At 39.2% G+C, this 141,972-nt stretch overlaps 14 protein-coding genes across 17 annotated transcripts in view; 9 read left to right on the top strand and 5 right to left on the bottom strand.

The window, feature by feature from the left end:
* The window catches only part of LOC112573770 (GTPase IMAP family member 4-like), a 2,886-nt gene extending 1,525 nt beyond the window's left edge, over positions 1–1,361 (top strand). For both annotated transcript variants that reach the window (XM_025254364.1, XM_025254363.1), the window contains exons 3-4: positions 1–333; positions 1,065–1,361. The exon at positions 1–333 is cut by the window's left edge and continues 3 nt beyond it. In XM_025254364.1, the coding sequence (XP_025110149.1) occupies positions 1–333; positions 1,065–1,346 (615 nt within the window). In that variant the 3' untranslated portion in view covers positions 1,347–1,361. The remainder of the gene's footprint in view (positions 334–1,064) is intronic.
* Positions 1,362–2,753: 1,392 nt separating this feature from the next.
* On the bottom strand, positions 2,754–5,700 carry LOC112574523 (GTPase IMAP family member 4-like). The gene is made up of 5 exons (XM_025255651.1): positions 5,684–5,700; positions 4,763–4,940; positions 4,200–4,305; positions 3,766–3,923; positions 2,754–3,059 (listed from the first exon to the last, which is right to left on the bottom strand). Exons 1-5 carry the CDS (start codon positions 5,698–5,700, stop codon positions 2,769–2,771), a joined length of 750 nt encoding a protein of 249 aa, XP_025111436.1. The 3' UTR covers positions 2,754–2,768.
* A 1,404-nt stretch (positions 5,701–7,104) lies between these two features.
* On the top strand, positions 7,105–9,009 carry LOC112573695 (immune-associated nucleotide-binding protein 12-like). The gene is made up of 2 exons (XM_025254273.1): positions 7,105–7,287; positions 7,762–9,009. The coding sequence occupies exons 1-2, from the start codon at positions 7,108–7,110 to the stop codon at positions 8,299–8,301; spliced, it is 720 nt and encodes a 239-aa protein (XP_025110058.1). The 5' UTR covers positions 7,105–7,107; the 3' UTR covers positions 8,302–9,009.
* Positions 9,010–17,610: 8,601 nt separating this feature from the next.
* Positions 17,611–22,740, top strand: LOC112574571 (GTPase IMAP family member 4-like). 2 transcript variants are annotated; one of them, XM_025255740.1, is made up of 5 exons: positions 17,611–17,852; positions 18,203–18,302; positions 18,558–18,742; positions 20,962–21,291; positions 21,928–22,740. In XM_025255740.1, the coding sequence occupies exons 2-5, from the start codon at positions 18,275–18,277 to the stop codon at positions 22,195–22,197; spliced, it is 813 nt and encodes a 270-aa protein (XP_025111525.1). In that variant the 5' UTR covers positions 17,611–17,852; positions 18,203–18,274; the 3' UTR covers positions 22,198–22,740. The 2 variants fall into 2 exon arrangements, with proteins under 2 accessions (XP_025111525.1, XP_025111526.1); XM_025255741.1 differs by lacking the exon at positions 17,611–17,852 and adding an exon at positions 17,861–18,012.
* A 2,385-nt stretch (positions 22,741–25,125) lies between these two features.
* On the top strand, positions 25,126–28,801 carry LOC112573771 (GTPase IMAP family member 4-like). The gene is made up of 4 exons (XM_025254365.1): positions 25,126–25,346; positions 26,169–26,359; positions 26,772–27,107; positions 27,844–28,801. Exons 2-4 carry the CDS (start codon positions 26,192–26,194, stop codon positions 28,123–28,125), a joined length of 786 nt encoding a protein of 261 aa, XP_025110150.1. The 5' UTR covers positions 25,126–25,346; positions 26,169–26,191; the 3' UTR covers positions 28,126–28,801.
* A 15,056-nt stretch (positions 28,802–43,857) lies between these two features.
* Positions 43,858–45,933, top strand: LOC112574522 (GTPase IMAP family member 7-like). The gene is made up of 3 exons (XM_025255650.1): positions 43,858–43,935; positions 44,764–44,928; positions 45,367–45,933. The coding sequence occupies exons 2-3, from the start codon at positions 44,764–44,766 to the stop codon at positions 45,931–45,933; spliced, it is 732 nt and encodes a 243-aa protein (XP_025111435.1). The 5' UTR covers positions 43,858–43,935.
* A 5,582-nt stretch (positions 45,934–51,515) lies between these two features.
* LOC112574521 (GTPase IMAP family member 4-like) lies at positions 51,516–53,614 on the top strand. The gene is made up of 3 exons (XM_025255649.1): positions 51,516–51,599; positions 52,424–52,588; positions 53,048–53,614. Exons 2-3 carry the CDS (start codon positions 52,424–52,426, stop codon positions 53,612–53,614), a joined length of 732 nt encoding a protein of 243 aa, XP_025111434.1. The 5' UTR covers positions 51,516–51,599.
* An 11,086-nt stretch (positions 53,615–64,700) lies between these two features.
* Positions 64,701–68,637, top strand: LOC112574240 (GTPase IMAP family member 4-like). Its single transcript, XM_025255164.1, has 3 exons — positions 64,701–64,800; positions 66,057–66,221; positions 67,136–68,637. Exons 2-3 carry the CDS (start codon positions 66,057–66,059, stop codon positions 67,739–67,741), a joined length of 771 nt encoding a protein of 256 aa, XP_025110949.1. The 5' UTR covers positions 64,701–64,800; the 3' UTR covers positions 67,742–68,637.
* A 3,776-nt stretch (positions 68,638–72,413) lies between these two features.
* On the bottom strand, positions 72,414–76,951 carry LOC112573980 (GTPase IMAP family member 4-like). The gene is made up of 7 exons (XM_025254737.1): positions 76,931–76,951; positions 76,644–76,685; positions 75,946–76,115; positions 75,655–75,795; positions 75,210–75,315; positions 73,156–73,313; positions 72,414–72,998 (listed from the first exon to the last, which is right to left on the bottom strand). The coding sequence occupies exons 2-7, from the start codon at positions 76,651–76,653 to the stop codon at positions 72,747–72,749; spliced, it is 837 nt and encodes a 278-aa protein (XP_025110522.1). The 5' UTR covers positions 76,654–76,685; positions 76,931–76,951; the 3' UTR covers positions 72,414–72,746.
* A 997-nt stretch (positions 76,952–77,948) lies between these two features.
* On the bottom strand, positions 77,949–124,800 carry LOC112574371 (GTPase IMAP family member 4-like). 2 transcript variants are annotated; one of them, XM_025255399.1, is made up of 5 exons: positions 124,416–124,800; positions 80,875–80,925; positions 79,993–80,141; positions 79,249–79,578; positions 77,949–78,767 (listed from the first exon to the last, which is right to left on the bottom strand). In XM_025255399.1, exons 2-5 carry the CDS (start codon positions 80,906–80,908, stop codon positions 78,606–78,608), a joined length of 675 nt encoding a protein of 224 aa, XP_025111184.1. In that variant the 5' UTR covers positions 80,909–80,925; positions 124,416–124,800; the 3' UTR covers positions 77,949–78,605. The 2 variants fall into 2 exon arrangements, with proteins under 2 accessions (XP_025111184.1, XP_025111183.1); XM_025255398.1 differs by lacking the exon at positions 124,416–124,800 and adding an exon at positions 81,182–81,563.
* Positions 96,307–101,961, bottom strand: LOC112574520 (lymphocyte antigen 75-like). Its single transcript, XM_025255648.1, has 5 exons — positions 101,851–101,961; positions 101,134–101,264; positions 97,864–97,988; positions 97,264–97,421; positions 96,307–96,327 (listed from the first exon to the last, which is right to left on the bottom strand). The coding sequence occupies exons 1-5, from the start codon at positions 101,959–101,961 to the stop codon at positions 96,307–96,309; spliced, it is 546 nt and encodes a 181-aa protein (XP_025111433.1).
* On the top strand, positions 116,372–121,036 carry LOC112574370 (GTPase IMAP family member 4-like). Its single transcript, XM_025255397.1, has 6 exons — positions 116,372–116,486; positions 116,663–116,828; positions 117,135–117,275; positions 117,574–117,679; positions 118,790–118,947; positions 119,688–121,036. Exons 2-6 carry the CDS (start codon positions 116,664–116,666, stop codon positions 119,943–119,945), a joined length of 828 nt encoding a protein of 275 aa, XP_025111182.1. The 5' UTR covers positions 116,372–116,486; position 116,663; the 3' UTR covers positions 119,946–121,036.
* Positions 122,189–124,132, bottom strand: LOC112574519 (GTPase IMAP family member 4-like). Its single transcript, XM_025255646.1, has 4 exons — positions 124,099–124,132; positions 123,548–123,696; positions 122,813–123,142; positions 122,189–122,353 (listed from the first exon to the last, which is right to left on the bottom strand). The coding sequence occupies exons 1-4, from the start codon at positions 124,130–124,132 to the stop codon at positions 122,189–122,191; spliced, it is 678 nt and encodes a 225-aa protein (XP_025111431.1).
* Positions 124,801–126,195: 1,395 nt separating the features above from the next.
* LOC112574369 (GTPase IMAP family member 8-like) lies at positions 126,196–130,772 on the top strand. The gene is made up of 6 exons (XM_025255395.1): positions 126,196–126,820; positions 127,181–127,312; positions 127,613–127,776; positions 128,319–128,703; positions 129,147–129,307; positions 129,905–130,772. The coding sequence occupies exons 1-6, from the start codon at positions 126,520–126,522 to the stop codon at positions 130,343–130,345; spliced, it is 1,584 nt and encodes a 527-aa protein (XP_025111180.1). The 5' UTR covers positions 126,196–126,519; the 3' UTR covers positions 130,346–130,772.
* The last annotated feature ends 11,200 nt before the right edge of the window (positions 130,773–141,972 follow it).

Raw genomic sequence — 141,972 nt, 5'->3', positions numbered from 1 at the left:
GTGGACACTCCGGACATCGTTAACCTGGACTACAGTCCTGAGGAAAGGAGGGAGGAGATCCAGAGGTGGAAGGCGCTGACGTCACCCGCCCACCCGACCATTCTACTGGCTGTGCGCTGTGACGTGCGCTACACGGCCGAGGAGTACGCCATCTACAAGGAGTTCAAGAGTCTGTGGGGAGACAACTCCAGCATCAAGCGCCAACTGGTTGTGGCCTTCACCTTCGGTGACAGGCAGGACAGAGACCTCCGTGAGGAGCTGAAGGGCGTGTGTCCCGAGCTGAAGAAAGTCTTGAGAGACGCTGACAACCGCTACGTGCTCTTCAACAAAAAGGTGTGTGTGTGTTTGTGTTTGTGGTTGTATGTGTGTTTGTATGTGTGTGTGTGGTGGTGGTGGTGGCCGCCGAGATAAGAAAAAAAAGATAACAGACGTGAAAATATCGGCCTAATAACTGCTCACCGCCAGTCATCACAGGCCTGAATGGCGTCCATGGTCTTTGCGGTTTATCGTTGCTGTTGCCCTTTGACCATCTGTTATCACTTGAAGACGAATTGGTCCACACTGTAACTGCTCAGTATTATCTGCTGGCTCAGTAACCTACCTGAAACTCACCTTTGTCCACTCTGTTAGCTTTACCATTGATATCGCGATTTAATAATCTGCTTTGTCTGCACGTTTTCTGTCTAGTGTCTATGGATGTTGATATATCTATGTCCGCTTGTTTGCTGACATGTCCATATCTCTTCATGTGTTATATAAATTTTAAACTTATTTATTCCTTTGCTGTGAGCGTGGTTGCCATTTACTCTTTCTCTATTTCTATGTCTGTCTACCCCAAATGACGAACTGTTTCAAGTATGGAAAGTAAACAAGGCAAACACTGGTATCGAATTGTTTACGCTTACCTGCCGCCTTGCACCGCTCAGCAACAAGATTCCCCATGAGGTTTTCTAGTGTGTTTTGAGAGCCTGTGATCCTGTGTACGCTGGCTGTGTGTGGCCTGGATGTATAACCATGTCAGTCATCTTGTCAACTTTAAACCTCCTTCTGTTTTTCGTTCACAGGACCCAAACAAAGAGCAGCAAGTTGACAAACTTCTCAAAATCATAAGACCACCTGACAGGTCACAGAAGCCTTTCTCCTCTCCCCGCGTCCACAACATACTGTCCGTGGTGTGCTTGGTCATCCCCCTTCTTGCTGCAGTCGGCTGTATCGTTGCTGGCGTCTTCGATCAACTGGGATTGACGATCGGCCTCGGGGTGCTCGGCCTCACGATGGCTGTGCTGTTATTAGTGTGTGGGTATGAAGCCCGGAAACAAAGCCGAAGTAGCCTCATGAACCCTTAAGAAATTTGAATCACACGATTGATCCTCGTTATTTTAAAACATATAAAGTATGTCATCATTCATTATCTTACCCGCCAAGCCCTGCTCTCAACCTACTTTGTTACAGAATGTATTTTGTTCAAAGGTCCCCTAGTTATGGATCATATCCATACACCCTCGTTATGTCGCCACTCTCGCCTCTTACCCAACATTTGTGGTCGGCGGATGGCGAGATAGCAATTTCAAGTTATTATATCAAAAGATAATAAACCATTGGCAGATTTTTTTTCTTGAAGCTCTGCCAGACCTTGAAATCACAAAGTCCTTGAAATTCTTTAAACACACCATAAAACTAAACATTTCTATGTACGTGTGAACATAACATCTTATGTGTGTCCATTCTTCAGCAACTGTTAAAAAAAATAACTTGTGTAAGTTTATGTTGATCTTCACATTTTTTTCATGCACGCATCGATTGATGCTTATAGGTACGTTTGAATGCAAAAGTGAATGAATAAGGATATAAACATATTTTATATATATAGAAATATATCTTGTATTTACATATTTTTTCTATTTTCCTTTTTGTGTCTCTGTTTTACACAAATTCTCGTTTTCTGTGTGTGTGTGCAAGAAAAAAGATAAAAGAGAGAGAGAGAGAGAGAGAGAGAGAGAGAGAGAAAGAAAGAAAGAGAAATTGTGCTTAGAGTCTTCAGGCTTATTAATGTTTACTTGACCAACTGACACATCTGAAAACAAAACACAAATTCTCTTTAATCATGATCTAAAGCTCAAGAAATGACCTGCAGCTTTCGCGTTCAATGCTTACAAATGAACAAAATATAAAGTTTATGTAATTCAAGGAAACTTTACTATAAACTATAATTATGATTATTCTGACGAAAGAATTCATTTACTGTGTATGACTAGATTCCTATTTGAGGCTAAAATGGTGGGTGAGGTCACTGAACTGTGACCTAGCGATTCTACTTTAACGGTACCATCAACCTTTATCTGAAATCAAAAGCACGAGACAAACTTACTTTAATGCCCTCCCCACCCTGTTGGAAACTATATGCCTGACATTAGTGTAGCACCACGTGACCCTCGAAAACACGTTTCCCTAACTCTACCTCACGTATTATCTTTGATAGAAGATAAGGCTAATGTTTGTTTTTTATTTTACATGCTAAAAATAAAAAACAACAACAAAACAAACAAAAAAATCGAGGAAAAGAATTTTACAGCCCCAGACAACCTCTCTGAAACAAAAACTTTTTTCAGTGTCATTTCTTTACTTTTACATGGAGTCAATGAGTTAATCGTTTGACTTGTGGTTTGGTACCTAAATTAATTTAATTAGTCATGAAAATACAAGTCATTCGTGTGTTCTGTTTTTGCCCTATTAAGTACACTTTAGAAATCGTTGTTTGTTTGTGACTGCTACATCACAGAACACCTCTTTACCACGGCGCCAACTGCGACAGCTAGTCCCACCTCGGCGACCTTTATCAAGACAGGCAATATGTAAGTTTTTGCTATGTTCTTCAGTGTATCGAAGAAGCCAGGATCTTCCTTTTCATCAACAATGGCTTGTCTGGTCTCTGTGACAGCCTGGTTGTCTGACAGACCGTGATCTCTCTGGCGGCGAGCAATAATGGACTGTACTTTCCTGTTGTACTCATCAACCATCTCATTCGTGAAATACTCCCTGTTGTTTCTTCTCACCACATCCTAACAAAGAAAACAATATTTTTAATTTAATAGCAGTGTGATTTGAGTTTGAACAAAATTTTCGTTTTCTTTTTATTAGGAAGCTTCTTTCTACTGTGGAGGACCGGTACGCCAGCATTGTTGCTAGTTTTGGCGGGATCTGCTAGGGCATGGTGAGAGATGGCAAATAGCGGTGATTGGCTAGGGGAGATGGCACATAGCGGTGATTGGCTAGGGTAAAACGGCGGATTGTTCCGACCGTATCAGAGCATCGCAAAAGTTTACCCCTTCCCAGAGGTATATAAGGGCAGAGCTGAGACGAAAAGATCAGAGAACAGAGTCGGCAGAGACAGCGCGCACAGCTACACGACGAAGAAGAGACAGCTCCGACCTCTAGCGCCTCAGGCGATTGACGCAGCCGTGACCATCGTACGAGAAATAAAGGGTCGCACACCTGCTGACTGTTCCTGCCTTTTTGGTTCGAGTGTTGAACTGTTGTTGTCACCATACAACCCCACCTTACCACTCGGTTACACTATAAAGTTTTTAAAGCAAAGTTTTAAAAATGTCAAAATTATTCTTTTCGCTGCTCTGAAACATTTCTTTTATTAACGAGTAAAATAAACATAGAGGAAAGAACATATGAAAATAGAAGGAAAGCGTAACAATTTAGAGCAAGCAATGTTTTACTCTCTCATGGAGTTCATGAGTTAGATAATAAACTCACTTGAATCTTACTTAACACGACCTTTGCGTGCTGTCGTCTCGTCTCAAACGTCCCAGTGTTGGACACAATGCAGTAACGGTTGTAGGCATCACACAAAACTTCCTTGAGATTTTCAGGAGCTTTTAGTAATTGCTGGTCTACAGCAGCCTGCATACCACCTGGTAATCCAAGAAAAGGGGTGATATATCTGTTTGATTATGAACATTTTTAATACGATAGCTTTAAATGATGCATTTGAATAAGGAAGGTGGTCGAAAGGTCACAGACAGACGAAGGAAATGAAAAATCACTCTTAACTGATAAGAACTTAGGGGATAGGAAATATATATTTAAAGGCTTTAAATACAAGAACGAGCAGATGATGGCATGAACAGATTTCTTCTTTCACTCATGTATAAGCTATGTGCAGTACCACTGAGTACCACGTCACTTACTGATGTCATCTGCAAGCCCATCGCCGCCAGTGAAGACGATCATGAGGTGGCGGCGGACACGCTCACCAAACAAAGCCTGTAGTGTCTTCACAGCATCATACTCCTCCTGTCCACACACAACAAACGCAAACCATACAAGAATAAGGTTTTATTATAGGCACAGTGGTGAGCAACTTTTTCCTTAATGACCAGGTAAATCTCATTGGAAGATATTGCTTCCTGAAATAGGGTTACTTATACCCCTTCTGTTCCGAGATACACGCCTACAGACATCACGGTCTACAGAGAGATGTTTACAATGCAGATATCGATATTCTACCTAGATACATTTCCGTAGTCAACACTTCAGACACTGTGACAAAAGTCTCATGGTAAGATAAGTGAGATGTTAGCCCTCGTGCTTTGATCCTTTCTTCTTGTACGTTACCTGGTGCACCCTGCTCTGGACAGTTATAAAGACATGCACCACAACATTTAACATAATCAGTGTATCAACTATCACTTACTGTAGATGGGTTATTCCGATTGTAAATGATAAAACGTTTTTAGTCCAGGCTGCTAACCTTTGTAAAGCGACGATCGCCTCGAATGACGATGATGACCACGTGAGGCCCTGGACAGGCCACAGCCACGGACTTGCCGACTTCCAGCAGAACTTCTTCCTCGCTGCGATGAGTGTCACACAGTCCAGGTGTGTCTGTCACCTGTATCAAAAGGATATACAGTGTACAACAAAGAAACCTGGACCATGGATCATAGCTCAAGGGTCTATGAATTATTGATGCAAGCTAAAATAGGCAGCTGCTGCTCATAAAATAATCCTCCTTTTCTTCCTCCTCCTCCTCATCATCATTGACTCCTCTTTATATTATTGTTTTCTCTCTTTTGTCCTTTTATTTTTGTCTTTCTTCTTTTTTGTGTTTTTCTCTTTTTTGACGTCAAATAGCTTTATATTTTAGTCTAATCTGATAGTGTTATCTATAGATTGCTCTTACACATTTAACTTGTAAAATTTGTCAATGCTTTTTTAAAATTGCTTCGTGCAATGGAGTGGTGGAAAGGCGTCCCATCTCCTGTATTTTTTAAATCATTGACACACTAATCAGTTGAATTTGTTTTATAACTAGAAAAAGTGTAACCGTGTACAAAACAATATTAAACAAACTCGATATATATATCAGTGTGTATGACAGCGGTTCTCAACCTGTGGGGTGCGCCCCCCTGGCTCGAAGGTGGTCATTTTTTAAGTTTCTTACACCGGAATTAGTGAAATTAGTTTACATTGCTGGCTAAGGAGGGTGGGGGGCGCGCGCGGACATACCTTTGTTCGTCAGGGGGCGTCACTAGTAAAAGGTTGAGAACCGCTGGTGTATGATCATTTTTCCGGTAAGTAAAAAGGAATAAACTAGCAAACGACTTTGACATCTATATGGCACTGTACTGTGATGATAATGTCACTGGATACTCCTGAGTAAAGTACTCACACTATGGATAACTCCATCTACTGTAGCTTCAGCCCACTGACATTTTTCCGTACCGGAGCACAGCCCGCTGGCAGGAGCAAACGCTTGACGACCCAGCAGTGTGTTTCCCAGAGAACTCTTTCCGGTTCCGGTCTTTCCCAGCAGTACAACGCGTAATTCCTCCATTTTGTGTACAGTGGAGGAGTCAGCCTCTGAAAGGAATGAGAAACATAGTGAGCACAAACAAGTTTCATGTTTAGGAATAAAATCACCGATAATTATATTTGGTTGGAGACAAAGGTGCTAGTGGATTTTTTTCGGTAAAGAGGGGGTGGGCGAACTCCATGCTGACAGTGAACAAAGTTCACATTCTTCCCTCCCTATAGTATCCTTTTGATCTGGCGGATGACCCTCCCCTCTTTTGCATCCTCCCTCTGTTTCTACAGTAGTATAATTACTGGCATACTTATGCTTAGACTCATTGTAGCTACAGCCACAGCTCTTAATCAGATGATACGTCAGTATCAAATTCAAAATGCACGCATGAATAAATATGTTACCTATATGGTTTATAGCATAGCAAAGACATATCCCTACTAAGCTGCATTTGAGAAGTCCATAAATATTCTATTTATTGTATTAACATAATTGACAAAGTTGCTGATGTTATCACCTAGCACACAGAATGCAGAAAAAATAACAATAATCGCAAAGTGAAATATTCTCAAGCAGACACCAAAACACTGATACACAACATGAACGAACTTTGTGGAAAGGGATTTCTAGATCAAACTATTATTTCTTACCCTCAATGTTCGGTCATTGCTGTCACGTGACAATCTCAGCACCCAGGTTTATCACAGCCACAGTTCAATTAGTGTGTGGTGTTTTTGAGGGCCAAAGCCCAATTTGGGCGGGGCGACTGTGCAGCTGACTAGACTTGATTGACGTGACCTGCTGAAGGTTGTGGCTGTGTAGCTGTCTATACAAGAGACTACTTTATCCTGAGTGGAACTGCTGGTGGTGAAGTCAGCCTTGAGAACTTGTTCACAGCCTCAAACAAACACACTGTGAGCTTCCCTGACTCTACTCATCGACACCCGGCTGCTCTCAACACACAAGCATCAAGGCAAGGCGTGATTGTCAACAAATTTTCTCCTTTATAATGTAGATTATATTCTCCTCTGTATATTCATTAACACATTCCAATAGAGACAGTTGTGAATGATGTGTACTTTTGCTAATTTAAGATTATGCACGATGTGGTTTGTTTTTTGTGCATTTTACTCAACCCTCCTGAAGGTACAAGTCGATATCATAAAGTTACAGAAATACAGAGAGGGTCTCAACGGCAAAATCACTGTAATAATAAAAAGAGAAATAATAAGTAGTGTTATCTGTTTACTACATGTATCTCAATGTTTGTGTTGGTTGTTGCACAGAAAATGAGTTCGAACCAAGGACATTCGACAAGAATTTTGATCATCGGGAAAACAGGAAATGGCAAAAGTTCTCTGGGGAACATCATCCTCCGCCAGAAGATGTTTGCTGTTGGGACTGGGATGGCGTGTACGACGGTATCCACGGCAACAAGATCGTCAGCAAGGAATGGCAGGATTATTGAAGTAAGATAGAGGATCATCGAGTTTTCATTCCAGTAGTAACTTTTAAATTTCACATTTTACCTCTTCTTTCTTTTGCAAAGTAAATTAAAATAAGATATTGCTTCTCTTTTACATGTAAAATGGGACAAGAGACACAATCATTATCTATTAACACACGCTTTATGAGCTTTCCAACCTTTAACAAAGATATCTAAGCACATGGAAAAATCTGCTCCAGTACATTTTTTGTTGGAGAAGGAAAAGGAAAAATCCACTCAAATGTTGAGAGAGAGAGAGAATATCTTGTCCAGAACCCAGCGAGTAAAGTGAAACAAAAACGTAAAAGATCTTTGATTTGAAAGTCAAAAAACATCATCATCACTTCTTTTTCCTTTCTTTGTTTTAAATTAATAATAAAACTAATTTTATCTATTTGCAGGGTTGGTTGTGCGTGTGTGTGTGATCATTTTGGGGCTTACTTTCTGTCGTCCGCAGGTGACCGACACACCTGACCTAAGCAACCAGTACCACACGGTCTCTGAAATTCAAGCGGAAGTGAAGAAGTGGAAGGGTGACCCCGAGACGACCCCAGACGCCGTTCTGCTGGCTGTTCGCTGTGATGTTCGCTACACGGCCGAGGAGTTCGCCATCTATCAGCAAGTGAAGGAGATATGGGGTCGCGACCTTTGTCGGCGGCTTGTGGTGGCCTTCACCTTTGGAGACCGGCAAGACCGTGACCTTGGTGAGGAGCTCGGGACCGTTTGTCGCGAACTGAACAGCGTGTTGAACGACGCCTCGGGTAGGTACGTCCTGTTCCACGGACCAACGAGCTCTCGGAATGAAGAAGCAGTCGAACTGTTATTGAAAACAATTGATAACTTACCCCAAACTACACTGTGGGTGATTTGGAAAGGATGTGGAGATGTTCTACTATTCATATGGTATTTGATATTATGGATGCTGCAGGCTGTATATCAATGTTTTCGGGGCCTCATCGGGGGCTGGAATAGAAAGCCTCCCTATAGGCCGTTGTAGTAATAAATAACAACACTGCTTAAGAACTCACATTTAAAGACCGTTAAACTGTGCAGCAGTAATCTTAGTTTAGTGTTCAAGTACTTCATTGTATGTTGGTTTTCTACATCTGTTATCAAGATAAGTTTGATGTGACATCTCGACTAATCATTTACTATTTTATCAGTGGATCTAATAAGCTGGTCAACACCAACACCTAGGTAACTGTGAGGTCCTATAGTGTTAAAAGTCTAATAATAGACACTGTTCTAATAAATAATTATCTCAGGTACAAGAAGACAGGTAAGCTTTACTGTGGCTCGAAAGAGTCCGCTGTTAGAACTGATGCTATATTTTACACCTATAGTATTAGCCGCGTTAGGTGTATAAAGACCTGTGTTGTACCTTTATAAGCAAGAAAAACATAGCTAAAATGTAAACTTACTTTTTAAAACTGTTTTGTAAGGGTTATTTATTGATCCAAATAAAAACCACTCAAGTATATATTACAGTTGAATGATTGTATCATTATTTCGTCATTTTTATTCTCATCATCTTTCAACAGGTTAGTGTATTGAAATAGTGAATGTTGGCGCGCGAGACAGAACTTCTTTCCCACACCTTAATGTATTTTTAAGAAACGAATGCTGAAGTATTGCCACCAATAGAAATTTTTCAGAAATGAGGTCAACAGCAGAATATTTCAGAGAAATAAAAGTTTTGGCTGAAGCCCAGCATTTTTGGACTGTGTGATGATAATGGAGTGGGTGTGTAAAGTGCAGGTTGCTAAAGTGGGAGAGAGATAGTTGGTGGTTAAATGATGTGGGACAGCAGTACACCAGACACAACTAAAGACAAGAATAAAACTCGTTCACGGCATCTCTCTTCACCATGGAAATTGATATTTTCAACTCTTCCTAATACCAAAGCCTTATATCACTCCACAGTTTATAGACTACAGCCGATGGTTCTGTCATTTCCTACCTGTATCTACACCTTCACAATATGTCTGTGTGGCTGAGTCACGTTGATTGCTATGTGCAGTTGTTTTAGTTCAAAGGTCTTTTACGTTTTTAGAACGTTTAGTTCAGTTTTAGTGTCTAGAGTTGATCTTAGTCCCCATCAGCAGACTCAGCATCCACACATTCCTATCAGGATGCAGCTGCGCTGACAGGTCCTTACTAGAGGTTACAGACTCTTGTCAACAGGATAAAGCTCTCTCAAGATCTCGTGTAAAAGCACAGCTTACTCAGTTCTGTGTAGGTCTATGTTGATTCTAACAGTCAGTCATCCCCTTGAAGGGTACAGGTCGTTGGGGGGGGGGGGGGGGAGAGTGGACCACATGAACAGACGCGGCAGATGACAGGCTCACTACTCACACCTGTAGTCACCGATAGTCAGCAGGTCGTACACAGGACCACCTGTCCAGTCTTTGACGTTCGTAATCCAATTCGTCAACTGACCACTTCGTGTCGGGTCACATGACTAAAGAAGACCATCTTGATTGTTGAAAGTAGAGGTTCTGAGTGTCTGACAGATGTTGTAACCATGCATCGTAAAAATTCCTCGGATTTTCAGAATTCTGGAACCTTATTATTAGTGCATCATTTGCAATTTTTTATGGACCAGAACAATGTGTGTACATTTCTTCTTGGTTTTCAAAAATCAAACTCTCGTTCCTGAAAGTCTATCTTCTTTTTAGATGACATAACCTGTGTAAACATGTGCCTGAAAAACTTTTTAAAAACTTTATTTCAATTACCCGATTACAATATTGATTACAGTGTTGATTACAATAAAAGTAAATTCTCTAGCACGTTTCAAGCAGACTGTTCCTTTTCTACACAGTTTAATCTATCATTATCAGTTTGAATTATTCTTCTACCTTTTTCAGTTATTTTTTAATAATTTTTTGGAAAATACGTACCAGTGTGTCAAGCTGCCTCTAGCCTAGACGTCGTCAAAAAGTTCAGCAACAGTCAGCAGGTCATGCACAGGACCACCTGTCCAGTCTTTGACTGTCATAATCCAATTCGTCAACTGACCACCGAGGCGTCGATCATTCTCTAAGTGCCTCGAATGATAGTTCCGACAGAGGTTCATGCCTGGTCACATGGCCAAAGAAAACCATCTTACGTGACTTGATTGTTAGAAGTAGAGGTTACTGGTGTCAGACAAATGTGGCAACCGTACATCGTACAAAATCGTTGGTTCTATCTTCTCTGTATGAGATCCAAAGCAGTCTACTCAGGTACTTTCTCTCAAATGCCTGGATTCTCTTTTCCGTCTCGGTGAACAGAGTCCACGTGTCACACCCATAGAGCAGGATCGGTACTACGAGGGACTTGTACAGATTATACTCTCTATCCTCTGTCTAATGCTTGTATTGTTGAAAAAGTTCAGATATCTGTTACTCTGATGGTCAACGCACAACAATATTCATGGATTATAAGCACACACATATAAACATATGAATGGTGATTGTGAGCGGGAGCTTAGTAATAAAGAAAACATCAGTTTTTTTCCTTATATCACTGCTACAAATGTTAGAAACACATTTAGGTAGTATTGGTCATATTCTTTCTCAACCAGATTTCTGGAATGGCAAAATGTTACCCTCAAAAATTGTTGAATTAACTACAGTGATCCTTACCTTCATAGACCGCAGATTTGAAAGTTTATCAGTCTTATCTCCCCTCCTTTTATTTATTTTCCACTGGCTCTCTCTCTCTCACACACACACACCAAGAATAAGAGACGAGTAAAGACAACTCTTCGAATCGCTTTGTTAGAAAAATATTTTACTTTTATTTTCTCTATGAATTTAAAAGAAAAGCTTTGCTTGGGTCATGATATACTGTTGCCATATTGATCACGTTTCATTTTACAACTAAAAGTGTAGCACAAATAGCTAAACATAAACATAGTACTGCACTTTAGATTAAGTTTGTTTTAAAACACATTGTATGAAAGGTCTTAAACTGTTATTCAACTTTTATATTATAAGAATTGCGCTTAACATCTGCACATGCGTGTTATACACATATATATTCACATATGTATATTATTAAATATAATGCACAATCTGGATGTACTCTATTGATTTACTCATTGTTATTCTAAGACAAATGTATCACAACGATAACAAATTGAATAATAAATGACAAGCAAAAAAAATTTGTGAACCAAATCAGCAACGCACTTTAAAATAAAAGTTTTCATGTAAATGTTTTTTTAACAACAGCAAACATAAAACTGAATGCAGTTTACATTTCCCAAACTTATACAAAAAGGTAACTTTTGTATTCCTACTAATGTAAGACTAAAGTTTTGTGGAAGCGGTAACTATGGAAAAAAAAGCTCATGTCATAACTTTTACAATCAATCTATAGCATCATGAGACAATAAAGTGAATAAAACGATGTGCTATCACATTATTAAGATATATAACATAATCTTAATATAAATATAATTGCTAAAATCTTAATAAAATGATATCTGAGGGAGTAACGTTCCATCCCCTACCGATATACAATCATACTACGAACTGGACTGCTGGCAGATTTTTTCCAGTTAACTGCTAAAACGAGGCATTAGACGCCATAGCTTCCGGTTTATTCACATTCTTTGTTTAGGCTCGCCGGGATTGACAGTGGATCATTTCGCAAGAGGATAACACTTGGTCTTGGCAGACAGACAGCAATCCACCTATACACGTCCATGATCTTACAGACAGCAATTACAGAAAGAAGTTAACCGAAGCCGAGGTCTGTCAGGAGGCGGGTGCACAGGGTCACGTGGTAGCTGAGACAAAAATATTGACTACTCGATCAGACAAAAATATTGACTACGACTAAAGTCTCGACTACAACAGAACAAACATCACAGCCAGAAGGTCCTTAAATAATTGTAAAGGCCTAGTTTACAAACTTTTAGAGGGGGAACTGATATAAGAAAGAGAGCTTTAAATGACGAGAGACTTGGGGGCACATGATAGTGTAGTGGTTAAAACACGTGTAGTTTCTTGAGAGTCGAAGGAATTCCGATTTCTTCTCAAGTCAATGCGCGTTCCTCTCTGATTTTCCTAAAGTCTGAAGTTATTTTTTTTCTTCATGTAACTCTAGAAAGTTCTCGTCGCACCAATGTACAAAATGTGGTAAGGCATTACTATAATCATGGGATCGTTTTGATGTAGCCCTTTTCATGTTATTCCCTACTTGACAATAATGAAAGATAAAGCAAAAACGTTTTCTCTCAAGTTCTTTGTTGCTTTTGTCCTAGTCTACAATCATTACACCAGTTTGACATGCTGTCTCACTAACAGTCGGTTCATCCGCTCAAGTCGTTTCATTTTTCTTTCTTATCTTTTAATTTCTTTCTTCTGTTTGTTTTATTTACTGTCCTTCACGTCCCTTTCATTACTTTTAAAAAATAACTGATGTTGACGCCGAGCTGGCAGCCATGGGTGTACGACAGCTCTACACTCTGTGAAGGACAAGGAATCCCATGAAAACAGCAATAGTCTGTCAGAGAAAAGATCTGAAGCCTGGTTACAGTTGACCATCAAATGTCTTCTAAAGAAAATAAAGTCTTCTATCCTTGTGTGAATTAATAGACAAATGATTTTAAAATGCTTTTCCGCTACTTGGTTCTTCGTCTGAAGTCAACTCTGCAATGAACGACTGTCTAGTAAGTAAAGTGTCAATGCAGGAAATAAATACTTACATTGAGAGTAGCCTCCAGTGGGAGGGGACAGAAAGTTTTCCATGATTAAGGAACTGAAATTAAAACACAGTGTGTTGTTTGTCTGCGATTGTCATTGTACAAAAAGTGCCGTTGGGTGACTACAGGGTGTCCTGTTTGTGAAAACTGAAATCGTTCTTTTATAGTCACACACACAGACACACTCACCCGCACAAACGCACTCCCTCACACACACACACACACACACACGCAGTCTATACATCTCTCTCACACACATATATACACCATACACACATTCAAGCACACACACTTATAACCACACAAGCACACTCACACACACATACGTATATTCAAACACACAGTCTCTATCTCTCTTTCACTCACACATTCAAGCACACACACACACTCATTGACTAAGCTATCAGTCACTCACAATCTTTATCACTACCTCGTGTTCAATAGATGCATGTGTCTTTGTGTGTGTGTGTGTGCTTACGTTCATATCACACGACATGGCTAAATGACCAGTCAGGACCTACGGTAAGTTTGTAGTCCAGTAAGTCATGTGTCTGGAGATAACGAATGTATTTCTAGCTCAAAGTTCTTGAAAACTTCTAGGCGTTATCATGTGTGGGGCGTCGACAAGTACCCACGAGGCCAAAAGCCAACAGGTAGATACAGTTTCCCAGAAACCATTAAGGTGGCTGGATATATGTTTACTACTGCAGCCGCAAACAGTCATCTGACCCCCTGGTTTTCTGAGGAAAAGTTAAGAATATCGGTCAGTGATAAATGTAACCTGCATGTCAGGTGGTGGTGGTGATGGTTGTGGTGGCCGCCGAGATTAAAAACAAAATGGATGGCAGACGTGAAAATATCGACTACTTCCTCCGCCTGATAAATGCTCACAGGCCTGAATGGCGACCTTTGTCTCTACGGTTTATCGTCGATGTTGCCCTTTGACCATCTGTTATCACTTGGAAACTGGGACACAGCCAAGTCACTGGGCAAAGTCTTTACTTGACGGCGTTGAACTGAAGGTGGGGTAATTTATGTGTAAAAGCCAACAAACAGTAAAAATCACAATCTCTTGCGCATTCAGCGCATTAATCACATTCCTAATAAAGATGTTGCTAACACAAATATACCACTAACAATATTAATTTTCGACAGCTTTTGGTTTCTTCTTCTCTTGGTGAGTGTATGTGAAAATGTATGTGTGTGTGAAAAGAAGTTAAAAATTGTATCATTGATTTCAGGTGCCTCAATATACACAATACATGTATGAAGGCTTGGAGAATACTTTTGTCATACATTTTAATTGTTAAAAAAATTATTTCAGATAATATATGTACCAGGTTTCATGACACACACCACTCTGAAGAGACTATTCTAAAGGAAACTGATAAGAGTGTGACTATAGTTGCCCCAGGACCTCATGTCTTTTTTTTTTTTCTTCTCTTTTCAACCAGAGACCGTTACACACAGGTGTGTCTAAGAATTACAACTTTTCCTTCGCCTTCCTTTTTCTTGTTCTGTACTCAAATTCTTTCTTGTCTTTGCATCTTCTTTTTGCCCCTTTCTTTAAAATTTTATTTACTTTTGATTACTACAAAGTATCAAATACACCATCGGGGTTTGATTGCTTTGTTTAAGGTTAAAACAAATCAGAGTCAATATGATGTCGCTGTAGATTTATAAACTTGTGTTTGTCAGTAGTGAGTGTTACTCTGGTCAGACCAAGTGGCCTTGTCTTAGAAGTTTATGTCTAAGGTCATTGTTCAGAAGACAGAATACAGGAACCTTTCTACTAAGCCTATTCATGGAAGAAGAAAAACACTAAATCAAAACGAGTTGTTAAAAATGATGATTACGAAACAAGTGTATTACCAAATATTGTTAGAGATCGTATATGCCTGCTTCACTTTTTCTGTTGAAAAACGCTAGATTATATCATCTGAGGAATAATAAATTAATGTGAATTGAAGTGCAGGGCAAAACAATTAAAAAAAAACATGTAGAGACAGTTGTCACTCCCATACAGCTAGATGGTATGAAGATTCTGATTGTTTTTGAAAAGCTCTTTTCTAAAGTAAGTAGCTGGGCTTGACATCTGCGTATAGAGATCGGAGGCCTTACATAAAAAAAGTTGGAGTTCTCTCTCCATCTCTCTCCAGATACTGTACTGTTTGTAGTTTTGTTTTTTTTTTTTAAAGTTTAGTCGGCATTTTCTATTCTTATGATCTTGTTATTGTCGTTATGTTATACAACGCGAGTATCTAATTCTTATGACTTTAAATATGACAATTTGGCATGGAAAAAGTTTTGAAAACCATTTTAGATTGATGGTATAAAATATAAATGATTACATGCAGTGAGGTATGTCTTGAGTGTATATCCTCCTTTGTCCCAGTGCTTGATCTTCATACCGCCTTCCTGAGAATGAACATTTGTCCGGATCATCTCTCATTTAAGATCTTGTCGTCTCTGTCTTAGTGTTTGTTCTGCGATTGTTTGTGTTTCTGTGCAGCGGACAAGGCTCGCGGTGATGTTTTCTATAGAAGTCATTTATCATTGTATACTAGTAGTAACCTAAATATACAATTCTTTTCATTCATTTAGGCACTTTGCCTCACGAACGAAGGATAACATTTCGCCATCCCAGAGAAAGTCAACGCGCTTGTGGAGGAAGAAGTTCAAACTGTGCAGACAATACAGGCCTGTACACGAGAGGAGGCAGAAAGTATAGTTAAAAATGAGATTGGGGCAGATAAGCAGTCGATACTTGTCAAAAAGGTAGAGAAACAAGCCAAGAGTGAAGGATGGTGGTGCACCATACTGTGAAATTACTCTCTGTGCTTGTGGAAGGGAATAGTCTGTGGTACATTAACTATGGACCCACGGAAAACGATTATGAATTCATTGGTTGCTAAAAAGAAAATGTTGCTTTCAAAAGTGTACATATAATCGTGCACGATTGTCAATGAAATATTGTTGCAGCTAAAATAACTCAAATGAGGGTTTGAAAAAGTGTTTCAGTTCATATTTTAAACAAATAAAAAAGTAAATAGCAGGAAAAATGGTACTTGAGAAATACTATTTGTACCGTACAGGTGTTGAGGTTTGCAAGTGACTCGCGTGCCTCTAAATCACTTCTCTTCCCTTAATTATCAGTACTTGAGTAACGTAGGTAGAGTTAGGGAAGAAGCAAGCGATAGGTATTAGCTATGAAGGAGTTAGGCATGTGTAGAGTTGGAGGGAATTGATTTGCATCTGTAGATAATCTAAGTAAATCCATTTTAGATTTACATACCTCGTTGTGTGTGATTCATCACGTGTTGTACCTATGTTCTCGTCTTATGAACGAAATAACTATACATTCTATGGGGAATCAAACTTGTGACATCTCATACAAGGTAAAATAGAGAATGAAAGAGGTTGTGAAACACATACACACACACATGGCATGAGTGAAAAGCCATCTTTATGAACCTGAACGACGCACAGAAGAAAATACACAAGTGGGGTCTTTTGTGGATTCCAAGGTCGGGTGTGTAGCAGATGGAAAGAAAAAAGAACACAGCGTGAGCTCTGCTAACTAGGCAGCACAGCCAGCAAGTAATAAGAGCTAGAATTGCAGTAAAATATATCTCCTTGTAAACTTTCTTCTTCTCTCCTGGAGCAACAGAAAGGAAAAGACGGACTGGCGCTAGTGCTTTTAGGACTCACGACTAACCGATGATCCGATGTGAGAGTGTAGTCAGTCTGGTAAAAATAAAAAGCAGATCATTCCGGTTGCGCTAGGTACCCATGTAAAAGAAAGTTTCAAGGAGTTTTGCCAAGATATTTTAAGTTTTGAATTGACCTTATTACTGGATAAGGTAAGAATCTTTGCATACCTACCTAGCCACAGCCTTATCTAACTACCTGCATGCATGCTTGCATGCACACACACACACATAACACACACACGACAACGACAGCAGAGACTGTTTAAAGCAGGGCGAGACCGAAAGAAAAATATTCTTGAATATTATTTAAAGTCACGAGAATGTCTAACGTGAATAGCATGTGTGGGTACATGTTTAACGCAAATGTTTGTCCATCCTTATTTTGAGTTAGTGGGCTTTTAACTTTGTCTCTCTTAGTGTGTGCATGTGTGTGTGCATGTGTGTATGCATGTGTGTGTGTGTGTTGCAAAGGGGGGATACAGCACCAATTTCTGTTCTCAGTTCTATCACTGCCAAAACTCGCGATCGCTCATCAAAAGTGAAAAAGAACAAAAATAGTTTTGAAAGAAAAAGCTATCGGGCAGACAAAAATAAAATCATACACTAAAGCTAGAAAAAAAGAGAGAAAGAAAGAAAAAGAGAAAAAAAAGTTGCCGCATTTTCCAGAAAAAAATCCAGGTTTTCATGGAACCATAAGCTACGTTTCACCACTCTCCCTGGCATTAGACAAAAATGAAAATCAGTCATGACCTACAAAGGATTGTACTCAGTTTTCCAGAACAATCACACGAGACGAAAACTCTTGCACAGACAGGTTTGTGGCCTTGACTCATTTACTGGATAAAGCCTGGAGTGGGTGGTGGTAGCTGAATGCAATTACAAGCCACGCCCCTGAGCCCGCCCACTACACCACGTCAGATGAAACTGACAAGAACTTGTTGTGAGTTGAGTCTGGTCACAATATTGCTGATAGCTTCGAAATCTGCATCAGTAAGGCTTTGAATGATCAGGTGTTGTGAGAATTTTGTGGTCTAACATTTCCAGTGTCAACAACGAGGTCAGAAAACGCAACGTCAGTGTCTTCAGCGTAAGAGAGCGGAAGCCGGAAGAAAGTCCTGCGCGCGCATCTTGGCAGAGGTAATGATTTTCTTGGTGTGCACGAGAAAGCGAGACAGGAAGAAAGGAAGGAGTGAATATATTAGTACACATGTTTGTGTGTGTGTGCATGCTGTGTTAACGTACAGATGCACTGGCGTACGGCTTTCAATTTCTCAGAAATGAGGCTGCCAAGGGGAAGGTACTCTAGGAAACATGTCTGCATTCCTTCCATAAGCTTTGTGCAGTGTTTTCTGCTTGCTGTTTCTCTTGTCGAACGTTTCACTATTTTAAAATTCTTCAAATATTTTATATTTATTGGTTTACTCTGAGAAATTTCAGTATATTTTTCTTTCTTTTAACAATTTTACCTTCTATTGTTTCGTGCTCAGGCAGTGAAGTGACATGGCAGCAACCTTTGGACCACATCAGATATTTTTCTAGTAGGAGCTGCTTCTGCATTAATGACATCACAAGGTTACAGGCTTATGGGTAAGTTGTATAGTTTCTTTATGGAATGTTAACACGAACACGATCATGTTAATCAGGGATGTGTAAATGATATGACACAGCCTTGTGCCTCTGGGACTTTTCTATGATTTAAGAGCCTTGATAAAGTGCAAAAACAGTAAAAAGTGGTAAATTATTTTAAACTTCTTTATGCAGACATTATTAAATCTCATTATATATATATATGGGTGTGCTTGTGTGTGTGTATGTGTGTGTGTGTGTGTAATGTGTGCTTAGAAGACACCACAACAATAAACATGGATGAAATCCCATTGCTTATCATTGGAAAAACTGGAAATGGTAAAAGTTCTCTGGGAAACGTAATACTGGGAAAAGCCAAGTTCCAAGTGTCAACCAGCATGGCTTCAGAAACCAAACAAATGTCTGAAGCTGTGGACGTGGTGAATGGAAAGCAAATTAAGGTATCTTCACATGACTTGTGTCACGGACCGTCCGCAGACACGCACATTCTCTCCACAAACCAATATAATCAGATCGCTTGAGGGTGGGTGTACCTCCTTAGAGGCACCAATAATTATTGAATTCAAACACAATTTTAAGTTAAAAAGGACAAAGTATCAACAATCAGAGATTCACTCCTTCTTTCGCCACACAAGATAGATTACCAATATATTATCATTCATCCAACGTACTATTAGAGTTAACAATAAAGTTGATTCACATAAATACTGTCACTGATGAAGTATTCCGCTGTCTCCGGTGCTGTCCTTTCTTGATGTATTACCAATGTTAATATCCACTGTATTATAGTATAAAATGTTCGTTCTTGACGAAACCTAAACCTTTTTATATTAAAGTCTTTGTAACCCTCCCAAGTCCTCTATTCTAATGAGTAACACTAATCTCATTTCCTAGAAGTCGATTTATCATTAAAAAAAGTGCTTTTACGATACCCACAGTTTACAGGCAGAACGCCACGGACTTGCACATACTGTTGCCTCCTGGGTGTTTAGCAGGATGATGATAGGTTAGCTGAAGGCCGAGAGGAAACCTTCGCTCCACCGGCGGTTTAAACTCAGGCTGTTTGAAACTGTCCTTTTCGGGCGACAGATGGAGGTCGGTGCGCCAGTCTTTCACCAAGATTGCTGCTCTGGAATCGTTGTTTTCTCGCTTACGCCAGTGTGTGGTTTCTTGGCCCCAACAAGAAACTGTACTGCGGGATGCCCAAGCCACAGAGCTCCCCACGGCGCGGACACGGACTACAGTAAATCACGATCTGTGAAGTACATCCCCCTGTAGTATAAACGCAGTATTACTTCCCCGGTAATACTTATTCCGCGGTCGCAGCAGTAGCGAGAAAGTCCAGAGAAAAACCACCAACTCCAACTTCTGTTCCGCCGTTAGCTCTCCACTTACCGTTTTCTCTCTAACGTTATTTTCCTCTATCTTTTTCGTCACCTTATTTTGACATCACAATTTACGTCATTTGCTCAAGGGCAAACAACTTCCTGCCTACTACCCTAGATCAGATCAACCCCGGTTGTCGACCTAAACGCCTTACCCCCTCTACTTAGTACTTATCCGTTACAACTTGACATTAAAGGGATACTCAAGGCTTGTGATAAGGCTGTGGCGGCGGTCAAACGTTTCAAAACTATATTTAGTTACAATTACAGAGCACGAAAGCAATACGGAACTAAATGATTCGTTTCTCACTTAATTATCACTTATTAGCACTGTTCCCGTTGCCGATGTTTATAAAAATTGATAAAATCCAGTGAAATCGACCCTTGTGTCCTTCCGCCGAGTAACCCCGATAGCTTCCCGAGATGATCAATCAGACGATCTGGGTGTGACGTCAGTCTGAGACGGACAGCAAGTGTCGGTGATCGTTGTGAACTCGTGATTGGTGTTGTCACGTGAGTTTATTTAGGTTTTAAAGTGAACTTTTCAAAGCACAGTTTTAAAAATTATAGAAAACATTCTGTTTCACTTGGTAAGCAGTCTTGGTCATATGTCATAAGGTCACGTGACGGAGAACGAGACTTCGTCTAAGTAAACGAAAGAGTCCTATGTAATTTCTCTTCTTAAACACAACATGCTACAAAGCCTTCAACTTCATATGAACAGACGCGAAAATAGACGAAATTCAAGTGGATCCTACTCTTTACACGAACCTAAGCAGTTTTATTTTGCCTTTAGAATCTCTTGAACATCCTCGCTATGCACATTGGAAATCATGAAGTAAAGGTAGCAGAGAAAGGAGCACGCAATCATCTCAAACACACACACACACACACACGTGCACGCACGCATTAATAAAATGCACGTGCATTTGCTGAAACCTGTCCACTGACTCAAACATCATAACCGGGGAAGCGGATACAACGACAGCGTCCGAACAGAGCGCGCTGGTTCAAGTCCCGATTAGCGCAGCAAACTTCCCCAGTCGACCCAACTAGTGGGAATGGGTACCTGACTCCATAGAGAGTTTATTAAAGTAGAGCAGCGAGGGAAAGGAGATGGACACCGCCCTCATGTAAAAGCTGGCCCCGAGAAAAGTGAGGCGTGTAACACCTCACTTCTATCAAGCTGAAAAGTTTAGAGGACGATTTTTACCCTTTTTAAACCATAACCCACTTCCTTAACTGATGGGCATTTTTTGCATGACCTCTTTCAGGTAATCGACACTCCTGACCTAGTTAACCTCGACCTTAGTGATGCAGAAATTTATGAACATGTTTCCCACTGGAAGTCTCATGCTGTGGGTAAGTTCGCCATCTTGCTGGCGGTGAGGTGTGACGTGCGCTACACGGCGGAAGAATACGACATCTACAGGAAAATGAAGAGAGCATGGGGAGACAACTCATTCACAAGCCACCTGGTGGTGGTCTTCACGTTTGGAGACAGACAGGACAGAGACATTCACGAGGAGCTGAAGACAGTTTGCTGGGAACTGCGCAGTGTCCTGGCTGATGCTGGGAACCGCTATGTCCTCTTCAACAACCGGGTATGTGCGTTCTAAATCTGAGAATATCTTGCTTATGAATTACAATTAGAAAATAATTTATGGTTTTTAGTGCGCATTTGTTTTACCCCCTTTTTTTGTCAACTCATTAAAGGCAGTAATTGCCCCTCAGCACAAAAAAACTCATCAGCTATTTTCAGATTATTATTTCTCAACTCCTAGAAACATACGGAGGCAAAGTCACTTTACCTACAATAGACGTAGACATGAGGGCTCAATCAGAATTTTTTTAATTTTTGTTTTCCACAGTTGAATGCCTTCGTCAAAGGATAATTTCATTAAATAATTTACTTTATTAACGTATATCATATAAAAAAAATTATGGCTACGGTTTAAAATAAAATGGCTTGCACGAGAATGGCATTTTATGTGTGTACATTTATTGGCATGAGTATATTTGCGCTTGTGCATAAGTTTATTTATTGTAGTGCGTGTGTTTGTGTTTATATGTTTATCTGCGTTTATGTGTGCATTTATTTGTATGTGGCTATGTAGGGAAATATTTGATACATTCTCTGGGGGGGGGGGGATGTCCGTGGACATGTGTACTCGCGGATGCGTGCTATTTCCCACGTGCACAAATTTAATTATGTATATATTATTTTGTTTGTGGCACAGGATCTTAACAGTGGACCTCGGGTACGGCAGCTGCTAGATATCGTGGACTCCATCGCACAACCACCTTCTCCCCCCAGCCCATATCTGATGGGATTTGTGTTATTCCTCATCATTGTTGTCATTGCTCTTTGGTTTGGTCTTCCTTGGAGATATGACAAATTGAAAACTCCAGTGTTTTTAGTTATCTTTGTCATGATTCTTGTTGGCACCATCGGCTTTGTTTACAGAAGAAGATTAGTCACCTATATAAGCTTCGCCATGCTAATCTAAGTCTTTCCCATCATTTTGTTCTCATCCTGTCTCCGCTAAAAGTACTAACATTTAGTTCAAGATGACACTTAGTGGAATAGTTTATGTCACTTATGAGCTTATTATAATTATAGCGAGGGCGCTTCGCACATTGTGTTGTCACCTAAAAGCCATTTTTTAATACTTAAAACTAGCATTTAAGAGCTAGAGATGCTAATGTTATAGCAGTACAGGTAGATTTGTTTCGAATATTGTAACATATTATTTAAGCAGCGATTTTATTTGACTTATAATTAGTAACATAGTTATTCCATTCATTTACTTCCAACTCATTGTCCTTCAATGCAGAAGTTTGGGTAAATAGGTTATGTTAATAGATTTAACACACTTTTTTATACTTTGTTAATCAGAATATCCCTTAATACACTAGTATTTGTGAGGGTTGTGGATGTTTTACAAAGAGGACTGTGACTGTGAAAGAGTGGTATTTACTACAGATTGTAAAAACTACAGTGTACTCTGTATAAGTTAAGAAATCTTATCGCTACATTTCTGAACAAAAGCTACAGTAGTCAGGATGACATTAAAGCTGATTGTATTTTAGATTTTTGTCACAACTATAACTGGACTTAGGTTTTGTTTGTTTTTTTTTTTTTTTTTTTTTTTTTTTTTTGCTGTTTTGAATTTACAATTTTACATTGTCTCAGATGACACCAGCAGAAAAGTTGTTATGTTTCTAAGCATGATGTGATTCGGCATTTCACGTAAAACTGTACATTGCTGGATTTATATCAGAATGCTTCGACAGCATCGAAAATGATTTAAGTACACGAGTGTAACACAATGACTACACATGATTAAGACTACATGAAAAGGTGTGACTGTCAATCTGAGAATAAAATTAATAAGTGTAGAGCCAGACAGACGACAACGACACCACATCCTCCCAGCATGTAGTAATATCATATTTCGATAACATCAGAGCCTGCCAGTTGGAAAGCTATTTCTGCATCTTTGAGTTTAAACTTTGTAACTGAAGATATTTATTGTTTCTCTTTTTTTTAGATTGATAGTGTTTCTGAATAAAACATTCTATATTTTAAAATTTGTAACATGTGTATATCTGTGATGTTTGTGGTGAGAGCTCACAAGAACAAATGTGTGATAAACATACTTTCATTTTAGGTTGTTAGAATGTACAGTTTTTTCGTTCAGGTTTATTAGGTAGTGATAAGACGCTCATTCGTCCCCATTGCAGTGAGAATCCCTAGGTTCATATCTTGTCTCGGGACACACTCTGTATGTTACACTTGTTCGTCGGGGGTTTTCTACGAGTAATTCAGTTTCCTCACCTTAACTGTAGAACCAATTATCTGTTTCTGCTTTCATTTTCTTTGTGTTTCTTTCTTCTTTCCTTCTTTCTTTCGTCTGTTTATTTTCATTATACGTTCTTTTCATTATGTTCGGAAAGTAACCGATGTTTATGCCGACCTGGCAGCCATGGCTGTATCACGATTCCACAGCAGGTGGAGGAACTCCATGAATACAAGTAGTCTGCTAGAGAAGAGACTTAGAGTCTAGTGATAGTTGACCATTAAATAAAAGTCTTACAAAGGAAAATAATATCTTCTATTCCTGAGAGAATTCATCTTTAAAATGATTTTTAAATTTATCTCCACCCCACGATTTTTCTTCTAAAGTCATAAAACTACAATGAACGACTGTTTCTGTTGAGTGTGTACAGCTTCAGTGCAGGAAATGAATAGATGAGCATCCGGTTGGTGGGGAAAGTCATTCTGTGTGAAAAGCTTTCTGAAATTAAAAGTGTTGTTCGCCTATGATTTTGATGGCATGAACAGATTGTGATTGGAATCAGCTTGACTACATTGAATTTTGTTAGTGCAAACATCCTTTTGTAGGCAACATTTTTACACACTCACGATCTCTCTCTCACCCACTAGTCTGTTGGTCGCTTTATAACCTCTTAGTGTTAAATAAATTGTGTGAGTGCGTGCGCCTGTCTATGTGAATATGCGCGCGTGCGTGTGAGCGTAAATTCATTTCCCACAACATGCCTAAATGACCTGTCAAGACATGATAAGCTTCTAGATTAAAAAGTCAGGTGTCTTGATACAAGTACAACAGGAATAAGCGTTTAGTACAGGGTTCCTGAACATTCCATGCGTATTTGGTGAATATCTTTGGGATTAGGTTTACTTTAATTACAGTCTTACATTTTCTCCGACTAACGATCGTAAACATTAAAAAAAACCCAATAAATAAAGATGTAATATGGATCACCAGTAAAAAGTGTTGTCTCTGCATGAAGTGTTTCGGCTGTGCCTGTACATCCGGACATTGCTACGTGCATGTCATGTCATGTCATGTCAATGCAGGAAATAAATACATTTAGAGTAGCATCCATTTGGTGGGGAGAGAAATTTTTCCATGATCAGGTCAGCTGAAATTAAAGCAGTATGTTGTTTGCCTGTGATGTTCACTACATGAACAAGTGATGTTGGGTGAATCAGCTTGACTACAGGGCGTCCTGGCTGTTCCTTCAATCTTTCACACACACACACACACACTTTGAGTAGTCTCACAATCTTTATAACCATCTAGGGTTCATGTGTGGTTGTGTGTGTGTGTTCATATGTTTACTTCACACGGCATGGCTAATTGACCGGTCAAGACCTATGATAAGCTTGTAGTTCAATAAGTCATGTGTCTGGAGACAACTCCAGCAAGAATATTTAAAGCTCAGCGTTCCTAAAACATTTCGAGGCTCTTTCGTGTGATGGGAGTTGGCACTTACAAGTACACACGAGGCCAAACGCCAGCAGGTAAATGCAGTTTCTCAGAAACCGTTAATGAGGCTGTGAAGTGCGTTTACTGCTGCAGCCACAAACAGTCATCTGACCCCGTGGTTTTCTTAAAACAGTGAAGCATGTCGGTCAGTGATAAATGCTAACTGCATGTCTTGTCAGGAAGGATGATAGTACTCGTGCACTTCTGTCACGTGAATTATTTATCTTTCAAGTGGATGTTTGCTATACTGGGTACTGCAAAATGCAGAGAATATGGAAGTGGACACAAAGGAGACAATTGAAGTAGACTGGACACTACAGCCTTCCCAAGTAACAGAGGCCTTTAAGAACACAGCTTCTCATGTGAGTAGCCTCGACCCCTCGCGAATATTAATCGTTTATGATCACTGTCTGACTGTCTGACTACTTGCCTGTCAGTGTACGACTGTGTGCATGCGTGTTAGTAAGCTCCCCATGAGCCAGTAGGTTTACACAGAGGTGAGATGCAATCCTTAGGATTTAAATTGAGATCATCTCGTCAAATGTGTTAAGGTCAAAATGTAACAATCGTCAAGTACTCGTCTATTTTGGTCGACACTGGGATGTCCGTAATAGAAGTAATTAATGCCTTGCTTACCATACTGTAACATCCTCTTTCCTTAATTAACAGCAATCGACTCTTGGACGCTGCAAGTTTATCAGTGTATGCAGTGAGAGCAAAGCAAGTGCACACACACACCCACCCACGTACGCACACACACATACACACATATGACTGCTAGCATACTTCCATACTAGGACTCTTCAAGAGTTCAAAAATGAAGGAGATGAATTTTTCATTGCTCTCTCCCTATCTCTTATGTGTGTGTGTGTGTGTGCGCGCGCGCGTGTACCTACTTACGTATGTGTATAAATATCTCTATAATAAATAAACAATGGACATTCACTTTTAAGAGATGGTGATATTGAAAGACTTACAAACGGAAATAGACCCAAGGAAACAGAAAGGCAAAGAGAAAGAGAGAAAAATCACGATACAAAGTGCACGCTGCTATGTTGCGTGTTCTGTGTGTATAATGTGTTATGTCCATAATGTGCTATGTTCTGCATGAACAATAGAAAAAGAAATTACATCGATTTAGGGAGAGTGGAGTGGGAAGTAAAGTTTCCCGTTGCTTGTTGTAGATACTAGCCGGAGACAAGTCACAATGGCCTCAAGTTATGTCTTTCTCCTTGTTGGGAAGACAGGCAATGGGAAGAGCAGTCTGGGAAATTGTCTTTTAGGACAAGAGGACTTCTTGACTGGTTCTAGCATGTCTTCAACAACAACTAAAGCTGAGAAAAGATCAAGAATAAGAGACGAAGAAACTATAACTGTAAGTGACATGAATGTAAAAGCAGTTTATGTGTTCTTTATCTTGTTTTTGCCTTGTTCTTTTTCGTGTTCTTTATTGTCATCACATCGATGCCATTTGTGTTTCAGCGGTTTTCATATTTTTCTCAATAATTCCTTTATTTAAAAATGTGTTTTTTCTGTATTTTATTGTGTTTTGTCCAGGTGTGTGTGGGATTTTAACTGATATATTTCATATTTTTATTTTTAGCAGTTTAAAAAGCCGTTTCTCGTATTCAGGTTATTAGTGTTGAAGTGGAATGAACTTCAAGTGTACTGTGTGTAACGAGATAGATATGTCGGTGTGAAAGCTTTTTCCGCGACATGGTGGATAAGATCAAATTTTTTTTTATTTCAAAAGAAAAGATGAATAGAAAATGTTTCAATGCGTGAAGGTGGTGGACACTCCGGACATCGTTAACCTGGACTACAGTCCTGAGGAAAGGAGGGAGGAGATCCAGAGTTGGAAGGCGCTGACGTCACCCGCCCACCCGACCATTCTACTGGCCGTGCGCTGTGACGTGCGCTACACGGCCGAGGAGTACGCCATCTACAAGGAGTTCAAGAGTCTCTGGGGAGACAACTCCAGCATCAAGCGCCAACTGGTTGTGGCCTTCACCTTCGGTGACAGGCAGGACAGAGACCTCGATGAGGAGCTGAAGGGCGTGTGTCCCGAGCTGAAGAAAGTCTTGAACGACGCTGGTAACCGCTACGTGCTCTTCAACAAACAGGTGTGCGTGCGTCTGTGTGTGAGTGCGTGCGTGCGTGTGTGTGTTTGTATGTGTGTGTGTGTGGTGGTGGTGGCCGCCGAGATAAGAAAAAAAAGATAACAGACGTGAAAATATCGACTGCTTGCTCCGACTAATAACTGCTCACAGGCCTGAATGGCGACCTTTGTCTCTGCGGTTTATCGTTGCTGTTGCCCTTTGACCATCTGTTATCACTTGAAGACGCATTGGTCCACACTGTAACTGCTCAGTATTATCTGCTGGCTCAGTAACCTACCTGAAACTCACCTTTCCACTCTGTTGGCAAGCTTTACATTGATATCGCGATGTAATATCTGCTTGTCTGCAGTTTTGTCTTGTGTCTATGGATGTTGATATATCTATGTCGCTTGTTTTGCTGACACTGTTATATTCTTCATATGTTATATAAATTATAAGCTTATGTATTCCTTTTCTGTGAGCATGGTGGCTATTTCCTCTTTCTCTATTTCTATGTCTGTCTTTCCTTCATTTACCACGAACTGTTTCAAGTATGGAAAGTAAACAAGGCAAACACTGGTATCGAATTGTTTACGCTTACCTGACGCCTTGCACCGCTCTGCAACAAGATTCCCCATGAGGTTTTCTCGTGTGTTTTGAGAGCCTGTGATCCTGTGTACGCTGGCTGTGTATGGACTGGATGTATAACCATGTCAGTCATCTTGTCAACTTTAAACCTCCTTCTGTTTTTCGTTCACAGGACCCAAACAAAATTCAGCAAGTGGACAAACTTCTCAAAATCATAAGACCACCTGACAGGTCACAGATGCCTTTCTCCTCTCCCCACATCTTCAAGATACTGTCCGTGGTGTGCTTGGTCATCGCCCTTCTTTCTGCAGTCGGCTGTATCGTTGCTGGCGTCTTCGATCAACTGGGATTAACGATCGGCCTCGGGGTGTTCGGTCTCATGACTGCTGTGCTGTTATTAGTGTGTGGGTATGAAGCCCAGAAACATAGCCGAAGTAGTCTCATGAATCCGTAAGAAATTGGCATCATACGATTGATGTTCGTTATAGTAAGAAAAATACAATCAAGACTGACACAAGAACAAAAAATAAACCAAAATAATATTGCTCAACACATTTCTGTATCTGACACGAAATCCTCTTACGTGTCTAGTTGTGCAGTGGAGTGTGGAAACAAATCTTAATAAGACTACTTAGTGGTCCAGATTTTATATTATATATATATAGAAACGTGTGTTTCATGTCCAATACGATTCCTTATTTTAGAATAAAGTATGTGATCATTCATTGTTATCTTACCCGGCCAAGCCCTCATCTCAACCTACTTTGTTACAGAATGTATTTTGTTCAAAGCTCCCCTAGTTATGGATCATATCCATACACCCTCTTCATGTCGCCACTCTCGCCTCTCACTCTCTATTTGTGGTCGGCGGATGGAAAGAAAATCATTTCAAGTTAACAAATCACAAGAGAACGTACCATTGTCAGACATTTTTTTCTTGACGCTGTGTCAGACCTTGAAATCGCAAAGCCCATAAAATTCTTCAAACACACAATAAAACTTAAACATTTCTATGTATGTGTGAACTGCGTTATAACATCTTAGGTATGTCGATTATTCAACAACTGTAAAAATAATAACTCGGAGAAGTTTTTGTGGATCTTCACATTTTTGTCAACCATGCATCAATTGATGCTTATAGGTACGTTTGAATGCAAAAGTGAATGAATAAGGATATATAAATATACACATATATCTTGTATTTACATAAATTCTCTATTTTTATCTTTGTGTCTTTGTTTTACACAAACTCTCGTTCTGTGTGTGTGCGCAAGAAAAAAGGAGATAGAGAAAAAAAGAAAGTGTTTATTTGACCAACTGACAAATTTGAACAAAGTAAATTCTCTTTAATCATGATCTAAAGCTCAAGAAATGACCTGCAGCTCTTCTGGTGTTCAATTCTTACAAATGAACAGAATATAAAGCTTATATTTCAAGGAAACTTTACTATGAACTATAATTATGATTATTCTCACGATGAAATGGGTTGGTATTATTTCTTCTTCATATCCAAACGTTCAAAAAACATGTGATTCCGGTTCTTAGGAAAAAAAATACCAAAGAATTCATTTACTGTGTATGACTAGATTCCTATTTGAGGCTATTTATGTGGTGGATGAGGTCAATCACCTGTGATAATCTACTTTAACTGTAGCATCAACCGTGTTCTGAATTCAAAAGCAAAAGACACACCTACTTTAATGCCCCCCTGACCCTGTAGGAAACTGTTTGCCTGACATTAGTGTAGCACCACGTGACCTTCGAGGAAGCTCGAAAACACGTTTCCTTAAAGGGACTTTAAAGGCAAAATAAAACTGCTTAGAATCGCGTAAAGAGTAGGATAAATTTGAATCTCGTCTATTTATATGTGTTCATGTGGAAAACGTTGAAGGTTTTTAGTAGAATGTTGTGTTTAATAAGAGAAATTACACGGGACTCTTTCTTTGCTTCCACGAAGTCTCGTTCTCCGTCACGTGACCCTATGACGTGTGGTTTCCATAGTGAGAACCATGCCTCGAGAATGTGCTGCACCCGATTGCCACGAAAAGATGGGAATAGAGTCAAAAGTTTCTTTTCATCAGTTTCCTAAAGACAAGGTGATACAAAACGAGTGGCTCATATCAATAGAAAGGCTCGATCCCAGCACGGAAAAGCTTTGGGAGCCCAAAGAGTGGGACGTATTATACTCCAAGCCATCTTGATTGTAGATTAGTCACAGTATGTGGAATATGAGACTAAACACCAAACTCGACAGAGAGAAACAAGATCAAATATGGCTGAATTTTGACATTCAAGGTGATGTTGTTCTTCAAGTCAGCACCACGTTCTATGTCCATGATGTCAATGACAGCCCATCCAAGTTTGAGAAACTTTTCTATGCTGCTGATGTTAACGAGAGCACGCGTGTGGGAACAACTGTCTTCGCTAACATTAAAACAACAGACCCGGACGAGGGCATAGGCCACACAGTTTCAGACAAGATGACTTGTTTTTACTTGTTTTTGTATTTATTTTGTTTTTCCGCGCAAAGAGCATTCGTATGAATGGACACCTGCGCGTTATCATCATCATCATCATTAGTTAAATAGTTAAGGCGAAATAGTGCTAATAAGTGGTAATTAAGTGAGAAACAAATCCTTTATTTCTCCTGTGCTGCTCTCGTGCTCTGTAATTGTAAGTAAATATAGTTTTGAAACGTTTGACCGTCGCCAGAGCCTTATCACAAGCCTTGAGTATCCCTTTAAGTCTCTACATAGAATAATCTGACATTTTTGTTCTGTATCCTGTAGATCGAGTAGAAACTCTTCTAGCAGTGGGATATTGCTATTCTGTGTCTTGGTCTTAAAGTATGTGAACCATATGGTGGTATGTATGTGCATACAAGGATAACGTCCTGTGGATGATTGAGTAAGGTGCCTTGAATTTTTACACAGGTAGTATTGTCTATGTGGGTCCTCATATTCGAAACAAATCTGGAAAAATCTTTTCGTATAAGTAGAAGGATACCACCTTAGCTGCGGCCTTGGTGAGATAGTTTTAAAGCCGGTACATGGAGAACCATGAAGTTGCTAAAGTAACTGGAGAAGTCAGATAAATGGCTTGTAAATGTCTCTGTTAAGCAGCAGACATCAAACGACGTCATAAAGTCAACAAAATATTACTCACGGAGTTTTTATATCAAACTTTCGACGTTCCAACATAGAAAGGTTAATGTTTTCTGTAGACCAGTGATGTTGGGGCCAGGGCCACATCCCTAGCCACGGTCCTTTTCTTGTCTCTGTGTACCTCTCGTGTGTCCAGACCGAGTGGTGATCGGAGACCGCTGGAACATGTCGGTGAGTAGTGGCTGGGACCTGTTGCTAGAGTGGTCTCTGTTACAGCTACCTCCTGTAGTACTGTTGGTAGCGTGGTCTCTGTCGCGACTACCTCCAGTAGTAGTGTTTTCTCTGTGTTGAGTAGAGTCTGAGTCAGGTGAACCTCTCTCGATACTTCGGTCTCTCGTTGCACGTGGTTGTCTCCTCTCCGTTGTAGAGGTTAGACTCCTGGTTGTCTGTCTTGACTTGGTTCTATCTGAAAGATATGGTGACAGTGGAGGTTAAGTCCGCACAGGCATCTCTGATCACTTCTCCACGAGTTTCATTACTTCGATGGATGTTCAGGCTGGAGGCTTCTTGCGATCGTGTATCAGTACGTCGTTCTTCAATGTGAAGTTTTCCATTCTTATAATAGCCAAATTTTCCTTCTTTTTTTACGCGTTCTAGTTCTGCTCTCTGTCTTTTTGTTAGGTCGGCAGCGACTTTAATACCGTTATTCCTGAGGGCATTTTTTAGTTCAGAATTTTGTAACACTCCCTCTTATCTCCCCATTTGTAAAAGCGTACATTGATGGGGCGGGGGTATTTACCTTGTTCTTTATGTTTGCCCACTCTGTGTGCCCGCTCAGTATTATCTGCTGTCCAGTCTTTTGTTTTCGAGTGATCGTTTAGAATTTCCACAATCTTTCGTGCACACTCCTTGTAGTCCTCTTTACCCGACTCTCTGACACCTATAAATTTCACATTGTTTCTTCTGGAAAAATTCTCTAAAGAATCCATTTCTTTCTCTAGTTCGTTCATACGTGAGTTGGAGTGCGTTTCCCTTATACATGGATTGTATATGTCCCGAGAATTTTGGTCGAGTGTGAGTTTTAATTCACTCAAATAATTTTTAAGTTGAGCTATTTTTTGTTCAGTTTAGTGTTGATTATCATCTAACTTTTTTTTGATAATTTTTCGAAGTTCTCACCTTGCACTTTTAGTTGTTCCTTCATTTTTGTCTCCATTCTTTCTAAGAATTTGTCGAAGGTTAGTTCGTCCATAGGTCAATGATTTGGTTCAACATCTCCGCACCTCTCTAGCAGTGAGATAAAAAAGAGAAGAATAACACAGAGGATAACACAATTTCGTGGTTTCAGTCCCTTGATTCTTTGCCTCGCAATGTCGACCTTTTTCCGTAGAATGACCATCAAGACCGGGCTAAAAAGTCCGGTCTTTATTAGCAGCTGGAACGACTCCGCCGGCATGTTCTTGAAAGTGAGAGAGAGAAAGAATGACAATGATAGTGGCTATTCTTATTAGACTTAGCTCGCGCCTCTACTGAGACAGGTGTGAAAATATATGAGCACTCGAAGAGCAGGTCCATTCAAACCTTATAGTATTCTGCACAATAGCATGTACCGCATTTGTCTGCAACCTGTTGGGCTTTCGAAAGCATCGGGGAATCCTTGGAGAAACTAAGGGTGAGAATGTGAGGCAGCTCACAAGCACGAATCACTGTCACAGGTAAACTTCATGTTTCGGCTCTTGCGGGAACAACCCAGAACTTCATTTAGGTCCGTTGCTGAGACATGCAGTGAATTTCTTACAAACCTATCATATCTCTTGTCCTCAACAATAAAGAATTCACTACCATATATCGTTCAAATGTTATAAAACATTATTTCGTCATATGGACGATTACGAAAACATGTCCAGCCGCCGTTTTGAACATCGCTCTCACTGAACAAAAGATGTAGTTTCGATCCCTTTCGAACGATTTTCCGCAGAAAATTTTATCTCGGCACATTACTTGTAGTAAAATAAACCGGTTGGAGCAGTCGAATCAATTATATCACTTGACTGCCAAAAGTAATGTCCAAAAGACTGTTGTCTGAGTACTGGCTGATGAAAACACGTCTAGCCTCGGTGAATACTCGTTCACCCCTCCACAAGTTCAGAGGAATGTCACTGAGAGAGTTATAAAGAAGATGGCGGACGAAGACCTTTGTTTTCCCGCTCACTCGGCTATTTTTAGACCAACTGCTTTTCTCATATATGACTTCTTTTTTTTTTTTGCTTCAAGTGACTTGGAGCAAATGACGCATTAAGGACGTCAGACACAAGACTCCATTGTACACGAGACAATACGAGACCTGCCACAACTCAAGACACAGTTTTATTTCGAAATGGAATAAAAGAACTCCACTTAAATTTTAAGAAAGAGTGTCTTGTGCAAGGCCCAGCGAGTAACATGAAAAATGCAGAAGACCTTTGATGTTAAATTAAAATAACAACAGCATGGCTTCTCTTTTCTTTCTTTGTTTTCGCATATTTTTTATCTGTTTGGTTGGCTGGATGTTTGGATGGTTGGTCGGGTGGATACAAAAATTCAAGTTCATAAATAGTTACAGAATAAATACAACACACTATTACCATCGTTAATATGCTAAAACCTTTGTGTGTGTGTGTGCGCGCGCGCGTATGCGTGATTATTTGTGTGCACGTTTCGGGCCTATCAAATCAGTCCAGCACACCTATTTCCAGTTTTGTAAAGGTTTGAATATACATTTTCATTTTGCATTATCACGCTTATGTGATCATTTAGGGGCTTCCTTTCTGTCCATTGCAGATGACCGACACACCTGCCCTTAACAATCAGTACCACATATTGGCTGAAGTTCAAGCAGAAGTAAAGAATATGAAAGCTCACCCGAAGACTATGATTTAGAATGTGCAGACTAAGGTCATCTTCGGTCTGAAAACAATATTAGAAATTTAATATAATGGAAATTTCCGATTAGCCAAAACTAAAAAAAGAACAGCTGTTAGGGAATTCGACGGTATCTAGTTTCATGATACCCACATTCCGCCTGCTAACAAAATCGCAACTGGTTCACAGATCTTGACGGGAATGTTTACGTCTGGTAACCAGTAAAAAGGGTTTGAATTTACTGACATTTTTGCATTAGTATGTAGCTAGATAAGAGGTAGATCATTATAGATTATTATTATTATGTGATCCACGCAGATCATTCATAAATAATAAAGGGAAGTTGTTGTACTAGTTTTATTACAAACCCGATGGCTAGAAATATGGTTATATGCCAAATACACTATTTAACATTTACAGAAAATAAACAACTCTGACATAAAGTCGGTATTCTGGGGATATTATGGAGCTGAACCATTATGTACACGTCTTTGTATGTGTATCTCAAGGAAGAGCCATTTCATAAAGTTGTATGTACATGCATTTCTGTGCCTCTAAAGTATGGAACGATAGAAACAAAAGCTACATTAATTCAAATCAAATCAAAACAGACTTTATTGTCTGTCGAGGAGACCCAGGACAGAAATTTGTCTTCGCTCACAAAGGCAGGCATACATACTCATACAGACATTTAACGGTACACGGACTTTTCGCCGACGACGTTTCGCCGCCGGACGCTTCGGAGCCGGACGTTTTGCCGACCGGACGTTTCGCCACCGGACGTTTCGGAGTCGGACGTTTTTGCCGACCGGACGTTTCACCGCCGGACGTTTCGGCGCGGGGCACTTCATTTCGGCATTTCACGCGGGACCTTTAGCCGAAGTCAAGTGTGTGACGCCCCTTAGCTCACACATTTCTCTCGCCATTGTATCAATGTATCAGTGAACTCTCTCTCACTATCCCTCCTCATGTGAACCGTTAGCTCACACATTTCTCTCGCCATTGTATCAATGTTTTTTCTCAAAGCTGTTGCGCATAATCTGTGGCAATCAAAGTGAACTGTCTGTGAAGTCTGTGTGTAAAATTTGTTTGAAATAAAGAATTATTGTGTAATCTAGTAGTTACTTTCATTCTTTGAGAAGTAAGTAAGCTCTCTCTCTCTCTCTGACATAATGCGGCGAAACGCCGGTCGGCAAAACGTCCGACTCCGAAACGTCTGGTGGCGAAACGTCCGGTCGGCAAAACGTCCGGCTCCGAAGCGTCCGTCGGTGAAACGTCCGGCTCCGAAGCGTCCGTCGGTGAAACGTCCGTCGGCAAAAAGTCCGCACACGCATTTAACACACAGTTAGGAGTAAAAAAGTGTAGATTGCACCATCCCATCAAAGCAGTTTGTGGTTTATCCTAACAACAAACCTTGGGTGACCAAGGGCCTTAAAGCAGTGATTAACAAAAAGAAACATGTGTTCTTCACGGGTTCTGCCCACGACAGAAAATTGGTACATAGAGAGGTCCATGATGCTATCCGTTGGTTCAAGGTGAAGCACAAGTCCAAACTCGAGTCTCAGTTTGCTACAGGTAACATCCGAGTAGCTTGGCAGGGACCCAACATTATGGCCAATATTGATGATCGAAGTAAGGGGTCGAAAGCCAAAATCTCGATCTCAGGCGTTGAGAGTGCGGCCCCGCCTAATGCTCTTAATGCTTTCTTTGCTCGTTTCGAGTCTCATGACTTCTCAGTGCAAATGAAAAATGTACGTAGTTCTCTTCACCCTGTACAGAAGGTTGAGATTTGTCATGAGTAATTTGCGGTTTCAGCAAGTGAATATTCGCAAGGCCTCCGGTCCGGATGGTATTTGTGGCAGAACATTACTTCCTGTGCGCACCAAATATTTGTCAACATCTGTTTCAGCGCTGTATGGATTTGTAGAGGGCGGGTAGTCCGGCGTTGTTGCTAGTTTTGGCGCACACCTGCTGACTGTTTCTGCTTTTGTTTGAGTGCAAGACATAGCTAAGAGCTCGTTTATAAACACAATTACAAATATTAGAAACGTTTTTAATACAATACAAAAAGATAACATGCACATGATGATGTGTACAGAGGACTATGCCACTCAACCCACTTTTAATAGCCTCTCAAACATTTCACTTCGTTCGTAATTGTTTTTAATAATTGCTTTTACCTATGCACACATCACAAAGCATACTAATCTCATTTCAGAAATAAATCCTGCTTAAGGTGTCTTTAGAGTACACGCTAGCTGTGTTAAAGTTATTTTAGAAGATACTACTGTGTTCAAGCGATACTTTGACAAAGACAACAAAAGTCATGAATTCTAAATACTTCTAGAAGCTAACCTTTATAATCCATGAATATCACGTAAGCAACACAAACATAAAAGAATAAAGCAGGCCATACTGTCTTCTAGCAGCAATGGTGTCTGAAGATTTCAAATGACAACCTCACAAGGCTTGGTGTTATTTCTTAAAATTTTATTTATTTGGCTCTTCTAGTTGTTTATTTTCTTATGGGTCTTATGTCATCTTGTTCTAATCAAAGAGGGAAAACTGTAATAGTGGGCATAATCTAGTGCTTTGTAAGGTGTACCCTGTGCTTCATTATTTCCTTTATTTCTTATTACAAAACACAAGACAGTTTTGCCATCAGTCCAAACGCAATGCGTTGAACTACACTCACCAGACTAAAACTACATCAAACAGCACTTGGTCTCATGCTGGCAATCCAAGACTATGGATCCTTCCTTTTCTTCAACTATACATTCCTTGATTTCTTTTGCAGCCTGCTCTTTTGATAAGTGTTAATTTCTTACACGATAGGCAATGGCCTATGACCAGTTCAGTCTTTGACCTGCGTGCGCCAGTTCCTCCTCTGGCCACCGGGGTGTCGACTATACCCTCCAAGGTGCCTTGGAGAACAGTCTTTGACAAGGTGTCGTGCCGGGTCACATGGTGAAAGACCATCTAAAGTGACCTGACTCTTAAGAGTATAGGTTCCTGGTGGCCTACGAGTGTGGCAAATCTTGTTTCGAACAACGTCGTTAATTCTACATTCTTTGTATGAGACTCGGAGCAGCCTCCTCAAGCACTTGTTCTCAAATGCCTGGATTCTCTTTTCCGTCACATCCATCGAGCAGGATCGGCGTTACCAGGGATTTGTGTAGCTTGTACTTGGTAGTAAACCTTATCCTATCCAGTCTAGCAATTGCCGCTCTTGATGTTGCTTTTGCGAACCTGATGGGAACATCTGGTGTGAAGCTTCTGTCGTTGAAGAGCGTGGCTCTCAAATACTTTTCGTATCACATGCCATAGCCCCTATTTCCAAACTCTGTCAAATGCCTTTTTAAAGTCGATGAAGCTGTGGTAGAGGTTCCCCTGATGCTGACGGTGCTTTTGAAGATCTGTTCAAATAAACGTCTACGTGGTCCGATGTCAGCCTGTTATTCTGCTAACACTTCCTCTGAAGTGGTGCTGATGTGGTTCTGCGTGACCTTCAGCATGACTTTGCTTGGGTGGATGATATGATTACTGTTCTTTGATTCTGGCACTACAGCTGTTTTGTTTTTTATGATGGGAATGACCATTGACCTCGTCGCTTCTTTGGGCCTTTCCTTCGTTCCCAGACTCTTTGCTAGAGACGAAGTGGTCACCGCTCCCTCTATTTTTCCATCAGGCGGGAAAGGAAGCGGTCGACACAGACGTCTAATATATTGTGGACTAAAATCCTAGCCATCGAAAAATGACACCAGTTCATTGGGGGAAATCATAAGTGGGCGAAGACTTTCCACGATGAAATTACAGGCCAGGGCCAACCGCCTACGTGTTCGTGACCAGGTCGACTTGCTGTTGTTCGGTTGGAAAGGAGTTGGACACTACCAGGTTATATTGCTCAATGTTAGGACCATGGATATATGCCAACATGCCAGATCTGTCGAGGACCAGATCAACAAGGACTGCGCTCCCTATCGGAAGGCTCTAGCGTAGGTAAAGAGAGAGGTGTGCTATTGGAACCAAAGCAGAAACTAAAAATATCTGAGAGATGAAACATGAACTGGCACGTTAACCTTACACACGTTATACCAGTGCGGCAAAGTGCAACAACTCACCCACGAGTTAAAAGAGTACCAGTGGGATATAGTGGGAATGGCGTAGGATTTGGGGAAACAGCAACGGACGACGGCCACAAATTGTGGTACAGTGGGCAGGACGTCAGACATGAGTATGGCATTGCTTTCTCGGACACAGCAAAATGCCAGGGTCTGTCATCAGCTATACACCCGTATTCAACTAAATTTTCCAACTTCGACGCATGGAGACAACAAAGATGAGTTCTAAACACTAAAAAAAGATTGTGAATGCAGTTCCATAAAAGGCAATGGGCAGGAACGGTGGGAAAATTTGGCATTGACGAAGCCAACAAACAGGGGCATTAGACTAATATACTTTGCGAGCCAGCACCTTACACCCCTAGAACGGCCACTTGGCCCTCACCAGACGGATTGGTCAATAATCAGATCGACTATATGCTGCTGACGAGATGCTTCAAATCGAGCACCAACAAGGCCAAGACAAGGACATACCCAGGCGTTGGCATAGGTAGCGACCATTACCTCATTCTAAGGAACCTGAAGCTGAAACGGAAAATAAAGCAATTCTCAAACCACGAGTTTGCTTTGAGTTGGAGAATGTTGCAAGAACTAAACGTCGCAGAAGTTTTCAAGGCCACTGGTGGGATGTGAAATCCACGCTGGAAATATCAAAGAGGTGCTACTGTCAATAACTCAGGGCGACAAGGGTTCTAGAAACAGCCATGGGTCACGAACAACATTCTAGATCTTTGTGACCAAAGAAGGGCCTTAAAGAGAAAAAAGAAAAGCAAACCTGAAGAAGCTACCAAATACAAAGAAGTAAACTGTGCCATCAAGAAAGGATGAAGGCAGCTAGGGAGAGCTGGACTGAGAGCGAATTCAGGAACATATACGATGTAACGGCACGAGAAGACAGCAAAGATGCCTACCAGCTACTGAGGACAGATCTCAGATCAGAAAGATCTCAGTCATCGAAGACAGCAATGGCCACCTTCTCACAGATAGCAATGCTGTAATCCACCGATAATGAGTACAGTAAAAACCTGTGCAAGTTCTAGATGAAGATCAATGCCAACATCTTTCAAAACAGCCAGACTAGAAACAGTGAACCTATCAGTCCTACGGGAAGAGGTCAAAAGAGCTGTACACCGTCTTAAAGGGATACACAAGGCTTGTGATAAGGCTGTGGCGACGGTCAAAACGTTTCAAAAATATATTTAGTTACAATGACAGAGCACGAGAGCAATACATGAGAAATAAAGGATTCGTTTCTCACTTAATTACCACTTATTAGCACTGTTTCCGTTGCCGATGTGAAATAGACCCTTGTGTCCTTCCGCCGAGTAACCGCGATAGTTTCCCGAGATGGTCAAGCAGACGAACCTGGGTGTTACGTCAGTCAGAGACGTACAGGAAGTGTCTGTCGTCATTGCTAGGATTTGAACTCGTGATCGTTGGTGTCTCGTGAGTTTATTTAGGTTTTAAAGTGAACTTTTCAAAGCACAATTTTAAAAATTATAGAAAACAGTCTGTTTCACTTGGTAAGCAGTCTTGGTCATATGTCACAAGTTCACGTGATGGGGAACGAGACTTCGTCTAAGTAAATGAAAGAGTCCTGTGTAATTTCCCATCTTAAACACAACATGCTACAAAACCTTCAACTTTTTCTTTATGAACAGACGCGAAAATAGACGAGATTCAAGTGGATCCGACTCTTTAGGCGATTCTAAGCAGTTATTTTTGCCTTTAGAATCCCTTTAAGGGAGGAAAGTCGCCAGGCGCTGATAATGTGTCAGCTGAGCTGCTATATGAGGATGGGGAAGAAACCACAACAGCCATCACTGTCCTGTTCCAAAGAGTCTGTTTAGAAGGAGCTATATAAACTAACGGCTAAACAATGTTTCGGAAAAAGAGTGTAAACACTAGTCTCAAACTGCTCCTGCTTTATTTCAGCTTTCCTACAAAAAATGTATAATACAAATTTACAAACGTAAATGAAGTGTTGCTAAACTTACTTGCATCATCCTAAAGACGACCTGTGCATGTTGTTTCCTCACTTCAAATGATCCCGTGTTGTCCACAACACAGTAACGGTTGTCCGCGGCACATAATATTTCCTTCAGCTGTGGTGAAGCCTTAATAATTTGTTGTCCCAAAGTTTGCTGGAAGTCATCTAATTAGAACAAAAAGGAGTAGATAGCTTTATGTAGTGGGTACCATTGTATTTAACTCCTATTCAGTAATGAGAAGATGGCAATATGAGTACTATTTTTTTCTTTAACAAAACTCTCCTTATGTATTTAAATGTCCACGTTTAGAAAAAAGGACAATTACCTATAGAGACTCCAAGACAATCCCCGCCAGTGAAGACTATCAAAAGATGTCGGCGAACGCCGTCACCAAACAGAGCCAGCAGTTCCTTCGCCACCACATAGTCTTCCTTTTTATGTAACAAAACTACAGTTTTACGAAATATCTACAAGAGTTACACAAACATGCAAAATATATGCAAAACATTTCTAGACATATACTTTCAGTTTATTTTCTTTAGATATATTAACCCGTAGCAAAATAGTTTAAAGAGAAAAGTGAGTTTTGAATCAGCTAATCACTCACACTAGTGAACCGACAATCACATCGAATGACTAAGATGACTATGTGAGGTCCTGGGCAGGTCAAGGCCATCGCTTTGTCGATTTCTTCGTCTGGACTGCGGTAAGGGTCGCACAGTCCAGGTGTGTCTGTCACCTTAGTCAAGAATAAAAACTTATTTAAATTCCTAAAGAAAAGTGAACTTTTAACTGTTCTTAAAAACGAAATTTTATTATCAATTTTACTGAAACAAATCATAGATTCTGCTTTTCAGTATCATCATTGACGCAAGCGATTTAATAACCATTTAGTCATTTCTAAAACAAACTTTATATTAAACAATAAGATTAGTACATGAATATAAACCTTATGCTTTCGATTTTATGTTATTTATTTTATGCGACGGTAATTTCTTCTGTAAAATTTATTAACGGTAACCCTTTTTTTAGTGTTAAATCATTACACTACGCCATCATAATTATTATAATAAATTATTGTTTTCGCTAGTCCATTAGTAGTGTTTGGCCTGGCAACCCAAGCTTCTCTTAAATTTTCGCAATATTCTGTGATCCACTGATAATGCAGGTCAATCAGCTGTTATACTTACATGGAGGTTTATCCAGTCAAGACAAACGTCAGTCCATTGTCATTTTTCTGTACCAGAAGAAAGCCCACTTGCAACATAAAACTCATCACGGCCTAGCAGAGTATTTCCCAAGGAACTCTTCCCGACTCCTGTTGTTCCCACCAGTACCACTCGAATCTCCGCCATTGCTGTACATAACAACAAGAACGTAAACCATCAAAGGAATTTGCTTTCTTTATCCACACCGCACCAATCACACAAGGTTTTGCACAACATTTTTGTCAAATATGAGTGAGCGTTTCTTCAAATTTTCCAGTTAAGAGTTGTCTATATGCTAAGTTTGTTATAAGGTTAGAATACAAACAGTAAATCATTTTCCATCGTAATCTAAAGATTTAATTAACTTTGCTTTTACTTAAGGCTAGGTACCTGCCTAAGAAAAAAAACTTTTACGTTTCACGGGAGAGCGCGGATTTTTAGTGAAAACTAAGCAATCTAGAATGGAAATGCATAATTTACAACATATTAATCTATCTACGCCAAGCACTAAGCACCATAACTAAGCACAAATTTTAGAAGATTGTTTCTTATACAGGATCTTACTACATGAGTTTGCATGTTCGTGTGTGTGTGTGTGTGTATATATTAAGATTTTCATCGCTATCGTTTTCAAGAAGAATTGTGTTCCTCCGAGATTGCCGCTACAGTTTTTGATACATGTTTATTTAAAATAGTCCACTGACTAAATGAAATCAGTTAATATTATTTTAAGTCGACAACACTACGAGCTATGCTAATATCATTAAAACAAGAAAACTAGAACTAGCAAACAAGGAGATCCACTAGCGCTAGTGGAGAATCATATTAAAGATTTCTTTGAAACAAGAAACTCCATCAGTAGGAGTCCGGTAAGGTTGCTGTAGTGTTTTGAGAAAATCGATGGAAAGCCGATATTCAGGCTGCACTTTGAAAACGACATTGTTGAGTTGACAGTTTGACCGCATGAGGAATGAAAAACTGATGGTCATTACTGGCAACGGCAAAGCCGATATCTACATAAACGGAGCACGGGTAAAAAAGATAAACAACTTTAAGTACCTAGAGACCACCTTCTCAAAGTTGGCAGCTTTACTTTATTTTTTAATGAGACTACCCACGTCCTTGTTTGTGTCTGTTTTGTTCAAATTTCTCTATTTCTCTGGTGTAATTATCTGCTCCAAATGTCCTCTCTGTCCCTAAATAAACTCAAGAAATCGGCGTGATATAAATCCTATTCTCCTGATTCACTACTAATTTCATGTAAAGGCTCGTATAAAAAAGCTATCAACTTGCTTCACTCTGCTTTAAGTTCTTATTTTCTTACATTCTGACTCGTCTAATGCCCTTACCTGCCCACCCCTGGCTTAAAGCATAACCTTGTGATGTGGTAAAACGCGAGACAGACATTTAATAATATATTACTGTGTGATAAAGTGTCCTTAATGATGACGGTTTCTGGTCTTATTTAAATTATTATGCATATAATTAGCATGCTCGCAGCCAGACGTTCACTCATGTCCTTTAGTGCAAATAAAGTTGGGAACGTTCATTCTTACACACATTTAAAATTCTTTGAAAAATTTCCCTTGAAAAACTCTCCTAAGCAGATACACCTGACTGCCGATGATACACACCAATTCGTCTTTTCTTCTCTGGGAAAAAATAACTTTAACTGCTACTATTACAACAACAACAACAACAACAACAACAACAACAACAACAACAACAAAACCAATAATAACTCTTTCTATTTTCATGATTCCAAATATAAGTTTACACACCATTCTCTCACCGTTATATAGAAAACAAGGAAATAAAAACAACTTGTCTCATACCATAACTAGGCAAGGAAATATTCCTATTCCCCGGGCTTTTTTACTCAGAAATTCGCTGCGGTCTCTCTTCTTCGACGACTGAAGTGGAAATACTCGATCTCAGTTTTTCCCCAACTACATGGGTTCAGGGAACCTTTCACTCAATCGTACGCGCTTTTCTTAAAACATACTCACTTCCACGCATTCCATCTAGTGCACAGTTAAGGGTGAGAATCTCGGCCTCAAAGCAGACAAGGTGGACAACCCCTCGTTCCTAACAGCTACAATCAGAAGTTACAATGTTTGCCCCTAGTGTATTTCTATTAAAATTCTACAATATCACAGATCTTAGAAATGTCTTGCTGTTGTCATTGTGAAACATTGTCTTAAGTAAAATCTTTTTATGTTCTTTCTTAAACATAATTCAACTGTTCAAACGTTTTCGTACTGGAATTAGTGCAGACCAAATATTTCTCCAATCAATCAATCAATGAAGTGCATGAATCTGTGCGCATGCGTTTACATGTATTAATGTGCAAACGTATGTGTATACAATCATGTACAAGATATCCTAGTCTGGATGTGTCGAACTGCTGCAGGCTTCAAAGCATTTACTTAAAACAATTTCTGCAAAATCACACAAACAGGTTCGAAGGTGTGTATAGACCAGAATTTGAAAGGAAGAAACAAATAAAATAATGTGTGAGCAGGAACTTGTATTACTGAACTGCCTGGAGACCACATTTTTTTCGATTGAACTACTAAAACGAGGCAGGTGTGTACAAAGCTTCCGGTTTATTCAAATTCATTGTTTAGGCTCGCCGAGACTAACAGCGGAGACCTTCATAACAGGCTAAGCGTTGGTCTCGGCAGACAGACAGCAGTCCACCTATACACATCCATGATGTGTGCCTGCTACTTCGGCTGTCGGCTATCTCTCTCTTTTCCTTTCTCTCTCTCTCTCACCATTACATATGCTAATGAGGGCGGAGTTTTATGACAAGCAGTCTCAGTAAAACACCCTGTTAGTGTTGAACTCGGGTCACAGACGGTCTTTGCCTCAAGCTTTTTAGACTTTGTATCTTCCAAACAACCTGATAATCGCCAAACGACAGTGATTTAAAGGTATGTTTTCTCATACGTTGTGCATATTTATATTATAATCTTTTCTGATATATATATAAATACTCTAGTGATTAACATCATGCTCATTTCTCCTTTGGAAAACGAGGTTCATAAGTACCGCATTTATGCTGCTATATTTTAGATGATCTGCTTGAGCAGCACACTGCATTGTTACTCAGTCTAAGCGTTTACAATATTGTTTGCGGATGTAACGTGACTATTTAAAAAGAACAAAAAATTGAGTTTGCTTTGAAACCTATCCTGTATTTACTTTTTTTGAAGATGAAGCAAATGATATTTTTGTAACAAAAAAAAAATCGAAATTCTTTTGCTTAGTATAGGCTATCTTATTGAAACTTTTAAGAAAGCACGATCTGATTTGGAAAAAAAAAGAACTATAATTATTCATCGCTAGTTATTATTTTTTGAAGTACTATTTTTTTAATTTTAATGTCAACTTTCTAGCTGTCACTTTATCAGTGTCTAGTGTATTTGTAAGCGGTGTCAGTGTTTGTACTCCTGATGCCCCAATAATGTGATGGCGCATATTCGACACCTGAAGTAAAGGGAGATAATAAAAAATATGGCGTCTTGCTAGTGTGTATGTTGTGCTGGTTTTTTGTTCCCCTCCTCCTTTCCCTTTACTTTATTCGTTGTTAAAACGATCATTTATGCTAATTTGGAACATATCGAGCAATCGGTGTGCATTTTATTTGAGAACACACACACACATGCACACATGAATCTAAGCGATCCCACGAACATGGTTTACACACACTGCGCCACAGCGAGTCAGAAAGAGAGAAACTTTGTATCTGTTTTTTTCAGATGTCAGCTTACCGCATTCTGCTGATAGGTAGGATCGGAAATGGAAAGAGCACTGTGGGCAACACCATTCTTGGAAAGAAGTTTTTTGATCCACAGTGTGGAATGTGCTCAGTGACTGGCAAGTGTGAATGGAAGAAGGCCTCCAGATATGGCTATGACATTGAGGTTTTCTCATTATTTCAGTGTGCAAAAACTAACATAGCGCAGGGTTTTAAAAAGACATCATAATTTTACCTTATAACCGATCGCAAAAACCAAACACACAAACAAAAACAGTACAGGCTTCTAACAACCACATACAATACTGTTTTACCTCACAATCAAGCTGTAACTAGTGTTAAGAATTTTAACAGGGATTATCTGTTTTGTGATGGATATTGAAATATTCCAGCATCGTAGCTTGTACTTAAACGCTTGTATTTACCATTATCTCTTTCCATTTCGTTTCCTATATATTTCTCCTCACTTTTGTATTTTCCAGTCCTGTCTGTAGTTGATGTATTTCTTCTGGAAAGCGCTGTAAGCCAATAACATGAAAGGAGCAATTAAATGCTTATTGCTGTTAATACATTTCTTTAGTTATTTGCCTAAATGATGTTACAGGTAACGGATACACCAGGGGTTTGTGACACTGGTAGATCTGACGATGGAGTGGAAATGGAGATCGCCAAGTGTGTAGCGACCATGGTGCCGGGACCTGATGCAATCTGCTTTGTAATCAGAGGATCGGAGCGCTTTACAAAAGAGGAAATGGATGCGTATGAAAATTTTAAAACCATTTTCGGTCAGGAGATGACTAAATACCTTATTCTTGTCTTCACCCGAGTCACTCAAGAGGAATTCCAAGAAGCATTGCAGAACAAGAAAAAGCCTCCTCCTCCTACTTTTTTAAAACTGCTAGAAGAAGCTGGCAACCGTTTTGTCTGCTTCAGCAATGATCTCACAAACAAATCCTCCACAGAACAGGAAGCGATAAGACTGCTGCAACGTGTAGTCGACCTTAAAATTCAGAATAACGGGTCTTATTACTCAGACGACCTTGTCAAGTGGTTCGACCACGAAGTTACCAAAGAGGCTGAAAAGACTGGCCACTCCGTAGACAAGATTAAAGAAGAGTTAATTAAAGCTAAGAATCCCGGACTTTCCGTAAAAGGCTGTACTGTTATGTAATATTCCTATTTGTCTGCTCTTCTCCAGTAGAACTCCTCTGAATAAGTGTGAATCAGAGGATGTAAGCAAATTTTACTTTAGTTATTAAGGTATTCCGACAGACTAATTTTAAAACTACAGTCGTAAGGACACTTGTTTTATTGCAAATCTGTAAAAGATGAAACACCGGACTATGCTCCTCATATCTGGTTGATCATGTCCTTTAAAATATCTCAATGGAAATGAAAGTACTAAATACAAGGAAGACCAAACAGCGTAGCATATGGCAAGTATATCATGTAGTGTTGGTTGTCATTTCAATATTCAAAAGCTGTCTGTAAAAGCAAGCACATTGTTAAAACACGTCTCTATATACAATCTTGTCATAAAATCCGTGCATATATCTCGTGCAATAAACTAGCACACTTGTGGTTGTACATCATGGCGGTATGATCCCACTTGTAATTATTCTGAATTGTTATAACATATTGTTTATCGATCAATAAATCCCATGCAACGTGTTTACAAATGCTGCAATGTTCTTGTTTACATTAGCTATTTTGTATGGGCATTAAGAAACATAGATGTCTTAGAACTTAAGCATCATGGAAAACAGTTATGTTCGCGACATGTTAACACTTCGTGGTATTTCATCGGTTTCATTCATTGGTAAATTTTTTTTATCAGAATGTACGAACTGATCAGACATTAGAAAGCAGCCTTTTGCTTCGTCTGTGGCCTTTCCGTTTCGTTTGTAGCTTGTCAAAATAAAGATGAAATAATATACACAATAAACTGTCCTTGGTGCAAACTTCTTAAAAGCCTGAATGTTCAGCTTAGAAAATACTTAGACCTAAAAGGTAAGAAATTAAACTTTCAGTCATCTCAATGCATTCATGCATTTATACATGTATAGATTCATATATACATTCTTACAGATATATTTTGTCATCCTCCCGTCTTGCAAGACGATAAAAAGTTAGTTTGATGAACTGCAGCGTTTGTTGTGGCTGTACATAGGACGTTAGGAGTGGAGGTTCTATTGCACGTTTGTAAACTGTCCTTTGATGTGTTCGAGTCTTTCTTCTTTAAACTTCCTTTCTTGTTGCCTCAGTTCCTGGTTGTCGTTAGACTTCTTTCCTCAGGAGTAAACATCAATCTGTCTAGAGAGCTTTCATGTCGTCCTTAAAGGGATACTCAAGGCTTGCGATAAGGTACACGGACGTTTCGCCGCCGGACGTTTCGGCGCGGGGCACTTCATTTCGGCATTTCACGCGGGACCTTTAGCCGAAGTCAAGTGTGTGACGCCCCTTAGCTCACACATTTCTCTCGCCATTGTATCAATGTATCAGTGAACTCTCTCTCACTATCCCTCCTCATGTGAACCGTTAGCTCACACATTTCTCTCGCCATTGTATCAATGTTTTTCTCAAAGCTGTTGCGCATAATCTGTGACAATCAAAGTGAACTGTCTGTGAAGTCTGTGTGTAAAATTTGTTTGAAATAAAGAATTATTGTGTAATCTAGTAGTTACTTTCATTCTTTGAGAAGTAAGTAAGCTCTCTGTCTCTCTCTCTGACATAATGCGGCGAAACGTCCGCACACGTGCGATAAGGCTGTGGCGACGGTCAAATGAGATGATCAATCAGACGAGTCTTCTTGTGACGTCAGCCTATGACAGGAAGTGTCTGTATCCTTGCGAAGATTTGACGTCTGTTTATTCGTATGACGCACTCTGTGTGTAAGGCTTGTCAGACTCTGTCTTTCGGAAACTGATGAAAATAAAATTTTGAATCTTTTTCCATCTTTTCGTGGCAATCGGGTGCAGCACGTTCTCGAGGCATGGTTCTCACTATGGAAACCACATGTCATAGGGTCACTTGACGGAGAACGAGACTTCGTGGAAGCAAAAAAAGAGTCCCGTGTAATTTCAGTTATTAAACACAAAATTCTACTAAAAACCTTCAACGTTTTCCACATGAACACACATATAAATAGACGAGATTCAAATTTATCTACTCTTTACGCGATTCTAAGCAGTTTTATTTTGCCTTTAGAATCCCTTTAAAGCTATCTTTAAATCGTATGTGGTTGCTAACCCCTCACATTGACTTTATTACTCTAGCATGAGATTGCACGAAGAAAACAATGTCAAGCCACCTGAGGGGCTACTGATCGGTCTCCGCTCCTCGTGATGCCCACCTCTATCGTCCCACTGCAGCGAAAATTGGACCTTAACTGATATCATGATATGGGTTAGATGCCAAGCGTCTTCTAGATAATTAGATGTAACGGACTACCGCGTGATTTGCTCGAGCAAGAAATAAATTCCATTGACCAAAACAATAAGAATACGCTGTCTACAAGATCATCTTCCAGTCCTTCTTCAAGTAACCAGTCGTCATGCCAACAGACGCATCACCAAAAAGGCAGACTAAAACTACATTACTTAACACTTGTACTTATGCTGACCATCCAAGACTATGGATCTTTCTTTTTAGTCAACTATATTTTTTAATTTCTTTTGTAGCCTGCTCTTTTGATAAGTGGGGATTTCTTGCACGATAGGTAATGACTGCCTGCATTTTATTTTTGTGCTAATCAATATTCTCGTTGATATAATAGCTCCCAATGTTATTCTTATCAGTTCCTAAATTAAAATGAAAACAAGAAAACGTCACTCAAATTAAACATTTGTCTATACCAGGGCTTCTGCTAAGGCTAAATTCTTTGGGATCCCAGGGACCCCTTCTTCAGATTTTTAAGGGGTCCCTGTTGTTCGCCCAACTTTGGAGGGGACTCCATTGACAAAAATTGAAGGGGTCCTCCGAACTTTTAATGCGTACTGTACGCAATTTTTTGCCCTTGTGTTAGGTCACATGGCCATTCAACGCAAGAAGACAAATCTACATCAGTTCACACTCCATTAACACTATTTTTATATTATATAAAAATAAAATACCATACTAACTTATATTGCTCCAATTATATGTCTGGGGGCAGACAACAGTAATGGTCACGGTTAGAGAACTTGTCATGCACTAATATCACACATCAATTCTGAGAGGGTAGGTCGTGTGACTGCTGCGTCAAGAATGTAATATTATGGTTCTGAGCACAAAAGTACAAAGTACAAAAAAGCCATGAACAAGTGTCTATAAATAGTACAGTGTAAAATCCTGAGTGAAAGACAGTTGTGAACGGTACGGACGAGTAACACGAAAAGGGCGATAAACAACCAACACTTTTTGTAGAATTAATGCCGGTTCCACACACAAAAATAAATCAATTATTCTTTCTCAGTCTCTCTGTCGTCTTCATATGTCTTGTACATTAAATGAGTGATTAATGAAAGTGGTAATATCTTGTAAAGTTATGACCACCGCAGGTTTAATCCCTACCCTTCCTTCAGTTATTGAGTATCTTGCCAAGAGAAACCAGCATGCACATATATGTCAAACTGTCGATAACACGTTTGTTCAAAGGTAACCCTGATAACATATCTAGCCCTACCATCGGCTGTCTTCTTCTTGTTCCTAATCACCCCCAGTGGAGCATAGGGTGGACTATCGGCTGTAGCTATTATCATACTGATACAATCCAGATTTCTAATTATGACCTCTTTCTGTACAGACTGTTTGACTGCACGTGACTGTAGCTGAATTTTTGAAAAACGGTAAGGGGTAGTGACCCATATTTGTGGAAAGAAACTCTTATCTGGAGTTCAATTATCATAAAAACAGAATTGCACCTCTAGATCGCTATGGTTGACTGGTGGAAATAGTGAAGAGCACAGAGAATGAATGAAAGAGAGGTGTGGAGCAAAATGTTTACTTGAGGTCTATATAAACTGTTTTGCGTGTTTTCCTGCATTATATTTAACCCCACCTAGCTACTTTTGGGTCATAATGGTTGTTTGGAACAATCCCTATCAAAGAAGACATCGACTGCTCACATTTTTACTAAATTGTTTCAGCTTTGCCATCTATGGAAGTTACTGTTGGGGACGACACACGAGACACAGAGAACACACTAAGTCCCACACGTGTCCTTTCTGACAACGGATTACAAACATTTGTACTTGGCATTACACTACTACATTATGCGGGAGCTTGTATTTATTTTAGGTTAGGACAACAACGTGTACGTAACTCAAATCAATCCATTAAAAGGACTGCGAACCATAAATACCACATCAATGACAGAGATGACTCGCAAACCTCTCTGTAGTTCAATCTATATAAACACATGTTACTTCAGTGGTTCCAAAGTTCTCACTTACGATTGGTAAAGTCCAGGAACGTTCACTCTTACACACATAAAATTTGTTGAAAAATTTCCCTTGAAAAACTCTCCTAAGCAGATACACCTGACTGCCGATGATACACACCAATTCGTCTTTTCTTCTCTGGGAAAAAATATTGAACTTTAACTGCTGCTATTACAACAACAACAACAACAACAACAACAACAACAAAAACAATAATAACTCTTTCTATTTTCATGATTCCAAATATAAGTTTACACACCATTCTCTCACCGTTATATAGAAAACCAAAGAAATAAAAACAACTTGTCTCATACCATAACTAGGCAAGGAAATATTCCTATTCCCCGGGCTTTTTTACTCAGAAATACGCTGCGGTCTCTCTTCTTCGACGACTGAAGTGGAAATACCCGATCTCAGTTTTTCCCCAACTACATGGGTTCAGGGAACCTTTCACTCAATCGTACGCGCTTTTCTTAAAACATACTCACTTCCACGCATTCCATCTAGTGCACAGTTAAGGGTGAGAATCTCGGCCTCAAAGCAGGCAAGGGGGACAACCCCTCGTTCCTAACTGTATTTCTATTAAAATTCTACAATATCACAGATTTCAGAAATGTCTTGCTGTTGTCATTGTGAAACGTTGTCTTAAGTAAAATCTTTTTATGTTCTTTCTTAAACATAATTCAACTGTTCAAACGTTTTTGTACTGGAATTATTTCACCATCTTTTTTAGAGCAAACTCTGCACCTTAATTAGTGGAGAACAAATATTTCTCCAATCAATCAATGAGGTGCAGGAATCTTTGCGCGTGTGTTTACATTTATTAATGTGCAAACGTATGTGTATACAATCATGTACAAGATTTCCTAGCCTGGATGTGTCGAACTGCTGCAGGCTTGAAAGCATTTACTTAAAACAATTTCTGCAAAATCACACAAACAGGTTCGAAGGTGTGTATAGACCAGAATTTGAAAGGAAGAAACAAATAAAATAATGTGTGAGCAGGAACTTGTATTACTGAACTGCTTGCAGACGATTTTTTTTTCCATCTAACTACTAAAACAAGGCAGGTGTGTACAAAGCTTCCGGTTTAGTCAAATTCATTGTTTAGGCTCGCCGAGACTAGCAGCGGAGACCTTCATAACAGGCTAAGCGTTGGTCTCGGCAGACAGACAGCAGTCCACCTATACACATCCATGATGTGTGCCTGCTACTGCGGCTGTCGGCTATCTCTCTCTCTTTTCCTTTCTCTCTCTCTCACCATTACATATGCTGATGAGGGCGGAGTTTTGTGACAAGCAGTCTCAGTAAAACACCCTGTCAGTGTTGAACTCGGGTCACAGACGGTTTTTGCCTCAAGCTTTTTAGACTTTGTATCTTCCAATCCTGATAATCGCCAAGAGACAGTGATTTAAAGGTATGTTTTCTCATACGTTTTCATATTTACATTATAATTTTTTCTGCTGTATATCAATACTCTAGTGATTAACAGCATGCTTACTTCTCCTTTGAAAAACGAGGTTCATAAGTACCGAATTTATGGTACTATATTTTAGATGATCTGCTTGAGCAGCACACTTCATTGTTACTCAGTCTAAGCGTTTACAATATTGTTTGCGGATGTAACGTGACTATTTAAAAAGAACAAAAAATTGAGTTTGCTTTGAAACCTATCCTGTATTTACTTTTTTTGAAAATGAAGCAAATGATATTTTTGTAACAAAAAAAAAAATCGAAATTCTTTTGCTTACTATAGGATATCTTATTGAAACCTTTAAGAAAGCACGATCTGATTTGGAAAAAAAAGAACTATAATTATTCATCGCTAGTTATTATTTTTTCAACTACTATTTTTTTAATTTTAATGTCAACTTTCTAGCTGTCACTTTATCAGTGTCTAGTGTATTTGTAAGCGGTGTCAGTGTTTGTACTCCTGATGCCCCAATAATGTGATGGCGCATATTCGACACCTGAAGTAAAGGGAGATAATAAAAAATATGGCGTCTTGCTAGTGTGTATGTGTGCTGGTTTTTTGTCCCCTCCTCCTTTCCCTTTTACTTTATTCGTTGTTAAAACGATCATTTATGCTAATTTGGAACATATCGAGCAATCGGTGTGCATTTTATTTGAGAACACACACACACATGCACACATGAATCTAAGCGATCCCACGAACATGGTGTACACACACTGCGCCACAGCGAGTCAGAAAGAGAGAAACTTTGTATCTGTTTTTTTCAGATGTCAGCTTACCGCATTCTGCTGATAGGTAGGATCGGAAGTGGAAAGAGCACTGTGGGCAACACCGTTCTTGGAGAGTCGTTTTTTGATCCACAGTGTGGAATGAGCTCAGGGACTTGCGAGTGTAAATGGAAGAAGGCCTTCAGATGTGGCTACGACATTGAGGTTCTCTCATTAATTCAGTGTGCAAAAACTAACATAGCGCAGGATTTAAGAAAGACATCATAATTTTACATTACAACAGATTGCAAAAAACAAAACAAAACAAAACAAAAAAAACAAACAAACAAATAAAAACAGCACAGGCTTCTAACAACCACATGCAATACAGTTTTACCTCACAATCAAGCTGTAACTAGTGTTAAGAATTTTAACAGGGATTATCTGTTTTGTGCTGGATATTGAAATAGTCCATAATTGTAGCTTGTAGTAACAGCTTGTATTCACCATTATCTCTTTCCATTTCCTTTGCTACATAGTTCTCCTCACTTTTGTATTTTCCATTCCTATCTGTAGTACATGTATCACTTCTATAAAGCGCTCGAAGCAAATCATGTAAGGCGCAATTAAATGCTTATTGCTGTTAATACATATCTTTAGTTATTTGCCTAAATGGTGTTACAGATAACTGATACACCAGGTGTTTGTGGCACTGATCGACCTGAAGGTGAAGTGGAAATGCAGATCGCCAAGAGTGTAGCGACCATGATGCCGGGACCTGACGCAATCTGCTTTGTAATCAGAGGATCGAGTCGCTTTACAAAAGAGGAAATACAAGCGTATGAAAATTTAAAAACCATTTTTGGCCAGGAGATGACTAAATACCTTATTCTTGTTATAACCGCAGTCACTCAAAAGGAATTCCAAGAAGCATTGCAGCACAAGGAAAAGACTCTTCCTCCTAGTTTTTTAACACTGCTTGAAGAAGCTGGCAACCGTTTTGTCTGCTTCAGCGATGATCTCAGAAACACATCCTCCACGAAACAGGAAGCGAAAAGACTGCTGCAATGTGTGGTCGACCTTAAAATTCAGAATAACGGGTCTTATTACTCAAATCATCTTGTCAAACAGATCGACCACGAAATTACCAAAGAGGCTGAAAAGACTGGCCACTCCGTAGACAAGATTAAAAAAGATTTAGTTACAGATAAGAATCCCGGACTTTCCGTGAAGGGCTGTGCTGTTATGTAATATTCCTATTTGTCTGCTCTTCTCCAGTAGAACTCCTGCGAATCAGTGTGAATCAGAAGATGTAAGCAAATTTTACTTTAATTATTAAGGTATTCCGACAGACTTATTTTAAACTACAATCGTAAGAACATTTGTTTTATTGCAAATCTGTAAAAGATGAAACACCGGACTATGCTCCTCATATCTGGTTGATCATGTCCTTTAAAATATCTCAATGGAAATGAAAGTACTAAATACAAGAAAGACCAAACAATGAAGTATATGGCAATTATATCCTGTAGTGTTGGTTGTCATTTCAATATTCAAAAGCTGTCTGTAAAAGCAAGCACTTTGTTAAAACACGTCTCTATATACAATCTTGTCATAAAATACTTGTATATGTCTCGTGCAATAAACTAGCACACTTGTGGTTGTACATCATGGCGGTATGGTCCTACTTGTAATAATTCTGAATTGTTATAACATATTATTTATAGATTAATACACACCATGTAACGTGTCTACAAGGGCTGCAGTGTTATTGTTTACATATTAATTATTTTGTATTAAGAAACATAGATTTCGTAGAACTTACGCATCATGGAAAACAGCTACGCTCGCTACATGTTCACACTGCGTGGTATTTCATTGGTCCACGCGTCACATCCATCTTAAATTTAGATTCTTAATTTACAACATATTAATCTATCTACGTTAAGCACTTAACAACATAGCTAAGCACAAATTTTAGTTTAAACCATTGCTTTTCTTCGTGTACAATATTAGAATTAAAAAGAAATTGTTCGGTGCGCTGTCTAGTCAGGAGAGTTGATCAACGTGTGTTGGGGACGGCTCAGTCAGGTCACTGACAATACACTTCGCCCCACACGTATTCTTTATTACAAAGATTTGTAGGTGGGCTTTCTTTGTACGGGAGCTTGTATTTATGGAACGTAAAGGGTGACAACTTACAAAACTCAACCATCAATGCCTAAACATGGCTATAAACCATAAATAACATATCTATGTCAGGACTCTTCCGTCATTTAATTTTAGTTGGACCAATGTTTATTTCAATACTTCCCAAAACTTTCACTTACAGTTTTGAGGATGTCCAGAAACGTTCACACTAAGACACACACAACTACACTTCTTCAAATATCCGTCCTTGAAAACTTCCCTGAAATATCCTTGAGTAATTGTTTTAATAATTGTCGACTACACTTTTAAACTTCCAACAGTAGGTGCTGACCAGGCAGAGTACACCGGCTGATGACGATCCTCTTCCAATCGCTTTGTTTTCTTTTGTTTCTTCCTTCCTCCTTGACAAGGCAAGGAATTATTCCCATTTTCGTGTCTCTTTACACTCGAAAACTCTCTATAGTCTTCCTTCTCCATAGACTCGCGCAAATAATTTAACTCAGTCTTTTCTCATGAAACCTTAACTCACTCTTGTACGCTTTTCTTGATCGTCCTCGCTTTCCCCCGTTTCAACCGTCTAGCCCCAAGGGACAGCACTCTACTCTCTAATCAACAAGGGGGACAACCCCCTTCCGCGCCTAACAAACGTGATTTCGACTCACCATTTTAGGCTGCGGTAAACATACTCTAGCGCGTCGTGCTTTGTCATGTGATTTACCAATATTGGTAACAAACAACTCAACTGTTTTATCTGGGATTCATATTTAAAACACACACACACTAAAACTTAGGAGACCCTTGAGACATTACACATATATCGAAACAGGTCAACTATGAGTTTGATGAAATAACAAATATCGGGAAACCGCTAAGGTAGTTGGAAAGCCACATCAATTAAAGCTAACAGAAAGTTACAAGGTTGTTTCTTATACAGAATCTTACGACATGACCATGTGTGTGTGTGTGTGTGATTAATCAAATCAAAATCAAATCAAATCAAAACAGACTTTATTGTCTGCCCAGGAGGACAGAAATTTGTCTTTGCTCACATACCCATACAGACATTTAACACACAGTTAGAAGTAAAAGTGAGGAGTAAAATAGTGTTGATTGCACCAGTCCATCAAAGCAGTGTATGTTTATCCTAACAACAAACCTTGGGTGACCAAGGGCCTAAAAGCACTGCTTAACAAAAAGAAACATTTGTTCATCACGGGCAGAAGCCCACGACAGAAGATTAGTACATAGAGAGGACCATGATGCTATCCGTTGGGTGGGCAGAGGCTCTACGAGCATACTAGTTAGTCCGCTTTCAGTAGTTTGCCGGTGGACCAACGAGTGTCGACGAGATTGAAACAGAGGTCGAGTTAGCTCTCGCCCTAAACCCGATGTGTCAGAATGCGGCTCGTGGTTACATCTTGAGCTCGCTGGAGGGACCTGCCAGACGTCGAGTTATGATGCTTCCGCATGACGCAAGAGATACGCCGAGAAAGATCTTGGGTGTCCTAGTGGAGGCGTACGGCGAACGGAAAGAAAAAAAAATTCAGTGCCACAGCAACGTGATGAGGTGGTTGACGAATACGCCGCGAAGCTCCAGAATTTAAGCAGGCGAGGTAGAAGGCGGCGCAGAGCGTCGAAGTGGCGGCGATTGACACCATCTCGGAGGACTGCAGCCCGACCGGTCAGGGAAAGTGACTGCCCCCGTTTTCCGTAACAGGATGACAGGGAAATAAAGTGTAGCTGGCCTGACTGGAAAGTGTCCGACGGCGGAGGTTGTCATTTATGGCATTAGAGTGATGGCGTTGCTCGACACCGGCAGTGAGGTAACGACGGTCACTGACGAGTGGGCACGAGGGCACATACAGGACTTACAGCTAAAACAAACTCAGGAGTGGCGGTGGTGGACATGTTTACGGCCAGCGTCTGAGGACGTTCCTATCCTGGTGGTCAAGGTCGATGTGGTCACAAGTGAGCGCAGGAGGCGCGTGTCGCTTCTACTAGGGAAGAACGTTCTTGATCGGATAATGGACTCTACCGCAGATGTGGCGCAGGCAGTACAGGCAGCCGTGCATGAAGCTCATCTTGAGAAGACATTGTCAACAAAAGGACTGGCTAGGGCCGCTGGCAACACGCCCGTTCCAGGATGCCAATGGGTCTGACGTCCACACCAGCCACTTTCCAGAGGTTAATGCAGACCACCATGCCGAACTTTTTAATTTCAGTCCTTCTTGTGTACCTAGACGATCATTTGGTATACTCCAAGATAAAGGACATTCAACTGCGGGAGCGCCATACCTTCAGGATGACGACAGTGAAGAGGAAACGCCAGGGTGGTATGCTACTCTTCCAAACCATCACCACAGAACTCTTGTGACAATGCCTGTGGTGCCAGAAGTAACAGTGTCTGTGGTGTCAGATGACAGTACCAGAAATGACAGTCCCTATCGTGTCCGAACCGTGCAGATCGCAGCGACTTACCGCGAGACAGGCAGCAAACTCGCACAAAGTGTAGGATGAAACAGTTCGTGCGACGCTATGCCATGGCAATATGAATACCATGGATATATTTTTTAGTTGCGGTGATCGGTGACACCGTAGATGACACGTAAGCATTGATCAGTTGTTTATTTTGCTAATTGTTCATTTTTCTTCAACTTTACCGCGGCTGCGTCCAGAAAATGTCATTGACAAGAATGACACACGAGGTGATGGCTGACAACAGATGTCAGCACTCACTCTTCTTCAGTCTCTGTTTGATTCCTCCTGAGTCCTTGTGCCTTTATTTAGGATGGTGATGGCTGCTGGCACGAAGGACCTCTGGTAGGCAGCTTTCCTTATGCGTGGTACCTTATAGCGCCTGCCTGAGGGCAACAGCTGGAAGCTGGTGTGGAGAGGGTGTTTCAGGTCCGAAATGATGTTATGTGCCATCCTTCTGACTGCATGAAGGTACAAGTCAGAAAGTGGCAGCTGTGCTTGTCCAATAATTTTATTTGCCTGGTGGATGATTCTGGCCAGCCTTGCCTTGTCTTTGACTAGTAGGTGACCATACCAGGCAGCAATGTTGAATGAGAGGATGCTCTCAACAAGAGACCTGTACACAGTCTCCAGCACCCCAGAGCTGACGTCGAAGCTGCGAAGTCTCCTCAGAAGGTACAGCCGTTGCTGGGCCTTTTTGTACACTTGGTTCACGTGATCACTAAATGAGAGCCTCCCGTCGATCACTGTACCAAGGTACCTAAACACAGCAGCCCTCTGAACCTGCTGTCCCTTGATTTGGAGTGGTGGGGAGAGAGGGGTTGTGCCATCTCTTCCTTCGTAGGCTCTTCCAAAGGCCATCTCCTCCGTTTTGTCAACGTTCAGATCCAGAAAGCTGCGGTCAAACCACTCCTCCAGCTCCCCCACACAGGCCAGGTACTGTGACAGGGACTGCTCGTCTTTCAGGCAGCCCACAAGGGCCATGTCATCTGCATATTTAACAAGTTTGAGAATAGCACTGTTAATAGTAATCCCATTTGTATATACAGAGAACAGGATGGGGGAAAGCACACATCCCTGAGGGGTACCCGTGTTGAGGATCTGCTCATCTGACAGAATCATTCCATCCACTGACAAATAAACTCCGTCAGACGAGCTGCTGGACCCTATAGTACCTGTCGGTGGAACTCTGAAACCCACCCTCTGTGGTCGGTCCTTCAGGAATGATCTGATCCATAGAACTAGGCCAGTGTTGACATCCAGGTCTAGTAGGCGCTGTACAAGAAGGTGTGGCTGGACCGTGTTGAAGGCGCTGGAAAAGTCCATGAACAGGACCCGAACATAGGTGCCAGAAGTGTCCAAGTGTTGTAGGATAGTATTTAAAAGCGTGAGAGTTGCATCAGACACCCCCCTGCGTGGCTTGTAGGCAAACTGCAAAGGATCCAGGCGATCAGCCATGGTGGGGATTAACAATCTTCCCACAAACTCTCTCCAAACACTTGGCCACAACAGACGTGAGAGCCACAGGTCGAAAGTCTTTCAAGTTGGTAGCATGAGGCTTCTTTGGCACTGGTATTATTGTGGATGTTCTCCACACGCGGGGGACACTATGAGAGTCAAGGGAGAGCTGAAAAAGTCTGGTAAAAACACCACTCAGCTGACTAGCACACTCTTTGAGTACTTTGCCTCGCACGTGGTCAGGTCCAGGAGCTTTACGTGGGTTCACATGAGAGAGAATTCTGACAACATCTCCCTCACAGATGGTGACAGTGGCTGCCGACAGTGAAGAACAGATATTTTCTGCTTCATTGCTGAAGTCTCTCACATCAAACCGCGCGTAGAAAGTGTTGAGCTTATTAACAAATGACACTGGGTCATCACACTTTACTCTCTGTGTCTTGCGTTCTCTACCCATCATGGTGTCCAGGCCCTTCCAAGCATCTCTTGCGTTGCCCTCAATTAATTGCTTTTCTACCTTCTTTCTGTATTCCACTCTAGCCGTTCTTGCCTTTGCCCTGAACTCCTTCTCCTTTTCTTTCACTTTCTGTTTGTCTCCTTGCATAAAAGCTATCTTCTTTTCATTGAGACAGTGCTTTCAGTCCTTTACCTAGCCATGGTTTGTTATTTGGATAGCTGCAGATCTGCTTGGTAGGGATGACAGACTCTTCACAGAAGGTGATGTAAGAGGTGATTGTGTCTGCCAGACAGTCCAGGTCGTCTCCACAGGTAGTGAAGAACAGATCCCAGTCAGTGACCTCTAGGCAGTCTCTGAGCAGCTCAGTTGCTTCATTTGTCCAGGTCCTAATACATAGTGTTGTCGGCTTTTCACGTTTAAGGAGCTGTCTGTATGTGGGTAGCAGATGAACAATGTTGTGGTCCGATCTGCCCAGCGGCGGCCGGCACTTGGAAACATAAGCGGCCGGCACATTACCGAAACACCTGTCTAGCGTTCTGTCGAGGCGGGTGGGACACGTGACGTATTGATGGAGACAGGGGAGCAGCTTACAGACATCACAGCGGTTGAAGTCACCGAGCAAAAACACAGGCTGATCAACTGATCTTGTTGTCGCTCGATTATATGTGTCTGCAATGTGCTCAGCTGCAAGGTTGAAGTCTGGGCCGGGCACATAGACGAGGACCACAGTGATTTGGCCGAATTCACGAGGTAAATAATGCGGCCTGAAGGACACTGTCAGTATCTCATAATGGGGGGTACTAGTCTGTTCTCGTACTGTGTAGTTCGTGGCCCATTTCTCATTTGCAAGCATACACAAGCCTCCCCCTACATGCTTGTTTGTCGCTTGTGCATTCCTGTCAAATCGAATCGTTGTGTATCCTTCAAGTCCGAATGTCTCCTCCTCTGTTAGCCATGTTTCAGTGAAACAGAAGAGATCACAACGTCGGTAGTCTCCATCGAATTTAATGAGCGCAGAGAGCTCATCCTGCTTGTTGTGGAGAGACCGCACATTCGACAGGGTGATGGCTGGCAGTGGATGTCGGCACCCTCTCCTCTTCAGTCTGTGTCTGACTCCTCCTCTAGATCCTCTCTTTTTTCTTTGCCCGCCCTGTGTCGGAATGTCACTGAAATTCACAACAGGGGCCTGTGTGGCCTTCTGCCGCAGCGATAGCAGAAAGTTTCGACTGTAGATCAGCATGACTGTGTCGCCACTCTAACCCATCGAAGTGTGAAAGTCTGCCGTACAGGCACACACGCATAGACTACACTGCTCCACTCACAGGCACACACGCATAGACTACACTGCTCATAGCACGATCATGGCAGATCTATCGCCGATTCAACTAGGTATTGGGATTGTAATAGATCTGCTTGGTAGGGACGATACTCAGTCACTGAAGGGAGTGTTGTAAACAGCCAGATAGTCCCGATTGGCCGCACATGTAGTCCGTTTCAGTCCGTTTCTGACTATCTATAGATCTAACCAACGGTCACAAAATGGACGCGGTTTGGTAAAAGAAATTTATCCCGTACAGGGACACTCACACGCAGCAATACGGTGCTCCTCACAGTCAGACGTATTAATAATCAATTATTATTATTTTCCTCGCTTTCGTGTTCAAGAAAACTTGTGTTACTCCGTCGTTCCCGTTACGATCCTTGTTACGTGTTTCTTTAAGATAGTACGCTGACTGAGTAAAATCAGTTTATATTATTATAAGTCAACATGATGACAAGCGATGCTAACATCCTTGAAACAACCAGACAAGAATCAGCAAACACGTAGAACCACTAGTCTTATGAAAAGAGGTTGAGAGACCAGTATGTAATCTAAAGGGGGAAAAATCCGTTGGTGTGGACAAACTTTTCAGCTAAGATGCTCAAACAAGGTTGTAGTCTCAATGCTCTGTGAGCAAAAAGAAATGACCGAAAAAATAGACGCATTCGCAAGTCATAACCTCTTTAAAGAAAAGAAACAACAATGCGGAAAGTATAGAAAAGCTATCCTAGTTATCGGCCCAAGTAAAGTAATGCTAAAAGCAATCAACAACTCCTCTGAAGAACGGCTAGAAGAAACCACAGGCTGCTTGCAGACCATAAAGAAGCACAGATAAACAGAATTTTAACTGTCTCATTCTTGTAGAAAACATCTTCATCAGTGGAACCTCTGTGACATATGTACAGACTTTGTAAAGGCTTTTGACACAGTCTGGTACAAGAAGCTTAGGTACGTCATTCGAAAACTAGATATTTAAGATGAGATTTTTGCATCAAAGAACTACATAAGAGCTCAAGCAGCGCTGTACTAGTAAAGAACAGTATTGGACATTTCTTTGAAACAAGAAACTCCATCAGTAGGAGTCCGGTAAGGTTGCTGTAGTGTTTTGAGAAAATTGATGGAAAGCCGATATTCAGGCTGCATTTTGAAAACGACATTGACCTGAGTTAGTGACACAAACCGAACCTACACAATGACAGACAGTTTGACCGCATGAGGAATGAAAAGCTGACAAACTGGTGGTCACTGGCAGCGGCAAAGCCGATATCTACACGAACGGAACACGGGTAGACAAGGTAAACAACTTTAAGTACCTAGAGACCACCTTCTCAAAGATGGCAGCTTTACAACATATTTCAATCAGGACTGCAACAGCAATTTCAGCAATCCAGTGTAGCCACGTCAGGTGACTACGATGAAGTATGACACATACAAGTGCTTCGTAGTACCAGTCCTGCTTGCAGAATGTGGAAGGTAGACTGCTTCGTGATACCGACAAAAGAATTCAGGCATTTGTGAACGTGTTCCTGTGAAATCTGTTCCGTATCTCGCAAAGGAAACATAAAACTAATTACATTGCACGAAGCACGATTTCAACATTCCTAGAAGACATAAAGGCCTTCTATAAATCAAGCGACGTGAGCTGCTCTGGTTCGTCCGCGACCACGCACGACATCCTGTGAACCGTCTTTCAAGATACCTTTGAAGGTGACCGATTCCAAAGTTGTAAGAAGAAAAGACGGCTTGCAGAACCTTTGTACCAATGCTAATAGCAGACGTGAGTGGTGAACCTTATCATAAGACTTGCTTATACGTGTTTCCCTCAAAGACCGTTACTAGTATGGGACGAACGAAAGAATGAGGGATGCTAAATTTTTATCTTTAACCAAGCATACTGGTTTTACTGTGATGTCTCATTCATCTCTAGACAAGTTTTTTTCTAGCGTCTAAAGAGGTACATATCATTAGTTAACGCAATATTAGTCCGATCCGGTAAAACTTTTTCAATAAGACTTCCTGCATCCTCGTCTGTTTGTTTTGTTTAAATATCTCTATTTCTCTGCTGTAGTTATCTGCTCGCCAGATGCCTTTTCTATCCCTAAATAAACTCCAGCATGTTCAAATTGTGAGTACGACTCAAACTCTAAGCATGCAATCGACATAAAAAAAACTTTTCTCTTCATTCTCCACTACTTTCATGTAAAGGCTCGTATAAAATAATTATAAATTTGATTCACTCTGATTTAAGTTATTTTTATTTCTCTGATATTCTACCTCGTCCGATTCCCGTACCTGCCCACCCCTGGCTTAGAGCATAACCCTAGTGATGTGGTAGAATCAAACAAACAGATATTTAATAATATATTACTGTGTGATAAAGTATCCTTATTAGTGACGAGGGCTTCTGGTTTTATTAGAATTAAAAACTAGACGTACACTTAAATACTTTAGTGCAAATATAGTAAACCATTAAACCATTAGTCTCCATACGATCATACGATAAAATGCAAAATACCTTTCTTCGAGGTAATAAGATTAAGTATAAAGAGTTTCATTCTAGTGTACATACTGTGTTCAACTGATGTTTTTAGGTCTTATTCTATCATTATCTATAAAACGTAAATAATAAAACACTTCAGTCAACTAAATGCAATGTTTCATATACTTATTGGTACCCTCTGCAAAGTGAACAGCACAGGGCTAAACGCCTCACCTTGTGTTAGTTCACATGGGCATTCAACGCAAGCAGTCAAATCTATATCAGCTCAAACTCTTCATTGACACTATTGTTTACTCTATAAAGGAATGCACTAATATCACGTTTCAATTCTGAGAGGGTAGGTCATGTGACTGCCGTGTCCAGAACGTGTTGCAGTTCTGAGTACAAAAGATCAAAAGCGCGATGTACAAGTGTCTATAACTAGAACACTGTAAAGTCGTGACTCACTGAGAGAAAGACAGATGTAAACAATATATACGAGTAACATCAAAATGACACCAAATGCCCAACGTGCTACACAAAGGTAAAGAAAAAGAGACATCAATTATTCGTTGTCTGTCTCTCTGTCGTCTTCACTTGTGTACTAAATGAGTGATCAATGAAAGTGGAAATATTTTGTAAAGTTATAGTCACCACAGGTTTAATCCCTACCCTTCCTTTAGTTATCGAGCATCTTGCTTAGAGACAACAGCATGCACATACATGTCAAACTGGCGACAACACGTTTGTTCACAGGTAACCCTGATAACATATCTAGCCATACCATCGGCTGTCTTTTTGTTCCTAATCACACCCCAGTGGAGCATAGGGCGGACTATCGGCTGTAGCTATTATCATACTGATACAATCCAGATTTCTAGTTATGACCTCTTTCTACACAGACCGTTTGACTGTAGTCGTATTTCTGAAAAACGGCAAAGGGTAATGACTTAGATTTGGGGAAATAAGCTCTTATCTGAAATTTAATTATCATAAAAAACAGAACAGCACCTCTAGATCGTTCAGATGGACTGGTGGAAATAGTGTAGAGCACAGAGAAAGAATGAAAGAGCTGTTTTTCTTGTTTTTCGTGCATTGCTATTTAACCCCGTTAGATACTCTTGGTGCTAAATGGTTGTTGGAAACAGTCCCTTTGGAAGGAACCATCAACTACTAACGTTTTTACTAGACTGTTTCAGCTTTGCTATATACGGAAGTTACATTCGATTACAATGTTTGCCCCTAGTGTATCTCTCTTAAAATTCGACCATATCACAAAGATTTCAGAAATGGATTGCTGCTGTGATTATGAAACGCTATCTTTTAATTAAGTAAAATGTTTTTATGTTCCTTCTTAAACATAATTAAACTGTTCAGACGTTTTCGTATTCGGAATTGCTTAATCATCTTTCTTAGAGCAAATGCTGCTCCATTGATTAGTAGGGACCCAATATTTCTCCAATCAATGAAGAACAGGAATATGTGCGAGTGTGTTTATATGTATTAATGTGCAGACTTATGTGTATACAATCCTATAAAATATTTCCTCGCCTGGATGACTCGTACTGCTGCCAGCATCAAAGCATTTACTTAAACAGTTTCTGGAAAATCCTATTAACGTGTCCAAAGGTGTATACAGAACGGAGTTTAAAAGGAAGAAACAAATAAAATAATGAGTGAGCACGAACTTGTATTACTGAACTGCTCGCAGACGATTTTTTTCCATCTGACTACTAAAACGAGGCTGGTGTATACAAAGTTTCCGGTTTAGTCACATTCATTGTTTAGGCTCGCCGAGACTAACAGCAGAGAGCTTCGCAAGAGGCTAAGCGTTGGTCTCGGCAGACAGACAGCAATCCACGTGTACACTTCCGTGATGTGTGCCTGCTACTGCGGCTGTCGGCTATCTCTCTTTTCCTTTCTCTCTCTCTCTCCCTATTACATATGCTAATGAGGGCGGAGCTGCATGACAAGCAGTCTCACTAAAACATCCTAACAGTGTTGTACTCGGGTCACAGACGGTCTTTGCCTCAAGCTTTTCAGACTTCGTATCTTCCAAACAACCCTATAATCGCCAAGAGACAGTGATTTAAAAGGTATGTTTTCTCATTTGTTGTGCATAATTACATTATAATATATATTTAAATATATCTAAAAACTGACGTGATTAATAGCATACTTATTTCTTGTTCTGATAAACTAGGTTCATAATTACCGTGTTTATTATAATATATTTTTGATGGTTTGCTTGAGCAGCAAACAGCATGTTTACTCAGTTTAAGCGAGTATTCATTTTAAGAAAAAAAAATTGAGCTTGCTATGAAAACTAGCCTGTATTTACTACTTCTGAAGATGATGCCAATGATATTTTTGTTAAAAGAAAATCGAATCTCTTTTGTTTAGTATAGGGTATCTAAGTTTTCAGATAGCAAGATCTGATTTCGAAAAAAGTAATATAGATATTCAGCGCTAGTTATTATTTTTTTGGACTATTAATTTCTTGTAATTTGATTTTAATTTTAAATTTTGATTTTGATGCTACTGTCAAATTTAGAACTTTCACTTTATCACAGTCAGTGTATTTATACGGTACACGGACTTTTCGCCGCCGGACGATTCGGCGCGGGGCACTTCATTTCGGCATTTCACGCGAGACCTTTAGCCGAAGTCAAGTGTGGGACGCCCCTTAGCTCACACATTTCTCTCGCCATTGTATCAATGTTTTTTCTCAAAGCTGTTGCGCATAATCTGTGACAATCAAAGTGAACTGTGTGTGAAGTCTGTGTGTAAAATTTGTTTGAAATAAAGAATTATTGTGTAATCTAGTAGTTACTTTCATTCTTTGAGAAGTAAGTAAGCTCTCTCTCTCTCTCTCTGACATAATGCGGCGAAACGCCGGTCGGCAAAACGTCCGACGCCGAAACGTCCGGCGGCGAAAGGTCCGAACACGATTTATGCATGGTGTCCGTGTTTGTACTCCTGATACCTCCATAATGTGACAGTACATCTTCGACAACCGAAGTCACAGTGAAGGGAGACAACCAAAATATGGCGTGTTGCTAAGTGTGTGTGTGTCGTTGCTCAGTTGCTCGCTTTTTCTCCCCTCCTCCTTTTCTTTTCCTTTAATTGCGTTGTTAAAACGAATATGTATGCTAATTTGGTAGCTATCGAGTAATCGGTGTGGATTTTATTTGAGAACACACACACCTACAAACGCACACAGACAAACGCCACGATCAATTCATTTTAAGATTAATATGACCATGAATCTAAGCGATCCCACGAACATGGTGTACACACACTGCGCCACAGCGAGTCAGAAAGAGAGAAACTTTGTATCTGCTTTTTTCAGATGTCAGCTTACCGCATTCTGCTGATAGGTAAGACCGGAAATGGAAAGAGCACTACGGGCAACACCATTCTTGGAGAGACGTTTTTTGATCCACAGTGTGGAATGAGCTCAGTGACTGGCGAGTGTAAATGGAAGAAGGTCTCCAGATGTGGCTACGACATTGAGGTTCTCTCATTTTTTCAGTGTGCAAAAACTAATAAAACGCGGGATTTAAAAAGACATCATAATTTTACCTTACAACAGATTGCAAAAAATTCCAAACAAAGACAGTACAGGCTTCTAAGAACCACATACAATACTGTTTTACCTCGCAATAAAGCTTTAACTAGTGTTAAGATTTTTCATAGGGTGTCACGACACCGCTAGTGTCTCTCGTTTACACTCTTTCCAGCACACCAGTGGGTCCGACAATTGCGCGCTCTTTCACTCTCATAAAAAAATGATTCGCCTGTACGAGTCTGCCAAAGATAATATAAAATAAATATAATGAAAACACACAGTCACCCAACACAAAGGCTCTTCTTTCACAACTACAAAATCCACATTTACTATGAATGTTCACTGTCTTGGCAATGACATTTCGACTAACACAACCACCTAAAAAAATTCTAGTCGATCTCCTACATTCTAGTGAGGCACAGTGTCTAGGGCTAGGCCATGGCTCTCTACTCTGAATGCTCCGTCCACCTCCGTGTCCCAGCCGCTCTCTCCCTCTCCAGTCACACCTTTTCTTTCTTTCTTCTTTAATCAAACAGGCACGCATTCCAGAAACTCCAATCCCTCAAAGCTTTCGCCCGCACACGTGCACTCAGTACTAGTAGTCTGACTAGGTCCCTGACACAGGGGTTAAGTGTTCTGAGCTGGATATTGAAATATTCCAGAATCGTAGCTTGTATTCACCATTATCTCTTTCCATTTCGTTTGCTACATATTTCTTCTCACTTTTGTATTTTCCATCCCTTTCTGTAGTTTATATGTCACTTCTGTAAAGTGCAGTAAACCAATAACCTGAAAGGCGCAATTAAATGCTTATTGCTGTTAATACATATCTTTAGTTATTTGCCTAAATGGTGTTACAGGTAACTGATACACCAGGGGTTTGTGACACTAATCGACCTGAAGGTGAAGTGGAAACGGAGATCGCCAAGAGTGTAGCGACCATGGTGCCGGGACCTGACGCCATCTGCTTTGTAATCAGAGGATCGAGTCGCTTTACAAAAGAGGAAATACAAGCGTATGAAAATTTAAAAACTGTTTTTGGCCAGGAGATGACTAAATACCTTATTCTTGTCGTAACCGCAGTCACTCAAAAGGATTTCCAAGAAAAATTGCAGAAGAATGAAAAGACTTTTCCTTCTGATTTTTTAAAACTGCTAAAAGAAGCTGGCAACCGTTTTGTCTGCTTCAGCGAGGATCTCACAAACCCATCCTCCACGGATGAGGAAGCGAAAAGACTGCTGCAACGTGTGGTCGACCTTAAAACTCGGAATAATGGGTCCTATTACTCAAACCATCTTGTCAAAAATTTCAACCAAATAATTACAAAAGAGGCCGAGAAGACTGGCCACTCCGTAGAAGAGATTAAAGAAGAGTTAGTTTCAGGTAAGAATCCCGGACTCTTAGCGAAGTTATATCATTTTATACCCAGATTCTTGAGAGATAACATGTACTGTGCTGTTATGTAATATGCATATTTGTCCGCTCTTCAGCAGAACTGAGTATGAATCAGAGGACATGAGCAGGGCTAAAATGGCCACCATCTATTAATGCTCTTCTCTATAGCTCGCTCGGTGATCATCTGACTTTTTTTACGGCTATTGGTGTGCTTACTGTTCTCAATATTTTGTTTCCATCCCTTTAGCCTCTTTGTGTTATGCAGTTTACAGCCTGTAATTCTTCCTTTGATTTTTGTATTACTATTTTGCTTTATAGCAATGAGCTCGCTTCTATGCGGCAAAGTGTGTTGCTAAATATGCTATTGATTGTGAAAAAGTTCATTTCTTACTTACTAATATTTCCAGTAATATTTGTAAGTATTTATGGCATAGAGTAAATTTTGCTTTAATTATTAAGGTCTCCAGACACACTAATTTTAAAACTAGAATCGTAAGAAAATCGGTTCTATTGTAAATCTGTAAGAGATTAAAAATAGAACTATGTTCCTCATATCCGGGTGGTTGTGTTCCTTTAAATATCTCAAGGGAAATGAAATTACTAAATACAAGACAAGGAAGACCAAACGACGTAGTATATGGCAAACATATCCTGTAGTGTTGGTTGTAATTTCAATATGAATAAAGCTGTATGTAAAAGCAAGCATATTGTTAAAAAAAGTTCTTTGTCACAATCTTGTCATACATTCTTTTGTAATATCTCATATAACTATAACTAGCAAAAATTTGTGGTTGTACAACATTGTGGTATGTTCCTACTTGTAATCATGCCACAATTTTTATAACATATTGTTCTTTCATTAATACATACCATGTAACGTGTTTACAAATGCTGCAATGTTCTTGCTTACTTTAGCTATTTTGTATCGACAGGGTTGTCCATGGGACATATTTTTCTATCCCGTCCCATCCCGTCCCATGCCAATTTATGCCTGTCCCATCCCGTCCCATCCCACGGGATGTTTCCCATGGGATTCCCATGGTATTAACAATCCTATGGACAACACTGAAAACCACTTTTCGGCTTTTGTTCTATAATTCCTGCTACTTCACATACAATAGATGATTCAGAGGAAAGATTTAAATCCTTGATGAATGAAATAACAGTAAATTTATTTTGCAATATCAAGTATCGACTACCATGGGAAATACAAATGTGTGCTGTCCCATCCCATCCCATCCCATGGGACGTTTCCCATGGGATTCCCATTCCTATGGACAACACTGTGTATCGACATTAAGAAACATAGATGTTTTAGAACCTACAGGGTATCGAAAACAGTGAACCCTGCGTGGCATTTCTTTGCTTTGATTCCTTGGGTAGTTTTTCTATCAGAATGTGTAAACGAACTGATCAGACATTAGAAAGCAGACTTTTGTTTCGTCTGTGGTTTTCCGGTTCCCTTGTAGCTTGTCGAAATAAAGATGAAATAATATACACAATAAACTGTCATTGGTGCAAACTTCTTAAAAGCCTGAATGTTCAGCTTACACAGTACTTAGACCTAATAGGCACAAAATTAAACTTCCGGTCTTCTCAATGCATTCATGCATTTATACATGTATACATTCATATATACATTCTTACAGATATATTTTGTCCTCCTCCCGTCTTGCAAGACGATAAAAAGTTAGTTTGATGAACTGCAGCGTTTGTTGTGGCTGTACATAGGAAGTTTGGAGCGGAGGTTCTATTGCAGGTTTCTATACTGTCCTTTGATGTGTTCGAGTCTTTCATCTTTAAACTTCCTTTCTTGTTACCTCAGTTCCTGGTTGTCGTTAGACTTCATTCCGCAGGAGTAAACTATCAATCTGTCTAGAGAGCTTTCATGTCGTCCTTAAAGCTATCTTTTAATTGCAGTGGTGTCTAACCACTCTCATTGACTTTATTACTCTAGAATGAGATTGCACGAAGAAAACAATGTCGAGCCACCTGAGGTGTCACTGGTCGATCTCTGGTCCTCGTGATGCCCACCTCTCTCCTCCCACAGCAGCGAAAATTGGACCTTAACTGACATAATGGTATGGGATAGATGCCAAGTTTATTTTCGAGAGTTGTATGTACATGACCATTGCGCAATTTTCTCGAGCAAGAAATAAATTCTAGTGAATATAACAACATTAATACGTTGTCTACAAGATCACCTTCCAGTACTGTCCTTTTTCAAGCGACCAATTGTCATGCCAACAGACGCATCACTAAAAGCGCAATGGTGTCCCATAGCCTACTTCATGGGATTAGCTCACCAAGTCTTGTATACGTCTTGTGAAAGGTGGAACCAAGTCGTGTTGTTTATTTAATTACTTCTACTGATAAATAAAGGACATTCATCTTCTAGAAAATTTATTGTGTGGAGTTTTTCCGCCAAAAACAAGAGAAGCACTTCAACCAGTACCACTGTCGACTTCACAAACCATCAGCTTACGAGATTATATTAAGATAAAATACTACAACACACCAGTCATTGTTGTCATCCCGGATGATTTAACGAAGAGTAAGCCCAGACTTACTTTGATTTGGATGAATGGATCACAAGTTCACAAGATGTAAACCTTTCGTTTGAATTGACACTCCCTTTTTTACTGAAGCTTTAGACCAATATGTTCATGTAACGTAAACTGTTTACATATTTCCTAACAAGTGATATAGGGAGGTACACTATAGAGTACCGATGAGTAGTAATTGGGTAACAGATATTACTATGCACACTATGATCGGCCGTTTCAGAATAAAACTGATGTTCTGAGATTGCCATATGCAAAAGGTATTGTATATGCAGCTTATAAGGATGGATATTGGTGTGGTTAATCTGGTCTGAGTCAGGTAAATATCGCTCTGTGTTGATGCCGATGGTGCAGAAGCTATTGTATAGTGCTCTATCAATTTCTTACCTTTCCTACATTTCGTATCATCAGTCATACCTTTACGTACCAGTGGTGGTACTCGTACCACAGTTTTAAAACCGGGATTCTAGCCAGTAAGAAGAAGGGACATCGCTCATAATATACAAATCTATGGTGATAAGATAATAATTATCACGCTCCATACAAGCAACTGGTTTCATAAAAGAACCACGAGGGGTTATCTAAACCTTAATTCTAAAGCATCTCTTAATAGTGAACAGATAAATCTTTGCTCTCTTTCCTGAGAAACAAGTCTTTGTTTAGTGCATTGGCTTTCCTCAGAAACCTTGGGATGGAGCATGGTACAGGGGTGACCCAGGTAAGTACACCTGATAACCCAGCAGCCATGTTTTCTTGGCAGTGTTGAGCTGACAGACTCAAAGGCGGACCCGAATCAATGTCCCCGTCCCCTGGGCTGCTGAGTGGTGGTTGGAAAAGGGGGAAAGATTGGTTGGGGGGATAACAGCGTTGAGGCGAACTGGAGGATTGACAGGTCGTTGTGACCCAGGAACGAGCAGATACGAGATGGTCGCACAGCAACAAATGCTGGGGCTGGGGTAAAATACATTTGGGGTATAAAATGGTCGGGTGGGACAATAGGGAGAGCACCGTATTGGTTTAATTCTCTGGACGCCAGATAAAAAAAAAATATCGGCGTCAAGGCCTAACAAAGCTTCATCATCGTCTAGGTGTTAACAACGCCCTCGCTTGCAAAAATCTTAAAATAGACTAAAATGAGAAGACATCCATGGTGCTAAGATAATAATTATAACGATTTATACAGATAACAGATTTTTAAAAAAACAAGCAGAAAGAGACTGCAGACTGAAGGATGAAGTGTACTGAGAAGGGTTTCAAGTCCTGTAGTTATCTCTATCTCTTTCCTGAGAAACAAATCTCTGAGTGATGCTCTACTCAGAAACCTCTGTGTGGAGCCTGCCAGAGGTCAAATGACTTCACGTGCTCCTGCACGTTCATTTCTGAGAATAAGGTTCACTGTGTTGTTTGTGCAGTTTGGGATTTATTTATTTGTTTGTTGTTTGCTCCTAACTCCATTTGTGCCAAACAGACATCGGGTATGAAGCTGGGACATAAAAAAAAACAATCAGTGTACTAGTTCTTCGTTTTTGAGAAATAAAAACACCTGTAGCGGATTGTCGAAGAACCGTTTGACAGTGTACTTGTGAATTCGGTCGCATTAAATTCACTCCACATTTACACCATATCTGATTAGCAATTCATGATATCACACTTATTACAAAAAAGTAATTATTCGCCCTGTGTTAGCAACTAAATAGCAGATGCTGGTAAAAGGTATTGTACCTCTGTAGATATCGGTGTAACATACAGAGACCTTTCTCTTTAACCGTCGCACTTTAAAATATTGTTGATCAACGCTCAATACCTCTGTTATTGTTTTCAAATCTCTAGTACTAGAATGCAATAATAATAAAAAGAAATTTTAATAACACGATGTGCAGACAGGAAGACAACGATTGACATCAAAATTGTGGACGAATAAAGTTGTATTGTATTGTATTGTAAAACAGCAATAAATTATCGCAGTTAGTGTTGAATGTTGAGAGGGACATGATTTAATGTAGGAAGACAGCATAGTTTGTAAGCTGGATTTAAACATATATTTACAGCTCGGAAAACACAAAACACAACAAGTGCTTTTACTTATTTGATGTAATGTTTAATTCTCCAGGGAAATTTCTGGACGACAACTTCAAGGAAATTTGAAAAGCCAGTCGATAGACAGTTCTCACTCAAGTGGTGTTACACATATCTTGTGTTGACATGTATATAAAATAATAGACTTATTTGCATATCCCTGGGCTCTCCTTACCTTAGGATTCCCATGACTGAAATATTACTAAATATTACTATATTACTAATATTACTAAATAAAACGTCCTACAAATCACATTTAGACACCTTTATTCAGTGATGCTTGCAAAGAAAACATAGTCCACAAGGAAGAAGAAATAAAGACTGTGATAGAGATAATACATTAAAAAGGGAATTTCTTTGCTTGTTATTGGTGTACACCTCGCCAATAGCGATGGCATATCATGGTGAGAAAAAGACGAATGAAGGGCATGCAGAATTACATAAGTGAGCAGGACTTCCACTTTTTGCTCGGATCTTTGAAGAAGCTTTTAACTTTGCTGATAAAAGAGTCGATGAGACTGCGGTCCACTTCGCCTTGTGAAATCAAATTTCTTGTCTCCCTGATCGCTTCCAGTCTTGTCGTGCTGTGTTCGCTCATTCGCTTTTGAACTGCATCTTCAAAAATTTTGTTTACTTCTTCGCAGAGATGATGTTTGAAGAATGTTCCATTCTTACTCTTTACCAGAGACTACAGGACAGAAATAAAGATTTAAATCATTAATAAATCGTCAAACAACATCAAAAGAAGCTTGTGGGTGTGTGAGGGGTGGATGGGTGTGAACTGGCTTCATGACATTCTAAGATAAAGCTTCTTGCCATGAATTAATAGTTAAAGTACTACTTACACTGATAATATCCCAGAGTTCCCGGGCTTGATTATTTCTGTCCTCGAGCAAAGCTTTGTTGTCCACGGCAAAACTCCTTTGGGAACAGTCTGAGAGGATCTGCTGAAGGTTCTTCGGGGCACTTTTTAGGATTTCCTTGAGAACCGTCTGCCTCTCAGCTTAAAGTAAATTCATTAGCATTAACTATGTAAATGTAAAATGTTTTGAAGGATGTATCTAACTTGGTATTGATGATAGTGTTGAAGGGCTGTGACACAAATAACTTAAAGGCGCTGATCTAGGAATATTAAAAAGTGGTAATTAAATAAAATTAACTGCAGAACGCTAACCTCAGAATAAAACAAAAAGCTTTAAAATATCGATGATTAAATATCACAAATGTCTTCAACTTACAAAAGAATCGTGACAATTATAAAACATTCTATGGCTATGAAAAACCTTGATATTGCAGTTCATGATATCTTCTGATACACGAAGCACGTTTTTTTGTATTTTATGGATCTTGTTGAATGTTGAAAACATTTATTTACAGTTTTAGAAACAATGTATTTCGAATAATTTCCTGGTATCAAAAGGTGAAGGTAATTTTGAAATCACGAGTTAACCGAAAAGAAAAAGAAGAAGCGAATACAGCAGACGTTGCCTGTTGGTGAGATCGACTTCCCACAGAGCAGTGGTCAGCCCTTAGACCAACGGCAGCCAGAAATGGATGTCCAATATGAGACTGCACCATCGAAAGGAGAAAACAACATGTGTCAGTGCGTACTCTTTGGGGCAAAGGGAGAGAAACCTGTGGTAATTCATTGTCAGATTTTGTGTCCATATGCACATGGCACCACAAATAAACAGAACCCTTATAGGTAAGAAAAAAGGTACAAAGCTGAAAAAAGATGTGTAACCGATAAATGTCATTCTGGTCACCCATGTACATCGCGCACACAAGAACACGTTGACATGGGGAAAGCCTAAGTGGGGAGTACCCATGGAGAACGTGTCTCAGATGACTGTATATTTGGATACAGTCAAATCTCCCTACTATGCCACCTACCGGGACCGAGCAAAAGTGGCATAGTAGCGAGAGTGGCATAGTAGAGAGGGTTCGTAAAAACGGCTTTATTTGCTCAAGTTACTCGTCAGTCCAAAGCAGGGGTGGGCAATTAATTTTCCCAAGGGGCCGCATGAGAAATTGGGATGGTTTTAGAGGGCCGGACTAATATAGTTAACTCAGTTTTACCCAATACTGTATGTATAGTATATATATACTGGCGGGCCGGTCAGAAACAGGAGGCCTTTGCCCAGGTCTGGTCCAAAGCTCTCAAGAATCGTCGGCTTCGCTAGCTGTCTCCTCTCATTCTCCCCCTCACCTCTTCATCCTCCACCCCTCCCAACCACATCCGCGCACCTGCATCCTGTCGCTAGTCGACTCCCTCACACCTTCCCTCTGTCACGTGGCTGTCACAAAACATTGCCAGCTTCCACCCTCCCTGTGTGCGTGCTATGTTCCATCCACCTAACTGCGATGTCCCACACTACCATACAGTATAGTAATCGAGCACTGCGCGGAATTTCACAACTTGTGTCTTTTAACAATCACACAAAAGTGGCATAGTAGCGAGAGTCGGTGGTGGCATAGTAAATTTTTTTTTACATTGAATTTATAGTCGGGACCGAGCAAAAGTGGCATAATACCGAGAGTGGCATAGTAGCGAGATTTGACTGTATTATCTATGGGCCAACGTTAAGCACACCGTGTGATGACTTGGGATACAAGAAAGTTATGTTTGGAGCAGATTAATCTCTGATCGTGAAGTAAAGGAAATGGTACTCAACTGGCTTCAAGATCAGCCGTAAAACATCGTCTTTGCTTAGTTGAACTGTTTAACGAAGGTCTCATCTTGCAACTCCTCAGTAACAAGACCATTTACTAGCATGGATCATTAGTTTCTACGTGGGGCGATTACTAGATAATACTGGAAACAGACAAGAAACTTAAACCCAGAATTATATGTGTGTGCGTGCATGCATGTGTTTAATACAAATATTGCCACTTTTACCTGGGTTGGAAGTGAGTCCGTCTATACCAACAAAAACGACAATGGAATGCTTGCAGACATCTGAGCCAAACAAGAGTTTGAAGGTACAAAAAGCTTCATATTCTTCCTAGAAATCAGCAAATAAAACAAAAATAATTATTTTGATGGTACAACGTTTGCAGGTACATCCATGACAAAATAGTACTTTCATTTCCAGAACATGCACTAGGTTTCTGACAGAAGGAGCTTTTAGCATATACTTCAGTTAGCCTTTCTGATTTTTGTACCGCCTCTACAATGGTCTACCTTTTATAAATTTAAAAATATATGTTTGACATAATTTATGTTAGCTGCAGGATACTTATAAGTCTTATCACTTGTATATATGTACAGGGGCATCTTGTTGTCTTGTCTACTGCAGGTTTTCTCATCAAAGGATTCCTGAATTAGTAACCAGTGTACAAACCTCGGTAAATCGACGATCACATCGTAAGACCATGAGGACCACGTGGGGCCCAGGACCAGTGATGGCGATGCTTTTAGCCACTTCTCGCAGCACTTCCTCCTCCGGTCTGTGGGTGTCACACAGGCCAGGTGTGTCTGTTACCTGCAAAGTGACAAAATGTTACTTAATGTAAAGTGTTAAAATAAACAGGGTGAAAGACGTTGTAAACATCAAATACGTAGAATTTAAATTTTACCGAAAGTATTTGTAGCTGCCTTTTTGTACGTTTTGTGTCCGGAGTCTTTCACGTACCTGAAGAATTTTGCCATCAATTTCTGTGTCAGCATTTTGGCAAAATTCAGTTCCGGAGGAAAGGCCTCGGCTGATTTCAAAGGCTTCACGACCCAGTAAAGTGTTGGCAAGGGAGCTCTTGCCAGCACCTGTCTTACCCAAAAGGACTACTCGGATTTCTTCAATGTGACCTTGTATAGCGTACAAAAATCATAAATTTATTGATTTTGTAAGATTATTTATGATACCAATAACAAATTCTTCGAATATATTAAGACAATATTTTTGCAATAATTGTATTTGACTAATAGGGCGCTATCATTTTCCCTTCTGTCTGTTTGACTTTCGCCCTAACCCAGCCTAAAACTTAAGGTTAAGCCCAAGGGAACCTTTGAATCTTTCCTTCATCTGCTTTTGGTTTATGACAAAAGATAGGAAGTTTCCCCAATTTTTATACACACACACACGCGCGCGTACACAGTCATGTGTGTATAAGTAGTGGAGACCAGTTTAGGCTGCTACACATGTAATAATAATGATACAAAACTAAACTTTTTTATAGAGTAAACTTTCACTTTTTATAGGCTCTAGGTATTACTGCTGCAATCAGCTGAACACGTTAAAGTTATGCTCTGGTACACATTAACGGATAAAGCATAATACATACATATGGCTAAGAATTATGTACATGTAAGTATTGAAGACAAATGTATAGAAACCTGCAGACATCTCAAAGTTTCTCAGAGTCCTTGTATCTCTCTCTGAAAGTTAAAAACGAAAGCACCATAACACTCAAGAGATTTTATTCCTTTGTTTGTGAATTAGCATATTCATAATTGATCTTATATGCTACTAATCGAGACGTACATAGAAATAGGAAAAAAGCGAATAAGCGTTGGACTACATGTAAACACCATCAACTTTTATTAAAACATACTCACGACCTCTGAGTATAACATGCAATGCTGAGTACACAGTAACAGAGATACCGTCAGTAGACACCCACCTGCGCAAGCCACGAAGTGACGTCACCTCGCCGGTTAACCCTGTCAGGTGCCCCGCCCCTTTCCGTAAATATCAAGTGTTTTGCATAAACACCTGGAGATCAGGACCGTTAAGTAGCGTAGTAAAGGTGGCTTGCTTTGTCTGTAACCAGGTGATCGATTTAATGAAATCAAATCTTGTCTCACACCCACCCACATCTCTCCGCCTCTCACACCAGTTCACGGAGTTGACCTTCAGCCTTTGCCCCTCAGTAATAAATCACCTTCGCAGTTCTCTACCTCGGGCAGTATTCACTAAGCGAGGATAAATCGATGTCCTAGGGAAATCCGATATAAGCATCTTGTTTCAGTAGTTATAAAAGTGTGTCCAGAGTCCACGGATACCCCTACTATCGTAGTTATAACAAACGCAAATATACCTCGGGGGTAAAGTAACAACCAAGCAGTTTAAAGGGAATGATGGAGGAGGGATCAATTTATAGTATTTATTAAAACACATTTCTTTTCTCGGTTTCTCTAGTTATCTAGTAATAACAGCTCTCTTCTCAGCTTTCTTTCTTTCTTTGAGTTTAGGACAGGTAATAAAGTTAACACTGGTTTGTTTTCCATGATTGCTTTTCTCCCTGTATTGTACCTTGTGTTATCTTTGATGCAGACCAGAAACTATTTTATTCCTTTTCGCCTATCAGTTAAGAAGGGTCAGGTCTATGCATGCATGCTTATTCCGACTAACACAATGTACAGTATCTCTCCACATTTATCTAATCTGCAATAATTAAATAAATGGGTTGAGTGTTGTGTCGATGCAGTTATCTTTTCACAGGCCGCTAAATCCTAAAACTTACCGCGTGTACCCCTCATGTACACTACAGTACACACCAGTATCAAGTCTGTAGTCTACTAATTGTATTACTGCTATACAAAAATTCATACAATACAAGAACACACACATTTTGAAGAAAGATTTGAACCCCATGGAATAAAAGTCAAAATAACACATTTTACTGAATACGTGTTTATTACGAATTATTTGTCATATGTGTATACATATATATAATAACAAAACAAACAAATGATAGATTATACATTAGGTTTCAACGATATCTATATATAAAAAGTCAAGGAAACATCAAAACATTACAGGCAAGTCGGGTGATATTATTAGAGCTGTTGTAAAGTTAGAATATTAAATGTCCAAGTAGCTGCACCAACAATAAAAGTAAGATGTTATCAGAGGTAAGGCATGATAGAAACTGATCGAAGCAAAGAATTTCTCTTTCTTCCTAACAAGTAACTGTTTTATTCAGTGCTGTGTTGGTATAGGGCTTTTCTCCAGATACTAGTCTCTGCAAGACCTAAGCCCGCGAGATTTTACTCACAAGACAAAGTAGGAGCCACACGAGGACTCCATAATAATGAAGTCTTATCGCCAAAAACAAGAACAGTTTTGATTTTATATATTCACGTCGAGTTTGCATTAGTCTATTCCGTTCCAGAACGATAATTTCTGTAAAATCTCCTAAATCAACAGAAGTATTTCTACATGTTACTATTTTTAGCAGGCTTTGATTTTTGCAAAAGGTAGTTTTGTCCTACAATTAATGTAGTAAAACTTATTAGCCTAGAAATACTACTTAATGCAATAACTTTAATAGATAACTGTTTAGTAAAACTGTCTTAGGGTATGATACAAACCCACACTATTACGAAAATAACAACCAGGACAACCAAAATGAGCACCTGGGGTTGAGTAATTGGAAAATCTGCAGACTTCATATCAAGACGCTGAATGACTTTCAACAACTGCCCTACTTGCTGTGCCATCTCACTTCCTCGAGCCTGAATTAAGAAAAACACACAAACACACATATCGTATTAATTCTCAATCCGGCAATATTTTCCATCAGAAGAATCGTCCCCGAAAGTTGATAGCGTTGCAACTCTGGGGCAACTAGTAACTAGTTATACAATAATACGAAATGAAGAGTTTGGATTGTCGTTTTTTAAATCGTCATGTTGAACAATTCTTGAGAAAAGGAAAAGCTTTGTTTTTGGAGGTTTTGTGCAATGAACATGAATGTGTCGAAAATGTAATATCATACACGTATTCAGCGAAAGGCAAGGTGTGAAAGGCTTATGTAAGGATTTGGGGGGGGGGGGAAATAAGTTTTAATATCGTGTACTTGTTCCCTTAAAGATAAACTTTAAAGAATCTCCGAAATGAAGCTCTACGATTATAATATATATTAAAACTTTTCTTGATAGACATGTCTATAAATATCATATCCATAGACACAAGACTTAAGGACCAATAACTTACCATATTGTTGAAGAGAACGTATCGACCTCCAGCATCAGCCAGGACATTGCGCAGTTCCCAGCAAACTGTCTTCAGCTCCTCTTGAATGTTCCTGTCTTGTCTGTCTCCAAACGTGAAGACCACCACCAGGCGGCCTGTGAATGAGTTGTCCCCCCATACTTTCTTGATTTTCTTGTAGATGTCGTATTCTTCCGCCGTGTAGCGCACGTCACACCTCACCGCCAGCAAGATGGCGTAGGGACCTTCAACCGCTGACTTCCACCGAGAGACCTCATCTTTGATTTCGGTATCACTGAGGTTTAAGTTAACTGGATCTGGGGTGTCCAGTATCTGTGTGAAATATGTAATTTTGTGCAGAGGCCTTTATATTTGCATATATTTTAGGAAATATTTTATATTTAAGAAATAATAGACGTCGTAAGAAGTATTTTAAATTTGGTGATTTAATCTAAGCGCCCACAAGATCGCAATATTTTGTTTCAAATGGCTAGTTAGTCTAGGTATTGAGTGTAAACTATCGTATAAATGTTTTTGTGGTTATAAAAGTTGGAAAAGAGATGATAAAGTATTATTCATTAGACGTAACCCTGTGCATTCCTCATATCCATAGTGAGAATAGTAACTTATATCTCAAACTGAGCGGAAGTACATATTTCATACAGAGTATATTTTATATTCGTTTACCTGGTTGGTCCGGATGACATGTAATGCAACAGAGACAATAACTTATAATTACGAAGGTACCATAATCTGTTGTCCATTGACAACGCCAACTGCCTTGCCATGACGAACGGTCGTTGATCTCATGCTTCTTGCTACCAGAAACTCTTCTCTTCCCAGAACAGAGTTTGCCAGCAAACTTTTTCCATTTCCAGTTTTTCCAATGATAAACACTTCAAAGGAATAAAGCATATATGTTAAAAGACTAGTGGGTCTTATTGGGTTTTTTTTAATGATGGGGAAAAAACTTAGTGAATTACCCTTTCCTCAGAATTGGGTGAAATTGCGATTCTTTTCGTGATAGACATGCCTATAAATATCAACATGAAAAGAAAGGTCAACAACACAGATGTCAGGATTAAACGTGGATAGTCTTTATTATCATGTACTCTCTAATGAAAGATTATAGACTATATGTTAACCATAAAGTCGATACAAACGTGATGTCAACAGTTTAGTTATTTCTGTGCATGATGTTTGTATTTCAAGATGGAAAGAAGGAGGTCTTCCCCTCTATTTGTAGAAATAGTGTCTTGCGCTGAGATTAACCCAAGTAGAAAACAGTAACTCAATAGACCTTCAATTGACAAGGGAGATATACTCTATACTTTCATGACTCGTTGAATGAAAAAAAATCCTTAGATCAATTTGTTAAAATTATGACACGTGCAACCGGGAAAAAAATGATAAAAATGTATGTATATAATTTTTTTTCTTGATTTCAGCTACTCCTAACAATTAACAAACAAATAAAGCAATTTTCTACGACAAAATCTTTCCCTATTTTAAACACTGCTTTTGATTTATCAGTTTTGTAAAGCTTTCGCAAAGCATGATAATTGCCCTGTACTGTTATTTAACAAGTAATGTTTAACACCATAGTTTAAGTCGTGTGATAACACCTACCTTTAATGGTGGTTGACATTTTGGAGAGTGACATTCTTCAGAAATTTGAAACTGAAAACGTAAATAGAACGCAATGCACTGCTAACTTTCTGGCAAGAAATATAAATAGCTTACAATAATTCAAGACATTTATAAATAAATTTCTTTAAAGCACGGTGCAATAAAAGCTATTAAAATAGTGAAGATAACGAATTGAGAGCCTACTGGTCATAAAGAAAATGATTTGTACAGAAGTTTGCCTTTTCTAGTCACGGCGTGGGTGAAAGGTCCAGCCCCCGTCAATCTACTTGAAGTATAAAACAAGTACCTCTCAACTGATGTGTAGACAGGTCAGGTAGAACCCTCCAGGCACATGTCCAGGTAGTCCTTCCCAAACACGACTCTTCTTCACATGTAAACAAATAACAACTTACAGTGCTGCTTATCCCTCCCCCGACTCCTCTTTGAATCTGTTAGTCTCTGGTAAGTGACTGAAATGTAGGTGGACTCTGACAATGTAAAGATAGCACACTAGCACACTACAGACATGGGAATGGAACGAAGGTGGAAACACTTCTACAGTGTGCAGTTAAGTGAAGGTCAGAGTACTTTTTATAGACTGCTTCGAAAAACGTTTGCTTCGATCCAGTTTCTTGAAAATGAATGATGTCCTAATCTCTTGCAGTTTCTGGTAAATATAATGTTAACACACATACACATGCACGCACGCACGAACACTTAGACAGATGCAGCTAGTCTATAGCTTTATTGAAATCAGTGCGGCTGTTGTCACAGCGGGTATGAGTGACGCTGTCTGTCATCCCAACAAGCTCCGCCCTCAACAGCTTCACGCTCGCGCCGCCAGGGTTAAAGGTAGTGCACGCACACGGCGACAACAAGTGTTCTTCGCAGCAACTTACCGCAAAAGTTTCGGGACAATATTTCAAATTTTCAGAAAAGCAAGTGGTGATAGAACATGTAAGGTGACATCACTTATTTGTATTTCCGGTGTGACTATAGACAGTGTTACCTTGAAGATAACTGTGGTTGTTATTTGATGGGGAAGTTGGCTCCGTACTACGTCGCAGTTCTGACGTCCTTAGGACATGACACAACGGCTTAGGCCCTTTATGAATGTAAATGTTCGACCCTACTGATAGGTATGATGATATTTAATAGCATAATCATCATTATGATCAATGTTTAAGAGTGGTCACACAATAATATTACAATCAAATATTCCCAAATTTCTCTGCGGTGTTCCAAAACGAGAAGTTCGTCCACTTTGTATGTTTTCAGCACAGTTCACCTTGTGTCTATCTCTTCTTTCTCTTGCAGCTGTTCATTACAGATAAAAGGTTTTCAAAGAGAGTACTCTGTGTAATTCTGTCATACCTGCACAATAGTGATGTTGTCTTTGTAAATAAAAAGCATCTTTTCGTGGCATCGCATCTCCGTGCACTTTATTTATGATTGCAATGTTCGTCCCTAAAACATCTATTTAAAAATGATTATAAATGAAGGCACACATTTAATTGTTAATAATGATAGAAACATGTAAACCGTATCATATTCCATATCGTAGAGTTTGTATGGAAAAAACATACGATCCTTATTGCTATTACAAACGTAAGAATGTACGTATGTTTCCTCCTTTATTTTTTCATAGTGTTTAAATATGTTGAATTTGATCTGAATGAAGACATTTTATGTCTGGAATCAGAGAATCCAAAATAAGAGCATTATGGGTGTGCCGTTGGACGAAGGTATAATGATGTGACCATCAATACATAATGTCTTAAGATGTGTGTGCTAAACTCTTTCAAGATCAACATCTTTCCACACGCCCTGAGCAGGTTCTCAGATTCCTTGGGGTTTAATGCGTCGCGACTTGAGTAATGCAGATAATGTAATTTGTTGCCGAGCGCGAACTGAAAGTGTTAATAATCGGCAAGACTGGAAATGGAAAAAGCAGTGTGGGTAACTCCATCTTGAACACAGACGCCTTTCCCGTTACACGAGGTTTGGTATCATCTGCACAAACGGACCTGGAAAGGACAGCTCAGAAATTTGGAGTGACCATCAAAGTACGAATGTCTACATCATGGCGTTTAAATATTTAATCAGTATACAAAGAACTAGAAAAAATAGACCATAGACGAAAATTATGACGGTGATGTTAAAATTATATGTTAAATTGCATTATTTTTTATAATTTAAGAAATTTTAAAAAATTTCAACAATTCATCACAATCTTTAAAACATTATCGTATTTCTAATGTGTGGATAAAAATACTTTAAAAATTATTCCTAATACTGGAGAGAACAAGGAAGGAAATTTGTTAGTTTAACATTTATAACTCTCTCATGAATATTAAATGTCGACTATTAGGTGTATTTTATGAAATTAAATTTGGTAAACAGTCTTTTAATACGTAACCAATTTATACGAAAAAAAGAAAATTTAATATATGTATATATACACACACACGTTGGAATGGATTTAATGTGTGTTTCGGGATAATATTCATATGCAATAAGCATAGTGTTGTTAGTTTTTAACTATTGTATTTAAACAAATTATTAAAATTGAATTAAAATAAGTTTTTTTATAATTTTTGTAAGGTAACTGATACACCTGACGTTAGCAATCTGCTTCTAGACAAAGAGGAAGCTAATAAAAGAATTAGCAAGTGGAAGTCACATGACCCTGATGCCATTTTGCTGGCCATTCGGTGTGACCTGCGCTACACCGCGGAGGAATACCAGATCTACGAGCAGACAAAGAAAGTATTAGGGGAAGAATACATCAAGCAGAACAGTGGCCTTCACCTTTGGTGATCGACAAGATATGGACATAGAAGAGGAACTAAAAACAATCTGCAAACAGCTGCAATGGGTTCTGGAAGATGCTGAAGGATGCTACATCGTGTTCAGCAGTCAGGATAAAGATGAGGACAAAAAAGCGGCAGGTTATTCATCTCATGAATCTTGTGCCCAACTTCAGTACGGGTTTTTTTTTTTACTTCGAATGCTAGTTTTGATCATTACTGATTTCCTCTCAACTTTTTCAGAGTTATTTAATACCAGATGAGAGCTCAGCTTGTCCTTTAATATGGAAGTACTATAGGCGTCTTCAAAACCATCTTTCATCTTTATAACATACATAAATCAGACCTCATTCTTTCATTAAAGACTATTGTAGTTTAATGTTACGAGCATCCTTTTATTAGGTAGGATATATCCAGGGTATGCCTCTTATAGCCACACAGGTTGTAAATTGTACATGTTTCTAAAATTCTATGCTTAAGAAATGAGATACAAGTCAACAAAATTCATTCCCACTAACCAAGTTTGACTCTGTATATATTTTGTTTTTGTCTCTGTTTTGTCACTATGAATAATATATTATTTTCAAAAAATATTCATTACGAAGTCCTTTGTCTGCTTATACAGAGTTTCTTATTATGATTTGAAGAGAATCCTGCTCCTTGGATCCACAGCAAGCGGGAAAATCTCAGGAGGCAATGCACTTGTACGAAGAAAAGTGTTCAAGGCAGGCACAACAATGCCAAAGAAAACCAGCTACATAACTGAAGTTGATGGAATGTGGTTACAGGTAAAATTATTTAATCTTCGGCCTCATCATGACACTTTTCCTAAATGTCTTTCACTCTAGTAAAGCTATTCGCCTAGCAGACAGCAAACGAATAAAAATGCATGTGCATGTGTCAAACACTTTTCCTGTAGATAATTTCTACCTTATATGAAATCTTCTATAAATACATAATTATAAGATAACTAGTATCTGCTTCAGATGACTAAGGTTCTATCTTTTAAACCAAGCCGTGTGTGTCGTCTTAATTAAATAAAAATTCTCACAATACATGAAAAAGGAAAATATCAATTGTCGTTGCATAATCGAAAAAACAAACAAAACCACAAGTGTTTCTTGCTGGCTTAAGTTAAAAATCAAGATCTCATTTAGGTACAGTACCTCAAATTTATGGATCATGATCATGTCATAAATTTTCTTCAGTCGTTGTGTCGTCCACTTAACTTGCCCCCGATGCCCGCATATAAATTTCGTAATACGAATATCATAAAAAACTCTAAGACAATATAACAATAAATCAAAAAGTTTTATTAAGCCTTTACTAACAAATTTATGTTAAAAATTGGTGCTTGAAGTAAACTTTTAAAAAAGCGGTCTACGGGAGTTAATTTTAGGTTTGATGTTAGCTTAGTTACCTCCCTTTATTTCTCTTAGGGAACGTTTTTAGTAGTCTTTATAACTTTTTAAATTTTAAATGTGCATATTTTCTATGTTTAATGAAGGTCATCAATACACCGGAGTTATCCCGTCTCAACACCCGTGACTTTATTAAAAAGCAGATGAGCTCGCTGCTGGAGGCTTCGGAGCCTGGTCCACATGCCATTGTGGTGTTTGTCAGGGAATCACAGGTGGCGTCTGAAGATTTCTCCTTTTTTGAGGGACTTGAAGCGTACTTCGGAGAGCGCCTTGAGCAAGTACTTGATAAGGTTGTTACTGTTACAGACGAGAGGAGCAGCGCAGGAGATGACAGTCTGAGTAAACTGACAAAATAAAATGCAGGGAAAAACTCTGCTTCGTAGACACCCAGACATCAAATGACAAGACCGAAATATTGACGACTAATATCAAAAATCTTCTTCAGGCCACAGAGGGAGACTTCTTGCCATTAAAGCGCATTCCTTGTGACCCTCATGACACGGATACTCCTACTTCTCATAAGAAAGTCAAATACTGATTTTCTGAATTTGTTAAGTATTTGACATTTAATAAAAAAATGTACAGAAAGAAGCTAATTTTTTTCCGAAACAAGTGAACTAAAATTGCTGCATGAAAAATGATGTATTTACACAAAGCTGTTCACGTATGTATATTTCTCTCAAGTGTCAAAACAATTTTTATCTTCCATACCACATTGAATATTTCTATAAAGGTTAAGTTTATATACATTCTGTACAGAAAATTCGTACAAAAAAGGACTACATCTGTATTGTACCTAGTTTCTACATGAGTGACCTAAAGATCAAATATACAAATATACTATTTAAAAGTACACAAGTTCTGCTCTCCTTTTCAAGGGAGATAATCTAAGGAAATTTAAGAAGACAGAAAAACTAATTTAACCAATGAACATGGGGTAAAATGTTTCGTCTTATAATGCGCACCATTTTGTATTAGATATTGTCATAACAATAGTTTATATAATAATATAAAACAAAGTAAAGATTCATTATGTTAATCATTTAACACTGTTTCGGCTAAAGTTTTTGTGTCACAAAGAAAATTGTAATTTTAGGATAATTTTTATTTTTCTTTGTGCCACACTTCAAATATTTGTAAGCACTTAGAAAGAATTGAATAAAGATATTTCTGACCCAGAAAATCAAAACTTTGCTTTCTGGTTAATTTCTTTTAAAACTTTCTAAACCCTTTTCTACCTGTAGCTTAAAGTATTGCTCTTCTTGTCATATTGCTGAAAATAAAACGCACATTATTTACGAACGACCGCATTGTTGTTCAACTGTCTTCATAATTAAAATGTAAAAATACCAACAAAAAAGTTTACGTTTTCAACAGTAAAGAAACGATTTGGAGAAGATGAATAGCTGCAAAATAAAGAGTTTTAATTGTATAGCTGTCTTTATTAAATTTTGATTTTAATGAAAATAATGATAGGTGTTTTCGAACGTAAAACTAGCAACAGATTATCGAATGTCAACTTCTTGGCTTGTTACAGCAGAATCAAATGTGCTTTACTTCTGTGTGGAAGAATGAAAAACAACTTTATTTGTGTCAAATGGCAATTATAGATAATGTTTCTACTAGATAATACATACAAAACGCGTTGAAGCAATTTCTTACACACACACATATTCCCAGAAACAGTAGACGCAGTTGGTGACCTTAGGTCACGTCAGGCAAGTACAACATGACGGTCAGTAAAGTTGTTCAAGGGAATAGTCCGTGGAATGAATGAGTTGCGGTGACGATTGGTTCTACAGACAGACATTGCGTACCTACAGCCAGACTACAAAAGTGAAAACTCACATGTCAACACATGGTCAGAAATAGAGAGGATATGGCATGCCCTCCTAATGATTTGCTGATGACAAAAGGCTGCCAAGTCGCCTTGTCTGATCCCGGTGCTCAAAGGAGACGAGACATTTCAATAACAGACATGGCATAAGAACATTCACAAGTATGTGAATATTTCCCTCGATAAACTGATACAAGGTTCATAAACACTCACCATCAGACGGCATTGTCTTTTAACCACTTTCTCCATCCCTGTATCTCGCATTTGCAATCCACTTGTGTGCCATACCGTCTATACCGGCTTTCACAGCGGGCATGGTTTTCCAACTGCATCTGTACACAGAAGGAAGGTATAATAGTAGTAATAACTTTGTAAATGCAGAGAAACTAATGCTAGGGGTCACTACAAAAATTAGTTTGTAAACTTTATTTTTAACAAACAGACATTTTGTACACTTCAAAGAATTCACCTATAAGATCATGCACTAATTAAGACCCCTCTTATCTGAAGCAGATGAAAGCTTTTCCTCTCTTCTGCACCTCTAAAATTATATTTTAACGGAAGTTCAGAACAAAACATTCTTTATAAAATCTTCCACACAAGGGAGGTCATGGAATTCTCCCCTCAAACGCAGGAGAGATGCCGAATCTGTTAAGAAAAATTAAATGATCTGAATTTGTGCTTTTTACGATATAATTGTAAACCTTGCTCCACGGATGAGGACCAATGGTTGGTGTGAACCTTGCTCCACGGATGAGGACCAATGGGTGGATAATGCATATAGCTGCAAATCAGTCTCAACACATCATATAAAACCGTAGAGACTTCATATAAAATAATGTCATTATATTTATTCGAATTAAAAACTCAAATTAGAAAGGATCGCTTAAAAGGGTGTTTGCCGCAAATGCACAGTCTTTCATGACAGCCGCTTTTCCTGAATTCTGTACACTATGATTCCTCATACTATTACATGTTCATCTAGCCTGCTTCCTCATTTAAACATCTGGAAAATCTCTTGAAGATCACTTAAATTTTGCAGTAGTATTGATCACTTTGATCACTTAAATTTTGCAGTAGTATTGATCACCTTGAACACTTAAATTTTGCAGTAGTATTAAAACTTGATTCATCTGGGGAGCAAGCCTTGAAGCACATCTCTGTGCTCGTCAACAGCATGATCCAGTCTGTTCAATAAGATGCAATGGAAATATTAGTTCTTTAATGCTAAACATAAAATAAGCATCTCAATTTAAATTCCACAGAAGCATAAGTTGATAAGGAGATGCATATAAACTATCAAAACATAAATACGTGAAAAATGTTTATCATAAAATCATACATGGAGCTGGAAAATACAGGTTCATGGGTAAGAGCCCAAAACAACACGGCACCTTCAAAAGCACACCACACTGACAGCATGATCTTCATTTCTGGAATGTCTGACTAATCACGATCCTCGATCTTCAGCCTCACCAAGAAAGTAAACTCAATAACATGAAACACTAACTTTAACCAAAGTCTGTATTCAAAAGGAAGTCAATTTTTGTTAGATAAAAAAGAAAGTGATTAATTATGGTAATCTATCTTACGGAATAAGAGTGTTCAAATCTCAATAAATGGTAAATTGTTAAGGACTGTTATAAGATAAACTGATACGAATGATTATTTAACAACACCAACATTTTGCGTCGGGAATTTATACATAAAATACTTTATGTGATCAAGCATCTTTTTTAAGAGAGCACATTCAACAAGCGTAAGTACCTCGTGATATATAATAGCTCGGGCTGAGCTGTACAAATTAAATTAATCTAATACTACAAAAGCACAATATTTTGCATACAGTTTCAACGTGTATGAATCATTAATGCTTTAATATTTAACATAATTTTAGGGTGTAGTTCTTACTTAATTTGTAAACTCACTGCGAGCGCGATGAACAAAGCAGTTGTTGCAGGTGGTCATTGACCGAGCGGCGAGTCCGAAGTCCTCCTGGTCAGTGAATCCGGGTGCGAGGTCACATGGCGAGCAAAATGTTCGACATACGGGTCATTGTAAGCGAGTAATGGCTACGACTGTTGGGCGTTCGGTTACATAGGAGCATCACCGCCCGTAGCCCGTATTTTCAGTCCTCTTCCCAAGCGGGGCCATTCAAAATCCCAAATTTCCTGCAGGCTGGGTCAGTTTGTTGGAGAGGTTGTCACCGTATAGATTAGGACCCATGAAGCGAACTATTGACGACGAGATCGGCGCGTGGGACTTACGCAGGGTCGACAATTAAGCATTAATTTTCACCTTCACCGTAACATAAATAGTTAGTACCTTCACTTTTGAACGCAAATATCACCTACATAAAGTATCTCGTGGCAGTGTATGGTGGTGGATGATGCAAGTAAAGCAAAAATAATTTGGGAATCTTCGTTCCCAGATTTCAGAAGTACATAGCATCATTTGCATTATTTCATGTTACTTAAAATTATCTTTATGTCTTCTACGAAGTACCAAACTCTCTACTTACTTTGATTTTTTTGACAAATGTAGGAACGAACAAGCGTGCAGTCCGCGTAGTTCAAGCCGTCAGGAGTGATCTCCCCACACGTTCCCGTAGTATCCCCCGGCTTCCCAATGCCTCTGTCAGATGAAGCTGAAGCACCTGCATCTGTTATTTGCAGGTTTATCCACCATCGCGAGCTCTCCAATCTGACCTTTTTCAGTAACTCCATCTTTATTTAGAAACCAGATATAGGTTGTTTACGATCGCTACATCATCGGCTGGCAGTAATGACTACCATTACACTGTGATTTCAATGCACAACCTACTGCAAACATTCCTTGTTTGGGACCCATGACTGATAACAGCTGATAGCAAAATATTTTTCTTCCATAATCTTGTATATTGTCATGCCTTATGCCTTTTAATCAAATATCACTGCTATAACTCATTCAATACGGAGCTGCGGTAGCCCGTTTGACCCCGGTATACGCAGCAGAGAATGACCGCGAATGAAATCTCGACTGGTATTTTCAAAAAAATTATATTTAATATCCTACATTAACAACAACTATGTGTGATACTCCGTTTTAAAGATCATTTAAAATAGATTTACGTGGTGTACATTTTAACAAATATACGTTTTGTTGTCTTGTAGTAAAATCAACTGAAAGACTGTAACTGTATCGGACCGAGAACTCACAAAATGGGGCCGTAGGTCAAAGTTCGACAATCAGAAAAAATATTTATAAAATATATATACACACAAAGCTCAAAACAGGCATATATTTAATGAGAATATACCTTTTGATTTTAATATTACTTACTGTTTTCTTCTCATTTTCGGTTGTTTGAAGTACAAATCCACGTCGAATTGAGTAACCTGCTACGAATGTCAAAATGGCGCTGAAGTAAACAAACCTTCGCGTGGTTTTAACATGGAGAAAATACCTGATTGGTTGATTTTTTCAGACTTTAAAGGGAAGTAATCGAAAGAGGAACAATTCCTTAAGGTTCCGTATTTTCTCCCCTTATGTATTGTTCTTTACGCACAGAACTAAACACTCGAAAGACTCTACTGTGGTACAACAGTGCGTAGTACAGATTCAGGCGACGCGTGGGCTGCGACGCTTAGCGCCGTAGTACAACCGCGTACTACGCGTGGCGAATGATATAATATCTGCTGAGCGCTCATCACGATCATGGTACCCACCAAAATCACTTCTTTAAAGAAAAGCGTGTAAACTTACAGGCCAACAAACTAGTTATCTCAGATTTGGACAACTCTTTATACAATTACTAGCACAAAAATCCAGACTCAGAAGAAATTTGTGAGATTTCATACCTACACCACCTCTATGTAAAGTGTATATAATTCATTCGCATTATGCTCATGACTTTAGTATAACTTAATCGTTATAGTAACCAACAATATGTGGATAAAGATATTGAGTGCAAAGTCATAAAACTACAAACAGAGTCATTTTGTAATTTTTCATTTTGTTAAGAGGTGTTTGTCAACACTACCTACCAGTTCGTGAAAGGTTTTCACCGACAGCAAGTTACCTCCCTCTGCTTCGCAACTCTTCTGGGCCTCAGATTGCATCATCATTGGGAAAAACTTGTAGCAATTTTGTGAGATCAAGAACCAACCAGTTTCACAGCCATCGATTCCTAAGCCTGTAATAATAGTAAGCAGGCAAAAGTGCTCAGTGAAGATATGGCAACCAATCGAACACAATGTGTAAAGAACTCTTCAATGCCTCCAGAGTACTGCATAAATGTAATACTGTCCCATCTACCATTCTTCCTTTCCCCGTGCAGTATTCCTTCTTCAAGCAGAATTCAACATTCAGTAAACTGGTAGGTAATGGAGCAAATCCTTATGAGTCAAAATACGTAGTGTGATTAAAATATTCAGTAGACTTTAATTATTAAATTTCTTATTACTCACTTGATGTTTTCACGCATAATACGTGGTGAGAGGAGTCACATGTCACACCATTTAGCAGGCCCTCAGAGTCCATCACCGCACAGTCTTTATGACTCAACACCTTGTTGAGCTCGTCTTCCTTCCATTGTCTGCCAAATTAAGCAAGATTTTGTGGCAGGTTTAAAAAGATGTTATTATATAGACAAGGGTAGCGTGGTCGGCTGACCGCATGCGAGACGAAACCAATGTGTTCCATTGAACCTCCAGCTGTAGATACATTTGTTTTATTTTTTGTAATATTGTTCACTTGAAATGTTTTTGGCTTCGGCTTGTTCACACTTTAAATATATTTTCAAAACTTTATTATAATATAATATTATATATGTATAACTTCAAAGTCTAGTACGTTTTCAATGACTAGATTGTGCGCAACACAAAAGTACTGTTTCCTAAAATATGGTTAAATAACTCCAATTTTTTATACAAGCTTCTACAAACATCTGCAAGCTCAGAAAGAGCTCAAGCTCATATTGTCAAGATTTTTTTCACAGAAACTCACACTTAACATAGAGTCCTAGTCCTTCTAATAGGGTGGGAAATGCTGGTCATTTAGCTATAACACTATATCGTCTAGCCGTATCGCCCTCCCGTTTGAGGCAAATCGTTCTCTCCGTGGAAAGGACGTGCTTTGACTTTTGGTGTTGGGACGATTTGAGGACATGGTTATAGTAGGGTCGATTTGACTTAGGCTTGTGGTGCATATGACTTGGCAGTAATAATAAGCAGCAACTGGCTAAAGCCGAGACAACTTAAACGTATCTCTATGTTTAATACTGAGGTCTTCTATTCAGTGGATCTTTCTATAATAGATTTTTTAAAGTTTCTTTAAAGTCTCTTGAGGTATGGTTAAGAGAATCGAGTTGCAAGAACTGGAGCAATTATTCCGGTGGGTAGATGGACTCAATGTGGCGTTGCTAAGGATGTAGAAAACGTGCTCTTTAGGACATAAGTGAAGTAGATGTGATGGCCAGACAAACTGGGGTTTTGCCACGAAGATAGATGTCTTCTCAAACCATCAAATCGACGAATAGCATTCCTGGACGTTGCTACACACGTTGTCTGTCATGATTATCATGACCAGAGTGACCCTGTCCAAGTCAGAAAATAATTTGTTTTTCTCCACGACTTCTTTTTCTATCCCAGACGACGTCTGCACCACTGCACACGTGCCTAGCAGAATGCCTGTGTCAGCAGTCTTACTGTGCAAATTTATACTGGTGGAGGCTGTTGCGGATGCTCTGCTGGTGGTGTTGAGGTGTGTTGCCACTCTCAGGTCTGTTATCAGAGATGAATCTGTTTCTCAAAGCTGTTTGACTTAGAAACTTGCCATCGTGATGTACCACCTATTGGGACTGTATACACTAAATATATTGCTTAGTGATGTCCATAGTCTGAAATTGTTTCAACACCTGCTAAACAACCTACTCTCAACTGTCGGGCTACTTTTTTTCCGGATATGATATTCTGAACTCATTCCAGAGTCTGGGTGGAGACCACTAGTGTCCAACGTCTTCTTAAGTCATGTTTGTTCTACCCTCGTTCTCTCTCATTTTAAATACCCCTTGATAAATAATGTTGATTAGAGTTTATGCTGCCCGTAGGTGACAGGGGTATAGAGTGATTACATTGTACGGTGACAGTTTTGGTTCACCAGAACATCTTGCATATTTGAGTTTATTAAGCGTTTCTATAACACTGTGGGGCAGACTCAGACAACTACAGTAAAAGCAAACCAGGTAAGCGTTATTTACATACCATGCACTAACTTTAAAAATGTCCAGTTCATTCCACGATGCCACAATTTATATTTCGTGTCCAAATTTGTCAACTTAAGATGCATGCAAGTACAATCTGTTTTTAGGTTTTTGTGAGTAATTATATATCTATCCAGAAATCAGAAAACTTTAATTTGCACTGTAGCAGATATTAAAGCTACAAGAACTGTTTGGTCCTTTAAAAATTTTGTATGGTAAATGTGATTCGAAAGATAACAGTTTACAGAATGAATAATCAACTATTGCAATGACAAACGAGTCTAAACAATTCATTGGGTCTAAAGTGGTACCCGCTAGGAGAGGTAACTATTCCGTGGCGAACGGAAAAGAAGTGACAGAAAAGATTGCTGTAGGTAACAAGTTTGGAGACAAAGCTTTTCTATTTTTCTTTCATTGTAGGGAGTAGTACTGACTGATCTGTTGCTCGCACTAACTCTTTATCTTTACAGCACTACAAAAATTGTACACATTGCAGTTTTCTCTCACTATAACACTTCTGGCTAATTTGTGGATCATTCTCCGCCTCCACGCATCAGTCAAAGATAAATATTCGACTAAACTTGAAAGTGCATTAATAGAGAACTCACGTGACCCGTGGTGAAAAAGATGAAGACACGCCTTGCCATCGCCATCTTCTATCTCCTGATGATAGTTTTTGTAGACCTACCCACGATGTTGATAGGGGGTGTCTTTCTATGATTTTTTCCTTTATCTGTAACTTTACATAAAACACTTATAGATATAATACAATATACTGCGATGTAATTTTTTTGCTTGCAGCACACCACTGTCTCTATATCATTAGTGCTGTGTGTGCATAGGGTTTTATTTAAAATACAACACCAGAGAAACCATTCCTATATTGCATCGAAATATTTTGGTTCTACCGTCCACATATATATATATAGCTAATGTATCTGTTATATGCGAATGATAATGAAACCAATAGTAAATAACTTTGCTCGATAAAACATCACATAAAAGAAATTCTCAAAGATTTCATCTCTATCTTCTATAAAAGTTGTGTTTTATGCACACACCTATTGCAGATCTGCTGACAACTTATCTCTCTCTTTCTCTCCTCTCTCTCAAACAGATATATAAAAATACTTAGTGCGCTTCATGCAATATAAACCCAGTGGATGAAAATTGAGACTTTAAATAAGATCTGCTAAAATATATTCCTTTCTTAATGCCTCAATTAGTACTGTTTCCTGAAGAAGAAGAAAAAAGAAACCAAAATCTACGGGAAAACAAGGAGCAAAACAATGCATTAAAATGAAGCTTACTGCTTTACCTAAGAGTCTCTTAATTTCACTACTTGGTATCGGTGAAAAGGTTGCGAGTTATCTATTCTCTCTACCACCACTGATTCAAGTCGACAGTTAAGCACACATATATATGAATGTGAGAAATGTGATATATCAGAAAAAAGAGCTATATTAAAAAATATTATATTAAAAGAAAGAAATATTGCTCTGACAAAACATCCCAGTCTTCATTCTGTTCAATTACAGCTTTAAATGAGGGTCTTTCGTTTTGATTGATGTCTTATGGCCTGTGGAAACATTCAATCAGCAGGGTTAGTAAACTTTCTTTTTTAGTTTTCTTTATTATAATTTCATTTAATTGTCCGAATTTTGTAGATTTTGTGAATATTATTCTAGCGGGAAGGATTCTTATCTAAATAATTTTTATGGGATTTTTTCAAACTCAAAGTTGTTACCTAAAATAGTCATAAACTTTTTTATTTATTTCATGGCATTATATATATGATTATCATATCAATGTAGTACTTCCAAAATTCTTGAACATAGTTACGTTTCAAAAATATGTGTTTGATTGCTTCTTTTTCTTGGTTACGAAAGGTACATAGGTTTTTACTTAAAATTTTTATCTCTTTAAAAAAATTAATTATTTATTAAGTATATAAGATAATAATTATACCATATGCACAAGTCTAACGTGGAATAGCTTATATTTAATTTCAAGGATTTTACTTATTTTAAGAAATATTCTTTTAAAACCTAATTCGCTGTTCAAGTTTTTAATCCATTTTTGACAACAATAAGGTTCATGCTCATTATCGTTAACTTTTGTCTGTCTTTAGCTTCTTGTCCCTCTTGAATCTGACCAGCTACTTGTTTTAGCAAGTCGTCTCCCCAGGGCCCGGGCTGGCTCTCAACGGCCCTGAGTTCAAATGTACAGCTCGGAAAACCAAAGGAAAATCCGAAAGTCGCAGAAGAGTCAGACAGTCCTGGACAACAACGACGCAACGAAAAAAAAAAAAAAAAAAACACCGGCCGACACAACTGGCACCAAAAACACAACCAGCTAATAAAAAAATTGCAGAGAGCCGCCACCCTCAGACCTGCTAGGCGAAGGGACGCCACTCCAATCTGTATCTGATCTGTATCTGTAATCGATGTCTTCCGCTCATTTTAGGGACAGGGATTGCACTCTCTATAAAGTCGGTCACGACAAAAAAATAACCTCTTTACAATGCGGCCTACATCGCTGTTAACTAAGCTGTCATGATATTGACTCATTAAACTGAATTGTACTTTTGGTCAAGTTAAGATATTGACGAACATGCTGTTCCAATGAACCAATAATGTGCTTTCATCCCCCATAAGCCATCGATTTTTGTTTCTCGTCGCGCAAAACTTTGCTACACTTGGTCACCATAAACAATATTTTTCGAGTTAAGAAATTTCCTAATAAGAGTCAAATAGTGCTCAATATATTCTCTTACCAACTCCACCAAAGAGCTCACAGTGAATAAGTTACTTCCATGTAATGTGCAGTTTGCTTGTGCATCCATCCATGTAACTGCATCAGTGGAGAGCATATAACAGGAACTATTGATGAGGATCCACCCAGCACCACAGTCTGCTGTTGCATTGTCTCCGCCCACAACAGACAAAAGGTATTTTGTTTATTCTGAGGTACAGTCATTGTCCGTATAAAAAAGAGACACTGCTGTGTATAAATGTGCAAATTCCTACTATGTATATAACAAAAGATATGAATGTATTTATGGTTAGTTTAATGTGTATAAAATTACATGTTTGAAAATTTTTCAAGAAAACTTTGAACAAATCACCCTAGCGGCAGAGAATGCTGAAAACACACAAGTTCCATAAAAAGCATTAAGCTCCATACTTGTCAAAATGGACATATTTTTGACATTCTTAATTTTTATGGCAACTCTTAAATCGTTAAACTGTTCAAACGTTTTTACTTACTTAATTGTTTTTTGCAAATGTATCGGCGAGACCGCTGACAGGACGCAGCACTCAGGAAGCCGTCAGGGCCCAGCACCGCGCAATCATTGTTGTTTTCGTCACTGGGCTCGTCTGTGTCCCAAATTCTTTAGTGCAAAGAGAAATCGTCAGCGGGGATAAATAGATGTAGAGAAACGATAGACTAGATAGCATGTAGAAACATTTTTGAAGCACAGCTATTTTTCTTACCATGTCTAAAACATATCGTGTACACGACCGTGTTAGTAGTAACTAGCTGTAAAAAGATAGTTCACGAAGGGAATACGTGTAAATTTTAAAAAAAATCCGAAGCAAATAGAAATTTAAACTACGATTTATAATTAAATGACTTCGTTACATGTAGTAAGCGACATCTTAAAGATCGCCTCTGGAGAAAAAAAAAACAAACTCACGTGACTAGACGTGTATAGGACGATGGTTCAACCCACCGCCATGTGCTGGATGGTTCGGTCTTTCGTAATCCAACCCACCAGTTTGATAAAACGGGGAAACGTTCCATTTCTATTTTTATATGCAGCTTTAGATAAACCAAACCAAATTATCAAAGGTAACGGTAACAATATATATATATAATGTCTGTGCAATAAACGTGCTTAAATAATGGTAAAGTAAGAATTTAAAATTTTCTCTGCATCAATAAATAAATATATATATTATTTTCTTCTTCGTTGAAAGGTGCATACCACACAGTTAAATAAATAATGTGAAAATAAACCCCAATCATACATTCTCGAAATCTGCTCTTAAAGCTGTGTCTATAGAGAGAACATACCAGTTCATCTATAGAGTTTATAGACAGCATGTCAGCGCCATCTTTCTTGCAGCTCGCTTGAGCATCCGACCACTCCATTTCCTCTATATACAGCTTGTAGCAGGAAGAAGAAATAAGGATCCATCCAGTTTCACAGTTTTTTAAATCTCTGGTATGGTCTGCAAAACCAAATCCAAGGAAACATCATTCCAGTAGATTATGTACATCTTTCATCACCTTGCCTTGACTACTATCTATCTATATCACATGCAGTGTGTGTCTGACCAGGATTGGGAGGCAATGTACATAAGGGGCAAGTACATTCTAGTGCTTAGAACCATTAACTTTTTTTTTTATATATTCTAAGCCTTAGTGAATAACTCAGTCCTAATAATGGATAATGTCAAACATATTCAAAGCACCAGTGAAAGTTTAAACTATATGTCAAAGACTAGCATAAAGATTTTTTTCTTCGATTCTGATAATATACTGTATAAATAATATCATTTATAATTTGATAGCTGTTCTCATCTTTAGCTTAACAGTTTTTGTCGCTTAAAATTCTTTTAAGAATTCCTGTCCTCTTTTTTTTCTTGGAGTGTCCAGCAAATATTCACTTACTGAGATGTTTTTCACAGATGTATGGGCGAGAGGAGGAACACTCCAGGTCGTTCATGAAGCCGCTGGCAAACATCTCAGCGCAATTCTCAATGCGAAAGTTGTCTGGCTGATTCAAATCCCACAATCTTCAGTTTAAGACAATGTGAAAGTTGGTCATTAGTAGTTAATTCAACAACAGAATGTGCGTGCGTGCGTGTGTATGTGTGTAAAAAGGTAAAGGTCACCCCTAACCTTTTCGGGTCGTTGTGGGAAGGGGGAAGGTGTTTGAGACCTCACTTTTTCGTGTCAATCTCCTCTGCCTCACCGCATTACCTTCCATAACCCTTTATGGAGTCCGGTACCTATTTACGCCAGATGGATCGACTAGGGAACGTTTGCTGCACTAATCGCGCATTGAACCAACGAACTAACACTGTAAGAAACTCTTTTGCTCGTCGAGGTGACGATTATGTGTTCTCACTTTTATACCCACGATGTAATATTAGGTGGATCTAGCTCATTAAACACGGGTGATTTATGTAAAAATGATAATACGAAATGTCGATTGCATTCAGTTAAGTTTGCTGTCAGCACGAAATTCTCTCTTCGTATCGCTTACACCATAACTACAATTTTCGGCTTTCGGGTCTTTAGGCATTTACCATCTGGAAAGCCAATAGTACGAACTTTTCTCCTCTTTTAAAGTACTAATGAGGTAATTAATTTATTCCTTGCCAGAAATCCAACAGTCTGTATGTTTCAACTTTTTCAAAGAACGATTCAAATATTAACCGATCAAAAGATTTGTCTGCAAAAGTTTAGGAGTAAACAGACCCGTCGACCATCTTGACGCTAATCTTTGAACCCGCTTTTCTCGAAATGGCCGCAACCATACTGTCACACTTCAAACGTTTATAACTCACTCAATTTTTTAAAGGCTAGAAGAACAACTTTTGTATCAAAAGAAAGTTCAGAACCTCTACTGTTTAAAAATGTGCAATTTGGCAAATCTGAAATTAGCGACTTAAGACTCATTTCGCCGTGGAGGGTCACATTTGATTCCAGTTGTGATCCTGGTGCTTGACTTCTTTTCGTGACTGTGACATTTTCACATTCAACGTTTCATTTCTTCAGTTGACTGCGTTCTGTCTCATTTCTTTTGTTTTTCCTGTAACTTTTGTTTTTGTATACAGGTTTGGTCAGATTGTTGATCATTTCTTGAGCATCCTTGTGCTTGCTGGATGGCCAACCAATGTCATCAGTAGAGTCTAAGTCTTGTAGTACAGACATAAGTGTCTAGCGGATACCTTTTCTCGTGGGTTTTTTGTGGTTTTTTGTTTGTTTGTTTATCTTATTAAGCTTTATAAACCAGTCGGTGGCCACTATAAAAAGGAATAGTGGGAATGCATCCCCGTTTGAAACTAGTAGTAATATTTAATTTGTCTATTATCTTGCTTTTGCTACAAACCACCTGAAAATAAAAATCTGTGTATAGTGCTTTTATTACATTTACTATTTTCTATTGTAATTCATGATTTTCACGATCTATGTTAGCAAATGCATTCTCAAAGTCTATGAACAGGGCATGGAGAGTGCTGTTTCAGTTTTTCAATAATCTGCCTTAAGGGGAAGATTTAATCACTCCATGACCTTTTTCTAAATCCTGGCTTTTCTTGCCTGATGAGGTCATTAAGAACAGCGGTGAGCCTCTCAAACTGACTTAAATGAAGATATTGTTTTCTGTGATGCCTCGGCAATTTAAAGAGTATTCTATTCTTCTGTTGTTTGTTTAGTATTCCATTTTGCCTGAAATATCTTATTGAGCAGATTTGATATTTCTTCTGCTCCTATATTTACTAACACTTCAGAGAAAATCCCATCATGCCCCCGAGTTTTTTCATTTTATTATTGCTGGATGGCTCCCTATATTTCAGTGATTTTGTTGGGGCTCTGTTTTTATGTTCAGGTCTTCTTCCCTTTCTTAGATATTAGCTAGTATTGGAGGGCTTGAAAAGTTGAGCAGTTTCTCGAAGTGCTCCTTACATCTCTCTACTTTCTTACTGTATTCAGTCATTATGTCCATTGTAAGGTTTTAAAGGTAAATCGTTACTGTCACTTTTATTTCCTGTTAGGAGGTTTATGACCATATAAACTATAAACCAAGTTCACATTTTGTTTTTCTTTCTGCTCTTATAGCCAGGTTTCCTATTATTTTCTTTTACCTGTTCTAGCGCTCCATTTCATTTCCTTGTCTTTCTAAAAAAGTCTTTCACCATCTTCTCTTTTAGGCGTGGAGACTTTGTGTTAACTGATGTCTTTTCTCTTTGTCTCTCATGTTTCCAAGGAGATATAGCTTTCCTCTACTATTTTTCTGTAGTTGATGTTCTTAGCTGCTTTTTTCGCTGCTTGGTAAAAGGTAAAGTCAAGCATTTTAATTAAATACAATCCTGTGGATGCAGCTTGCTTTGCAACGAATTTATTATTAGAATCTTAATTTATTACACACCACTCCAAGAATACAACCATAATAGAATAGGAGAAACCGTCAGGAAGAAGTAGAGCATTACATTACTAGCAAAGACCTGGTACAGGACAAACCAGGCAAGGGCTTATAACTCATGGATCCTGACCTGGGACTCTATGCACTGGTAACCTCAGGGAAAGCTGAAGTTGAAGTGGAGGGAATCTAATGGTGAAAAATGCGATAAGAAGATATTTAGGATATAGAGAAGAGAAACACTGGTCTCAAACTCCTTTGGCGATCAACATAAATTTAGTTCTAAAGGAATAAAATATGAAAAAATCAGTGAATCAGAAATGTATAAAGTGACCGAGGTATTAATGGGTCTCCCCAACCACTCGTTTAGAGAAAGGAGGGCTGGTATTCACCTCATATTAATGCCGGAGCCATAGGGGTCAGACACTAAAGCTGAAAACTTTGAGCTGACACTTTAATCTTTAGATGTAATACTTTTTATTTTGAGGAAAATCTCACACATGTGGTGTTTCAAGCCACGACGGTTATACTGTTACGCCTCTCTTTCACTACTAACATATACCTCCAGCTTCCTCAATTATGCATTTAATTTTTTAAAGTACTCCTCTTCAGTCGCGAAGCCACTACTTTTCGTGTGTACTTTTGATGCCAGCCAATATGTCTGCAATGTTAAAGAACGAGAGATTCCCGACAAAAAAAAATTCTTTGAAGTAAGTGGACTACTGCTTTAATTAACTTAGTGGGTTTGTCTTCTATTTTGTAGCATGTTAGTTATAAATTAAGAATGGACTCACATGACTAGTGGTGTCGAAGATGGGGGCTCTTCAAGCCATTTCCACGTGTTGCTTGATGACTTGTTCTTCCGAAGTCCCACCCACCAGTGTGATTCACGTTCTCTTCGTTTCATCTCCTTCCGTACTTGCAGCTTCAGATAAAACAAATGACAGGTGAAACAACATTTAAAAAAGCAAGTGGCAAGAAAAGGATTGTGAAGAAGACTAAAATCTTTACTCAATCACCACTACTACTTCACAGTATCATGCGACTGTGGAGCTTCATGTTTATTGCCTAGTTCCAACTAAAGATTGTTAATCTTTCTATTCTCTGCTCTCGCTTAATATTTGTTTTAGGTATGATTTACCTATATACCCAAAATGCTTGCCAGTAAAAGTGCCTCGACCACGCAGCCTACATTTATGGCTGAAATATAAACGAGTTCTGTCACCGGCTTTTTTAACAGGAATATTCTAAAACAAGTTTGAAAGATTCAGGGCGTCAGAAATCTCTCTCACACACACACACACACTAAACGACATTACAAAAGGCCGTCATAGGTAAGTATACAAACTTACCACAAATTACAATTTTTCTTACTGAAATCTGAAATATATCAGAGTATATTTTTCGTCTCCTCGTGTTCAAAATGCACGGTCTGCCGTTTACCACAAGCAACTGTGGTAAAAAAGGAATTATTCCAAAGACGGTCGTAAATGAATGTAAAGACTACCTACCAGTTTTTTAGATGAACCAATGGACAGCAAGGTAGCATTATCTGCAAGGCAGTTTGCTTGAGCTTGAAGATAATTGGCTTTCTCTGTGGAAACGGTGTAGCAAGAGGACATGCCAGCCGAGTCTGTACTGCAGTTCTCTTTATCTGTCAAAACATGATAAAAAAAGATCAATGTCCCCGGTATATATTTTGCGATACATTCATCATCCCTCTACATCTTACTCACTAACATGCAGATACTAAAATGCATGCAGACATATGTGATCATGTTTAAATGTCTCTTTGTTTGTACCTTTGTACGTTTTGTGTCCATGTGCATGTGCAGAGGTGAAAAGAAAGACAAGTACGTCTGTAGTAAAACAAATGATGATGAATATAATACTAAAACATCGGCTCTAAACTAGTTATTTAGTTTAATAAAATGATTAAATGTTTACGCGTATAAGAGTTCAATTTGCAGATGTTCTTTTGCAAAATGTTCACAGAAGCTATTTCTACAGACAGCCAAGACTAAATTATTATGAAGCTCTTTTTTGCCAGGGGCTAAGTAAAAAAAACCTAAAAATGAATATTACATCTAATATAATGGGATATATAAATTCTTTTGGAAGACTTTTAGCAGTTGTTGAAAAAGATGGACAAGGGTGATGCAGACTTCACAATACCATGGTGCTGCGGTGGACAGACAAGAACGACGTGGCAGTCCTTACCACCATCCAAAAGCTGCAGATAGTCATGGTCAAGACATGCACCAGTGAAAATAGGAAAGCCACAGCTATTTTGAAGGACATCAAGTACATGGGCGGGGTCGTTCACAGGGATCAGATGGTTGCCTACAACACTTTTCACAGGAAGACCATGAAATGGTGGAAAAAGCTAGCCTTTTATCTACTTTCTCTCACCATGGCGAAAGCATACTGTTGGTACCTAAAGGTAAGGAAAATGGTTGGTAAGCAAGGTATGTCTTTGGAGGATTTTTTTATTTCTGTTGGTGAGGATTTGGTTACTCGGCCAGCAAATGATGAGGACCAGCCAACAGGATTCACAGTAAAACAGCCAAAACAGCCATGATTGCTTTGATTTGAGGGAAAGTATTATCTTAGTCCTCTCCAAAGTAAAAGGTATTGTCATGTTTGCTACCATAGGCTGAGGGCAGAAGGAGAAACCAGTGACTACTGTAAGAGAAAGACTAGTCGCCCCATTATTAGTCCGAAAAGGAAGGCCCTTGTATACATTCCTGCATGGAGGCATACCATAGCATGTAGGACTTTACTAGAGTACAGTTGCGAGGATACATTAAAATCTGTTATACATCCCCAGTGAAAATAGTCTCAGCAATATAGGAAGCTAATTTTCTTTTATAAAATATTGTTTCACACTTATGTTTTTCAAGCACTGCAGGTGCATCCTTTGGATGGTGGACTCAATGCAAAGGTCAAATGGTTGCCCCCCCAACCATGGCATTGCCTGTGGTGCTATTCAGTGTGCAGTTGCAAAATGTATCTGACAGCCTGTGTGATGTTAAGGAGTTACATTTTAACCTCATTGTGGTGCTGGATAAACAATCTAAGTGTTTAAATATTAACATCACATCTTCAAAATAATAGGTTTTTTCTAATAATAGTATATTAAATCAATGGCTTTTACACTCCTGATCTTTACATTATTTTGTGTTAAATTTTTGGGATTACAAGACTTTGCAGGGCCTGATGGGGATGGCTTCTGCATCATTGCAATGAACAGAATTCTACAGCCATGGATTTTCATAATTCTGGCACTTTATAATGCATCAAGTGTGAATTTCTCTGGACAAGAGCAATGTGCATTCATTTCTTCTTGACTTTTAAACATAAAAGTCTGTTTCCTGGAGGCTTAACTTGTTCTTGGATGATATAACTTGTGTAAACAAGTGTAACAAACTTGTTCAAAACTCCTTCAAATACCCACTTCTGCTTCAATGATCATAAAAGTGATTTCTGAAGGAAAATTTAGGTAATAGTGTTCCTCTTTTTTTTTTACATATTTCGTATCTATCAATATCAATTTTAATTGTTCTTCTATCTTATTTAGTTATTTGTTACTTTATTTTTTTGTGTTTAAAAATGGGTAAATTCATGCGTATCATTCGGGTCTAATTGCCATTGGTGGGGAGGCGATGTCGTATGGCTGACAGTTGAGATTTTGAACAAGCACAATACTTTGTTACTGATTTGTCTGACATAATATTTGTCTCTGTTCAACCTCTTGTCACTCTTGAATCTATGAACGTTACAAGCTACTATGTTGGCCTTTCTCAGCATCAGTCAGATTAGTCTGAGCAACATATTTCACTGAGCTTCCTGGGGATACATGATGTCAATCATTACTAAGAGGTCTGTACTCCACACAAAGTTGGCTGTTATAACTCGACATTGTGAAGCAGCTGGATATAATCCACTGGTCATCAGTCCGCGAGAACATCCGTGCCGACGATTCACCTTCTTGGATATAACTGTGTGATCGTAGGTTCGGTAGACCTCTGTACGCATCAGTATCACCTGACTGCTTATTCCGGATTTCTCGATCGGCGTTGTCAAGACAGTTAAGGCCGGGGGACTTGCAAACTTTACCTAGACTGTAGATAACTATTATTCTCTTTTATTCTCATTTCATTGCCTCCTATCGAAAAACTAAATAGAAAATAATTAGAGATGGTAGAGTAGTATATGTCAAGGAATGGAAAAATTAGAAGTTAATCCAAGTTAAAGACCCAGTACATGAAAAAGAGACACTACATTACTTCGAGAATTCCCCCCCCCCCACCAAAAAAAAAAAAGAATCTAACAGTGAAGGAACAATTGTTTCTTGCACAAGAGCATAATATGTACCATCGGAGATGCCTACAGGCAATCAACATACAAACTCTTAATAGTATTGCATGGTCATGCAATGGCAAAGTAAACCAATGTGTAAATATCTTTATTGTTACAAAACCCATCACAGCCCAAGCACGCCACATGATTTTGTCGTTAAGACTAAGTATTACTCCTACTTTCTTACAACCAAGTTTGTATATACAGACTGTTTCTTTAAATTTATAAAGAAGGTGTGCAATTTCTGTTCCTTCCCATACAGCGCCTGTATCCAGCTATGCCTTATGTTGTTCCCACTTTTGTCATCTTTTGCAATATACAACAGATAAGTGATTTGTGGACTGCAAAGATTGAAAATGCTCAGTCCTCCAATACCCTAGTGTCTCCTACACACCGTATACAACATATCGTGTTTTTCTTATCTTGAGGAGATCGATTGGTTGTGGTGGGGGGGGGGGGGCGTCACATAATTTTCAATAAAATATGTCTACTAGGATATTGCTCTTGTGGAGCTAAAGATTAATAGATAGGTCGATGCTGGTAATGAGATTCAGGTGGAATGAGAGATCCTGTTCTCTCTTTCTTGGACTGAATCCTTACTTTGAAAGGAGGTTATTAGGTCATATAACTGTTGAAATACGTTCTTGTTGCTCTCGTGCTGTGATGCAAGGCTTGAGAGCAATGATTATCTTACACTGACGAGGGGTTAATATGGAACTGTGCACACACAGCGTTGGATGGCTTCTTTTTCACTATGTTTCTGTGTATGTTTTTTTACATCCTGTAATGTTAAATATTGTATTTTCATGTATATTTGTCTCCTGTGCGTGTTTTGTGTATTATGGAATTTCACAAAAAAAAGCATTGGGAAAAAAGCATAAACAAATTTAAAAACATACAAATAAACATCTGTGAGAAAAAGAAAATATGTTCATACTCATAGATTTTTCACAGATGTATCGAAGAGAACGGTTACAGGTCACGTCATTCAAGAGTCCTCTAAGGGTTAGTACCGCGCAGTTCCCATTGCCTTCATCGTTGCTTGGCTCACCTATTTCCCAGGGTCTATAGCCCAGAAGAATTTGTGGCAGTTGGTAAAATTTGCAAAAAACAATAAAAAAATAATAATCTGAAATAAACATAAAATTGACAATAAAAGCAATTGATATTTTCGACCTCGACAGATACAATGTGATGTTTCATTGGCCATTCCTATCCAGTATCCTTTCTTTATTAAATAAAACGGTAACCTGAGAAAACTCTCAATGAATTAACTCAATACCCACACGTTTGCAATCAAGGCAAGAAATCGGCTACAGTCTTACTTAGGAGATGGGTGCCATCAAGAGCGGAAGTCTAAAGAAAGGGTTTTACCAGGCTGGAGCTAATCTAGCCTACTCCGAGAGCAGTTCCTCCACTATTCATGTGAGACGTTTCCGTAACGCCTTCAGTCACTTGAGTGACTAATCAGGCTGATCTTACGATCATTCTGGCACTGCCTTGGATTCCCCTTTTCAGCAGAAGTATGACCAGTAATTGCGTCAATTCTTTCGGTTTCCACAACTTAGCGTTGGGTACCTTTACATTCTCTTCCTCACTACATTTTTACAACTCGGCTGGGACGTTATCGACCATTGTAGAGTTCTCGTTCTCTCCCTTCATGCTAAGGATCGAAGGCCTCTGCAACTTTTTTCCCACACGCCTGCAGAGCTGTAAGGTCTTCGGGTTCCTTTTCTGAGACTTGGTCTTTGCTGAGGGTTTTAAAATCTGTCGCCAAACCGAAGTTGTAAAGGTCAGTGCAGTTATTGTCCATCGGCCTAGTACAGCCCTTTCTTCCTTAAGGAGATTTTCAGTGTTGTCTTGGATAACAGATAACTGTTGCTGCTGAGGGTGCTACGAGGGTGCTGAGCAGGCGGAGTACCTTTCTGCTCTTGTCCCAAGCCATCCCTTCCTTAATCTCGGTGCGCCTTTCTTTGATCCGACTTTACCTGGCTGTCTTCATCCCTTTTCTGATCACGCTATTTGACTGCTGTCTCTGGCTCGTCAACGCTTGCCAGCGTTAACAGAGAATGAGAACTTCCTCCCTGACCCATGGTTGTCTGTTTGCCTTTGACCACCCTAATACCTACTCAGAACATCTCTTTTACGTGACCTGATACGATACCCAACCAAATTCATGGCAGCTAATTTGCCTCCAACTTTTGACTGAAAAAGCTCGGCAAGTGTGAGTCTCGCAGATTATCGAGGTCAAAGCAAATTCGAGGATTGGATGCACAACGCTATACCTTCAGCTTCAAACGAAGCCTGGCTAAAAAGACGCTATGGTCATAGTCGATCTCTGTGCTGGACTAATATATCTCGTCGTTGTTGATGCTCAGCCTGTAGGGTCTTTGCAGGAAGATAAATTTATTGGGTTAAGGAGCGACTTATTTGGAAAGTGGCAGGTCGTCAGCCTCTGCCTTGACTTTTGAGGGTTAGGGCATTGGCTAGGTGTCAGGAACGCAGCTTAGGTGTGTATGTGAGTACATGTCGTTATACTAAAGATCCTGAAAGTAGAAAATTTTAATGAACATTGGTCAAAGGGAGTTCACTCTGGCGAAATAAAAACAAACAAAACAACGCAGACGACATTGGCTGACATAATAACAGAAGGAAGCGGACGTGTATATGTGTGTACACAGAAAAATTAGCTCAGAAGTCAACGATTAAGAAGTAATTCCCTGCCTCGCCAAGGTATCATTCGTAGAGCTTTGTCGACAATTTAATGTGTGAAGAAATCTGTGAAGCCAAGAAGTTATAGTTGGCCAAGATAACTGCATGGTAGGTGAGATTGAGGCAGTTACGTGTAGCGCGAATGAGAAGGAAATATAGTGTGCATAGAGAAAGAAATAAAGATGAATTTCTCAGGAATTATTGAGGGGAAAAAATAAAGAGTTGTTGCCACCCAGGCATGCAGGACTTTTGCGAGAGACACTGGAACCGTATGAGATCGATGAGCTGATCAACGGCGGATCACATCTCGTAACAAGGATTTTCTCTCCGGCCACTCAATCTGCCGGCCCCCAGCTGTGTAAGCGGAGACTACCCAAGTGGTCAGTCATAGGCTTATCGGAAGATTCGTAAGGAATCTCCATGGATCAAGAGCCAATGCGTCTTCCCCAGCGGACTTCCTTCGGCGAAAGAACTTCAGAGCGGAAGGATACTTTTCAGGCGCAAACACAACGTAAGGGGGAAGTAACCTTTGTTTGCCGATTTCCTCGGCGTGTTGAACCACAGAACCCTGAATCATTTTAACGTTATATGAACGGAAAGTAATTGCATTTTGGTTGAAACTTTGGTCTGCAAGGCATAGAACCCGAAACTTAAGAAGTTTGAATTTTAATGAGAATATTTGTGTTTAAATGTTATTTGTACACTTGTGGGGAAGATTTATGTATGTCAATGTTTTATGTGGTTAATAACATGTTTATGCTCAGATCATTTAAAGTATCAATTTAATAAACAATAAAGGGAGTAAGGTAACTAAAGGAGTATCAAGACAGTAATAGAGTTGGACAACTTTCACTATTTGGGTAAACCCACTGACAGACATTTGTGAAAAAAAACATGTGCCAGTAGTGCCTGTGTCTAAGTCTGTCTACCTTGACTCATTGCATTGGAGTTCCTCACACTCAGTTAAGCCTTTGGCTTTCAGCAAACTCAAGAAGCCACAGACCTCTGTCGCTGATCTCACCAAGGCTGAGGCAGGCTACTAGCTGTGCCTTGCAATTGTGAATCTGTCTGGACCCACCACCTTTGCATTAAAATTTCCTTTCATGGCAAGGACATATTTCTTATAGAAATAGAGCATTTTCACCTTTTTGTACTGCGTAGAGGAGGAAGTGAACACTTGAATGATGTTCATATTATATGAGACCTGAGAGCGATAAAAACCATTTCCCGACAGTCACTGTGCAAAGCGTCAAGGGCGGATCTTTCGCGTGCGCATCTCATCCATTTATCGTCGGTTCACTCAGCGATATGGGCGGTTAGAACGTTTATTTTGACAAAATCAGCGTCCAAAGAAGGCTTGTCAACGTAAATAATGGTGCACGGAATAATGGCTTTCTGAACACGAGGTAATGATTAACAAGCACAGGGAGTGTGTGTGTGTGTGGGGGGGAGAACATCCGTGGGAAATTCTTGCATTAACGAAAGATGAAAAACTGCGAAAAAATGTGCCAAGCATGTTTTCATTAGTCGAGAGCGAAAGTTGGAGGTTGAAGACGATCAGATGCTGTTGTATTTCTGACCATCTGGCGATGGCAGATGTTGTTTCTTCGACTCTGTAAGCATCTTCTTGGAAACCAAAGTTAAAAGCTAAAACTTCAAGGAAAAATGAAAAGGCATTACTTGAAGTGGAGACTGTGGCTTAATTTGATTCAACTCAGAAAACTCAATTTATCCAGACACTATAAGAATTGAGAGACTGATAGCTTTTTTTTAATTTATTTAATTTTTTTTTGAAAAGGCATATTTGCTTGGGACGATCTTAAGATAATGGAAAGTACGGTCAATTGAGCATAAGGCTACTTTATGAAAATGTGAAACTGCTTACACAGGACTGCAAGAGACATTGCTATGAAGTCATAGCAATCATTCAGGAACACTTTATCGCCAGAGGGATAATATTGCATGTGAATTACATTAGACAATATTGCATGGAATGAACAATAACATTAAGAAGTTTTTATTAAGATACTTGATTGAAAAGTGTGACAAAATATTGTATAGATGAGCTGATTGTAACATCAATAAGAAAATTAATGATTGTAATACACTTGTTCATATATGTATAAAAAGCATGTAATAAAGCTAAAAATTGAAGCAAAGAGCTATTTTCATTTTCTAGTTCGGGAAGCAAATTCTGTGAAAAATGTTTGAAAAGAGTCCTGTATTGCTAATCTCCTTATTTTATTATAAGGTTCTAACTCAAAACTTCTTGGAAATAAGAAATCCATTAGCGACTCACATGAACATTGTGTATGGCGAGGGTTCTTTGAGCCACTGCCACGGCATCTTCTGTAAGCCTACCCACCATTGTTCTAGTTTCCTTTCAAGTTGCATCTCCTTTTTTACCTGCAGCTTTAGATAAAGTGTATGCCTGTGTAATATATTTCAAGATATGGACACATTAAATAATTAAAAAATAAAAAGAAATTTAACACAGCTACCCATCACATTACATATGTAATTTATGTATATGTATGGAAAAGTGGATCCACATCTCAAACATAAATGTGAAGGCAGTCCTACTGTGTGGTTCTGCAACCTGGAGAGTAGCAAACACCATCAACAACAAGCTCAGAGCTTTACCAAACGATGCCTACGCCATATTCTGGGAATAAGATGACCTGAAAAGATCTCCAACAGCAACCTGTGGAAAAGAATTAATCAGAATGCCACTATCCAAGACATCACAAAGCGCAAATGGGGCTTGATAGGACACACCCTGCACAAACCAGCTGACACCATTGCCAGGAAGGCTCTTGACTGAAATTCTCAGGGATGAAGAAAGTTGGGAGACCAAAGCAGACTTGGAAAAGAACAGTAGAGAGTGAGGTAAAGGATGACGGAACCACATGGGCCCAACTGAAGAGAGGTAAAACTGCCCCAAACCGGCTCTGGTGATGAGGTGTTGCTGATTACCTATGCTCCTCGAGAAGTAACAAGGAATAAACTATGCAAAAGTGATTGCTTACCGTTTCAGAGAGTTTTAACAATAGAACAAAAGGCTGAAGCAAAAATCTTAGTGGGAATGACAGTGCATTGTAGAACTGTCATACACCGACAAGAAAAAAGAGTTATATTAAAGTACTTGCTGCGTTTTGATATAATGTAACTCGTTATCGCTCAAGAGGGTATTGTCTCCCTTTAATACCTGGTTTCATAAAATCAAAATCAAATCAAAATCAAAACAGACTTTATTGTCTGCCCAGGAGGACAGAAATTTGTCTTTGCTCACATACCCATACAGACATTTAACACACAGTTAGGAGTAAAAGTGAGGAGTAAAATAGTGTTGATTGCACCAGTCCATCAAGGCAGTGTATGTTTATCCTAACAACAAACCTTGGGTGACCAACGGCCTAAAAGCACTGCTGAACAAAAAGAAACATTTGTTCATCACGGCAGAAGCCCACGACAGAAGATTAGTACATAGAGAGGACCATGATGCTATCCGTTGGGTGGGCAGAGGCTCTACGAGCATACTAGTTAGTCCGCTTTCAGTAGTTTGCCGATGGACCAACGAGTGTCGACGAGATTGAAACAGAGGTCGAGTTAGCTCTCGCCATAAACCCGATGTGTCAGAATGCGGCTCGTGGTTACATCTTGAGCTCGCTGGAGGGACCTGCCAGACGTCGAGTGTTGATGCTTCCGCATGACGCAAGAGATACGCCGAGAAAGATCTTGGATGTCCTAGTGGAGGCGTACGGCGAACAAAAATGTCGACATCAGTGCCACAGCAACGTGATGAGGTGGTCGACGAATACGCGCGAAGCTCCAGAATTTAAGCAGGCGAGGTAGAAGGCGGCGCAGAGCGTCGAAGTGGCGGCGATTGACACCATCTCGGAGGACTGCAGCCCGACCGGTCAGGGAAAGTGACCTGCCCCCGTCGTCCGTAACAGGATGACAGGGAAATAAAGTGTAGCTGGCCTGACTGGAAATGTCCGACGGCGGAGGTTGTCATTTATGGCAGTTGAGTGATGGCGTTGCTCGACACCGGCAGTGAGGTAAACGACGGTCACTGACGAGTGGGCACGAGGGCACATACAGGACTTACAGCTAAAACAAACTCAGGAGTGGCGGTGGTGGACATGTTTACGGCCAGCGTCTGAGGACGTTCCTATCCTGGTGGTCAAGGACCTGGTCGATGTGGTCACAAGTGAGCGCAGGAGGCGCGTGTCGCTTCTACTAGGAAGAACGTCCTTGATCGGATAATGGACTCTACCGCAGATGTGGCGCAGGCAGTACAGGCAGCCGTGCATGAAGCTCATCTTGAGAAGACATTGTCAACAAAAGGACTGGCTAGGGCCGCTGGCAACACGCCCGTTCCAGGATGCCAATGGGTCTGACGTCCACACCAGCCACTTTCCAGAGGTTAATGCAGACCACCATGCGAACTGTTTAATTTCAGTCCTTCTTGTGTACCTAGACGATCATTTGGTATAACTCCAAGATAAAGGACATTCAACTGCGGGAGGCGCCATACCTTCAGGATGACGACAGTGAAGAGGAAACGCCAGGGTGGTATGCTACTCTTCCAAACCATCACCACAGAACTCTTGTGACAATGCCTGTGTGCCAGAAGTAACAGTGTCTGTGGTGTCAGATGACAGTACCAGAAATGACAGTCCCTATCGTGTCCGAACCGCGCAGATCGCAGCGACTTACCGCGAGACAGGCAACAAACTCGCACAAAGTGTAGGATGAAACAGTTTCGTGCGACGCTATGCCATGGCAATATGAATACCATGGATATATTTTTAGTTGCGGTGATCGGTGACACCGTAGATGACACGTACGCATTGATCAGTTGTTTATTTTGCTAATTGTTCATTTTTCTTTCAACTTTACCGCGGCTGCGTCCAGAAAATGTCATTGACAAGAATGACACACGAGGTGATGGCTGACAATAGATGTCAGCACTCACTCTTCTTCAGTCTCTGTTTGATCCTCCTGAGTCCTTGTGCCTTTATTTAGGATGGTGATGGCTGCTGGCACGAAGACCTCTCGGTAGGCAGCTTCCTTATGCGTGGTACCTTATAGCGCCTGCCTGAGGGCAACAGCTGGAAGCTAGTGTGGAGAGGGTGTTTCAGGTCCGAAATGATGTTATGTGCCATCCTTCTGACTGCATGAAGTACAAGTCAGAAAGTGCAGCTGTGCTTGACCAATAATTTTATTTGCCTGGTGGATGATTCTGGCAGCCTTGCCTTGTCTTTGACTAGTAGATGACCATACCAGGCAGCGATGTTGAATGAGAGGATGCTCTCAACAAGAGACCTGTACACAGTCTCCAGCACCCCAAGCTGACGTCGAAGCTGCGAAGTCTCCTCAGAAGGTACAGCCGTTGCTGGCCTTTTTGTACACTTGGTTCACGTGATCACTAAATGAGAGCTTTCCGTCGATCACTGTACCAAGGTACCTAAACAGCAGCCCTCTGCACCTGCTGTCCCTTGATTTGGAGTGGTGGGGAGAGAGGGGTTGTGCCATCTCTTCCTTCGTAGGCTCTTCCAAAGGCATCTCCTCCGTTTTGTCAACGTTCAGATCCAGAAAGCTGCGGTCAACCACTCCTCCAGCTCCCCACACAGGCCAGGTACTGTGACAGGGACTGCTCGTCTTTCAGGCAGCCCACAAGGGCCAATGTCATCTTGCATATTTAACAAGTTTGAGAATAGCACTGTTAATACTAATCCCATTTGTATATACAGAGAACAGGATGGGGGAAAGCACAATCCCTGAGGGGTACCCGTGTTGAGGATCTGCTCATCTGACAGAATCATTCCATCCACTGACAAATAAACTCCGTCAGACGAGCTGCTGGACCCTATTAGTACCTGTCGGTGGAACTCTGAAACCCACCCTCTTGTGGTCGGTCCTTCAGGAATGATCTGATCCATATAAACTAGGCCAGTGTTGACATCCAGGTCTAGTAGGCGCTGTACAAGAAGGTGTGGCTGGACCGTGTTGAAGGCGCTGGAAAAGTCCATGAACAGACCACATAGGTGCCAGAAGTGTCCAAGTGTTGTAGGATAGTATTTAAAAGCGTGAGAGTTGCATCAACACCCCCCTGCGTGGCTTGTAGGCAAACTGCAAAGGATCCAGCGATCAGCCATGGTGGGGATTAACAATCTTCCCACAACTCTCTCTAAACATTTGGCCACAACAGACGTGAGAGCCACAGGTCGAAAGTCTTTCAAGTTGGTAGCATGAGGCTTCTTTGGCACTGGTATTATTGTGGATGTTCTCCAACGCGGGGGACACTATGAGAGTCAAGGGAGAGCTGAAAAAGTCTGGTAAAAACACACTCAGCTGACTAGCACACTCTTGAGTATTTTGCCTCTCACGTGGTCAGGTCCAGGGCTTTACGTCGGGTTCACATGAGAGAGAATTCTGAAAACATCTCCCTCACAGATGGTGACAGTGGCTGCCGACAGTGAAGAACAGATATTTTCTGCTTCATTGCTGAAGTCTCTCACATCAAACCGCGCGTAGAAGTGTTGAGCTCATTAACAAATGACACTGGGTCATCACTTTACTCTTTGTGTCTTGCGTTCTCTACCCATCATGGTGTCCAGGCCCTTCCAAGCATCTCTTGCGTGCCCTCAATTAATTGCTTTCCACCTTCTTTCTGTATTCCACCCTAGCCGTTCTTGCCTTTGCCCTGAACTCCTTCTCCTTTTCTTTCACTTTCTGTTTGTTCTCTTGCATAAAAGCTATCTTCTTTTCATTGAGACAGTGCTTCAGTCCTTTACGTAGCCATGGTTGTTATTTGGATAGCTGCAGATCTGCTTGGTAGGGATGACAGACTCTTCACAGAAGGTGATGTAAGAGGTGATTGTGTCTGCCAGACAGTCCAGGTCGTCTCCACAGGTAGTGAAGAACAGATCCAGTCAGTGACCTCTAGGCAGTCTCTGAGCAGCTCAGTTGCTTCATTTGTCCAGGTCCTAATACATAGTGTTGTCGGCTTTTCACGTTTAAGGAGCTGTCTGTATGTGGGTAGCAGATGAACAATGTTGTGGTCCGATCTGCCCAGCGGCGGCCGGCACTTGGAAACATAAGCGGCGGCACATTACCGAAACACCTGTCTACGTTCTGTCGAGGCGGGTGGGACACGTGACGTATTGATGGAGACAGGGAGCAGCTTACAGACATCACAGCGGTTGAAGTCACCGAGCAAAACACAGGCTGATCAACTGATCTTGTTGTCCGCTCGATATATGTGTCTGCAATGTGCTCAGCTGCAAGGTTTGAAGTCTGGGCCGGGCACATAGACGAGGACCACAGTGATTTGGCCGAATTCACGAGGTAAATAATGCGGCCTGAAGGACACTGTCAGTATTCTCATAATGGGGTACTAGTCTTTCTCGTACTGTGTAGTTCGTGCCCATTTCTCATTTGCAAGCATACACAAGCCTCCCCTACATGCTTGTTGTCGCTTGTGCATTCCTGTCAAATCGAATCGTTGTGTATCCTTCAAGTCCGAATGTCTCCTCCTCTGTTAGCCATGTTTCAGTGAAACAGAAGAGGTCACAACGTCGTAGTCTCCATCGAATTTAATGAGCGCAGACAGCTCGTCCTGTTGTTGTGGAGAGAGCGCACATTCGACAGGGTGATGGCTGGCAGTGGATGTCGGCACCCTCTCCTCTTCAGTCTGTGTCTGACTCCTCCTCTAGATCCTCTCAGTTTCTTTTTTCTTTGCCCGCCCTGTGTCGGAATGTCACTGAAATTCACAACAGGGGCCTGTGTGGCCTTCTGCCTCAGCGATAGCAGAAAGTCCCGACTGTAGATCAGCATGAAGACAGCGCTACTCTAACACATGGAAGTGTGAAAGTCTGCCGTACAGGCACACACACACGCATAGACTACACTGCTCATAGCACGATCATGGCAGATCTATCACCGATTCAACTAGGTATTAATAATAATGTTTTGGGTTGGGATTGTAATAGATCTACCTGGTAGGGACGATACTCAGTCACTGAAGGGAGTGTTATCAGCCAGATAGTCCCGATTGGCCGCACCTGTAGTCCGTTTCAGTCCGTTTCTGACTATCTATAGATCTAACCAACGGTCACAAAATGGACGCGGTATTGGTAAAAGAAATTTATCCCGTACAGGGACACTCACACGCAGCAATACGGTGCTCCTCACAGTCAGACGTATTGAAGTAACACTTATAACCATTCATGCACAAGCTTGAGTAAGCGAAATTCCCGTAGAATTCAAACACGTCAAAAAACGTAGAGAATGATTGTGAGCCGGGGTCAAGCCACAGAGTAGCGCCCCCTTATTTTAAATTTATTCTGTAAGATCTCTTGTTATACCTCGTCAGGTCAGTGTCTTTATCACATAAAATGTTGTTTGAAGTCTATTTTATTCAACACAAGCATTGCAATAAAACAAACAAATAAAATCAACATAATTTTAAAGACTCCAGATGTTTGTATAAAACTCAGCGAACGTATATTTCAATCTCGCTGTATATATAGTAAGTACAAAAAGTGTAGCGGAGGGAAGTACAAATGTACAAATCTGTCAGTTCTTCTGACAGCCTCTGCATCTAAAGTATGACGATCTATTTTAATATATGAGTATTGAATATTTTCAACAACACTATTTTCTGTATGGTAAGTATATAGTATAAGCACAAAGCCTTACGAATAAATTAAGAATATCAGGAAGCATCACATATAATGTGTAATAATTTTAATAGCTTTTTTTTTTGTTGCACTTCTTGTGTCAGAAGCCAACAGGTTTGCAGCCACACCCATATAATCCCCACCCATTATAGGACTAGATCGCAAGTGAAAAGTTTGAAGTCACACATGCATTTTCTGGGCGTACCTTGAAATGCAGAGCCGAGGTCAAAGGAGGTCATGATGCACCCGTTAAAATCCGGAGACTCCGCCTCGGTATTTACGGAAAGAAAAACTCTGTTTACGATGTAGCTAGCGAATCAGATGTAATACTAGCTTCTTCTAAGGTTAACGCTACATCAGTCAATAAACAGGAAAAATTGAAGGTAAAATGTAAATTTTATTCTACATCGGTCTCATTATATGAGTATATTAAAATTTAATCATGTTTCATTAAAGTATTAAACAAGTTGTAAAGTAAATTCTTTCTCATGGCTTTGACTTGATTGTAGTTGTAACTGAGAAAATTACAGTAAACTGTTTGAGGTATTTTTGTTACTAGGATGGAGGAGCTGCGCGTTGTGCTGCTGGGTAAGACTGGAAGTGGGAAAAGTGCTCTCGGAAATACTCTTCTCGGTCGTGAAGCCTTTAAGAGTAGACGAGGGCTGACCTCTGACACGAAAATCTGTCAATGGGCGGAAGCATTAGTGGAAGGGATAAAGTTAAGTGTGAGTACTTAAATAAGTATTCAGAAAAAAAAACTATGGGCAGTTTATTAAACTAAATAGAAATGAATGTTATCTGTTAAAGCTCATTTTTTATTCAAAACTGTTTAATTATTTACTAATTTTAAGAACTTTTTATCAACATCAGTGCTACTTTTCTATTTAAAAACATTTTTTTTTATTTCATTGCAATTTTTTAAAATAGGTAAAAAGAACCCTAATTTGAGTGCGACTTTTTTTCTGACTCCTAATACTGCCTGCTTAGACCATCACGGCTGATACCTATCATTAGTTTTTACTGTAAAAAAGGTGACAGACACACCTGGGGTGTGTGACACTCACCGCGAAGAAGAAGAAGTTCTGGTTGAAGTTGGCAAGAGCGTAGCTGTAGCCTGTCCAGGCCCTCATGTTGTGATCATCGTTCTTCGATGTGATCGTCGCTTCACTGAGGTAATCATAGATATGCTTATTACAATTATTCTAACATGACATTGTTGATGTCATAATTAATGATATATGCAAGGTAGTCAATATAAATTGTAGATCATTTAGCGGTTTTGACTGAAAACAGCCATTTCTGAGTTGGCATCTTTCAGTTAACTTATGTTTGAACAAAAGACACAGAAGCTGTATTAACTCAATATTTTTTCGTCAACATTTATGGATACAGGATAACGTACAAAAGAGAAGAAAGTTCAATCGTTGCCGCTACTATTTTACAGTTCTATCAAAATTATTTCTGAAACAGGAGGAATATGGAGCTATTAAGACTCTTCAGAATTTGTTTGGACAAAGTGTTCGTCATCATCTCATGATGGTTTTTACAGGAGGAGATGATCTTCAAGTTCCTTTTGGTGAGCATGTGTGTCAACAATCAAATACGAACTTCATAACACATTCTTAAATTTACACAGATTGCAAAAATGTTTACCTAATCGCTAGTCTGAACTTCAGTTAAAGATCTTTTGCACATTTGAAGCAACACCCAACTTTCGGTGGCAAAACACAATTATAGAATATATTCCACCACCAGTTGGTGCAACTTGTAGTGGTGTGGTGGCTTGTGCACCTTGTTGATCCACAGGCAGGATTATTGTGCTCCTGGCAGGTGTAACCAAGCGGAACAGGTCTGTCAAGGAAGAGGCCAGACTAAAATGTTGCACCCTGGCCCTCCAGGTTGGGGGGTTTCTTTGGGCTAACAAGCCACTCATGTAAAAAAAAAGATGTTACAGAAACCACAACAATATCACAAGGGCCTTCTCGGGAAGATTCCTCTCTAGAAGAGCTTCTGACGTATGCTAGTGAAAGCCTTAGGGAAGCCAGCTTGCTGGCTCATCTTTTGACGACCAAGGATAGGGACCAGGATAGGGACCTGGAACATCAGAACCCTCTATGAAAGTGGCAAGTCAGCTCAAGTGGCAAGAGAAATGAGAAAATACAACATCGGGGTTCTCGGGTTACGCTAAACCAGAAGGAATGGAAGTTGCCAGACCAGACTAACATCAGGAGAAACCATTATTTACTCAGGCCACAAAGACCTGGACCACGATCATACCCAGGGAGTAGAACTGCTGATGTCAACATAGGCAACGCAGGCACTGAATGCCTGGGAACCAGTCTCACCGCGGCTCATGTCAGCAAGGTTCAATGTCAAAGGAAGACCACCATCATCAAATGCTATGCACCAACAAATGCAGAAGAGAAAGAGGTAAAAACTTCTTTTAGTGTATATTTGTATCTCGAGAACAAGTGGAAATTTAAGTAAATACAATTATTACATTGAAGGCAGTCTTGACAGTCATGAAACTGTATTTTTGTATAGTATTTCTTATATCTATAATGTAAGCAAAAACGTGTATGTGTTATTTCTTTTCTTGCTTAGTCAGAAATGATTCAAGTATTTCTTCTTGACCCCATTCAAAAGGAAAGCATTCTTATACGGACACAACTCTCTCTTTCCACAGAGAAAATGCTGGATGCTCTGAAAATCCAAATTGGGGAAGCATCTGAAGATCTCAAGGAAGTTTTGTGTGACGCGTACAACCGCTTTTGTGTTGTAGACAACACTGGTTCATTTGAAGTGAGGAAGAAATATGCAAATGTTGTCTTAAACATGGCTTATGTGAGTATTTTTAATACCTTGTATTTTTAATTATCCTATTCCACAAAACTAATTGTTTTTTCCCTCTCTCTGTCACGCACACACACACACACCACTTTTATAAAATGAAATTAAATTGTCAATCCTTATCTGGTATATGAATGTGTAAATATCGGAATATTTTTGTTGTATTTGTTCTTTCCTCTAAATTTTTTCTTTAATGTCATAGTCATAGTTTTAAAGGAAAAGGTAGAATTTACTGTTTAGATTCTAAAAATCAATTTCACTACTTTCAAATACTGTATATCACATACAAGAAGAGAAAGTTTATCAGTTTTTACACCCTGCTGTCGTTTGTCTGAAATTTATGCCAAGAAGTGAATGATAAACAATATCTCCTTCTCACAGCATTAGAAGCGGATGTTCACTGTAGCTTTACTGATTACCGCTTACTGATCAGTATATCTCAAAATGTGAATACCATAAAGTTTAAGAAAGAAGAATGTTTCGAAACTTCAAGAATTGATCAGTAATATTAGGTAATGATAAGATTAGTAACATTTTTCAGCCAAAATAAACTAATGGGCGGGGGTGGCAAACATTTACGTATAAACATACAGAAATGTTGAGTTTCTCTGTCCTTTTTTTGTATGAATTTCTGAGCAAAATAGCCGACATTTTTCCAGTGTAAAACATTATTATAAAGGTTCTATCAAACTTGTTTAAAACTCAGAATATGTACTTTAATTTGTGTCCTGTAGGACTTGGTTCAGAGAAACCATGGGAGATACTTCACCAATGAGATGGTCGACACTTACCACCAAAGTGTACTTGCAGCCATCCTTCGCCGTCAAAGAGCTGGGAGTATGACGAGGGATGAGGCAGTCAAAGACACACGGCAAGCTATTGTTGAAGAAAAAGAAGAACCTAGCTTCTTTGAAACTCTCAAAGATATAGGGACAAGATTTATCCTTCCAGTTGTCGGAAGTATGCTGGTACCGAAGTGCTCTGTTATGTAATCAAATGCAGCTATCATCTTCTTTCATGTCTTACTCAGCCACTGTTTAGAAGAAGACAAAACAAATTAATTCTGAGTCAAGAACTTGCCACAAAATGAGCCAGTACATTTCTGTTCTCATTTAAGAAAGCACGTATAATTAATTACAATCCAACAAGTGGTTTCTGACACAGGACTCTAAGTAGAGAGAGAGAGATAGAAGAAATGTTGAATTAGAAATTAAGTTAAGAACAGCATGATTTTCAATGATCTTTTAAGTTTAACAGGTGAACTATTTCACGAGAATTTGGATATATTTTAGTTTAAAGCCGAAACTTTGGAAAACAACACATTTTTGTGATGCCTTATATTTTCTGTATTGTAAAATCTACTTTCTGTTTTTAACAAACTACTTTTCGAACTTGTACAGTTAAAGCAATTTTTTACAGAATCGTGTAATATAATGTCTTACCTCTTATCTTTAAAATACCGGCAACTCGTTAGAATCGACGCAGTTTACCTGAGCATAATGGTAAGCACAGGTAGGAAACAACTCGGTCTGCCCATACCAAGACTATTTGTACTTATCAATCGAGATTAATTTCTTAGGCCAGCACTTGCAATAATCATACGAATATTGTCTTTGTTCTCCCAACGTATATAAGAGCCTTACCACGACAGTCTGGTGTTGGACCATTATCCTACCGCTCTCACTCTCACTATTATACTCTTTAATCTCATATTGCTTTCTCGTGGTTTACATATTTCATGAAATAACATGTCCGCATTTCATTGTTCACATACTGTTTCCCCAGCAATCTCCTCATCGGAGTGAATGCCAAGTGCTCACTGCAAGTCTCGATTAGTAGCAAAAGCAAATAAATAATGAAAGGCTATCAAACATTGCCAGTTGTCCACAAGTTTTGCAAATGTACTCATCATCATGTATCTTTGTTCGCTTATTGAATCACGCAGAATTTCGTTAATGCTTGTAGTTTACGATTTTGTCTAAATCTTAGATTAGTGTCTTGTAATTGTGCTTTGCATTTACATTGTAAATAAAACTTTTTGTTAAGTTCTTTGATTGGTTTTTTATTGCTGTAATTAAAATATAAATTTGGTTTAAGCAGAATATTAATATTTGCTCATCTAACTTTCTTTCTCAGTTTAGGACAGGTAATAAAGTTGTTAACATCTCTGGTTTGTTTTCCAAGATTTCTTTCCTCTATGTATTGTTCATTTTGTTATCTTTGATGCAGACCAGAAAATATTTTTCCCTTTCACCATTCATTTAAGAAGGGTCATGTCTATGCATGCATGCCTATTCCGACTAATACAATGTACAGTATCTCTCCACATTTATCTGGGCTGCAATAATTAAATTTATGGGTTGAGTGTTGTGTCGCGGTGGTTATCTTGTTAAAGGCCACTAAAGCCTATAACCCACCCCGTGTACCCCTCATGTACACTACAGTACACACCAGTATCAAGTCGAACTTTAGTCTACTAATTTTATTACTGCTATAAAAATATATACCACAAAAGCATACACAGATTTTAAAAAAAGATTACAACCCCATTTAATAAAAGTCAGAACAACACATTTTACTAAATACGTGTTTATTTCAAATTATTTACCATGTATATATAAAAACGATAAAAAAATGATAGATTATACATTAGGGTTCGAGGATGTCGATATAAAAAAAATCAGGTAAACATCAAAGCATTACAGGCAAGTTGAATAATACTATTCGAGCTGATGTAAAATTAAAATTTTAATGTCCCAGCATCTGCGCCAACAAGATCAGTAAGATGTTAACCAGAGGTAAGTCACAGCAGTTAGAAGGGGGAGCACATAATTTCTCTCCCTTCCCAGTATTTAACTGTTTCATTCAGTGCTGTGAGGGTATGGGGATTTTTTTCACTAATCTCGGCAAGACCTAAGCCCGCGAGATTTTACTCCTAAGACAAAGTATGAACCACACGAAGACTCCATAATAATGAAGTCTTATCGCCAACGACAAGAGTAGTTTTTTATTTCATACTTTCACGTCGAAATTGCATTAGTCTATTCTGTTCCAGAAAAGTCACTTATTTTAAAATCTCTTAAATCAACAGAAGTATTTCTAGATGTTATTATTTTTAACAGGCTTCGATTTTGCAGAAGGTATTTTCTCCTACAACTAATGTAGTCAAAAGGATTAGCCTAGAAATACTACATGATGCAATAGCCTTAAGCATATAGATGACTGTTTAGTCAAACTATCTTAGGGTAAGATACACAACCACTGTCATGAAAATAACAACCAGGACAAACAAAATGAGCACCTTGTCTTGAGTAATTGGAGAAACTGCAGATTTCATATCAAGACGGTGAATGACATTCAACAACTGTCCTACTTGCGCCGCCATCTCACTTCCTCGGGCCTGAATTAAAAAACAAACAGCACACACACACACACGTGTATAAATTTTCAATGCGGCAATATTTTCCATCAGAAGAATACCCAAAGAAAGCTGATAGGGTTGCAATTCTGTGGTAACTAGTAATTAGTTTTACAATAATATGAAATGGAGAGATTGGATTGTCGTTTGTAAACCGTCATGTTGAAAATTCGTGATTTGTTTTGTGAGGTTTTGCTTACTTGAACTTTAATTAGCCTGAACGTTTAGAAAATGTAATAACATAGACAGGTTGTGAAAGGCTTGTGTAAGGATAGGGGGGAATAAGTTTTGATATCGTGTACTTGTTCCCTAATAGACAAACTTTAAAGAGTCTCGTCAATGAAGTTTTACGATTATAATATATAATAAGATTCTTTTCTTGATAAATATGACTATAAATATCATATCCATAGGAACACCACTTAAGGACCAATAACTTACCATATTGTTAAAGAGGACATAGCAGTTCCCAGCATCAGCCAGGACATTGCGCAGTTCCCAGCAAACTGTCTTCAGCTCCTCGTGAATGTCTCTGTCCTGTCTGTCTCCAAACGTGAAGACCACCACCAGGCGGTTAGTGAATGCGTTGTCTCCCCATGCTCTCTTGATTTTCATGTAGATGTCGTATTCTTCCGCCGTGTAGCGCACGTCACACCTCACCGCCAGCAAGATGGCGTAGGGACCTTCAACCGCTGACTTCCACCGAGTGACCTCATTTTTGATTTCTGTATCACTGAGGTTTAAGTTAACTGGATCCGGGGTGTCCAGTATCTGTGTGAAATATGAGATTAAGGCATAGGCCTTTACATTTGCATATAATTTAGGAAATATTTAAGAAATAACAGACAAGTTGTTTTTCAAATTTGGTGATTTGCTCTAAGTGCCTACAAGATCGCAGTATTTTGTTTCAAATGGCTACTGAGTGTAGGTATTGAGTATAAACTATCGCATAAATGTTTTTGAAGTTATAAAAGATGGAAAAGCGATGATAAAATTTTGTTCATTAGATAACTGTGCATTCCTCATGTCCGGAGTTTGCGCGTGAGAATAGTAGCTTATATCTCAAACTGAATGGAGGTACATAGTTCATGCAGAGTATATTTTATATTCGTTTACCTGGTTGGTGCGGATGACATGTAATACAACAAAGACTATAACCCAAAATTACCAATTTACCATAATCTGTTGTCCATTTACAAAGCCAACCGCCTTGCCAAGACGAACGGTCGTTGATCTCATGCTTCTTGCTACCAGAAACTCTTCTCTTCCCAGAATAGAGTTTCCTAGCAAACTTTTTCCGTTTCCAGTTTTCCCAATGATAAACACTTCAAAGGAATAAAGCATATATGTTAAAAGACTAGTGATTCTTCTAGTTTTAGTTGACAAGGGTAGCAAGGGATACATACATCTATACTTGCATGACTTGTTGAATGAAAAAAAACCATAAGAACAATTTGCTACATTTATGACAAGTGCAACCAGGTTTAAAATAAATTAAATGTATTGTGTTAAAATTTTCTTGCTTGATTGCAGCTACTCCTAAAAATTAACAAAAAAATAAAGCAATTTTCTAAGACAAACTCTTTCGATACTTTACACACTGCTTTTCATTTACCAGTTTTGTAATGCTTTAACAAAGCAGACATATGGCCCTGTACTGTTATTAAGCAAGTAATGTATAACACCATATGTGTGATATCACCTACCATATGTGTGATATTACCTACCTTTAACAGTGGATGACAGTTTGGAGAGTGACATTCTTCAGAAATTTGAAACTGAAAATATAAATAGAACGCAATGCACTGCTAACTTTTTGGCAAATAATATAAATAGTTTACGATAGTTCAAGACATTTATAAATGAATTGTTTTAAGGCACAGTGTAATAAAAGTTATTAAAATAGTGAAGATAACGAATCGAGACCCTACTGATCATAAAGAAAATGAATTGTACAGAAGTTTTCCTTGTCTTGCGTGGGGACGCAACGCAGCCCTCCCATAACACTCCAACCCCCGCTACACTTGAAGTATAAAGCAAGTACCTCTCAACTGATGTGTAGACAGGTCAGGTAGAACCCTCCATGCACATGTCCAGGTAGTCCTCCCAAACACGACCCTGCTTCACATGTAAACAAATAACAACTTACAGTGCTGCTTATCCCTCCTCCCGCCTCTTCTCTGAATCGGTAAGTCTCTGGTAAGCGACTGGAATGTAGGTGGACTCTGACAATGTAAGGGTAGCACACTAGCACACTACAGACATGGGAATGGAACGAAGGTAGAAACACTCTTCTACATTCAGTCTGCAGTAAGGGCTGAAGGTCAGAGCACGGCTTTTGAACCGTTTCGACCCAGTTTCTTGAAAATGAATAATGTCCTAATCTCTTGCAGTTTCTGGTAAATACAACTTTAACACACACACCACGCACGCACGAACACGTGTACAGATGCAGCTACAATCTACAGTTTTATTGAAACCAGCGTGGCTGTTGTAACAGCGGGTATGAGTGACGCTGTCTGTCATCCCCACAAGCCCCGCCTACAACACTTCACGCTCGCGCCGCCAGGTTAAAGGTAGTGCAAGCGAACGTCAACATCAAGTGCTCTTCGCAGCAACTTACCGCAAAAGTTTCGGGACAATTGTTCAGATTTCCAGAAAACAAGTGGTGATAGAACAGGTAAGCTGACATCACTTCTTTATATTTCCGGTGTGACCCTAGAAAGTGTTATTGACGATAATTGTTGTTGTTTGATGGCGAAGTTGGCTCCTTACTAAGTCGCAGTTCTGACTTGTCCTTAGGACATGATGCAACGGCCTAGGCCCTTTTAGGAATGTAAATGTTTGATCCTACTGATAAGTATGATGATATGTAGTAGCATAATCATCATCATGATCATTGTTTAAGAGTGGTCACACAATAATATTACAATAAAATATTCCCAATTTTCTCTGCAATGTTCCAAAATGAGAGGCTCGTCCACTTTGGATGTTTTCAGCACAGTTCACCTTGTGTCTACCTCTTCCATCGCTTGCAGTTGTTTATTGTAAGGTTTTCAAAAAGAGCACTCTGTGTAATTCTCTCATACCTGCACAATAGTGACTTATCTTTGTAAATAAGAAGTATATTTTTGTGGCATCGTATCTCCCTGGACTTTGTGTATGATTGCAAGACACGTACACATATTGCATTCGCAAGTTTCTTGTATAAGTATTCTACATAAATACGTACCACTCCGAATCGTACACTAGACAAGGAAGTAAGCTTTCCAAAGAAATAATTAGAAATTCAAATATTAAACAATTAGCTGCAACAAGTAAAGGAGTTCATTCATCATCTTTTTATTCCAGGCTGGTGTGTTTATCTATAAAACATGACAAAACTGACAAAGTGTATTTTCAAATATAGGTTGTCGCACTTTGCCTCGAAAAAAAGGATGGCTGAAGCTGGAGCCTCTTCTGGCAACTATGTACCAACCGGTCGTTTGATATCTATAGAAGACGATGACCCTGATCTAAATCAGACACGAGGTCAAGGTGAAATCCGGGTTCTTATCATTGGTTCTTCCGGCAGTGGGAAAAGTACAGTAGGTAATATTCTCCTCGGCAAGGACCACTTTCAGGTGTCAAGTGCTGTCACACTCGATAGCCAAACAAAAGAAGCGAGTATTGGAGAGAGCACGAGATATGGCAAGCATCTAAAGGTAAACACTTTTTAATGACATTACTCATTAAAACAGGCAGAAGACACGATTTTAAGCTAGACATAATTTTAAGCTAGACCTACTTTTAAGCTAGATATAATTTTGCAACAAACACTCCACATCTATTATATGGACGCCATTAACACTACTTCTTTAACAGGATTAACATCCATAGATAAGGTGCCTCAAAAATACTACCATTATGAGTATTAATTCTTCTAAATAAAATAAGTTATTGTTCTCTTGTCTTTTTAACTCAACCACAGTTGAACACGACTTAATGCACCTCTAGAAACTATAACTAAAAACTCATTGAAAAGCTTCCCTCGTAATGTGTCATTAATACACTTGTTGCATGTAAAGGTACTAGACACACCCGACATTGGCAGTCATGAGCTCAAAGACGATGCGACGGCGAGGAAAGAAGTCAGAAAATGGCAGGAGATGTGTCCTGATCCTCACCTCATCCTTCTGACCATCCGCTGTGTACCACTCGATCTTGGCGCTGATGTGTTTCGGTTCCGAAGGTTCAAACGTCTCTGCGGGACAGAATTTACTCGCAGACGTCTGGTAATGCTCTTAACATGTGAAGACAAGCTGAAAGAGAGTGTAGAAGATTTCAAAAAGCGAACACACTCAGGTTTGGAAGAAATTTGGAGAGAAGCCGATACACGACATGTGTTTATTGGTGCCAGGGAACAAGAAACACTCCTTCACCAGGTCTTCCAGATTTGTGACGAGCTGAGTAGGTAACTTTTTCGCCTTAAAGCAAACACTTCATCAAACCAGCTCATGTGAATATTATTTATTCTCGTGCACAAAATTCAAGTAAATCTTCCTGCCTCAAACATATATTTCAAAATGATTGTAAATTTAAGCATACATTTAATATTTATTGACGATAGAAACATGCAACACACATCATAAACAATAAAGTTTGCACAGAATAAGCAAAAGACCCTTATTACAAACATAAAGGTAGTAATTTTCTTTGTTTGTAAGAAGACTCACTTCACATATTCTCTGGGATTCTTTTTCTTTCCTTTCGCTTTTTTTTTATCTGTGATAATCTTCTATATAGCCTGTTCTATAATAATGTCAACAGAAAACTCAAAAGGGGATTGTATGGAGTGCGAAGAGGAGTCTGGATCCTGTGACGGATTCTTGGACTGCGCACTTGAAGCTAACAAGCAAGAAGAGACTTTCATGCAAAATGGCCATACGAAGAATGTACTTAGTATGTTTCCTCTTTTATTTTTGCATAGTGTTTGAATGTGTTGATTTTGACCTGAATGAAGAAATTGTATATCTGGAACCAGAGAATCCACAATAAGCGCATTATGGGTGTGCTGTTGGATAAGCATACAATGGTGTGACCGAGGCCTTTTCTCAGATGGACACACCCAAAACATGATTTCTTAAGTGCTAAACTCTTTCAAGATCAACATCTTTCCAAACACCCTGATGAGGTTCTTAAGTTTTCTTTGGGTTTGTTGACTCGCGACTTGAGTAAAGCGGATAATGTAATTTGTTACAGAGCGCGAACTGAAAGTGTTAATAATTGGCAAGACTGGAAATGGAAAAAGCAGTGTAGGTAACTCCATCTTGAACACAGACACCTTTCCCGTTACACGAGGTTTGGTATCATCTGCACAAACGGACCTGGAAAGGACAGCTCAGAAATTTGGTGTGACCATCAAAGTACGAATGTCTACATCATGGCGTTTAAATATTTAATCAGTATACAAATAACCAGAAAAAATAGACCATAGACGAAAATTATGGCGGTAATGTTAAAATTATATTTTAAATGGCATTATTTTTCATAATTTAAGAAAGTTTTTTAAATTTTAATAATTCACGACAGTCTTTAAAAACATTAGCGTATTTCTAATGTGTGGATAAATATAATTTTAAAAAATTATTCATAATGCTTGGAAATAACAAAGAAGGAAACTTGTTAGTTTACCATTTACAACTCTCTCATGAATTAATACTCTTGGGTGTATTTTATGAAATTAGATCAGGTAAACATTAGTCTTTTAATACGTAAACCATTTATACGAGCGAACAGAAACAAATGCTTTAATAAATATACACACGCGGGAGTGGATTTAATGTGTGCTTTAGGATAATATTCATATGCAATAGGCATAGTACTGTCGAAAGTTTTTAACTATTGTATTTAAATAAATTATTATATAAAATTAAATTAACTTTTTTAAATACATTGTTTTTGTAAGGTAACTGATACACCTGACGTTAGCAATCTGCGTATAGACAAAGAGGAAGCTAATAAAAGAATTAGCAAGTGGAAGTCATGTGACCCTGATGTCATTTTGCTGGCCATTCGGTGTGACCTGCGCTACACCGCGGAGGAATACCAAATCTACGAGCAGATAAAGAAAGTATTAGGAGAAGAATATGTCAAGCAGAGGCTAACAGTGGCCTTCACCTTTGGTGATCGACAAGATATGGACATAGAAGAGGAACTAAAAACAATCTGCAAAGAGCTGAAGGCGGTTCTGGCAGATGCTGAAGGACGCTACATCGTGTTCAGCAGTCAGGATAAAGATGAGGACAAAAAGCGGCAGCTTATTCATCTCATGAACCTTGTGCCCAACTTCAGTACGGGTTTTTTTTTTACTTTGAATACTAGTTTTGATCATTACTGATTTCCTCTCAAATTTTTAAAGCTATTTAATACCAGATGAAATACTCAGCTTGTCCTTCAAAATGGAAGTACTGATAAGCATTTTCAAAAACGTCTTTCATCTTTATAACAAACAAAAATCAGACCTAATTCTTTCATTAAAGAATATTGTAGCTTAATGTTGCGAGCATCCTTTTATTAGGTAGGATATATCAAGGGTATGCCTCTTATAGCCACAAAGGTTGTAAATTGTACATGTTTCAAAACTTCTATACTTAAAGAATGAGATACAAATCTACTAAATTCATTCCCATTAACCAAATATATATTTTATGTTTTTGTCTCTGTTTTTTCACTATTAATAATACATTATTTTCAAAAAAATATTCATTACGAAGTTCTTTGTCTGCTTATACAGAGTTTCCTAGTGACTTGAAGAGAATCCTTCTCCTTGGATCCACAGCAAGCGGGAAAATCTCAGGAGGCAATGCACTTGTACGAAGAAATGTGTTCAAAGCAGGCACAACAATGCCAAAGAAAACCAACTACATAACTGAAGTCGATGGAATGTGGTTACAGGTAAAATTATGTAATCTTCGGCCTCATCATGACACTTGCCTAGATGAGTCTTTCACTCTAGTAAAACTATACGCATAGCAGACAGCAAACGAATAAAAATGCATGTGCATGTGTCAAACACTTCGTCATAATTAAATAAAAATAAATTAAATAAAAATCCACACAATACATGGAAAAGGAAAAATATCAATTGTCGTTGCATAATCCAAAACAAACAAACAAACAAAACCACAAGTGTTTTTTGTTGGCTTAAAGTACTTCAAATTTATGGATCATGATCCTGTCATAAATTTCCTTCGGTCGTTGTGTCCGCCACCTACCCTACCCCCGATGCCCGAATATAAATTTCGTAATAAGAATATCATCAAAACGTCTAAGACAACATAACAATAAATCAAAAGTTTTATTAAGCCTTTACTAACAAATTTATGTTAAATATTGGTGCTTGAAGTAAACTTTTTAAAAAGCGGTCTACGGGAGTTAATTTTAGGTTTGATGTTAGCGTAGTTACCTCCCTTTATTTCTCTTAGGGGATGTTTTTAGCAGTCTTTATATTTTTTAAATTTTAAATGTGCCTTTTTTCTATGTTTAATGAAGGTCATCAATACACCGGAATTACTCCCCACCCGTGGCTTTAAAAAGCAGATGAGCTCGCTGCTGGAGGCTTCGGAGCCTGGTCCACATGCCATTGTGGTTTTTGTCAGGGAATCACAGGTGGCGTCTGAAGATTTCTCCTTTTTTGAGGGACTTGAAGTGTATTTCGGAGAGCGCCTTGAGCATCACTTGATAGTTGTTACTGTTACAGACGAGAGGAGCAGCGCAGGAGATGACAGTCTGAGTAAACTTGACAAAATAAAATGCAGGGAAAAACTCTGCTTCGTAGACACCCAGACATCAAATGACAAGACCGAAATATTGACGACTAACATTAAAAATCTTCTTCAGGCCACAGAGGGAGACTTCTTACCAATAAAGCGCATTCCTTGTGACCATCATGACACAGATACTCCTACTTCTCATAAGAAAGTCAAATACTGATTTTCTGAAATTATTAACATTTGAATATTTGACTCTTATTAAATAAAAAGAATAGAAAGATGCTGATTTTTCCTAAACAAGTGAACTAAAATTGTTGCATGAGAAATGACATTTAACATAAAGCTAATCAGATGTGCATATTTTTCTCAAGTGTCAAAGGAATTTTGTATTTCATGGCACAATAAGTATTTCTGTTAAGGTTAAGTATATGCATTCTGTACATTAAATTTGTACATACGAGACCTACCACAGCTCATTACACTTAATAATATATCACAAAGATTTATTATGTTAATTTGGATAATGATTTTTGTGTGACTAAGAAACTTGTAAATTTTAGGATAATTGTGATTACTTTTTGTGCTACACTTCAAATATTTGTATGTACATAGGGCGAGTCAAATAAAGATATTTATGAACCAGAAAATTAAAATTTTGATTTCTGATTAAGTTTGTTAATAAAGTTGTATTTGTGTACAACTTCTGCTGTGACACCACAACATAATCCTGTGTTGGTATCAAATTAAGTCAAAATTATTTACCTTTTCACGGGGATTTCTTAATAATTTTTATGTGGAATAAGACAATTGTATTTGACTTGAATCATCTAAAATACAAATAACTGTTCTGGCAGTTTGTCGCACACACACACACACATTTATTCCAGGAACAGTACATATAGTTGGTGACCCCAGGTCACCTCAGTCTAGTAGCGGTCCGGTGGCGCAACGGTTAGCGCTGTTAGCGCCTGTCACCAATACAGTGAAGGTTGGCTGCCCTGAGTTCATTTCTCGTCTCGGGCACGCTGATCTTTCTCTGCACGTGGCATCTGTTTACAGGGCTGGCTGCTTGCCGTAATATAGCCTTAGCTGCTGATACGGCGTAAAACACCAATTCCCCCCCCCCACCTCAGGCTAGTAGAAGATGATGACCAGTAAAGTTGATCAAGTAAATGGCATGTGAGATGAATGAGTTGCGGTGTCAATAGGTTCTGCAGACAGACATCGTGTACCTACAACCAGACCACAAAAGTAAAAACTCACATGTCAACACATGATCAACAATAGAGAGGGTGCGTGATGCCATCCTGAGTTTTTGTTCCTCCGCCGTTTGGAGGGAAAACAAGAAAGGAGAAAATATAGTCCATTGGTAAATACAAGTGTTGGTGTTCAAAGTAACCAAAATGATACTACTAGACATTCGTATAAACTAAGGTCTGTTGGTGAGATAGTCTAAGACCCTCAGAGAAGTTCTGGTATCAACATTCATACTAATTAGTTTTTGAACAAGCAAATGGCATTGTATTGTCTTGAAGACAGATGTCCGTTAATTCGTTTTAAAATAGCATCTTCTACACTACGTTTATGTCTGTAGGCAAATTGCAGAGGGTCTAATAAGTCCGGAAACAGGGCTAGTAAACGTTTGAGTACAAGCTTTTCAGAAAGGTTTAGACAACAGACATAATTATTTAATTCTTACATCGGGTTTTTTGACACTAGCTTTTCATCATAACTGTGAGCAACTACTTTGTACATATGGGGAGTATCCCTCCCAGTCATCACTCACTCATGTCTAAGGCGATATTTTAGCGCTTCACAAAAGTGAAAAATAATACATAGTGTATATAAAGCTGACTCTTCAAGTGTAATACAGATTTTTACTCTCCCTCTCTATAGACATTTGAAATTCTGCCTCCAGATAGATAACATATCACCTTCACCTTGCAAGCTTTTGACCAGCTCAGTGGGCGGTCAACGGTGTAGCCTGTGACGGTTCTCTACCTGGAACCTCGCACGAGCTCGTCACGCAGCTTGACCGTGAATTATTATTGCGGTCAAGGCCACTAGAGGTTCGAAAGCACCAGACTTTGTGTTGTTTTGTTATGTCTCCGTCGCCTGGCGACTCAAAGCCGTTGATTATGTCATGTCAGCCAGCTCAGGTTACACAATCACAGGTGAGGCTTCTGACTTCATCATAACAGAACAAAATACACAGACTAATCAACTAATCTAGGGGTGGATGTAATGGCACACCTTCTTTGCTCGGAAGCAGGATCTTTGTTTTTAGCTTGCTAAGATGTAACGACAAAGTCGAGAGAGAGAGGGGGGGGGGAACAAGAAGGGGAAAAGCAGCAAGCAACGTAGCTGAAAATTGAGAGAGAGAATTAGAAAAAAAATGTTGGATCCAGCCTTATGCCGGTTAAATGTACAAAACTAAAATTCATGTCAATATCACCTTAAAACGCCTTAATACCAAGGCAAAATTAATCTTCTAAAGTTTTGATGAATAAAACCAAAGTGGGACTTTGTTGACTCTTTGTAAGCCGTGACTTGGTAATGTACTTACTGAAGTTGTGATATTAACGACAGGAATTAGTGTTTTTCTGCATGATAATTATTTTGTTATTTGCTGTAAGTAAAATCTTTCTTTTAAAGCATTAATTTTTACAATAGCCTAAATAATAAAGGAACCCTCCTGTGAAATGCTTGCAGTCAAACCTGTTCTCCTACTTCCAAAAGTAATCTGGAGCATTTTCCGAGAAATGGTCCAAAGCCGTCTAATGATTTTCGCTACGTCATCACGAGGGGTTAAGGTCTTCTTCACAACAAATAACTTATGCATGCACACTGAGCTTTGTGGGTAAAGTTAGAGGGGGTTTGTAGGTAGTAACAAGCAAACAACTTGCCAAACAACATATGCATCATCATCAGAGAGCTGTCCGTTATATCACCTACACATGTGGTAAATCACGTGGTTGTCGAGGTTTTACAGCAACACTGTGTTGAGAATCCCAAAGTCACTCTCTCGTTCATCCTGCTGGGTTGCACGAGACCTGTTTAATACTAGAAATCTCTTTTGCTCTCAAAATTTGAATCCTAGACGCTGTGGTTTCCAGGACGAGGTGCGACTGCTTCCACCATTTCGACGGTGACGGGAAACTACAAGAGAACTAAATGGGTACCTGCGCTTCAACAGGAGCAAGGAGAATAACCCCAGAAGCTCCAAAAGAAATTGTTTCGACTAATAGTGCCAGGTAGTGTCAATATTTATCAGTGCATGTATTGCACTATCTCATTTCCTCATGATAACCACTGTCATTAACAACTGTGGAAAAAGCTTTTTACGGTCAGCAGTAAAAAAAATAATAATTACAACTAAATTGATAGTGTCGGTAACAATAAGACAAATCGATACAGACGAACTATGTGATAGTGGAAGACTAACGTTGCAAAATATCTTTTCTTTTTTTTTTTTCTTTTTTTTTTTTTTGTCTTCAAGAACGGAGACTGACAATGTCGCTCTCCGAAGACCAAGTAGTCCACCTCTCAAGGTAAGTAACACAGACTTTCAAAATAAGGTAACAAGATGGAAGGAAGTGAAAACTGCATGTGAAATAGACACTGAATGCCTTAAAGATAGAAAAGAAACTTTTTAGAAAATTTTCAATTTTTAAAAATAATTTATTAACAAATTTATTTTTAACCCAAGATGTCAAAATTTCAAACACATCTTCCATGTAAAACAACAAATGTGCAATTAATGTACTTTATCATTCTCAGAAATAATGTTTTTCTTCGAAAATAAATCGGATTTCCCCTTGCCAGATTTCAAATACTAATTACTAGCATTCAAGGAAATAGCCATAGAATGGGCACACGTAGTTGGCAAGTCATTTGGACGAAGTAAGCTAGAAGAAAGTCACACTGTAGTCATTTTTCGTGAAAGATTGTTGCAGTATTTCTGGATTTTAGCCGAAATGTGAACCCGGGCACTTGCATGATAGTTAACTTTAACTCTTACTACCCACGTCAACATAAGTTACAGGGAATCATATGTACAATGCTCACAAGTCGATTACACAGTTTACCACGCGGCTCACGAGCCCCCAACCCCACTGTTACTTGAACACAGAACTCGACATGTGATGTAACGTATCGAAACAGATTTAATAGACATTAAAAACATACAAAATACATACAGTAAAAAGACTCGTCTAGCGAGAGTACCAGTGCTATCCTTGCTAAGCGTACTTCCTCTATTCCTGTTACCTCTCTCTAAATCGACCATTCCCTTTTCAGACGCCCATCAACTTAGCTTTGTTAAAAGCTGTCCTTAAATAAGATGGCTGTTTGGTGGAGAGGTGGAGACCAATACTTCAGCCGACAGTCACGGCACTCTGATGACTTTCTCTCGAAAGTGTTGCTCCGTATGTCCGTCGTCCTTCCTTCCCAATCTGCCAACCTCGTCAGACAGCGGCGACAGCTCTCCTGGCGACACAGAGTCGAGCCTGTCCCAGTCCAGGGACACACATGTAATGTCTTCTACGACTGCAATGCCATGTACCTCCACCGAACATAGAACAACTTAATGAAAAGTTCTCTGGTCCTTTGGAGTGCGAGCAAACCAAGCAGACATTCTCTTTCTTTGAAAACGACGACTTCTGGCCTTGGTGTCCAACGTCTACCTCTCACAGGTCGCGTTCTCTCACAGGTAGTGTAAGTCCTGGTCGCGTAGCCATTTGACTTCCACGGCGACAGCAGGCAGTCATGACTGTTCCTCGTTACTGACTCGTCCTCTTACTCAAGGTTCTCTAACCCAATGTCCTTCCTCCCGAGTCTTGCCCTCTTGGCTTAAGAGCCGGTCTCGAGGTACAAGACGATGTGGAAGTCGCCTCGACAGCTGACCAGTTGCGGAGAGGTGTCCTTCCGGCTGCCCACTCCCTATTTTACTTTGCACATTCTCAGAGGCACACACAGGTCACTCACTAACGAACCAATCAAGTAGCCAACATCGACAAGAGAACGACCACCCCACTGACGCTCCGCCTCACCTGCAGTGGCATGGTGGACAGATGACTAACCCCCACTTCCCGTCAACCTTGACGTCAACCTTCGGACGGGTGTTTGCCCCTGATGTGTCATTCTCTTCAAAGAGGTCATTGACACCTCTGTCAGCCGGCTGGTCGTGCCGTGCTGACTGTAACCAAATAGGGTTGTCTCCCACTTACGACACATGTGCGCTTCTACCGCATACACCTCTACACTGGCACATACGTCTTCCTTTCTTACATAAAAGGTCTCTAGCTAGTAAACAATTCACCCTAAACTCTAATTGTGGAGATTGTTACATCCCCATTAATTAAGGTTACGACATGACAAGGATGACCGTAAAGCCATTAGCTCCGGAAACAGGAACCAAGAAACTTACCTGCTGATGTGAATCCCTTTAATCAAGAACACGTATATCCAAAATATGATATGGTTTCCTTATTACAAATGCTACTAGAAAAGCTTTGTTATTGAGATGAATAAGTGCAGCTGAGTAAATCCAATGTTCTATGCTAAGTGTTTCAGTTTCTTAAAAAAATGAAACAGAAACAAGTTGTTAGTATTTCTCTTTTCAGCTATATCAATGTGGTTGTCATCGTTTCTTATGATGTTTAAATGTAATTTTGTAACGGTAACAAAATATAAATCACATGAGATCAAACATATTAAAAATTATGTTTACAGAGTTTCTATTTTGTTGTATATTTCCTTAACACAGATAACTGATGTCCGCGTGATAATAATAGGAAACACCGGAAGCGGAAAGAGTTCTCTCGGAAATACACTGTTAGGAAAGGAAGTCTTTGATGTTGACAGCACATTCGGCGCCACTACGACAACGTGTAAGTGGGGACACCACTCAATTGATGGGATAAATCTCAAGGTAAGTGATTTTTTTAGCTGATTTTTGGCATTCGTCTATTTTCTAGAAATCAACCTCTTTTTATTTTGATTACAATGTGTTTCTGTTGTTTGTATTTTTACAAACCTTTTGAGACTTTAATCGCATTTTATGAAGGTGACGGACACGCCCGGCTTAAGCGTGCTGAGTGAAGAAGAAGTCGTCAGGGAAATGACTAAAAGCTTTGTCTTGTCCTGCCCTGGTCCGCATGTGGTCATCTTGGTACTTCGATGTGATCGTCCATTTACAAAAGTTAGTCGTTATAAGCAGCTTTCTCCTAAAATATAATTATCGCGGAGGTGCTGTGTTTGATTGTCTGTCTCTGTCTAATACTTCATTCAAAACATATAGCCATCCTTTTTTCAAAATTAAGAAACAGATATAAAACCAATTTAAAAATTAATTATCAGTTACAAATGACATAAATATGTTGACCATAGCAGAAATAGCTTTAGAGAGATGAAGAAATATAGCAAGCATGAGGATGTAATCCAGTGATAAAGATAGAAATAAAATTGATTTAAAGACCGTTCAAAAGCGATGAGATATTCCCGATTTTTAGTAATAGTTCATAATATTAACTGATTTGTTTCCCTTCAATTACTAGGAACATCATGACACAGTAATGAGACTGTTGGATCTCTTTGTGGACAAAAATCGTCGTTTTTGTATGATAGTCTTTGCTGGAGGAGACAGTCTTTCTGCTTCAGATGGTAAGCGTTTTCAGAAAAATATTCTCTGAAATCTTTTTTATACTTTTATAATTTGTTTACAGACAACAGAAGTTATTTTAATAGGACTTACATATTACATATATATATATATATATATATATCTTTTATCACTTGAGCAGATGGCATGAAACTTGCTCTTCAGAATAAGCTGTTAATGGCTCCTGAACATCTGAGAGAGGTTTTGAGAGAAGTGGATAACACTTATTGTGTCGTAGACAATACTGGGTCATGTGATCATGAAAAAAGAAAACACCAAGCAAGAATAGTCTTCAGCATGATTAAAGTAAGCTTAAAATTTTCTTAGTAGACGATTACATTAGATTACATTGCCTATCAAAAGTAAATTATATTTTTGTCAAAATAGTTTCTTTCATGGATGACTACTTAAGAATTCAGTTAGTGCCTAACAAATAAAGACTGAATTGTACTAATCGGATTCTTAAACACTTTAAACAAACATCGCTGTATAAGAAGGTACTAAAATACAAGAGATACCAGCTCTAAAATGTCAAGGAAATGTACAAAAATGGCTTTGGAAAGAAAGCTACGCGTTCATTTATTTTTGGGGTTAAAGTTATAAGAAATAATTTCAAACCAATGTGAATAGCTCTATTCTATAAGAAGTGTTTATAGTTATTGTTGTCATTTTCAATCGTTTACATCCTATCCATTTATATTAAGTGCATTGTGAACATTTTAACATTGTCTATATTTTGTCGTACTAAAGACCCTGGTCAAAAGAAACAAAGAAGGATACTTCACCAACGAGAAATGGGCCAAGTACAATGAGAGTGTACAAGCACAAATAAAGCATCTTACGGATACCAAAAACTTGAAACCAGCAGACGCGGAGGAGGAAGTTCGAAACGAAGTTATTGAAGGAAGTCTTTGGAGTGAAATGTTGAAGATAGGAATGACTTACATCAGTCCTGCCATAGCAGCTGTCCGACGGATAGTATCATTTCCATGGTCGTAACATCTGGCAGGAATTTCTCACCTTTTTGAAGCTCAAATAATTACTTTTGAGTAAATTTTAAATAAAGCTTGAAAGTATAGCTACGACTCAACAAAGGTCAGAGTAGGTTTGATTCTAAGGACACACTGGTGATCATATTCAAAATTTATGGAAACTCTCACCAGTTGCTGTTTTATATTTCTTGTGAAAGTTATTAAATAACTTTTAAAAAGTGTTTTATGTCTTTTCTTGTTTCATGAGAAAGCATATGAAAGAATCATTTGATTAATTGGATGCTCTTTTATTGTTCATTAACACTCAGCGGTTTATTGTTGCATGAGTAAATAAAGAACTGCAGGAAAAAATCGCCTGACAAACCCATTGTTTTACATATTCCGTACTAAAAACTACTTTTAGTAATAGTTACTTGGCAATTGGTGAGTGCTGAAACCAACAAAACAGATTTACATTTAGTATGAGAAAAAGTTTTCGGCATCCCAACTGATCGGCATTGACCAGCATTCGAGAACGAATTCTGATCGACTTTCAAAGTACAACACTGACTGATAAATTTACTGTCTCCTTGTATGATTCACAGTTAATATGCAAAGTGGACTTCCAAAAGTATTCTTATTCTGCAGAAATGAATAATCAATTCGTACAAAGATTTTAAAAGAGAATAAGCACTGTTCCCAGTCACTTAATCCCCAGACACTTCATCCCCGACACATAATCCCCTAGACTTTTAATCCCTAAACACTTAATCCCCAGACACTTAATCCCTAAACTAAATCCTTAATTAAAAAAATTATGAAGTCAGCGAAAAATTTGATTGAAATTCAAAATTTAATGTTCTTCAACAATATATACAGTATGTACGTATGCTCGAAGTGGGATAGAAGTTCCGGGATGCGGTCATGTTGTGGCATTGACTCTGCAAGCAATTCGAAGGAATCGACAATGTCTTCCGCTCGCTGCTTGAGGCTTCGGAGCCTGGTCCACATGCCATTGTGGTGTTTGTCAGGGAATCACAGGTGGCGTCTGAAGATTTCTCCTTTTTTGAGGGACTTGAAGCGTACTTCGGAGAGCGCCTTGAGCATCACTTGATAGTTGTTACTGTTACAGACGAGAGGAGCAGCGCAGGAGATGACAGTCTGAGTAAACTTGACAAAACCAGGGCTTCTGCTTACGCAAAAAATTACGTACAGTATGCATTAAAAGTTCGGAGGACCCCTTTAATTTTAGTCAATGGGGTCCCATTCAAATTTGGGCGAAGAACAGGGACCCCTTAAAAATCTGAAGAAGGGGTCCCTGGGACCCCGAAGAATTTAGCCTTAGCAGAAGCCCTGAAAATAAAATGCAGGGAAAAACTCTGCTTCGTAGACACCCAGACATCAAATGACAAGACCGAAATATTGACGACTAACATTAAAAATCTTCTTCAGGCCACAGAGGGAGACTTCTTACCAATAAAGCGCATTCCTTGTGACCATCACGACACGGATACTCCCACTTCTCATAAAATAGTCAAATACTGATTTTCTGAATTTGTTAAGTATTTGACATTTAATTTTAAAAAATGAACAGAAAGAAGCTGATTTTTTCCTGAACAAGTGAACTAAAATTGCTGCATGAAAAATGATGTATTGACATAAAGCTGTTCAGATATGTATATTTCTCTCAATTGTCAAAACAATTTTTATATTCCATACCACATTGAATATTTCTATAAAGGTTACTTATATACATTCTGTACAGAAAATTCGTACTAAAAAGAACTACATCTGTATTGTACCTAATTTCTAGATGACTCACCTAAAGATCAAATATGCAAATATACTATTTGAAAGTGCACAAGTTCTGCTCTTCCTTTCAAAGGAGATAATCTAAGGGAATTTAAGAAGACAAAAAAACAAAACAAAAAAAAAACAATTTAACCAATAAACATCAGATAAAATGTTTCGTCTTATAATGCTCACCATTTATATTTCATAATGCTATAACAATAGTTAATATTATAATATAAAGCAAAGTAAATATTCATTATGTTAATCACTTAAAACTGTTTTGGCTAAAGATTTTTGCGTGACAAAGACGAATGACTGCATTGTTGTTCAATACTCTTCATTATTAAAATGTAAAAATACCAATTAAAAAAGTCTACATTTACAACAGTAAAGAAACGATTTTGAGATGATGAGTTGCTGCAAAATAAAGAGTTTTAGATGTATAGCTGTCTTTCTAAAATTTTAATTTTAGTGAAAATAATGATAGGGTATTTCGAACGTCAAACTAGCAACAGATTATCGAGTGTCAACTTGGTCGTCTGTTACAGTAGAGTCAAATGTGCTTGACTTCTGTGTGGAAGAATGAAAAACAACTATATCTAAAAGGGCAATGCAAGATAATGTTTGTACTACATAATACACATACATACGTGTTAAATAATTTCTTCCACACACACACACATTTCCAGAAACAGTAGACACAGTTGGTGACCTTAGGTCACGTCAGGAAGTACAAAATTGCGTTCAGTAAAGTTGGTCAAGGGAATGGCCCGTGGAATGAATGAGTTGCGGTGACGATTGGTTCTACAGACAGACATTGCGTACCTACAGCCAGACTACAAAAGTGAAAACTCACATGTCAACACATGGTCAGAAATAGAGAGGATATGGCATGCCCTCCTAATGATTTGCTGATGACAAAAGCTGCCAAGTCCCTCTGTGTGATTCCGGTGATCAAGGGAGACGAGACTATTCGCATACCCAAGGGAGAGGCTGAGAAAGGGGCTAGCACAAACCCTGAGTGATGAATGAAAGAAAGATGAGACTTTCACTTTTCAGACATTGAACAATTATATTTAGGCATCGGCATCTTATTTGCGGCAACTACACTCGTCAAGTGATGATCAAAGATATTCTCTGAAAAAAAGCTTGTAAATTCTTAGACGTGTCTTTAAATGTTGCTCTTGTCACTGTAATAAAAGCATTCGGCCTAGGATAACACGCCTCTAGGAGTAGACTTTATTTTTTTGCTTTTTGATGTCACCATTAATGAAACAATATTGCTACTGTACTCAAGATAGACAGCAAAAGTAAAACCCGATCCGAAAGTCATGGGAGATAACTATGACCTTCATGAGTTTTATTTTACGCAATTCCTTCCCTTTGACCACAAGTATGACTAGGACTACCCTTTGGTATGCACTAATAAATTTTACTAATACTGGTAGAAGTGGTAGATTATGAGAAAAAGTCATCTTAGTGATATATCCTACTAGTCAGAAAACTTTAGGTAATTTTGTCATGAGAAGACAAGGTACACTGTCTGAAAGTTGACCGTCGGGCGCTTGGTGATCGTTGAGCTTCTGTACTCCAACTTAAACGAGTTATGATTATTTAATGGTTTGCATTCTTAGCGTGAAACTGTGGTTAGTATATTTATAAACATTCAACACTCGAAAGTATACCCTCTTCTTTACTCTGGAGAAAGCAACATAATGAGAAGACCTTGCATCACGGCATATGTTGACAGTGAGTGATTTACTAAGTTGAAAGAGGAAGAATAAATCGTAGACATTATTTTTTATTCCAGGAAGGGAAAAGAGGTATGAGCCATAGGGACTTTGTCAGCATAAAGATTGGAGACAAATAATATAAACGATGAATCATCAATCAAGATATTGTGTAAAGTTTGCACAAATCTAGAGCTTGAGTAGGATTACTGTTTTCTCGGGGCGACCCTAAATAACGAGGTCACTCTGAAGAGCTTCATTGAAGCGCATTTTTCACTTTTCAGGATCATAGATAGAGGCGAAGTACGGGACTCTTGTTAAATCTGCTTGTATTGAACTTTATTTCAGTCTATGTAAGAAAAAGAGACCAGGGTGCATGCTGTAAGTGAGCATGCTGTAAGGCAAGCAAGATGGCAAGGATTTCCGCTGTGAAAATAGAACATTGGTCTGCCAATCGGACTGAAGCAGCCCGTTGTGGTTGGCAGGACGGAACTGCTGACGCAGCGACTGGGCCACCACTTAGGATTTTGGAGCCATCTGTAAAAACTGAGCAGAATTTAGGATAGTCAGAAATGAGTTCATGAAAGTGTTGGAGGAAGATGAGGTCACTAGTGTCCCCCTTTTTGAAAGCTTATAAACACGAGAAACACTCGTATGTTTCATTGTTTATTGTATTCTTTGTACAAAATTC

This window comes from Pomacea canaliculata, linkage group LG10 (assembly GCF_003073045.1).
Source record: "Pomacea canaliculata isolate SZHN2017 linkage group LG10, ASM307304v1, whole genome shotgun sequence".
Lineage (NCBI taxonomy): Eukaryota > Metazoa > Mollusca > Gastropoda > Architaenioglossa > Ampullariidae > Pomacea > Pomacea canaliculata.
The sequence above is the reverse complement of the archived record's forward strand: the minus strand, read 5'-3'. Positions and strand labels throughout refer to the sequence as shown.

Coding starts and splice junctions, on each gene's coding strand:
- LOC112574523 (XM_025255651.1), bottom strand. Junction 4,306..4,762: donor GCGATCGTCGCTTTACAAAG/GTTAGCAGCCTG, acceptor GTGTGTGGACAG/GAGGAGTATGATGCTGTGAA. Junction 3,924..4,199: donor TGGGCTTGCAGATGACATCA/GTAAGTGACGTG, acceptor TTGGATTACCAG/GTGGTATGCAGGCTGCTGTA.
- LOC112573695 (XM_025254273.1), top strand. CDS start 7,108: ATGAGTTCGAACCAAGGACATTCGACAAGAATTTTGATCATCGGGAAA. Junction 7,288..7,761: donor GGAATGGCAGGATTATTGAA/GTAAGATAGAGG, acceptor TGTCGTCCGCAG/GTGACCGACACACCTGACCT.
- LOC112574571 (XM_025255740.1), top strand. CDS start 18,275: ATGACATCACAAGGTTACAGGCTTATGG. Junction 18,303..18,557: donor ACAAGGTTACAGGCTTATGG/GTAAGTTGTATA, acceptor ATGTGTGCTTAG/AAGACACCACAACAATAAAC. Junction 18,743..20,961: donor TGAATGGAAAGCAAATTAAG/GTATCTTCACAT, acceptor GACCTCTTTCAG/GTAATCGACACTCCTGACCT.
- LOC112573771 (XM_025254365.1), top strand. CDS start 26,192: ATGGCCTCAAGTTATGTCTTTCTCCTTGTTGGGAAGACAGGCAATGGG. Junction 26,360..26,771: donor GAGACGAAGAAACTATAACT/GTAAGTGACATG, acceptor CAATGCGTGAAG/GTGGTGGACACTCCGGACAT. Junction 27,108..27,843: donor ACGTGCTCTTCAACAAACAG/GTGTGCGTGCGT, acceptor TTTCGTTCACAG/GACCCAAACAAAATTCAGCA.
- LOC112574522 (XM_025255650.1), top strand. CDS start 44,764: ATGTCAGCTTACCGCATTCTGCTGATAGGTAGGATCGGAAATGGAAAG. Junction 44,929..45,366: donor GATATGGCTATGACATTGAG/GTTTTCTCATTA, acceptor ATGATGTTACAG/GTAACGGATACACCAGGGGT.
- LOC112574521 (XM_025255649.1), top strand. CDS start 52,424: ATGTCAGCTTACCGCATTCTGCTGATAGGTAGGATCGGAAGTGGAAAG. Junction 52,589..53,047: donor GATGTGGCTACGACATTGAG/GTTCTCTCATTA, acceptor ATGGTGTTACAG/ATAACTGATACACCAGGTGT.
- LOC112574240 (XM_025255164.1), top strand. CDS start 66,057: ATGTCAGCTTACCGCATTCTGCTGATAGGTAAGACCGGAAATGGAAAG. Junction 66,222..67,135: donor GATGTGGCTACGACATTGAG/GTTCTCTCATTT, acceptor ATGGTGTTACAG/GTAACTGATACACCAGGGGT.
- LOC112573980 (XM_025254737.1), bottom strand. Junction 75,796..75,945: donor TTGATGGCAAAATTCTTCAG/GTACGTGAAAGA, acceptor GTCACTTTGCAG/GTAACAGACACACCTGGCCT. Junction 73,314..75,209: donor CGGACTCACTTCCAACCCAG/GTAAAAGTGGCA, acceptor ATTTACTTTAAG/CTGAGAGGCAGACGGTTCTC.
- LOC112574371 (XM_025255399.1), bottom strand. CDS start 80,908: ATGTCACTCTCCAAAATGTCAACCACCATTAAAG. Junction 79,579..79,992: donor TCAATGGACAACAGATTATG/GTACCTTCGTAA, acceptor TATTTCACACAG/ATACTGGACACCCCAGATCC. Junction 78,768..79,248: donor ACGTTCTCTTCAACAATATG/GTAAGTTATTGG, acceptor TTCTTAATTCAG/GCTCGAGGAAGTGAGATGGC.
- LOC112574520 (XM_025255648.1), bottom strand. CDS start 101,961: ATGTCCTCTTGCTACACCGTTTCCACAGAGAAAGCCAATTATCTTCAA. Junction 97,422..97,863: donor CATCTGTGAAAAACATCTCA/GTAAGTGAATAT, acceptor TTGGTTTTGCAG/ACCATACCAGAGATTTAAAA. Junction 96,328..97,263: donor TAAACTCTATAGATGAACTG/GTATGTTCTCTC, acceptor GTGTGTTTTCAG/CATTCTCTGCCGCTAGGGTG.
- LOC112574370 (XM_025255397.1), top strand. CDS start 116,664: ATGGAGGAGCTGCGCGTTGTGCTGCTGGGTAAGACTGGAAGTGGGAAA. Junction 117,276..117,573: donor GTGATCGTCGCTTCACTGAG/GTAATCATAGAT, acceptor TTTCTGAAACAG/GAGGAATATGGAGCTATTAA. Junction 117,680..118,789: donor TGATCTTCAAGTTCCTTTTG/GTGAGCATGTGT, acceptor CTCTTTCCACAG/AGAAAATGCTGGATGCTCTG.
- LOC112574519 (XM_025255646.1), bottom strand. CDS start 124,132: ATGTCACTCTCCAAACTGTCATCCACTGTTAAAG. Junction 123,697..124,098: donor ACTGTCATCCACTGTTAAAG/GTAGGTAATATC, acceptor ATTCCTTTGAAG/TGTTTATCATTGGGAAAACT. Junction 123,143..123,547: donor TAAATGGACAACAGATTATG/GTAAATTGGTAA, acceptor TATTTCACACAG/ATACTGGACACCCCGGATCC.
- LOC112574369 (XM_025255395.1), top strand. CDS start 126,520: ATGTGTCCTGATCCTCACCTCATCCTTCTGACCATCCGCTGTGTACCA. Junction 126,821..127,180: donor CCAGATTTGTGACGAGCTGA/GTAGGTAACTTT, acceptor TAATGTCAACAG/AAAACTCAAAAGGGGATTGT. Junction 127,777..128,318: donor AATTTGGTGTGACCATCAAA/GTACGAATGTCT, acceptor TGTTTTTGTAAG/GTAACTGATACACCTGACGT.